The sequence below is a fragment of the Nuphar pumila genome, chromosome 12 (assembly GCF_984573655.1).
Source record: "Nuphar pumila chromosome 12, dmNupPumi1.hap1.1, whole genome shotgun sequence".
Lineage (NCBI taxonomy): Eukaryota > Viridiplantae > Streptophyta > Magnoliopsida > Nymphaeales > Nymphaeaceae > Nuphar > Nuphar pumila.
Window position 1 is genome coordinate 33,385,019 of NC_143260.1, and position 139,292 is coordinate 33,524,310.

General features: G+C 38.6%; 4 protein-coding genes and 1 pseudogene across 5 annotated transcripts; 2 read left to right on the forward strand and 3 right to left on the reverse strand.

Moving 5' to 3' along the window:
• The first annotated feature begins 21,568 nt into the window (after positions 1 to 21,568).
• Positions 21,569 to 59,982, forward strand: LOC149820611 (B3 domain-containing protein Os07g0679700-like). Its single transcript, XM_089983037.1, has 12 exons — positions 21,569 to 22,136; positions 24,162 to 24,243; positions 24,331 to 24,432; positions 26,745 to 27,493; positions 27,632 to 27,728; positions 29,498 to 29,672; positions 30,416 to 30,492; positions 30,712 to 31,137; positions 48,876 to 48,925; positions 49,730 to 49,843; positions 50,118 to 50,185; positions 58,815 to 59,982. The coding sequence occupies exons 1-12, from the start codon at positions 22,024 to 22,026 to the stop codon at positions 59,621 to 59,623; spliced, it is 2,862 nt and encodes a 953-aa protein (XP_089839163.1). The 5' UTR covers positions 21,569 to 22,023; the 3' UTR covers positions 59,624 to 59,982.
• Positions 59,983 to 60,987: 1,005 nt separating this feature from the next.
• Positions 60,988 to 65,082, reverse strand: LOC149820612 (putative serine/threonine-protein kinase PBL1). Its single transcript, XM_089983038.1, has 5 exons — positions 64,911 to 65,082; positions 63,620 to 64,251; positions 62,609 to 62,866; positions 62,156 to 62,272; positions 60,988 to 61,989 (listed from the first exon to the last, which is right to left on the reverse strand). The coding sequence occupies exons 2-5, from the start codon at positions 64,193 to 64,195 to the stop codon at positions 61,357 to 61,359; spliced, it is 1,584 nt and encodes a 527-aa protein (XP_089839164.1). The 5' UTR covers positions 64,196 to 64,251; positions 64,911 to 65,082; the 3' UTR covers positions 60,988 to 61,356.
• Positions 65,083 to 89,731: 24,649 nt separating this feature from the next.
• Positions 89,732 to 90,921, reverse strand: LOC149820613 (RING-H2 finger protein ATL74 pseudogene; annotated as a pseudogene). Its single transcript, XR_016426665.1, has one exon. The product of XR_016426665.1 is annotated as an RING-H2 finger protein ATL74 pseudogene (transcript).
• Positions 90,922 to 107,553: 16,632 nt separating this feature from the next.
• Positions 107,554 to 111,841, forward strand: LOC149820614 (transcription factor RF2b-like). Its single transcript, XM_089982887.1, has 4 exons — positions 107,554 to 108,144; positions 109,478 to 109,610; positions 110,040 to 110,124; positions 111,030 to 111,841. The coding sequence occupies exons 1-4, from the start codon at positions 107,618 to 107,620 to the stop codon at positions 111,374 to 111,376; spliced, it is 1,092 nt and encodes a 363-aa protein (XP_089839013.1). The 5' UTR covers positions 107,554 to 107,617; the 3' UTR covers positions 111,377 to 111,841.
• An 11,488-nt stretch (positions 111,842 to 123,329) lies between these two features.
• Positions 123,330 to 125,193, reverse strand: LOC149820615 (expansin-A4-like). Its single transcript, XM_089983069.1, has 3 exons — positions 124,989 to 125,193; positions 124,546 to 124,858; positions 123,330 to 123,964 (listed from the first exon to the last, which is right to left on the reverse strand). The coding sequence occupies exons 1-3, from the start codon at positions 125,140 to 125,142 to the stop codon at positions 123,661 to 123,663; spliced, it is 771 nt and encodes a 256-aa protein (XP_089839195.1). The 5' UTR covers positions 125,143 to 125,193; the 3' UTR covers positions 123,330 to 123,660.
• Between the last annotated feature and the right edge of the window lie 14,099 nt (positions 125,194 to 139,292).

The window sequence follows — 139,292 nt, forward strand, 5'->3', positions numbered from 1 at the left end:
ATTCAACTTGATGAGTTGTGGAGCCTGATTTAGAGTTTTTGCCCTTACAGAAGGGGGGTCCGGGGGCTCCCCCCCCCCCCGACGCGGATCCCGCTGCGCGGTCAGCGGGCGGGGGTCTAGGGGGGCCGCCCCTGGCGGGGGCTCGTGAGGCAGCGCCCTCTGAACCAAATTTTTTTGGGGCCTTCTAACAACGATTTGTAGTATTATCGGGCTTTCCTACAACGATTTGTAGTATTTTTGGGTCTCCAACGAGCTCCACAACAATTTATAGTGTTATCCGACATTTCAACAGCGATTTATAGTGTATTTCGCAAATCACTATAGCGATTTATAGTGTTTTTGGGTCTTCAACGAGCCCAACAGCGATTTATAGTGTTGTTGGATCTCACTATAAAGATTTGTAATGTTATTCAGTAAGCAAATCGCTATCCGAATTAGGACCAACTTGTCAGGGTCATATCTCCCTAATCGAAGATCATATTCCAAATCTGTAAAAAGTGGTGTCTTTGTTATTGAGTCTAGTTTATTCCTGTAAATTTTCAGTGATTTCTATTGTCATTTTATTCTCCATTTTAACTAAAAACCAAACCCCTATTATTCTGTGTTATTTGAATTGCACAACACCATTCTCGCTTGACATCTACATCTTGATTCTGTCATGCTCCTTGTTGGATTTTCCATTGATTTCTTTCAACCTTGCTTGGAACAAACATATGTCTTTCTCACCACGACACCCTGTGCATTTTTTGACCATGACACCCGGGACCCGTGCTGAGGGGGGGGGGAGCCCCCGAACCCCCTCCTATAAGGGCAAAAACTCTAAATCAGGTTCCACAATGAATCAAGTTGAACGATGCTACCCACGCTGGGAGGAGCCTCCAAACCCCTCTTCTGTAAGGGCAAAAACTCTCAATCAGGCTCCATAATGAATCAAGTTGAACGATGCTATCCATGCTGGGAGGAGCCCCCAAACCCCCCTCTTGTAAGGGCAAAAACTCTGAATCAGGCTCCACAACGAATCAAGTTGAACAATGTTATCCACGCTGAGAGGAGCCCCCAGACCCCTCTCCTGTAAGGGTAAAAACTCTGAATCAGGATCTACAACTCATTTAGTTGAATGATGCTACCCATGCTCGGAAGAGCCCCCAAACCCTCCTTCTGTAAGGGTAAAAACTCTGAATCAGGCTCAACAACAGTCAATGTGCAGGTCAGTCGGTGCTTGATGGAGCAATGTAGGATCTTCTGCTCGATGTGCACAGAAGTAGAAAGAGAAGGGAGAGAGAGAGAGTGAGAGGGTTGATGTTCATGGCCTCCTCCAGGAGAGTTTTCTTTCTCGGATAATCCTGCAGTGCAGAGACTGAGTCTTAAATAATCATCTTCGGGGCACTTAAGTCTTTACAACCACTCATTTTCTAGAATCATCATTTTTTTTTGGCACCAATGGAGGAGAGGGTACTTAAGTCTTTGCAATCGCATCAAACTCCAACGCTAATTAATGCTGACAAACATGGGGACACAAGACACACATGCTTACATACGTGGTGCTCTTTGGGACCCCCCGAACATGAGATGTAGCTAACTGCCTTGTTCAGGGGGGGGGGGACATATAACCTGCTTCGGGCCGCGCTAGCTCAGCCTGCCATACTAGGGTCTTTGTCGATACCGTCATAAAACTCTGAGGGCTTACTCCTCGTCCCCCGGGAGTCATCAAGGTTTGGCTTACCTAAAAGGGTGATACCCATGGGATTTGAACCTAAACTGCCCATCAAACTGTCTAGAATCCATCCCACTATGCCAAACCCCTTGGGTCTACAATGTGATGATATTTGCTATGATTAGTTTTGAACAACAGTTTCTTTTTCTGAAAGGCAAGCTGGGGTTAGGCCGACCCCTGCCAGTTATACAAGTATTTCATTGGGTTTTGAACCTCCAACGTCCCAAGACAAGGTGATGTGCAATAGCTGCTCCTACCAGACAAAGGAGAGCAGTTGGTAGTTTTGAATAACATTTTTCAAGTTGATTTATCACAAAAAGAGTTTCCAATCCTTAGGATGTGTTTGATGCTGAGATAAATTTCTCCATAAATTTCTCTCTGAGGAGAAATTATCTGAGACAAAAAGTTTCAAGGGTACCAACCTATATTTTATCTGCTATTTTTTTAGCATAAAAAAACCCCAAAACGGTGGAAAAAGTGGAAGAAGTTATCACACATTAAATGATGGTGAGTGGGGCCCACCAAAAACTGAAAGTTTTTCCTTGATGGAGTAATTTTGGGCAACATCAAACACGCCCTTATTCATATCTTGAGAGAGAAGATCCGGTGATATGTCCTATCTATATGAGTCTTCATCAATGTTCGTCACCATCATTTCCACCATCCATTATAACAATTAGTGTCTGATGACCCCATCGTCAAATCCCATGTTTGTTCATGATAGATGGTGGTGATGCCTTATCACCAATGTGCCATCGGCTTCATAATTGCTAAACAACCAAATATCACGGTCAGACAGTCTCGCATCCTCAACAACAAGCTCTTGGTCATTGTCCTCCCCATCTCCATACGGTCTCCACATAACCTGTACATTGGAGATTATGGTTTAGGTACAGACAATTATTCATGCTAATAAATGCTAAATATTAAATTTATTTATAATAACCAGTGTTAAATATATTACAACGACCGTTACTAAGAATGCAAACAATTACTATGATTTACAGTACTAAAAGATAAATGTTAAAATGATAACGATTTGTACTAACGAAGACAAAATCCTGCAACGATGATTACTTAAAAATGCTAAACATTTCAATGATTTATACTACTGAATAATAAATGTTGAACCGATTGTAAACAATTTTAAACCATTTACCTCATTTAGTTGTAGCCCATCTAAAATGAACTTAGCATTATCCTCCTTGACATTTATTCTAGCCTACCGACCAATCTTTGGAAAACCATAAATCGCAAGGCCACACTAAGGACGCAACGCGACAATATACTCTCACGCCCAGGCCTAAAAAAATAATATATTAGTAACACTACAACCTTCAACGAGCTTAGTCTACAAGTACTAAATATATAATAAACAAATACCTGAACAAATGGCCAAACCCCCCTAATGGTTTTTGTACCCTTACTCGCACGGTAAAGTTGAGTGTACAATTGTGCGAGCATAGCAGCACCCCATGCATAGTTATCGACTTCGTCTAAGTCTTCCAGGTACTGCAGCCACAAGTAACTTATTCTCGAACTAGAATAATCAGAAAATAAAGTAAGACCCAAAAAATAAAGAAGGAAGTCGTGCAAGGCTTGGTCAGCTCTTTCATATGCACATGTAGCGAACCGACATTCTCATTTATTACAGAAAGAAGAAACTTTCATCAATGTGGAATTGCTTCTACCAGAAATACATTGACTCCAGTCGTCCATCGACATTCCTATAAGGGTCGTGCACTTTTCTCTTGCGTTATAGTTTGAATCTCATAATAAAACAACATTGCCATGGTACTTAAGGCCAGTAATCTGTGTCACATTTTTTAGGGTCATGGTGATCTCAAAAGAATCAAATTAGAATGTGTTCCTCTAATGATTTCACTTATTTACTAGATGGGTCATGGTGTTATAGCACATTTCAAAATAATGTTGGTCCAGAAGGCCACCAAAATGCATATTTTGTAATCGATCCTTCTGATATGCACTCAGTTGACCATACCACGACAGAACTACAAGCCACTAACACCGCTCTCCGAGATTTTCACCTGGTGCTCTACTTCTCTTCTGACCTCCTTGTAACACAAAATAACATATTATTTGTATTAATTGTAAATTAGTCTCATTTGTACTTATACACTTAGCTATAAACAGTAATCACTATAAATAATAATCGTTGCACACGCACACTATCACAGTAATCGCTATACATAGTAATTGATATCACAGTAATCACTATCACAATAATCGCTATACATAGTAATCGCTATCGCAGTAATACCTATCACAGTAAATCATGACAGACAAGATCGATTTATGTACCTTGGTCATAATTTTTTTCTCTTCATCTCTTCCATCCATCCTCTGCCTTTTTTGTTGCTCCGCCACATCCCATTGCTTTTCTAGTTCTTCTGTCCTTTGCTCCATCGCCTCCCTTCTCTGCTTTTCAATTTCTTTCTTCCTTTCCCTTTCATTCTCTTCCTCCTCCTGTTTTTTCTTTTCCCTTACCTTCTTTTCCTCTTCCTGCTTCTTCCTTTCTCTTTCCTTATCTTCCTCGTCCTCCTTCTCCTTATTTTGCCTTTCCTTCTCTTCTTCATCCTCCTTCTCATTCGTTTGCTTTTTCTTCTCTTCTTCATCTTGATGCTTCTTTCTTTGCCTTTTATTTTCCATCTTCATTATTTGCCTTTCCTTCTTTTCTTTCTCTTTCTTCTTCAATTACCTTTCCCTCTCCTTCGCCTCCTTCTTCATTTGCCTTATCCTTCTTTGTTTTTCAAAATATTTCTGCTTCATCAGTTGCCTTTCTTTCTCTTCTTCCTCCTTCTTTTTCAATTGCCTTTTCCTCTCCTCCTCCCCATTCTTTTTTTTCCTTTTCGTCTCCTCCTCCTCCTCCTTATTCTTTTTTTGCCTTTCATTCTCCTCCTCCTTCTTCTTCCTTTGCCTTTCTCTCTCCTCTGCCTTCTTCCTTTGCCTTTGCTTTTCGTTCTCCTCCTCCTTATTCCTTTGATTTTTCTTCTCTTTGTCATCCTTCTTCTTCTTCATCTTTAGTTCTTTCTCATTCTTCCTTTGGTCTTCAACCTCAATATCTGATGGATAATCTTTCGCATAATATAATTCCAACGCTTTCTCCCTGTCTTTATCATTCTCAATCTTCATTATATTTTGGTACCTTTCATAATGCTCATATAGATAGAACTAGCGGATAACTTCTCTAATATTCATCCCATAGAACGAAGGGTTATTTCTTGTCTGACGAGCTGTAGACATTGCTAACCTACACAACACATAAATTTAACTGCATCATTATATGTTACAACCACCTCCCCAAGTATATAATAATATAAATTATCCCATTTGTTAAACAATCACCAATATTATAAATCGTCACAATATTTGGCTTCATAAGTAAACATCGTTGTAAGATTTAGCAAACTTAAGTACAAATCGAGGTAACTTCATAAATACACATCGCTAGCGCTTTAAATGTATAAATAGTTGTTGCTTCAAACTTACAAATTGTTGTATAAATTGCAACCTTCGTACATATCGTTGTAACATTTGGCTTTATACGTATACATTATTGTACGATTTATCAAAATTACGTACAAATTATGGTAGTTTTATTAAATCGTTACTGCTTCAAATGTATAAATTGTTCTTGCTTTAAACGTACAAATCATTGTAGAAAATTAGCCTTCATAAATATATATCGTTGAAATGCTTGGCCTTCATAAGAACAAATCATGCTAACTATTTTTCGATGCTCATAAGGTGGATAGATACAAATCAATTTGTTTCAGTATAAAAATACGTGTTATTTAGCATGAAGACGGCCACCCAGTTGTAAGATTTAGCATTCAGATTTACAAATTGATTTATTTGAATAACGAAACCTTACACGAAACTCACCAAAATGATAGAAGTTTTGGTAATCCGACAATGGAGGAGAAACACCCATAAGGGAGACACAGTCGATGGTGGCAACGATGCTGCCACTGCGCAGACAACGACAAAGGATTCTCTGGCGGCAACAAATGACGTCAAAGGGTGCTTCGGCGACAACAAACGAAGGCAAAGGTTGCTCTGACGGCAACAAACAACGACAAAAGGTGCTTTGATGGAAGCAGACGACGAAAAAGGGTGCTCCGATGAAAGCAGACGACGACAAAGGAGGGTCCGGTGGCAGCAGACGACGACAAATGATGCATCATCAAAGAGAGCTCTTGTTACAACAGAAGTTGCAAAAGTTTACTGTTTAGGGAAAAAATGGAACGTTTGGACTATTTTAAGAGTTAAGATCATCCTCCCTTTTCTGGATCAAGGACAATTTAATCCTTTTCTCGAACTGGAGTTTCACTTTTCTAGATGAAGGGCATTTTTGTTATTTTCTCAGACCAATGTTTCACTTTTCTAGATAGAGGGCATTTTTATCTTTTTCTCCAATAATCGTTTCATGACGAGAATGGCGATAAAGGGTACTTAAGTCTTTGCAACTCCGATGCTAGGTGATGCCGACACACACGAGGATACGATCCCCATGTGCTTATATATGTGACGCTCATTCGGACCCCCGAACACGAGATGTAGCTAACGACTGTCTTGGGGGGGGAGGGGGGACATATAACCTGCTTGGGCTTAAAACCCCTAATTTTTTAGATACTACGTATCATTTTCAAAGCTGAGATGAGCTCTAAACCATTGGTATCTTTGAATTTCATTTGTCAGATTATTTTTTACCACATTCATTGTGAATACTATGTTTCAACTTAATTTCAGCGAAAACATGCTTTAGATTTAGTTGGCCGGATCTCTTGCAACTTAGTTGGGGAATAAGCATTACCATGGTGCTGGCTGCCATGGTCTGATTTTTGGAAGTTTTTGCAGGAGGAATTGTTCAGCCTGCTTGAGCTTGGCTCTTTTTATTAAACAAGCAAGCTCAAGCGACGTTTTGGTGACCTGGGCCAAGCTTCTCACAAGATGCTCAGCTCATTGGCCACCCCTTTCAGTACACATGGGGAATTCAAACCAGAGGTCCTCTGGATATGAAAATGTGACTACCTATAAAAAAAACATATCTTATTCAACACACTTGTCAAGGTTTCTCATTCCCAGCAAACATATGTTGAAGCCTTGCAGGAAAATCGGGATGGATTAAATATTAAAATACATAAATAATAAATGAATTAACCGATAATCACAATGTTCAGGCCACGCACACCGAGCCTTTCCATAACACTCAGCATCTCTCAAAGGTCTACGTATGGCTGCCCATGTAAGATCAGCGTAATAAGCACTGAGAAAAGCAGCAGGAAAATAATAAACAGAAGGAAATAAAAAGTTACATTTGGTGACAAACTTTAATTTTGCATCTGGATGGATATATATCATGCCACATTTCCAGCCACAGTTCTCTCATTAAAACTAGCAGTCACATAATATTCCGGTGATTAACTGCAAAATAAAATTTTCAAGTAATCCCTAGAACCTAATTTCAAACCATTGAGCATAAATCTGAAAAGAAAAAAACCAAAAAATTCCCAACACAGATCATACAATTTGGACGCTCAAACTAGCACGTGCCTTGCATGATGTGATTCTAAGAATTGGCATGTAGCTGAGTACAAAATATCGCTGAGCCTACTATTTCCTAATTTCGTAATTAGATCCATATCCGAGCAAAAAACCATAATAAACTTCTTAATACTTGTAAAATGGTGGACGGATCGGGTCATACGATCCTAAATGAAATAATTTGACCCATTATCCATGACTGTCCAAGTTGTCCGCACATAGTCATCAAACAATGGACATTTGAAACATAGCATCTGAGTACCGCCCAAACAAACGTTGGATTTAGAACAGTTGTTAAGGGAACAAACAGAACTAATGTTCTTTTCCTTCTTTTTTTGTTCATTTCGTCCAACCCTAGACAAACCATCAAACATACCCTTAGGGTGTTATTTGACACCTTGGACTCTTCATTGCATCCAGGAGACACAAGTTCAACTTACATTCTACTTTGGCGGAGACGTTCATGTCCCATGTTTGATCTTGGACACAGAAGCCCATGACAGTAGGGACGAGTGTGTCCCACTTTTCAAACGCCACTTTGAGAATGTGAAACATTTGACATGGAAAAACAAATAGTGGACACTCATCGGTAAATGAAAAACCATACCATCTTGAATTGAAAAGGTCGTACGTTGTGGAAGTTTGACATTTTTGCTACCGTTACTCAGATCAAGGGTATGCTATTTCTCTGGCTCTAAGAAAAAAGTTGGCCATCCCCACCGACGTCCTTCCTTTTTTATTGTTTTGTAGATTAAAAAAAATGGAAGATAAGGCACTGTGTACCGTTTGTCTATCTCTAGCTCCAGCTTCTTTGAAAGCGACCATTATTCTATGAATTGAAAGTTGTTGGGAATAAATCCCCTCACTTGTCCCACGTCTAAAAAAAATGTTTCATAATTCCAAACACAGTCCATTTCTCTCTCTCTCTCTCTCTCTCTCTCTCTCTCTCTATATATATATATATATATATATATATATATAGCTGCATACCACTTCTTTAGCCTTTCACCATTCTACTTTGTTTTCAGGTTGTTTTTCGCAAATCTGACCCCTTGGATGTGTTAGTCATATTTGAGTTGCTAGGAAAAGACACTTGAATCATGTTTGTTTTTTAATAAAAATATATCTTTTAAGCCTTGAATATTATGTAAACTTAGTTCGTTGAGTTTTTAAACTTTATAAAAACATTCCAATGTATTGAAATCAGACGAAATTCTTATAAAATCAAGCATAGATTTAAGAGAAACTTGAAAAAAACAATTCAAAACTTTAACAGGCTAGCAGATGTAGGTTAGAAAAGTGGTCCTCCTGCTCTCTCTCTCTCTCTCTCTCTCTCTCTCTCTCTCTCTCTCTCTATATATATATATATATATATATATATATATATTGATGACTAGAAACTCTCACCTAAAACCTGATCACTTAAAGGAGCACATATTTAAGAGTAAGAAAATGAGTTTGAAATACCACAAAACTATTGCATGACTTGTCAATGCCGTTTTTTTTTTTTGGAATAGGCAACTTGTCAATGCCTTTGTTTCCACACAAAAATCATAAAAATTGTGCAACTCTTCATTACTACGTTAATGGGGGTGTTTGAATCTTTGTTGTTGCGAACACTTCTCCTTGTTGAACCATTATTAACCCTCGCCCAAGCGAGAAAAAACCGACCATGATGCCTTAAGTGACCCACCTCTGGAAGCTACGGACACACTTGTACGCCTGCGGAGTTTGATCCAGTGCCTTCATCTCAGCACCCTCACAACCACCCCGCTGGTTGACCCGTGGTGGTAACCTTGGTAGTATTGCTATCAAATTGCATTGTGTTCATCTTTAAACATGGCCTAAAACCATATTTTTGTTCTCTAAGCCAACCTAAGAACATGTCATTCTCAAGCATTTTCGATTACTTAACAATTAAAACTTCATCGCACACAAAGGTTCTGTACACTCACCAACAGGGGCTCCGCTTGGTTGGTAGAAGTTGTTAGTGCAGGTCACCATGTGTTGGGAAGTTGCAAGTTCAAAACCCAATGGTATGTTGTGTAACTGGTGGGGTCTCCCTAACCCAGCTTGCTTATAAAAAAACACTCAAGCTAGGTAGATTTGTTTTAGATTTTCTAATTGAAAGAATCGCAAGTTCGATACTCGAGGGCTTCAAGGCAGAAATGGGAGAGACTTTCTTGATATGTAGGAAATTAAAGGGCTCAGACAAAGAACTAGACCGTGGCACCTCTCTACTGTATCCAAGATGTCTAAACTCTTTTTTTAACGACGAAGAAAAACCCACATTTTTTTTCTTTTGGTTTTGGATAATCCAAGCTCTCCCCCCTCCCATTAAATTGACCGTACAATGGCTAGAGAATTTTTGTGAATATTTTAATATATTATTGAAAATTTTACCATTAAAAAATAATGTACACCGGTGAATTAGTGGTTTTGAATAAAAGTATATGGATCTGGATCTCAAAAAAGATCCAAATTGATCAATCCATGTGATCGAAAATGGGTCCTGTTGGTGGACCCAATCCAAAGTTGAACCATTGAGTTTGGACCTAAGAGAGAGAGAGTCTGAACTCAAATGAACCCGTATTAGTTTACGAGACTTCGATCAAAACCATTTGATCTTCGAATGAGTCAGGTCAACCCAAATGGGTTTGGGTAATGTTTAGATCCATATTAAAGTTTAAACCAAATATTGAAGATATTTGGATCTATTTGGAAATCCAAATGGATCTTACTAAGAGGAATTGGATTTTTAGATCCATTTGGACTAAAGAAAACAAGAGCATGAATCCATTTGAGTCCCAAACAGATCCCATTTAAAAAGAAGGATTTGGGTGCCTTTAAAACCCAAATAAATCTAATATGTATATATATATATATAAGAAATTGGGTTTAAATTTGATGAGACCCGAATAGGTCTCACCAAATCCAACTGAATGACCCAAAATACCTACCCACTTAAGTTGGGGTGGGATCCAATCGGACCCACACCCAACCCAAACCCCTCTTTTCATTTTATTTCCAACCATATGAAAAAGCCATTATCCCATGAGGTTTTATTTGTTTTTTTTTCTTCTTTTTCTCTTCTTTCATGAACCAGACCCATTGTCAACCTCTTTACCGGTGGCACCACTCCACCCGGGGCAATCCTTTCCACTCCCCTTTTTCCCCTTTCGGTGAGCACCACCACCCCACAGTACTTCCCTTGCCTCCTGCGTGAACTAGGTGGCCGGACGGCCACCCCACTACCACCATCATCACAACCACTTTGCCACTGCCAATGGTGGCCAGAACTCATTCTGCTACAAGCATCGGTGCCCCCCCCCTACGTCTCCATGGAACTGTTGAAAAGCTAGGGAAAGGCCAGCTCCTTATTTTTTTCCATTGAAACCTCCAAAAGATAGGGGCAGCGCTGCCCGGTCTCCCTCTCTTGTCTCCTCCCTGAGTTCCTGCATGGGGCTGGTTACATCTTCCCCCATCGCAAGTTACTCATGGGATGGCAGGGGCTCACCTCCCCTGCCACCCGCGGACCTCCCCTCTCCCTTATAAAAAGGGGTCTCTGTTGGATTAACCACCACAATTTACGTGGTGGTTATCCACAATGTGGATACATCCCCACTTCAGGGATGATCCATTCCAATAAACCAGCATAGCATAAGGGGGAACGGTTACGCAAATTGTTCCCACCCTATGCTCTATAAATAGAGGGTATCATGAGTGACCCTCATAAGGTGATAAGGTTGAAACAGAAGTGTAGTGAATGTGCATCCAGTAGGGAATAGGTCTACTCACCGGCTGCTTAAGGAAGCTTACGCTTGTGGTGGTTGTAGCCCGACTGAGCAGAGAACTCCCTTCGTCCTCAACTGCCATCACCTTCCTTTGCTCTAATCGACCTCCATCTCCGGTAACCACAACCCAGCAATAGCTCGATCAGGTATAAAATGTCCTCTATATTTTGTTCTGCTTAACACAGTGTGCTTTGTGTTTTTTCTTTGTCTCAGCGCAGACCATCGACATCAGGGGAGACGACGACTCCGGACGAACCCAACATTGGGTTATGGGCCCACACCCCGCATCCGTTGCACGGGGTGTGCTCTGGTCGTTCGACAATGCAGGTCGCCAGCACCGACGACTATCGTCGTTGGGCGACAGACAAACAAAAAAAGGAGGCTTACCTCAATTTTTTCTGGGTTTTCAATCGGACAGGGTGCGTTGACTGCCCGTGGCCTCCTTCTTCTCCATCTGGGTGTTGCAGAGCCGACTCCGCTTCCGTCGACGACTATCGAGTCGTCGGAGCTCGGCAGCCGGCATCACTGGTTGGTTTTTCCCCCATCGTCGAAAGAAAGTGATTGTCGGCTCACTGACGGTGGTGGAACTCTACCGGTTGCCTTACAGATCGTCGACAATCGTGGGATTACCAGACCGCCGGGGTCGACGATATCCATTCCCCTCTACGACTGGAGAAGAAAACGCAAATAGGGTTTGAAAAACCCTATTTCGCGTATAAGGCTTTTTTTAAACGTTTTGGATCGGGTTCAATTTCTGAACCAGACCCGCCCCACCCGAATCTGATCCATAAAATATATATGGATCAGATCTGGGATTCGGATGGGGGACCCGCTTTGTTTCAACCCATGATCTGCAACCCTTTGGATCCGGATCAGGTCAATATTATGACCTGATCCATTTTACCATATCTGATCCATAAAAGCTCCTTTGGATCAGATCTGGTTCTCGGGTAATAGATCTGAAGTTCATTTGACCTTGACCCAATATGATGATTGGATTTGGGTCGGGTCTAAGAGATCCATTTGGATCTCTTTGGAACCGCAACTGATCCGTTGAGTCCTTTTGGATCAGATTGCGGTTCAGACCCGTACCGACCCATAATATCGATTCGGTTCGGATCCGGAGTCAAATCTTCAGGTCTCAGATCCCGAATCCAAAAACATTCTCTGGATCGGATCCTGGTAAGCCGTACCCGGTTCTTTCAGTGACTGATCCAAAATCCGGTTAAAACTATATTATATGGTTCTAGAACTGTCAGTCTGACAGAACCGGATCCGAATAAACTGTAACAGGGTACGAACCGGTTCAACTGGTTTGACCTGTTTCTGAACCGATCCAGATCTCTCTAGAACCGGTTCTCAGACAATTGAGACCGGTTCAGAGTGTTACAGACCCGGTTCAGTGTATTCTGAACCGATTTAGAGCTTGATTTGACCGATTCATCTAGTTTTTAGGACTGATTTGGGGGTCATTTGACTGGTTCATCTAGTTTTTGGACCGGTTCATGGGCCATATGGCCGGTTTATCCAGTTTTTTGACCGTTTTGAAGGTTTTATAGTCAGTTCATAAGGATTGAGAACTGATTTAATAAATTGGTGACCGTTTAAAGGTATAATTTCATCGGTTTACCAATTTTTTGATATGGATATGGGCATAAGCATCAAGTTACAGCTTGTTCAACATATTATATTCAATATTGGCATTAAGGATAGTTAGATGATTTAGTGTATTCATGTCACCAAAGTGACTGAATACACGTATGTTGTCAAAAAGTGTTAATACTATCATACCATTTTTTTTAGCCAATATTAATGTTGTACTTAGATTCATGAAACGATAAATGACCTAAAGGTAGTTTTATCATGTTTGAAATTTAAGTAGGGTAAAATAAGGTAAATGTGTCGAGATACATAACACATGTGTATCCAAAGGTACCTTGTGCTGATGGTCTAACTTTACAAGAACCTTAGTTTTACCAAATATGGTCGGTAGGCAAAGTAGTTTTGTGTGTCGAAACTCTTACCAAAGTAGTACTCTGATGACCCCCTTCACTCGCCTAAAAATAAGTATATTAAGGACTTTTATTCTTTTGCTTTTTCTACTAAAGTTTTAGTCTCGTACAAATGTTTCCTGATACATGACTTTTGTCATGCAGTTTCTAGTCCTGTGATTTTAGATGACTCAAGTTATATACATTTTCTTGATGGATCTAACTTTAGTGATTGAAAAGAAACTGTTCTTTTTACATTAGAGTATATGGATTTAGATCTGGCCCTAAGGATAGATGAACTCGCTGTCCTCACTGATCAAAGCACTGCTGATCAAAAGATTGTTTTTGAGAAGTGGGAGCGCTCAAATAGGCTTAGCTTGTTGCTTTTATAATCTAAAGTGGCTAAGAATATTCGCAGTGCTATCCCACAATGCAGAACAATGAGAAAATTCTGGAATGTTATTGGGGCATAGTTTGTGAGTTCAAACAAGGCCAGAGCCAGTACCTTAATGTCAAAGCTTATAACTATGAAATATTCTAGAGAGGAAAATATTCGCCAGCACATTTTGGAAATAAGGAATATAGCATCTCAGCTGAATGACATGAAGATGAGCATTTCTGACTCTTTCTTAGTGCATTTGATTCTGGCATCCTTATCTTTGGAGTATGGACCTTTTAAAATCTCTTACAACACATAATGATGAATGGACATTCAATGAACTCATGTCCAAATGTGTTGAAGAAGAAGAGAGGTTGAAAGGAAAGAAGGTGCAAAGTGCACATATGGCTTCTCATGGCTCCAAGGTAGGACTAAAGAAGAATGCATTCAAGAGAAATACTAGGAAGAAGCCAACAGAGGATAAGACATCCCAAGGCAAGCAATCTGACTCTAATCCCATAAAGTGCTTCTTTTGTAAGAAGAATGGTCACAAGAAGACAAATTGCATAAAGTACAAGAAGTGGTTGGAAAAGAGAGGTAATTTGTCTTTTGTTTCTCGTGAATGTAATTTATTATAAATTCCTGAAAATAGCTGATGGATTGATTCTGGTGCTACTATTCATATTTTTAACTATCTACAGTTGTTCCTGAGCAGAAGGGAACCAACAATGCATGAGAAGAGCATCTATTCAGGAAACAAGATGCATTCACATGTGAAGGGTGTTGGAATGTGCGAGATTACTCTAGATATAGGTGTAGTTTTAGATCTTCATGATGTCTTTTATATTTCATCATATAGTAGAAACTTAATTTCAATTTCAAAATTGGATAAATTTGGATATTGTTTTAAGTTTGAAAATTCTAAATTGTTCATTTATAGAAATTCAATTGAAATTGGTTTTGTATCAGTTTATGATGGTTTGTATAGATTTAATATGAAGATCCAAACTCAAAAGTTCGTGACTTCTGAATACGCATTGGTTGGAAATAAACGTAGCTTGATAAATGATAAATCTTACATGCTTTGGCATTGAAGGTTGGGTCATATCTTTGAAAAGAGAATAAAAAGACTCGTAAATGAAGAGATCTTGAAATCTCTAGATTTTATCGATAATGACCCATGTGTTGATTGCATAAAGGCTAAGCATATAAACACATATAAAAAGGGTGTCAAACGTAGTAGTGAGATATTGAAGATGGTCTATACAAATGTATATGGACCGTTTACCCCCTGTTACACATGTGAGAAATATTTTGTCATATTTATTGATGACTATTCACGATATATGTATCTCTACTTGATTTTTGAAAAATCTGATGTTTTTCAGATGTTTAAAGAATTTAAGAAAGAAGCAGATAAACAAACCAATAAAGTTATTAAAATAGTCAGTTCTGATAGATGTGACGAGTATTATGGTAGGTTTACTGAGATGGGGCAAAGGGAAGGACCATTAACGTGATTTCTAAAAGAAGAAGGCATTGTGCCTCAATATACCATGCCTAGTAGTGCTTACTAGAATGGTGTAGCTGAAAAGAGAAATCAAATGCTTAAAGAAATGGTCAGAGCTATGTTGAATTATTCAACACTTCTTATTAAGTTGTGGGGTGAAGCCTTGAGGACAACTATGCATATTTTAAATAAGGTACCTACAAAATTTGTACCTAAAACTCCTTATGAGTTATGAACAGGTAGGAAACCATCTTTGTCTTATATACACATATGGGGATGTCCTGTAGAGGCTAAGTTGTATAACCCCTACATTAAAGCCTTTGATCTAAGAACAACCAGTGGATATTTCATTGGTTATCCAGAAAGATCAAAAGGGTGCAAGTTTTATTGTTCATCTTATTCACCATAAATTGTTGAAACAGATAAGGCAAAATTCCTTGAAGATGGTTCAGCAGGATTAAGTGTACTTCAAAGCCTTGGTTTTAAGAAAGTACATGATCCAGTTTCGTCACCTGTTAAGGAAAACACTAAAAGATACCTCATTATTATTCTTAATGATGATGTGGTTGATCATTCGGTTGTTGATGCACAAATTCAAAGTGAACCTATTCTGGACAATGCAGAAGAGCACGAACAAGATAATCAAGTTCAATCTGAACCTAAAGAACAACTGTTTGGAGATCCACAAGAATTAGGAGATCTGCCATACATCCTGATTATGTGGTGTAGCTTCAGGAGCCTGGTGATTTCATAGATATGGATGATGACCCATTGACTTTTATGAAAGCTGTAGAAAAAAACAATCTAAACACTAGATAGAAGCCATGAAAGAAGAGTTAAACTCTATGGCTAAAAATCAAGTGTGGGATATTGTCGAGTTACCTATGGGAGTAAAGCCCGTAGGATGTAAATGGGTCTTTAAGACCAAGAAGGACTCCAAAGGTAACATAGAAAAACATAAAGCAAGATTGGTTGCTAAAGGATTCACCCAGATGGAGGGCATTGACTATATTGAGACATTTTCTCCTGTCTTAACTAAGAAGTCAATGAGGATAATTTGGGCCCTCTTAGCTCATTATGACTTAGAGCTACACCATATGAATGTGAAAACAACATTTCTCAACGGGGATCTAAATGAAGAGGTATATATGGATCAACCTCTTGGTTTCTCTGAAAATGATCGTCTGGTTTGCAAGCTCAACACATCAATATGTGAACTTAAACAGGCCTCCCGACAGTGGTATATTAAAATTTTCCAAGTCATTGTGACTTTCGGGTTTAGAGAAAACATTATTGATCAATGAATATACCTTAAGGAAAGTGGGAGTAAGTTCATTATATTGATGTTGTATGTGGATGACATTTTACTTGCAACCAACGATATAAAGTTGTTGTAAGAGACAAAACAGTTTCTTGCATCACATTTTGATATGAAATATATGTGTGATGCTGCTTATGTTCTTGGCATTGAGATCCGTCGAGACAGAGCAAAATGTTTTCTAAACCTCTCCCAAAGATCCTATATAGATAAGATGTTAAAGTGATATGAGATGGAGAATTGTTCTCCTAGTTCAACACCCATATCAAAAGGTGACGAGCTGAGCTTAAGGGATTGTCCACAGGACGATATTGACAAAGCACATACGAGTGCTTATCTATATGCATCAGTTGTTGACAGCTTGCAGTACGCGCAAACATGTTCTAAACCACATATTTCTTTTGCAGTAGGGGTGCTTGGCAGATTTCAATCTAACCCAGGTATACCTCATTGGAAGGCTGCCAAGAAAGTCTTGCGGTACTTTCAAGGGACAAAAGACTATATGTTGATGTATCATAAAGTTGATCACCTCGAGGTCATTGGCTACTTAGATGCAGACTTAGGAGAATGCCTTGATAATAGAAAGTCTACTACTGGGTACATCTTCTTACTTGCTGGGGGCGCGATCTCTTGGAGGAGTGGGAAGCAGACGACCACTGCTGCTCACACAATAGAGACAGAATTCATAGCATTGTACGAGACTACCTCACATGCTATATGGTTAAAGAACTTCATATCACAGTTAAAGGTGGTCGATTCCATTGAGAAGCCACTGAAGGTCTACTGCGATAATGAAGTTGCAGTGTCTTTTTTGAACAACAACAAAAGTACTATGTCATGTAAGCATATGAAGTTGAAGCATTTTGTTGTTAAAGAAAGGACGGAGAATCATTTAGTGCATATTGTTAATATTGGTACAAAAGAGATGATCACTGATCCTCTTACTAAAGGGCTAGCACCAAGATTATATTCTGAACATGTAATGAGGATGTGATTGTTAAACTTTTTTTGACATATGCATATAAATAAAGTGATCACTTTCAATTTTTTATTCTCATTATGGTTGTTGTTAATCTCATAAGGATTAGAGATTTAACTAAGGACCTATAGAATAGAATAAAAAGGTCATTCTATTCATCAAGTTATTCCCATAAGGTTTTCTGGTTAAAAGGTTTATCGTCAGATAAGTTGGAAGAATGTTGGATTAACCACCATGATTTACGTGGTGGTTATCCACAATGTGGACACATCCCCACACCAGGGATGATCCATTCCAATAAACCAGCATAGGATAAAGGGGAATGGTTATGCAAACTGTTTCCACCCTATGCTCTATAAATAGAGGGTATCATGAGCGACCCTCATAAGGTGTTAAGGTGTGAAACAGAAGTATAGTGAATGCGCATCCAACAGGGAATAGGTCTACTCACCGGCTGCCTAAGGAAGCCTGCGCTTGTGGTGGCTGCAGCCCGACTGAGCAGAGAACTCCCTTCGTCTTCAACTACCATCACCTTCTTCTGCTCCAGCCGACCTCCATCTCCGGTAACCACAGCCCGACAATGGCCGGATCAGGTATAAAGCATCCCCTGTATTTTGTTCTGCTTAACACAGTGTGCTTTGTGTTTTTTCTTTGTCTCAGTGTAGGCCACCGGCATCAGGGGAGACGGTGATGCCGAACGAACCCAACAGTCTCCCCCCTCTCTGCTCTCACAACCTCTCCCTCTCTATGTTCACTTAGTTCTCTCGCTCTTTATCATTTCTCTCTTTTTGTCTGTTTTTCGATAGAGGAGCAACGGACTCGCCGCCCCCTCCTTTCTGTTTCTTCCAACTTAGCCGACAACCACCAAGGATCTTGTGGCCCTCACAACACTTCTTTTCGGTTTGAGCCGGCTCTGTCCAGCCGAACCGAGCCCAAACCCAAGTCGAGCAACACTTGACTCAACCAAGTTGCACCTGAATTCGCCACCTCCACTGTGGCTTTTCCCGCTCCACGGAGACCCACATGAACCACACGTTAAGGTTCTTACGTCGATTTTTGGACAATTATATAATATATATAAATATCCTCATTTTTATGTATATATATATATGTATATATATTTATGAGAATATATATTATGTGGAAAATACAAGGATAAATATTTATGAGCTTTTGAAATAACTATAAACTTTTGAAATAATTATGAACTTTTGAAATATTTATGAGCTTTTAAAATATTTACAAGTGTTTGAAATATTTGTGAGCATTTAAAATATTTATAAGTGTTTGAAATATTTGTGAGCTCTTGCGTAATTACGAGCTTTCACAAGTTTATGTTTTATAGGAGCGAGGCATCTCAATGGTCTTCAGTTACTCAGAGGTTAAGAGACCGGAGCTATCAATGTATACTAGATGATAGATTCTCAACTACTGCAGTTATTTCAAAATATATTCTATAGTAAATATTTACCATTACGAGAACTCTTCCTGGTCTCGGACCGCTCGCTTTGGACCTCAATCAATTAAGCCTTCAGAGAACTTAAAATACATAGTATAATGGATGCCCAAATTGTTCTTTTCTATTGCATCGTATGTCCCCGTGTACCTGAGGAGACTGTAATCAAGAGAAACAAAAACCTTCTTATTTATACAATCTTGAAATAAAAATATGTCATGATAATGCACAATTATATTTAGAACAAAGCTGCATATTACTTCACAGTCGTTAATTTTAAAACATGTCGTATTGTTTTATGTTAAACTGTATCATGTCTTGATGAACTGTAACATCTTATATCAAAATGTATTATGCCTTGATGAACCGTAACATCTTATATTGAATTGTACCGTGTTTTGATGAATTGTGACATCTTATATGAAAATGTATATTTTAACATTATATAATTACCTGAAATTAGTGTATATCGATCCGGTTTTCACGAGTCTGACCCTTTAAAGAGATTTTAGGTGACTAAAGTGCTGCAGAGTGGATGACAAGATGTAAGGGCAACGTCGAGAACCAGGACCTCTGAGGATCCAAGGCTAGACTTAGGACTTTGATTCACTTTGATCCTAAGTACTTGTTTAATTGCAACTCCATTATTTTTATCTATTTTGTTAATGACTACTTTTAAAAATATAAATTATTTTTGTTTTTCATATATGATTCATGAATGATTCTATAATTTTGTGTTGTTGATTCATAACTGTAACCCGTTCCAAAGTCTTTTAATCCTTGCATGAAAATATCGTTTTTCATTGTTTAAAGTAAAGAAAAAATCATTTTTTTCCTAAAAAATTGGGTTATGATTTTTGGGGCATTACACTTGAGCTCTTTGCTAGACTCAGCTTTGATCTTGCGGCAAGGGATGTCACTCATGAGTTTTTAACTTGTATCATCCTATCAACTTACTGACATTCACAAGTCTCTCAAACCCAATGAGTGAAGCCCTTGTGGGTAGGGCTATTACCAAGTCTGTTTGTATCGGATACCCAACCTGACCCAAACCCAAATTCTTGAGTATGGACATGAAAAATGCTAGTTTGAATTATATTTAGGTAATACGAGAAATACCTATGGGGGCTGACTTTGTGTCATGACTTTTGTTGGGTACTTGACTTGAGTATTTTATATGTATTTTTAATATTTTATTTGAAAATTGTGCAGATCTACCTTTAGAATTTCATTTTCATGAACTGACAAACTTGAACCTACAAATTTATTATTCAAAAAATGATCGTACTGTATGACAAAAATTATGTAATTTTCAAAATGTTCCACAAATTTTGAAATCCCCCATATCCAAATTCATAAATTTTTGGGTTTAAAAGGACCTTTTTACCTTTCATATAATCAAATTTCTTCAAATAAGCAAATTTCTTTCCAAATATGCGAATATGATAATTTTCTATCAATTATGAGAATTTCTTCTCAAATATGTGAACCTTCTCTCAATTCTACAAATTTTATCTTAAATATACAAATTTCCTCTCAAATACACAAATTTCTCATAAACATGTTATTTTTCTAAAAAATATGCGAATTTCATCTTAAATATACAACTTTCTTCCTAAACTTGTAAATTTCCTCTATTTCGGAGCGAGGTACAATATGTTAAGGAGAACAATTTTGCATGAGGGTTGAAAATCAGAAAAGATGCACACATTTGATATGTGAATATATTTTGTTGAAATGGAAATCACATATTTAAAAAAAAAATATATTTATGAAAAATATTTTATATTTATGATAAAATCTATATAATACATGTTTTTACTTATTATATATTTGATTGTGGTATATTTGTCTTGCTATACACGTAATACTTGAGCAGAAGAATTTAATTTCATGTAAGTACATATTTATATATCCTATTTTGTTATATTTTTAAGAGAAAATTTATATATTTGAGAAAAAAATCTGATATTTAAGAATAAATCTACATATATAAAAGAAATTTACATATTCACATATTTGAGAAAAAAATCATATATTTGTATATTTGAAAGAAAATTCACATATATGAAGTAAAATCACTTGTGTGAAAGGTAAAAAGATCTATTTAAAACAAAAAAATTATAAATTTGAACATAAAAAATTAAACCTTATAAAATATTTATAAAACATATCATTTTCATCATATTTTCCATTTATTATTTGGGCAGATTCAAATATACCCTAATAGATCGTGTACCCACTATGGACCACAAAAGTTTTACATAAGGCAAGCCTGCCAATCCATGACAAAGGTTTTTTCTAAACTTAGCCAACAAAAAGAAACATAATGGTAGGTTCATCATGCTATAATTTGGCAAAAATTAATAAATTTTTTATTATAATTTTATTAGAGAGAAAAGTGTCAATTCAAAATGAGGCAGTCCTTTCTTCAAATAGGAAAAAGGGGCAGCCTCAAAATTCCATGGTGTTTGATATTAAGAGTCAAAAAGGTCACTCCTATCCTCAAGGCTAAAATCCAAGAAGAGATTCTTTCCGAAATTTTGCCCTAAATTTGTAGGGGGTAAGAAGAGGTAACAACTATCATTGTAAGAAGCCGACCAAACCAAACTGTAAGAAAGTAGGTGGGAGAGGACAAAACTCGTGGCCGCAGTCTTAGAAAAAAAATCCTTAGAAATAAAAAAAGTTGTTAGGGTTTTGACCTTTATAAAAAGACAAAATTACTCTCATTTGTTGATCCATCACCGGATCAACAGAAGGCCATGTATAAGAGCATAATTGGCATTAAAAAGTCCAAGCTCATGAGCGTCTCTCTCTCCTACTGAAGATGAGTGATGTTTCCTTTGACTTGAAAAAATCAGGTTGGTAAATTTTCTCTTACAAAGAACAAAAAAAGAAAAAAAGAAAAAAGGACTCTCTCTATTGCTTCTCTTGTTGGGAGTTGATCGTGCGTGCATGCATGCACACGCCTCCTCGCCCTCCAGATCGTGAGTCGATTGGCGGCGGCGATTCCGACGACGCCTGGCCGGAAAATCTCCTCCTCTCCCGATCCGGGACGCTGGAGAAATCGCGGGGCTTCGTGGGCTCTTGGGCTCTAGGAGGGAGTCGACGAAAGATGGGATAAACGATGGCGGGATTGGGGAAGAGGGGAGATGGGTGCTTCTCCTTTCGACGTTTCTGCGTTTTTGAATGAGAATCTGAGTTGTGGGTATTGATGAAAATCCGATTTTCCGAGATATCTGGTCGTCTTCGAGTGAAAATGGCGCGTTTTCCCCAAAAAGTTTGATGCTTGCGGGGAAATAAGGTGGGTGGTCATGGATTCGAGGGTATGCGTGAATCCGTGTTGCGGGGCGACGTCGACGAGTCGGTGGAGAAATGGGTGGCCGCTCCGGGCAGGTGGTGTTGCCAATCTGTGTGATACTTGTGGGTATGTGATCTCTTTGTCTTAATCTTATGTTGGTTGATGATTTTCTTTTGTGGGGACCTGTTTATGATTTGTTGGTGTAGATACATGGTCTGGATTCGGTTCTCACATGCGTTTATTTGAGCTATGAGTCTTTGTTCAGGAAGATTTTGATGCGTGCTTTGGTTGAAAGGTTTGTTTTTTCCGAGAGATTATGGTATTCTTTTACTTCGTATCTGATTTGGGGAGGTATCTTAGCGATTCTCGTCGATGAATACGTGAGGTTTGCGTGGTTGTTTGTGTGTTTAACGCTTGGTGGTCTATTTTTTGAGGACAAAATTGTAAGTTTATAGCCACCATATTTGTACGTACCGGCACAGGGAGTGCTTGTAAGCTAGATCTTGTATTGATCCATATTCATTTTAAGGGGTAGATACGTGGAAAATCAAGTTGAGTACGGGGTCCCTTTTCTTTATTTCGTTGAGACCCCTCTGAACTGAGTTGCATGTTTCTTCCAGGCTTATCCTGTTTGTCCAATAGTTGTATCTGCCTATACAGATACGTTTTTTGGTTACATGCAAGACTAACTACTTAAGGATAGGAAACTAACTGGTTTTATTTAAAAACTTTGTTGGTTAATGTGGATGTGTTGCTTTCGTTGAGACCCCTCTGAACTGAGTTGCATGTTGCTTCCAGGCGTATCCTGTTTGTCCAACAATTGTATCTGCCTATACAGATACGTTTTTTGGTTACATGCAAGACTAACTACTTAAGGATAGGAAACTAACTGGTTTTATTTAAAAACTTTGTTGGTTAATGTGGATGTGTTGCTTGTTGGTTCTTCCATGCATGCAATACATTGAATAGCATAACTTTTTGATTTTATCTATGATTAGCAACAGTTGATGCATCTTCATATCTGGGTAGCACAGTCATCGGGGTTCCTGAGGAATCCTTGTATGTCAAAAAAGATATTTACATCTATAGGGATGTAATGCACAACCATCTAGGCAATTGTTTCTAGATGTTACTTAATGCACTGCTGTGTTGTAGAGCATTTTTGGATGCTTTTAGTTGCATTAATAGAAGGTTTCAGGAATGTTCAATAATCTCTTCTACTGTTTGAAATAGCAAGTCCCATTCTAGATGGATCCTTCATGTGGAGGCGAACTTTATATCTTTTAATGATCTAAAGTAGAAGGAACTTTTCTAACAAGCTGGCTCCGGCTTCACATAGAATACAAAGTTTCATAAGATAGGAAAAACGGGGCAAGCAGAGAGATCAACCATATATAGCCCCTGAGCTAGTCTGGAGAACTTCATCTTATAGAATTCTTTAGTTATGATCCACAATAGTTTAGCTAAGTTTAAAAGGGTTGTTAGGTGCAGGTCATCAATCCTAAAAACTTATTTAGATTCTAGAATGTTGAAGAACTGCCTCTGAGAGTGTTTGCCATGGGAAAGATGCTTGTGTTAGCAATCCTGATATATAGTCATAACATGAATCTGATGTTGATATAACTATAGAACTTCTAAGATTTTTGGATATAATAGTTCTGGAAGGGGTTGTACATTAGGTTAACAGTTTGCTCTTACATAATGGATTTTGTCTATGAATACTTGATTTTCAGAACATATGCTCTGGCTATGGTCTAATAGACGTTCTTATATTCTTCTGTGAGTATTACTTTGGTGTGTCTTGGATGTTGGCCGCGGTACTCTAGGAATAGGTCCTATCATTCTGAATTTATGATCCTTTTTCTTTGATGTTTCTGCATTATGTGATATAAGAACATGTAGTTTTTTTTAATGATTTTCTCATTGAACAGACACATGCAATGTTCTTAATTGTTTGTTTTCTCTTTTCATGCAAATTCAAGAATAATTTGTGCATGCTGACAACTCATTTGAATTAAATGCATAATTGAAGGTTAAAAAGACACATGATGAATAAAGTATCAGGCTCTTTTCCATTCTACTCTCTTATTCTTATGTTATTTAAAGGAGATGAGGACCACCCTTTTGATTTGTTAATGGAAATGGCTGCAGGCTTTCATACGAACAATCCGTTTTCTGTGACATGTTTCATGTAAATGAAACTGGATGGAGAGATTGCAACTCGTGTGGCAAGGCAAGCTACGCTATTGTGTGGATATCATTTGCTTTGGGTGCTAATCTTGTTTTTGAATAGTGAATTTGATGTCTGCATCTATTACAGCGGCTTCACTGTGGATGTATTGCATCAAAGTCCTTATTTGAGCTACTCGATGGAGGAGGAGTCAAATGCATTAAATGCGCAAAGAGTTCAAATCATTCTCCTGTAAGAATGTTGGAGAACTTAGTGATATCTTCCTGTTCAATCATTTTGGACATTGTTCATCATGAAATTTATTTATTATTTTATTTGTCTAAGAATTGTATTTGATACTCTCTCTCTCTCTCGATTTCTAACTAACCATCTGTTGGTATAAATAAAAACATATATATACGTATAAAACTATAAATATAAACATGAATGCAAGTATATATATATATATATATATATATATATAGAGAGAGAGAGAGAGAGAGAGAGAGAGAGAGAGAGAGAGAGAGAGAGAGAGAGAGAGAGAGAGAGAGAGATGAATGTATGTATATATGTATGCTTACATTTTCTTAATAGATCAATAAACATAGGACTATATTAGTCTGGCAATAGATATAAAGGAAATGGCTGATGTCCTCAAGGTTTTGTGGCCTGAACAACGAAAGAAATTGCATAAATGTGGTGAATTGGAGGCTCGGGGACTTTTGCTGATAGCTGAACAAGGTGCTATTTAAATTATTTCTTGGCCAAAGGATGGAGCTGTGATGTTGGATGCTTATATTGTGGGAATGTGCAACTTATACAAAGGCTTTCTTGAGGGATTTTGAAATATCAAGCCAATGTCTGCCTTGATTTCTACTATGTAGTCAAGGGCACTGGGCAGTGCATAGGCACCAGCCTCCCAGGTGCTTGGGTGGGGCCTATGCGATGCCTGGAAATTGAATGAAAGAACCAAGGTTTAAACACAAAACTAATTAAAAATATAATAGATTTTAATGAATTGTAATTTTTTTTAATACTGTGTGCAACACTTTTAGCATTATGAATTCCAAAACTATTGACAAACCATACATTCAACACTGATCTGGAAATCCATATGTTCAAAAATAAGTCTGCATGTAATGTTGATTGCTGAATAGAATCCAAAATTCCAATTATGAGGAAATGAAGGGTGAACAAACATAAGAGTTAAATATGTTCAGTACCATCATTATCACTTACAGTTATCCTTTACCTTATGCATTTATAACTAAACTGTCTTTTTAAAGTCAATGTACAAGAGTTAATCTTCTTAGTCTAGTTTCCCTAGGCCCTCTTAGGTGCTTACCTACTACCAACACTTGGGTAGCCTTCACCTAGGTGCCAGGCTATGCGTAACTCTTTGTGTTCTGGTGTGACTTTGACTACAAAGGACACATCTCTTTGAACCTGTTTTATGAATTGATGGTGTTAACAGGGGGTTTTCATGGGTTTGCAGCAATATGTTACAGCTGCATTAGAGAAGTAACCAGAAAGTTGTGCAATTTCAAAACATGTAGTGCCCCAGGTCTAAGACCTGCTGCATATTATATGCTTTATTTTAGACCTTCTTTCAGACACTTCTCTTGGTTGGAATTTAATGGTTTGATTTGTTTATTTTCTTTTTCTTATTGTTCCTTTATGAAGGTACACCCAACTAGTTCATATGAAATTTTCATTGTTGATATTGTGTTGCTTTATCTACATAAGTATTCATTATTTATAGTTGGCAATTCTAATTTGTTGACCTTTATAGGTCCTTGCTGCATTGGTCATTCTCTATAAGCTGAATCTGGAGTTCTGTTCAACTACCAAAATTTACTGTTTGGCGCATTGGACATACCCTTTTTGTTCCATATCTCAATTGTATTGGTGGATCTAGTGGATTTCAATGACATTCTTGTTCTTAGTCCAGGGTTAGCTATTTGTAGACGGTTTCTGGTAGTGTGGATAAGTATGAGCACGTTTTCACCGCGTGTCCATGTTAATTAGTTGGGAAAATTCCATTTAGGGGGCAACCTTTTGCCCCTATTTCCAAAAATTGGGCCTCACATTTCTGAAATTCCAGATATGGGCTACTGATTTCCTGGAAACTGGCAAATAAGATCCTGCATTTATTATTGTCCTTTAACTCAGTTTAAATAATGTCAAATTGCAATAATAACCTTTATCATTAAGACTTCAAATGGTTTACCTTCTGTTTTTTATGAGGATGAATGAGTATCTTTTAATTTTCAAAGGACAATACAGGAAGCAAAAAAGAAATCACATTTTTTAAGATGATAGATGTTGACCTGAGGTCCCTATACGACTGTTTTCAAAAGTGTGTCCATATCTGAAATTTCAGAAAAGTGAGGCCCATTTTTGGAATTAGAAGCAAAAGGCTGGCCGCTAAATGGAATTTTTGGTAATTAGTTTGATAAAATGATGGCTTTGGCTAAGTCTGGTTGTTTGATCATTGATTTTGAATTTAATTTTGCATTCCTCTTCTTATATCCATCTGTTTGTGAACCCTTTGAATGTGATAGGAGCAGGCCCATGGTGCAGGTCAACTTGTATCTTCACCACCTTCTCACACAGCACTGTATTTGCCTTCAAAATGTTCTAGTGATGAAAGGAAGAATGGTGTGAGTACCTCAAAACAGAGTGATGCTGGTGAACTCGTAACATCTCTGGATGCCAAAGTAGACAGTAATTCCATGAATAGAGGTGAGATTTGGCAATCAAGTAGAGACGTCCAAGGCAGTGTAAGAAATAGTAAGTTTGTAGAACAGAATGATAGCATGAGGATGTCTGTTGGGAAGATCAAGAAGGAGCAAGGTGCTCTTCCTGTTGCACAACCTGGAAGTACATGTCTTCCAACCATGTCCATTGAATCTTCTCAGTTAGTCAATCAAAATGCTCATAAAGATTCCATGGCAGACAGAGAGACCTACGAGTCATTGACTAATGGATACTTGAATATCAGCTTAGGAACTCCTAGTTCTGGCAATAGAGTAGAACAGGGCAATTTACTGGATAATGCAAAACTGGCTAGTTTTGCTGCAGAAATTAGAGAACAGAACAGAGCAACCCCTTCATTTCAAGGGCAAAGATCACGTCACCTTTTACTCAAAGCTGCTAGCACAAGCCCCAGTACAGGTTCTGAGTCATCAAAGGATGTACTTCCACAAATAAGGGTTGCACGGCCACCAGGTGAAGGAAGGGGAAGAAATCAGTTGCTACCCCGTTATTGGCCGAGGATTACAGACCAAGAGCTCCAGCAGATATCTGGAGAGTATCCTTTGTTATTGAATTCAATGCTTTTTATTGTCTATCTGTGAGTTTATTTATGATGAAAGGCACTTGGATTGGTATGTTCTAATTTCATTTGACTGTATCTGCCTATGGTTGTCACTTGACCTTGTACCTTAAGCTCAAAATCAAAATTTGTGCCCTTATTTGAGAAGGTTCTGAGTGCCAGTGATGCTGGCCGAATTGGTCGCTTGGTACTCCCAAAAGCATGTGCTGAAGTAAGTCTTCCTGTTTCTTTTATTTTCCCCCCTTCAGCAATTACTCTTCATAACTACTGTTAAATCAAGCACTTGATTCTTGTTCAACCAGTTCTGACAATTTTGGTTTGTTGTAGTCTTTGTTCAATAAAAATGTGAACTTTTTCATGGTACTGTGTATGCTTTGATTGCTCTCATTTGTGTAATTCTGTCAAAGGATGAAACTTATGAAATTGATGTACGAGCACAAGATCATCTAACAGGTTATCTTTTTTTGTTTGTGTAAGCTTGTTATACAGAGTTAACATTTCAGTTTGAATTTGTTCAAAATGGCAATTGGCAAGTGATACATGTGATGGTAAATATGGAAAAGCTAGACTTGCAGTTGGATCAGGCTGGTTCATGGTTGGCAATCTCAGAACTCAGTTTCGGATCGACCACATGCAACTCTGTGACTCATGCTAATAAAAATAAATAGCAAACATATAAATGATGTCATATTCTAAAAATTAAATAACCAAAATCAATAATAAAAATAAATGAGCACTTTTTTTTGCTAAATTTCATTCATGTTTAGTTAAAATCAACATTTAACATGAAAAATAAATGTATAAGCATATTTTCAGATGAACGTAAAAATTTCAACAGAAAAGAGGGAAATGAGTTACAGAACAAAATGTGAACTTGCAAAATCTGTTATCATGAAATGTTAATGACAAATTGACAACCAAAGATACATATATCTATACATTTATGATTTATGAAGAGAAGAGGGAAGACATAGTTTTATCTATATTTATCCTAAAAAACCAAGATACAAAAACTGAAACTCTCACCTTAATGCTCAAATGCCCTCATGCCCTCGTGCTCATGGCTTCACCTAAGCCAACCCTGAGCTCATGGCTTCACCTACAAAGCCGACCTTGAGCTCATGGCTTCACCTACAAAGCCAACCCTGTTGTGGGGGGTTAGTACAGCTCCTAGCTTGCTTTCCTCGTAGGAAAAGCTCACCAGTCATTCGATGGGCGGCGAGTAATAGTGAATGGCTGAGGGTGATAACTGAGAGGGCATAGGGATGGAAGAGGGGTAGGGTTTGAATGAAACCCTCCCCATTTTACCTTTTTTTTTTACATTTTTTTAAAATGTTTTAACCGTTAACTGATTCGGCCAAGTCATCTTAATTCGTGACGCGACCAAGTCATCCGAGTTAACCACCAAAAATTGGCTGGTTCTGGGTATTACTAAGTCACTCATTTCCTTGACTCGTTAGTAGGCCAATCCAAGTCAACTCGACCAAGTTGCGAGTTGACTCACCGAGTTTGCGAGCCATGGGCTAGTTATCCTGATAAGCCATCACAATTTCTAGTTCAGTTGGCTTTATGTTATTTTACTGAAGGAATTTGTTTTCCTTTTTGGGATTGGTTCTTATGTTGCTTCTGGCTTATTATTTAATCAATCATAATGAGATCTTATTAAATAAATATTTACTACTGGATAATAATTATGCAAAACAGACTTTCCAATTAGTGGATGAAAATAGGAGAATCTGTAATCCAGATCATTGCATTGACGTCATTTTACATCTATTCAATTCGAATTCATGTTTTCCCTTCATGATTCCACAACCACAATAATTTAGCCTTGGACAGTTTAGCATCATGAACAAGATGACATCATTTTTTTGATAATTTTATTTGTGTCCTTTTTTATGTTTAATTTTACGCTTGTATTTCCTTTATTTTCTTTCCAGAGCACTTTTAACCGTATATTCATTATGTTGTTGCATGCAGGCATACTTTCCTCCAATCTCACAACCAGAAGGCCTTCCACTTACAATTCAAGACTCCAAGGGTAAAGACTGGCTCTTTCAATTCAGATTTTGGCCTAATAACAACAGCAGAATGTATGTGTTAGAAGGTGTGACCCCTTGCATACAGTCTATGCAACTACAAGCTGGGGATACAGGTAACTTTTCTCAAATATTAATCCTACTGTTGTTTTTCCTTGATCTTTGATAGAGAATTGTACCTGTTCTTTTGGAGATTATAACCTTTATAGTGCACACACACAGTGTTCCAGAAAATGTGGAAAGGAGAACACCAAAACTTTGAGCACAAGTTCAGATTGAGGCAAAATTATCCCTTCTTGCAATGTTTGGAATGATGAAGTTTCCTATTATCAGATACTGTTCCAGGTCTAGTAATGTTTCAATGAGTGAGTAATTAAAATCCAGAAAGGCTGTGGCCTTGATGCTCTCTGAGGTTATCATCATCAGCCGACATTACTATGTCTTTTACTCTCTAATTTCCTTCTTATCAAGTCTTTTTGATTTAAAACATTTCTTTCAGTTCACTTTAAGCAAGCTGTATTTTTAAAGGATGCTTATTGTTTGACTGAAAGAAAAAGTGTGCCTCTTGGTTTGCTTTAATTCAATACTTTAAAGGCAAACTTGGTTTGTTTTTGTTTGCATATCTTGGGAAAAGGGCTTTGCAGGTGTGGACTGTTTTTTTGGATTTTCTCTGGCATATGCTTATGTTGTGTCAACGATTTTATGTGTTTTGCCTTGTTAGTGCATGTGGATTTGTGCTCTTGCTCCCAGTGGCAGTTTCTATTTGTAATTTGATAAAAATTTATGCATGTAGCTATATGACATTGAATTGCCTGTTGGATCCTGCTGACTTTTTGTGTTAAAAATATTTGTTTTCCAGTGACTTTTAGCAGGATAGATCCAGAAGGAAAGCTTGTTATGGGATTTCGAAAGGCAACAAATTCTGCATCTGTTCCTGTAAGGAAGCCAAGGCTTCATTAATTTTTAACCAATTTGATTTCCTTTTTTATAGTAGATATCATAGCCAGATTTTTCAGTAAAAAACATGTGCAAAAGATGATTAATTTAGTTCACCTTAGTATTTTGACCGGTGTTATTAAGGCACTTAATTCTGTATACTTAGCTCAGAAATGTTAAAGCCTGGTTTGATGTCCTTCGCACTCATGATTCAACCAGGAGTCTCAAATTGCTGCAATAGGGAATGGAGGAATTTCTAGTGATACGTATATTTCTGGTGTTATCGAGAGCCTTCCTTCCATAAGTGGCTACTCAGGTCTTTTTCATTCACTCAAAGGACATGCAGATGCACACTTCAGCAATCTGTCTGAACACCTGAATATGTCTGATGCTGATATTGGCTGGCATAAAGCTGAGAAACATGGAAGCAGATCAAAAGAAGAACTACAGATGCAATCCTTGCGAGTTCAAGAGAAGAAAAGAAGTCGTAATCTTAGTTCCAAAAGCAAGAGGTTGCACATTGACAGTGAAGATGCCATGAAGTTGAAAATTACATGGGAGGAGGCTCAGGATTTGCTTCGCCCTCCTCCAAGTATCAAACCAAGCATTGTCGTGATTGAGGACCATGAATTTGAAGAATATGAGGTATGTTCTATAGTTTATAGAAACATTGGGTGACCTTTCTATTGGTATTTAATGATGCAGTTATTATCATTGTTGTGGTTGTTTTTATTATGGTTACTTCTACTTTATTTTCTGGCCCATTTTCTTTTGTGACTATATCCATCTATTATAGCAAAGAGCATGCAGTTATCTCTGGGATGCATTGTTCACACCAAGGTTGTAAGTATAGTTTTGTTAGCCATATCGGTCGGGTCCAAAGTAACATCGTATCGTATCGTAAACTTTTAATAAAATTTTTCTAAAATTTTCAAAAATAAAAAAAATTAGCAAAAAATCTAAAAAAATCATATCACATAAAACAATGATGATTTGCAAATACGACCATCGCATATAAAGGAAACTGCATAATTTAAATTAATAACAAACCATGCATGTAAATAAAAGGCAACTACATAATTTAAATTTTAAATACAATTAAAGCCTTAACTAACAATATTAAATTCACATCCAAGTCATACTAATATGTCATAAGTCATAACTAAGCTACTAAGAGTTTATGATAACTAAAAACATTACATTTAACCAACGTCTTACATGCCAATCTTCATCTCTAAAGTTCTAAAAATTAAAGATCCTAAAACTAAACTATCTTCTGGAGCCTATTTGCCAAACATTAGGACATTATTTCCTAAGTGTTTATCTAACTGCCATGCGATGGTCTCTTTATCTTTGGCCATTTTTTTGGCAATTGGGTCATCATCATTATCTTTAGAATCTGGAACAGTGGTTGGAAGTCTTTATTTGCATTTTTGCAACCTTCTTCTTTCAATTGCTTCTAGTTCAACAATAACATCAACACAAAAAGTGGCAGGAATAGATGAAGAATCATATGATCACACTTTTTGACGAAGAACTGCAATATATTGCTTAAATCTATGCAGGTCACTTCTAATAATAGCACCGCAAAACAAACATCTCAAATTTAATGATGACCCTAGTCGTGGCACATCATTAATGCTTCTGTAGTATTGTCATGTAGAATCATCTCTATAACATGAATGTGAAGAAAATATTGAAGGATCTAAAATAAAACATAACCAATTAAAAAAATTTAATAAGAAGCAAAGAATAAGAAGCACTCGACACACCTTTTCCCAAAAACACTCAATAAAAAACAAAGAATAGTTGAAAAAAATAGTAGAAATGCACCGTTGATAAAATCGTAAAAGCCCTTTCCCTTCCCCCAAATCGGCCCTCAAATCGATCTCACATAACCTAGGATGCGTGGGTTCCCTTCTAACGAACTCTAGACATATGGAGAACTCAGTCCTCAAGAGGCCTTTTAAACCCAAAATGAAAAATACAACTTTCGGCCTTTTTTAAGTGTGTCGATACTATATCGTATGATACACGTATCATAATACAATACATGGGTATATCATACAATACACTCGATACAGATACGATACACACTCATATCATGATACGAGTATGTATTGTATTGCAAAACCCAAAAATAATGATACGTATCGTACAATATAGTACGTTCAACCATGGTTCACACCAGAGTTACCAGAAACACCTAGGTAACTGGGGAAGCACGCTTCCCCGAAGTGCGAAACATCGTGCTTCCAAAACGTGTTGGGAAGCACACTTTTTTTGGGGAAGCGCGCTTCCCCCATTTTTTTCATTTTTTTGTATTTTTATTTTTATTTTTGTTTTTTTCTCTTTTGTCGCTTCCCCCTCGCTTTCGAGACGCTTCCTGATTCGCTCCCAAGTCGTCCCACGCTTCCCACTTCCTAAAATTTTGAAAGTGCCTCGCTTCCCGCTTCCGCTTTCCGTATCGCTTCCCGCTTCCTCGACTAGCAACCATGGTTCATATTGATCAGTGTCTTGTCATGCAACAATACTTCATATTGTAATGTCTTCATGAGATAATATATGGTGTGGTTTCTTGATTGTGAAATAGGAATCATGAACATCAACAAATAACATGCCATGTTTTACAGGATACGATTGGATTAGAAGGAATAATTGTATGATTTTGGCCTTTAAAGAAATGGAAAGTAATGTAGAGAGAACATTAAAAGAAAATGGTTCTTTTGAGAGCAGATGATGTGGAATAAAATACAAGGGATGCTTGAAAGAGTGGGACAATGATTTTGAAACTTCAGATGAAAAAAGTGTTCCAACTTGCAAGAGTTTCTAATAGAAGGGTCTTACAACAACAACAACAACAACAACAACAACAACAACAACAACAACAACAACAACGCCTTCATCCCAAACAATTGGGGTCGGCGACATGAACCAAAAAGAAAATCATTTTGGGTCTTCCACATGAATCCTTCTCCTCCAATCATTTCTATCCAATGTCATGTCCTCGGTGATGTTCAAAGCATTCATATCCTTTCTTATCATCTCTATCCAAGTCTTCTTAGGCCTACCTCGACCTCTTTTAGCTAATAGATTTTCCCATTTCTCCATCCTTCTAACCGGAACATCATTAGGCCTTCGCCGAATATGCACAAACCATCGTAAACGATTCTCCCTCATCTTATTTTCAATGGATGCAACGCCTACCTTCTTACGTATTTCCTCGTTCCGAATCTTATCTTTTAGTGTATTTCCACACATCCATCGAAGCATACACATCTCAGTTACACTCATTTTTTGAAAATGATGTCTCTTGGCAGCCCAACATTCCGTACCATATAGTAAAGCGGTTCTAATTGTCGTCCTATAAAACTTCCCCTTCAACCGCAATGGCATTCTACGATCGCACAACACTCCAGATGCACTTTTTCATTTCATCCACCCAACCTTAATCCTATGATTTACATCTCCATCAATTTCTCCATTCTTTTGAATGATAGATCCCAAATATTTGAAACAGTCATCCACCGCTATTTGTTGCTCACCAAGCTTCACTAGACTCTCATCACTACTTCGTTGCTTACTAAACCGACATTCAATATATTTTGTCTTACTCTTACTCAATATAAAACCTCTCGCTTCCAAAGTTTGTCTCCATAATTCTAACTTAGCATTAACCCCAACTCTAGACTCATCAATCAAAACAATATCATCAACAAACAACATACACCACGACACATTTTCTTGAATTGATCTCGTAAGTTCATCTATCACTATAGCAAAAAAGAAAGGGCTTAATGCAGATCCTTGATGTAACCCAACCGTTATAGAAAAATTGTTTATCACCCCTCCACAAGTGCAGACATTAGTTACTACTCCTTCGTACATATCTTTAATTATACTAATGTACTTGAGAGAGATACCTTTCTTCATCATTGTCCACCAGAGAACATCCCTAGGTACTCTATCATATGCCTTCTCCAGATCAATAAAAACCATATGCAAATCTTTGTTCCCCTCTCTATATCTCTCAATAAGTTGTCTAAGAAGATGTATAGCTTCCATAGTTGATCTTCTAGGCATAAAACCAAATTGATTCTCCGATATCATGGCAACCTTACTCAACCTATACTCAATCACCCTCTCCCAAAGTTTCATAGTATGACTCATGAGTTTTATACTACGATAATGTTAAAATATAGTATGCGTATGGATTTGGATCCAGATCCATACGCACGTTAAATAGAACACGCAGAATGATGTTTCATTAATGGCAATATTGTAATATCATCCCATTGTATTCTTACTTATGTTTATATAAGAATTAGGGCTTGGAGGTCGTGCGTGTTCTGCCGCCCCAACTTTGTGCTTCTCTCTTTCTTTCTGTTTCCTGTGCAGGTGAGGCGTGAAGCAAACCTATCTCACTTGTTTTCTTATATGGTATCAGAGCAACGACTGTGGAACCCTACCAGCCACACATTCAACGAGATCTGAAACAGGCAGCCGTGAAGACTCCTTCAGTCGTGAAGAAGACTCCTTCATCCTGTTCTTCGGCTGCGTCTCTTCCTTCTTTCTTCAACATCGTCTGTAAAGACTTCTTCAACATCGTCATCTCTTCTTCTTCACCATCGTATGTTAACATCGTCTGTCAATATCTTCTTCAACATCAGCTGCATCTCCTTCTTCTTCTTCAACATCATCATCTGACTGTATCTCCTTCTTCGATATCACTTCTTTTATCCCCAACTGCACTTACTGTGTTCTATTTAACGTGCGTTAATATTTTCTAAAGTCTATGCTGGCATCGACTTCTTCTAAAATCTTCAACGTCATCATCTGACTGTATCTCCTTCTTCGATATCACTTCTTTTATCCCCAAGTGCACTTACTGTGTTCTATTTAACGTGCGTTAATATTTTCCTAAGTCTATGCTGTGAATACTCCTTGATTCATACTATTTTGTTTATTTCTCATTGCCATAGTTTAGCATCTATGTCACATGGGTGCGGGTGCGGCACTTCCAAAAAACCCGAGTGCAGGGGTGCGACAGGGGCAAAAATGTAAAAATATATATATACATATGTAATTTTGAAGTTTTAACAGTTTAACATTTAATAGTTAACATTGTCATAATATGATTCATCATGCATGCAGTATATCAACCTAAATATCAAATTATCAATCAAATAAGTAAAGCAATTACATAAATAGACCTAAATATCAATCAAATAAGTAAAGTATAAAAGAACTAAATTACATACCAAAGTATATCCTGATGAAGTAATGGATGTTAATAATTTTCTTCATCATCAAATGCATCATTAGAAGGAATACTGGGCTCAACTAAATCCATGTTTGTTATGTTGAAATCATGTTCTCCCTCGAGTCACACTTTTCTGGGTTTACATCCCAAAATTTGGATGTTTCTTGTCTGCATTACAAACCCAATTTGAAAATGCTAAATACAATACAAGTATATTTAAATGAAAATTAAGAAATAATCAAATAACTAAGAGAGCAAATTAGTACCTGTATTCATCATTGTTTCGCGAAAGTAATCGAAGATTTGAATGAACATATACTAAATCCTCTGCACGCTTGCTGGTGAGTTTGTTTCTCTTCATGTTGTGGATTTGAGAATATGTGCTCTAATTTCTTTCACAACAAGATGAACTAGCAGACTGCGATAACAATCTTAATGCAAGACGTTGGAGAAAAGTGTTTCTGATCCAAATGTTGACCACCATGTGATAGGATCTATATTATCTTCTTCTCTCGCGAATAATGCCGGTCCATATAATCTCGAAGATGAAAATTTTCCAAACTCTTGTGTGACTTGATGTAGAAGATATGCTTCTGGAAAAGTCTTGCATACACATATTTCTATGTCTTGATAGCTCTAGGTCTAAATTTGGAGGGACACGACCAATACCACCAGCCCACCACTTATTTGCATAATATTTTGGATTAAGAGAATGTGCCATGCAATGCAAAGAGGTGTTGCTCTTATCCCATCTTCTGACTAAAATTGAATGAATATGATTAAAAAAATCTGAATCATCTAATGCAGGATTTTTTTCTTCATGCTCGAAAACTATAGCTTGTATTTTTTCAATCATATTATCACACATTTCATAAACTCTGTGAAGCATGGGCTCATCCTTATCAACTTCTCTTAACATTTCCCAAATAGGTTGCGTAAATTAAAGGAAGTATACCACTCTGTCCCAAAACTTATCATCAAGAATGAATTTTTTAATTTCTTGAGCCTTGATATCATCATCAACACGATAGAATGTCCAATTTTCATCAGTCACCATATTAATCAAAGCATTCTTCACTCTTTTAATCCTCTTCATCATCACAATGATGGACGCAAAACGTGTTTCAGCGACCTTCAACAATTTCAAATAAGAATGCCTATTAAATATAACATTAGCACGATGGTGGTTAACAACAAAATTCCTAATGCTTTTGACATTTCTTTCTAAATCTTCAATCCATGAACATAAAACATATGCTGGTGAATTTTCTTTTTCTTTGGGGTTGCAGATGCTCTTTAGGGCTAGATTTAAGCTGTGTGCTATACAGGGAGTCCAAAAAATATGAGGGTACTCACTCTCCAAATTCAACGCTGCAATTTTACAAACTGGAGCATTGTCTGTAATGATTTGTACCACTTTCTGATCACCCACTTCTTTTATCACTTCTATAAACAATCCCTTCAAATACTCTGCATTTTTATATTCCCCAGATGCATCAACTGCTTTCAAGAATATTGGGCCACTAAGCGAACAAGCAATGAAATTGATTAATGGACGCCTTTGAATATCTGTCCATCCATCAGATACAATAGAAACTCCATTTTGCTCCCATGAATATTTTTTAATCTCTAGCAACCTCTCCACATTTGCCCTCTCTTCTGCAAGAAGTGTGGTTCGTATTTTTTCTGAACTTGGAGGCACATAACCACTCAAATTACAATTTGCCAAGGATGTTACTAAATCCTTCCAATAAGGATTTCTAGCTGCATTAAATGGGAGTGAACCAGAATGAAAATACCTCCCAACTTTTCTATCAAATTCTTCTCTTCCATATGTATTGAATGCTGCTTGTATCGTTCCTCTACTTCCTACATTGACTTTTTTTTTCCAGTATCTTCTTGGTGGCTTGCAAATGGCACACTGACTGCAGAAGAATTGGCCATTGCCTTTCTCTTCTCATATTCTTGTATTTTCTTGTATTGTCTTCGCATTGCCTCATCAACTTTTCTGCAAATTGAAATGCCATGTCCTGGTATCTTCAACAAATGAGCCTTCACTCTTGTGTAAGACCCAACAAAATCTCTTTCGCAGAGCTTGCATCGAAATCTCTTGTTTCCACCACCTCCTTTTCCAGTTTTTGCAAGTTTATCTACATGTACCCATAGTGGCCCCACATCATCAATCCCACTGCAACTATCAGCAAAACTAGCAGCAAAACTCACATGTTGGGATGAGGATGATGCAAGTCCTTTCCCTTTATCCGTCATTTTTATCCTGAAAAAAAAAATACATTAAAATTTTCAAATCAATTATACTCGACCCCCTCCCCCTGTCGAAAACACAGGGAGAAGGGGGGGGGGGGGGCTCAGCCCCTCCCCTGCCAACCCAACAAGAGAGCGAGAGCGAGAGCGAGGGGGGCTCGGCCCCTCCCCTGCTGAAAACAGAGGGAGCAGGGAGGGGGGGGGGGGCTTGGCCCCTTCCCTGTCGACCCAATAAGAGAGCGAGAAGGGAAGGGGGTGCTCGGCCCCTCTCCTGCCGACCCAAGAAGAGAGTGAGAGAGGGTACTTACCTGCGAAAGGAGAGGAGGAGCCTGGGAGGTGGAGCTGGGGCGTTGATAGGAGAGAGCTCGAGCTTAGGGGGAGAGGAGAGATTAGGGCAAAAAAATTTCTTTTTGCCCTAATCCTCCTTTTCATCGGGGATTTTTTTTAACGCCAAATCTGTGGACAAAAATGACCTTGGGTGCGTTGACCACACCCAGGGTCGTGTTGACCGCACCCGGTGCCGCACCCGCACCTGCATCGCGTCGCGTCGACGTGGGTGCGACACCTGTTTTGCCGAGTCCCTGTGACTTAGTTTAGCATTCACCATCGTATCAGATTTTCTCGAATTTGTTTTGATGTTTTCCATCCTTTTCAATCAGCAGTGAAATCAGAGTTTTCTGTGCAACGCCTATAGGCAGACTGTAACAGATTACATTCTCGTTCTAAAAAAAAAGAATTCCCTTTCAAGGTATTGGTTGCACAAGTACATATTCTTATTGCAGCCCTGCTGATTGATTAAGTGATCTCAACTCAGTTTGCTTTCTTCAATCTTTTTTGTTCGCCTATTCATTGTTGCCATTGATATGGATTCATACTCGTCATCATACTTCTGTTTATACGGAGTCAGGATCTCGATGAACATCTGGATGGTTCCATTCCTGTACCACCACGGCTTATTTTGCAGGAAACCAAGGATGAAAGGGGTGATGCATTTACCAAATCTATTAAGAATCCGGAGTATACCACTTGGAGAAAACGGGATCAATCTTTGGTTGCGTATATTACGTCAACACTCTCTCAAGAAGTGTTGGCTACTCTTTCAGATGATTGCACTGTGGCATATTTATGGAGTAAGCTCCTCTCAGACATACTCTCAGATATCAGAAGCCCGAGTTATGTATTTAAAGAATGAGTTTCAAAATTTAAAGAAAGGCTCCATGACAGTTATGGAATGCATAGGCCGCTTGAAGAGTATTACTGACCAATTGGCTGTTATTGGGAGTGCTATTTCAGATAAAGACAAAGTACAATAACTCCTTAATGGGTTGGGCTCTGATTTTGACATGTTTACCACAACTTTGACATGTCTTCTTCACTTGCCCAATTTTGACGATCTTCAAGTGAAACTTCTCCAGCATGAGATGATTATGAAACAAAGGGCAGAAGGAAATGAATCAGATCGTTCTCATTCAGTTTTGGCTATGGAGACTTCTGTAGGTTTTGGACGAGGGAATGCAGGGCATCAAGGGGGCAGAGGCCGAGGCCGCTTTGGACAGGGAGGACGTGGTATCTTACCTACACCTAATATTTCGGGTGTCTCTAATGCAGGGAATCATAGGAGAGTGCCCACTTGTTTCTTATGTAACAAAAGAGGACATGTGAAAGTTGATTGTTGGTTTAACCTGCAGAATAGAGGAAAAATAAACAAAATTGAAAATAAAACTTCTACTGTGGACATGAAAGCGCCATCTACAGATGTGCAACAACTTTTGTTATCAGCATTGTCACAGATGACGATCAAGCAAAATGAGCAAGGCGAGTGGTACATTGATTCTGGTGCTGCCACTCATGTCACGGGTAATGCAGGTAAGTTATCTCACTTATTGCCTTATTTTGAAAAAGGTAGTATAGTTACGGGAGATGAAACTTATCACTCCATTAGTCATACTGGCAGTGCACATATCTCATTTTCAAAGTCTTCACTTCATTTGTCTGATGTCCTCCTTACCCCTAATATTAAAAAGAACATTGTTTCTGTGGCTAAACTTGTTGATGATATGAATTCTTCCATCGAATTTACTCCCTCTTCTGTTTATGTTAAGGATCTACGAACGAAGGAGACGTTCGCTAAGGGGGAGCATCAAGGAAACATGTACGTTTTCAAGGAGATTCCCTCAGTGTCTTCGTCTTCAGTCCCAGTTCTCCAGTTGAAGTCGTCCAAGCATTCTTTAGTGTCTTCGCCTTCAGAGCCTTTGTTTTTCCCTTCATTGAAAGTTTTTAATTCATCATATCATTGTAATAAGCCAGACATTTGGCACAGTCGCTTGGGACATTGTAGTTGGGGCTTTTTTGAAAATCTTGTATCTGATGGTCTTCTTCCAGAGTCTAGTTTATGTTCATTTTTAGAAAGTAATAAATGTTCCTCATGTGAACTCTACAAAAGTCATGTTCTTCCGTTTCATATCAGAGCTTCAAGGCCATTTGAGATTATTTGTTCCGATGTTTGGGGACCTGCACCTATTCCTTCTCTTTCTGGCAGTCGTTACTATGTTATCTTTGTTGATTCTTATTCCCGTTATACTTGGATATATTTCTTGAAACATAAGCATGAAGTTTTCCAAATATTTTGGGAATTTCATTCGATGGTCAAAACCAAGTTTTCCTGTGATATTGTGTATTTACAATGTGATGGTGGAGGAGAATATTCATCGAACGAGTTTATTGCCTTTCTTCAGGATAAAAGGAATAAGTCGACAGGTTTCTTGCCCTCATACCCCTCAACAAAATGGGGTTGCGGAGATGAAACACATGCATATTGTCGAGAGTGCGATAAGCATGTTACATGATAGCAATGCGCCCGTTAGTCTCTGGACAGAAGTTTTTCACACATCTGTTCATGTCATAAATCGTCTTCCTATGGCACTTTTGGATCAGAAATCTCCCTATTATACTTTATTTGGGCAACATCTCTCTTATGATGAGCTGCCTGTTTTTGGTTGTGTATGTTACGTACATATTGATTCATCACTGTGAAATAAGTTTTAGGATAAAGCCGTTAAGTGCAGATTTGTTGGGTATGCGGATGAATACAAAGGCTATCGATGTTATGACCCTACTATAAAACGTATTAGGACCTCCAGGAATATTGTTTTTGATGAAAAAAAATTTCAGATCAATGACTCCGATGAGTTGCCATCTCGAGAATTAGAGGTATATGATCCGTGGATGAGCGCAGATCTTGTTGCTAATACAGGAGGAATCATGTCAGGCGAATTGTCCTTCCTTCGGCTTGAGTAGAGAGTTGGATGACTCGCAGATGCATGTTGAACCATCTCCAGTTAAGCCACCTCCAGTAGAATGCTTTTCTGGACAGATATACACCAGGAGGGACAAAAATACAGGGCCGAGGAATGTGGAAAGCATCGCCAATGATCCGGCTCAAAGGTTGTCACGCATTAGGCATCCTATTCAACGATGGGTGAGTTATGAGACCTTTTCCCTTGACTTCCAGTTGTTTATGTCTCAACTCACAAAATAGGAGGAACCCACTTGTTTTAATCAAGCCCTTCAATCTCGTCATTGGACTGAAGCTATGAATGAAGAAATGGAAGCACTTCATGAGTGCCAGACTTGGGAAATAGTACCTCGACCGGAAGGAAAGAATGTTGTTGGCTCAAAATGGGTTTATAAAACAAAGTATAAACCCGAAGGTAGTATTGACCGATATAAGGCGCAACTTGTTGCTCGAGGGTTCACACAACAATATGGTGAAGATTACGATGAGACCTTTAGTCCGGTAGTCAAAATGGGTACAATTCGTGTCATCATATCCCTAGCAGTCGATCGAGGATGGAGGCTTAGCCAGATGGATGTTCAAAATGCATTATTGCATGGAACTTTAAAGGAGGAAGTATATATGGAGCAACCACCTGGATATGCCGATATGGATCCTACTGCCTGGGTGTGCAAACTAAGGAAATCTTTGCATGGGTTGAAACATGCGTCTCGTTCTTGGTTTGAAAATCTCTCTATGTAAATCTAAGGCTATGGTTTTAGAAGATGCTCTTTGGATCACTCGCTCTTTATTTATCAAAAGACAGACATCGTTATACTTCTTCTTATATATGTTGATGACATTGTGATCACTGGGAGTTCAGATAACCATGTGCAAGATGTGAAGCGATTTTTAATGAAAACTTTCAAGATGAAAGATTTAGGGGAGTTGAGGTACTTCCTTGGTGTGGAAGTTGACAGACAACAGGACACATTGACACTCATGCAACAAAAATACACTCTTGATCTTCTGGAAAGAGCCGGGATGACGAATTGCAAACCAGTTAGCACTCTCAGTGTATTTACATCAAAGGCTGAGCTCTGAAAATGGCCATCTTTGTGTCAACCCTACAACGTATAGAAGCCTCGTGGGGATGCTGCAGTATTTGACCTTTACCAGACCTGATATAGTTTATGCTGTTAATCAGGTATCCTAGTTTATGCATGCTCCAACAGAAGGTCATATGGAAGCTGTGAAGCACATTCTACGCTATTTAAAAGGAACTATAGGAGATAGACTTGTTTATCGTAAGAACAATAACCTACATAAAGGGCATGAACTCATCACTTATACAGACGCAGATTGGGCAGGAGATCCAGATGAGAGACAGTCTGTCTTTGGATATTGTGTATATATTGAACATAATTTAGTGTCCTGGAGCAGGAGAAAACAAAAGACAATGGCACAATCAAGTACAGAGGCTGAATACAGGTCGATGGCTGCAGGCACGACAGAAGCTACATGGATTAGACACTTATTGAGTGACCTTGGGGAGACAATTATTCGATCATTTCTTCTATGTGATAATCAAAACGCAATAAACATTGCGTGTAATCCTGTTCAACATAGCAGAACGAAGCATATTGAGATTGATCAACATTTTATACTGCAGAAAGTCGAGATGAAGGAGATAGAACTACGTCATGTTCGAACAGAAGATCAAGTGGCATACTTGTTTACTAAAGGGTTAACAGGACGCCAATTTTGGCTATTGAAGAGCAAGTTGTACATGCTTCAAAACCACGTACAACTTGAGGGAGGGTGTTAAAATATAGTATGCGCATGGATCTGGATCCAGATCCATACACACGTTAAATAGAACACGCAGAATGATGTTTCATTAATGGCAATATTGTAATATCATCCCATTGTATTCTTACTTATATTTATATGAGAATTAGGGCTTGGAGGTCGTGCGTATTCTGCCGCCCCAGCTTTGTGCTTCTCTCTTTCTTTCTGTTTCCTGTGCAGGTGAGGCGTGAAGCAAACCTATCTCACTTGTTTTCTTATAGATAGTTTGTGCAATCTTGTATATCACCCTTATTCTTATAGAGAGGCACCAAAGTACTCTTCCTCCACTCATTAGGCATCTTATTTGTCCGCCAAATCTTGTTAAAAAGATTTGCCAACCATACTAAACCTTTCTCCCCCAAGCATTTTCAAGCCTCGATAGGTATACCATCCGGGCCAACTGCTTTTCTGGATTGCATTTTCTTCAAAGCCTCTGCAATTTCTTTCTTTTGAATCTTGCGCATAAAGTCACGATTCATCTCATGAAAAGGAATGGAGAAGTCTCCAAGATCCTGGGCATGCCTTCCATTAAATAGCTTATCAAAATAATCTTTCCATCTCTTCTTAATCTCCTTATCTTTAACTAAAACCCTTTGCGTTTCATCTTTGATACATCTAACCATACCCAGATCCCTCGATTTCATATCTCTCATCTTTGCAAGCCTATAAATATCCTTTTCGCCCTCCTTGGTATCCAACTTGTCATAGACCTCCTTATATACCTTATCCCTCGCGTTTTGAACTACTTTTTTAGCTTCCTTCTTTGCTACCATATACTTCTCCAAATTCTCATTATCATGACTCTTAGATTTCTATAACACTCTCTTTTAACCTTAATAGCTAATTTGACATCTTCGTTCCACCATGATGTATCCTTACCTAGCGGTGCACCGCCTTTAGACTCACTCAAAACCTCCTTCGCCACCTTTCGCATGCAATCCGCTATCTTATTCCACATTGATTCTGCATTCTCGAGACACCAATTAGCTTCCTTAGCTACCTGTTCTACAAACATTCCTTGTTTAGCTCCTTTCAGTGCCCACCACTTAATTCTAGGATCTATCCTATGTCTATCCCTTTTGTGGCATTTTCTAATTTTAAGATCTAAAATTAAGACTCTATGCTGTGTAGCTACAGTTTCTCCCTGTATAACCTTACAATCGATGCAACAACCCCTATCTCTCTTTTTGAGTAGGAAAAAATCTATCTGACTCTTATTAACCCCACTTTTAAATGTTACTAGGTGAGACTCCCTCTTCCTAAACCACGTGTTGGCTAAGATCAAATCATAGGACAAACCAAAATCTAAAATCCTTTCTCCACTTTCGTTTCTTTCTCCTACACCATAGCCTCCATGGATACTCTCAAATCCATCCCTACTAATGCCTACATGTCCATTAAGGTCTCTGCCGATGAAAATCTTTTCACCATGAGATATTCCTTGTACTACTCCATCTAAGTCTTCCCAAAATTGACGCTTAATGGAATCGTCTAAACCAACTTGAGGTGCATAAACATTAATAAAATTAATAATATTCGTACCTACTACTAATCTAATAAGTATAATCCTATCTCCCTTCCTACATACCTCAACTACATTATCTATAAACTCACGACTAATAACAATCCCAACTCCATTCCTATTCCTATGCATTCCTGTATACCAAATCTTATATCCCCAAGGTTGTATCCTATGTCACAGGGATTCGGCTAGCAGGGTGCCGCACCCGCGTCGACGCGACTCGACGCGGGTGCGGCATCGGGTTCGATAAACCCGATCCTGGGTGCATTGACCGCACCCAGGGTCATTTCGGTCCATTTTTGTTTGGATTTAAAAAAAAAAATTTGCCCTGCGAAATGGGATGCAAAATTTTAAAAAAAAAAAATTCTGGACAACTGCTTGCTGCTGCTGCTCTTGTTTTATAAAGGGGCACTTGTGTCCATAACATCTGACGAGCTTTGTTGGCATCCCATGCTATTCCTGCCTCCAAACAATTAATTCACAGCGTTGGAAAACATACTGTTAACTTGGAAATGATGATCCATCTTCCTAAAAAATTAAAACCAAAATTCAAGAGCCTTTTGAAGTCTTTATGCTTCAACCAACCAAATCCTTTTTCGTCAAGGATTTTCTCTCTCCATAATAAATGATAATGGTGGTGGTAGAGTAGACCCTTGGTGGCTATTAGTATTCACTTTTCTCCTGACGAGATGGGTGCTCTAGCCGTAGCCTTGTGTAGACCTCTCTTTTCCACGTGTCAAATCCAATAAATTTCTTTTAGCTGTCATCTGTGTGCAACTGTATATAAAATGAAATTTGAAGAACCCTAGGCAGTGGCGTGGCAGTGGCGCCGTAGGCCTCGTGAAGACTCTCTCTCCAACAAACCACGTCAAACCTTTCACTTATATTTTTTTTTCGTGAAGACCAGGGAGTTTCAGACATGATTGAATCATGACAGTCAGCAGAACGCAGCAGGCTGGATCGATCAGATTGCCAATCCTTTCGGTTCATCAATTTTGTCCTGTTGAGCTAAAGTACACAACAAGCAGAACGTGAGTAACAAGTCTTCAAACAAACACATCAGCAAAAAAAACTGAACCCCGACCCGCGTCGGGGGAACCCTCGACCCCCTTCTATATATATATTTTACATTTTTGCCCCTGCCGCACTCCCGCACCCGGGTTTTTTGGAAGTGCCGAATCCCCGCAACCGCACCCGCACCCATGTGACATAGGTTGTATCACTTTTGCTTTCTCACCTACCCATTTGGTCTCTTGTAAACATAAAATATCAATCTTTCTCCTATACATAACATCTATTAACTCTACCAACTTACTAGTTAAAGACCCTATGTTCCAAGTGGCTAACCTAATTGTATGGTCTTGAACTATCTTTTTTACGCTCACCCGTCCAACAAAGTGCGAGAACCCTTGTCTATTTGACCCCACCCCCGGGCGCCGGTTAGACGCATCGCTTCTGGGCAATGTCCTAGCTACCCTTGCCCACTTATCACTGCCTCCGGGCCTATAGAGTACATGGCATGTTATCTGTTGATGTTTCTAATAGAAGGGTCTTGGAAGACTGAATTATATATATATATATATATATATATATATATATATATATATATATATATATATATATATATATATATATATATATATATATATATATATATATGAACCTGAATATGGATCCAGTTGGATCCGATGTTGTCCAACCTTAATTTGATTGGTGCTAACTCATATGAACTTAGAAACAAGGCTGGTCGGCGATCAACCTTATTGGTTTACTCTATCCAGAGGAACTTTGGTAAGAGTTGTTTCTAGTAGAGTTGAGTGGGGTTGCAAGTTGAACTGCATGCATTGAAAACATGATTGGGAAAAAAAAACCTTTGTATAGACTTATAAGAGTAAATGAACTGCAGGTTGTTTAATGATAAAAGTGGATAGCTGCAGTATACTTTATATATTCACATACCCCCTAGAATTCATTAAGGAAACATATGGCAGCATGTCCTTATTCCAGGTTATGTCTTTATGTTTAGGAACAATAACAATGCTATAATGCACAACCAAGGTCTAAATGCTCCTCACTGTCCATTTAGCACCATGTGGTCATCTCGTGCAACTTGGACTCAATGGTGACTTGCAGCTATTGTTATCATAGCATGTGCATATATTTACGTAATTGATGATATTTTGTAATTAGTCAATAATTTGTATGTTGTCATATTTTGAGTATTTGGATCTAAATTGAATTGATATATCTATATGGATAATAGGATGGAAGGTGAAAAATCTAGCATTACAACCATATACGTTAAATGTTGGCAAGGTGCTTCAATTTCATGAGAAGGGGGATGGTCCCACCACTTTTTTCTTAGGTCCCATTAGGACCCTCTAAAAAGCATACTTCAAGTATTTTTCGCTTGATCTGAACCATTAGATGTGTTTATCATGACTTATTTACTAAGAAACAAGCTTTTTTCAAATTGATTTGATATTTTAGTATAATATCAACAAATGATTTTTTTACCTCTTTAAAATACACATCTGATCATAAAAAATCTCAACCAAATACATGCTCCATATTGAGTAAACAATGATAAGCACATCTAACGGTACAGATCAAGAAAAAAATACTTGAAAATACAATTTTCAGAAGGTCCTAATCGGACCTAATGAAAAAGGGGTAGGATCATCCCCCTTCTCCTATTTCATTATGTTAGAAATGAGAAAAAGTCACTGCCATGCCTATCCGAAAAAACAGAAAAAGAGTCACTGCCATCTTCTTTGGTAGGATCTGTTATGGCCTTCAAATGCAGTTCTGCTTCTTTCTAAACAGTGATCTGCTTGCTAAACAAGAATCTTTGCCATACTATCAATCATTTCATTAGAAAAGATCTTCCATAAGCATGGAATTACTTTCTATTCCACTAAACCTTTTCATTTAGATGGTTTTGTGAAAATATCTCAAAAGAGATAATGTGCATAGAAAGCACAACCACCACAAAGGGAAATGTGCACAAAGGCACAAGAACACTTAGAACAAGATGTACTCAAAGTACATAAAGAGAACACAAATGCAAAAATATAAAGAATTTTATTGAACAATGGAGAACAATGCTCCAAGCATTGAATGACATTTAAGAAGGGGGTTCACCCCTATTTATAAGAAGAGAGAACCTTGGCGGGGCTCCCACTAGACGTTGGAGCCCCTCCAATGGTTAGAAATCTAACCGTTGGAGGGGTCCAACGTCTAGTTTGGACCCCCTCCAAGTTGACTTAGTCAACAAAGAAAAGAAAGAAGAAAAAGAAAAAGGGAAAGGAAAAGAAAAAGAAAAAGAAAAAGAAAAGGAAAAGAAAGAAAAAAGGAAAAAGAAAAAAGAAAAAAGAAAGTTACAAACATATACACTAATGTGGATATGCATAAAAAGAGGAAAAGACAGAAATACCCCTAGGGGTTTACATGATGGAAAAATAGTATATATATATATATATAACGATAGATACATATACATATATGTATATGTATCTCTCTTTGTGTATATATATATATATATGTGTGTGTGTGTGTGTGTGTGTGTGTGTGTGTGTGTGTGTGTACAATAAAACGAGATACAATTTAACAGGTTTCACATCCGTAAGTGTCACTAAAAATATATATGTAGACAACAAAACATGCTACTAATATGCCTTCTAAGATTTAATGTTATGCCACAAAATGTGTTGTTTTGGGTTTAGTGCCTCTGTAAGAAAGCCTTATGTTGTAACTTGTGAATGGGAAAGAATACCTTTCCACCTTTCATCTATGAATTTGTTGTTTCTATATAGAAAGATAAATCGAGTATTACTGTATTTATTTCTTATTAGGAAACACTACTGGAGTGTAGAATAGAATTATAAGTGCACGTAAAGGACAATCCTTGAAGATGAGGTTTGTACCATGTTTCTCCTGTGCCACAATTTAAGCTGTATAGTAGAACAGTTCAGCAGCATGATTCAAAAAACAAGGACATCGAAATCCTTTGATGTTATTCTGCAGTGAATGCTTATAGGATCATATGATGAATCCTATTTTCTTGATCTGAATCTTTAAGTGAATCATAAATTCATAAATACATTTCTGTTGAATTGCCATTATATTTGTTTGATGGCATTGTGTGTTTTATGTTGTTGAATTGGGACATGGTACTCTTCTTACTATATTCTTCTATTAATGTCCCTCAGGAGCCACCAGTGTTTGGAAAGAGAACTATTTTCACTGTCAGGCCTTCGGGGTGAGTACATGGGTTTACATTTCTCCCTTCTGAATTCTTTGTTCTATTTAATGTATGACCTCCCTTTGCTAAATATCCTATTTGGACATGTGCAATGCTACCTTTTTGTGAATTTCTGGCCTTGGAAGCAATCAGAAACATGACTAATTGAATATGGTGAACCAAGACTTTGGTTTTCATGGGGAGCCACAAGGATAGATATGGCTAACAATGAACTTCATGAATGGCAACTGATCTATTGATTCCAAACAATAGTAATTATTGTGGAAGCAGGGCCAGTGGGTTGAGAATCGGGGTGGGGGGAAGGGGTTGGGGGCTGATGTTTGTGATGTGTGTTTGTGTATGTCATGTGGTCTTTCTTGTATCCTTCTTTATGTGTCATCATTGTTAGATTCATCATTCTCTTATTTTGTGCAAGTTTTATACAGTGTAGGTGATTTATTTTAATTCAGTTGTTAAATTTGGATCTCCTGGAAAACATTTGCCTAAAACAATGTGCCCAGTTCCTTTCAATACGATTTTGCTTTTGTGTGGCTAGTTTCTTTTACTCTGCTGGTTGTATTTAGTTTCAAGTTGGATATATGCAATTTGTGTTAGATTGTAAACCTTATAGTATAAGGATCCATTGGTGGAAATGAGATCATATCTTTTTTATAACCAAAATTAATTAATTATGCTTTCATATGCAATTTGTGTTAGATTGTAAATCTAATAGTATAAGGATCCATTGGTGGAAATGAGATCATATCTTTTTTTATAACCAAAATTAATTCTACCGTGGGACTTAATGTTCTAGTATTTCAGGGGACATGATCAATGGGCTCAATGTGATAATTGCTTAAAGTGGCGCAGATTGCCTATAGATGCTCTTCTTCCTCCTAGATGGACATGTGCAGAAAATTCATGGGATCCTAAAAGGTTAGTGCTCTAGCCATTTCATTGGCATGTTGCTTGTTGAATGTGCAGACTGCAGAACTGTGCGTGGTAAGAGGTCACCAAGGATGTACAAGAATGAGAAATAACATATCTTGTCAAGAAAATAACTGTAATTGAAGATATTGCTCGGAAAAGTAGTAATGGTCCATCTTAATGTAATTAATCTGCTCTAGAAGGTGCCACTGTGAGAGATAGAGATACTAACTTTGTTATCTTAATGATTTTAATATGTTTTTATGATATGATTGCTTTGCAGATGTTCATGTTCTGCACCTGATGAGACAAGCTCAAAAACACTTCAGGATCTGCTCAGATTGAATAGAGGTATTAATTGCTTTAGGACAGTTGCCTCCATTTTATTGAAAATCTTTGCTTCTTTGGCAGAGAAAGAATACCACTTTATGATGTGCAGCCATCTATTTGAAAATATGATTTTTACGTTTCTTATCACATGTTTAAATACTTCGAACAATTTATATAATCTAATTTAACCTTTTGAAACCACAAAAAATAAAAGAAAAAATAAAAAGACAGGAAATTGAATACATGCACTTTTGTGATTATTTTAGGACTGCTCTAAGCCAAAATTGTTTGGCTATATGAAATAGGCATGCATTGGTATGCTAGTCTTGAAAGCCTCATGTTTTTTTAGTGTGAAGTTTGCTCATTGTGATGGAAATGTCAATGTCCTTATAGGTCTTATGAGTTAAAGTGCCTAACAAGTGAAAACGTGGGAGCAATTAGTTTTCTGAACTGGAGCTTAAATTTTGAAGTACTATCACATTCCAAATAGTGGGAAACTTGAGAATATAGTATATGTTAGAGAAAATAATTAGAGTATCATGGAAAGACAACAAAGAAACATTTCATCTTTGATGAAGAAATCTGAATGGGATGCATGAGGCATTGAAACAAGGATTTAATTTCCCATAAATGGTGTGCTTGCAATAAAATATTAACGAGCATGGGCATGGAAGGTATGTGGTTGATCGAAAAGATACATAGTAACCATCCATTGTCCTTTTATAGACCGCAGAGGTATACAATGTGCATTAGCATCATTCTGGAGCCTTACTGCCGATCATACATGATCCTGGATGACCATGTCATGTCAGCATTTCAGGTGTTTATAGTGGCATGAGACAGTATATGCAACCTGATTCATGGGCTTTGTTTTGGTGAAGGGGTGAAAGCAAATTCAAGAATACCAAAACTAATTTCTGCTGTATAGTCTTACTAGACATGAATATTCAGCAATTCACACTTCATAGCTTGAATCAACCTGGCTGATATTGAAGCACAGGCAAGTTCTCTAAATGTTCTTTAGTTGGGAGACTGTGAATGTGCTTCATAGTTATCATTTGGTGGATGGGTGAGAGCAAAGACTGTATCACCAAAACTAATTTTTGCTGCATAATGTGGTAGATTTAGATCACGACTGTTGACTTGCTCCAGGTTCATGGATTTTATAGACCTGGGTGATAAGAAGCATAGGGGAAACAGTCTCACAGCATCCCCTGGCCTTCTGAGATGGTTCTTGTTGGACATAAATATGTTCAATTGATTTTTTGTTGCCCATCAAAGCCTGATGCAGTCTGATTCACCTTCCCAATTAAGCTACTGAAACTTATGGAGGTGGATTGCCAAGATACTTGCATCAGGAAAAATCAGTCTACTTGTCTGGCTTTTCTCATTTAAATTCAATGAAAAGAAAGTTTTGGCTCATTTAGCCCTTAACATTTCAATTAAACAAGGATATGCTATGATCATAGTCTCATATATCAGCGATATTTTCAAAATATCGAGATTGATATTATCGGTGTAAATTCAGCAAACAATAATATAGGTAAAATATCATGATATTTCAAAAATATCGCCAATTTGATAATATCGCGATATTATCACAAGAATATTGTGATATTCTCGTGATATTATCAATTAGTTTTACTGTTTTTTATTTATTTTTTACATTTTAAATATGTTTTTTTTCCTTTTATATTTTTTACTTATTCCTTTTATTATTTATGTATTTTTTGTCTAAACATGATATTTTCTTACTTATTTTTGTTATTTTTTAAGCCCCGAGTTTTTTCTCGAGATTTATTCTATAATATCACAAGAAATAGCCTCGCCGAGATATAGCCGATACCGATATATGTGACATACAAAATAGAAACCTATAGAAATAATAACTGACTAAGACTTTTTATGCTTTTTGGATTGTTATCGTATCTGGAAAGATAAACCTCCGTAATGGTTTCCAGATCTATATGAAATGTAATAGTTATCATGTATTCGGGTAAGGGTCTGCCTTGTTTTATATATATATATATATGTGTGTGTGTGTGTGTGTGTGTGTGTGTGTAGTAACTAAGTTAGAACTTAACTAGGTTAGCTTTTTTATTTTCTTTAGTTAGAAGTCAACTAGGTTGACTAAGTCATAGAGACGTTGGAGAAAGCCTAACGGCTCTATTCGGAGAAATTGGGATCTCTCCCAATGTCTCTTTTGGAGACTCACATTTGTATATAAATAGGGGTGAAACTCCCTCTTATTTATATGTCTTCTTGCATAGATTTGATCAATAAAACATTATTTTATTTCTTGTGCTTTGCCCCTTTAGTGGGTGCTATGTCACATGGGTACGGGTAGGGGTACGGGTATGGGTACGGAGCAATTTAAAAAAATTTGGACACGGGGACACAACTATATATATATATATATAACATTAATAAGATTGTAAATTTTAAAGCAAAAATAAAAAAGTAATTTTACTGAAGTAACAAGACAAACTTACCAAAATATAACACATAAAGAAGCTTGTGAGTGTGATACCGTCTTGCATCCGGGTCGGACCCGATTCGAGTCCAAATTAATTTTAATAAATGAACAAAAATAGACTCGGTCAAAGTTGACCAAGTCCAAAATGTGGATAGACTTGGTCCCGGTGCATTGACCGAGTTTGACACTTAGTTGACTGTGTTCGCCCCATGTCCGAAGCCGCACTCGTGTCCGCACCCGTGTCGGGGCGTGTCGACACAGGTGCGCCGACCTTTTAGCCGAGTCCGTGTGACTTAGAGTGGGTGTTTTGTGTGTGAGCCCATTTTGTGGCATATATATTCTTTCGGTGCTTTGGTGGAACTCTTTGAGTGTCCAGTTTTGTTGTTTAAGTGAATATATTTTGGAGGACCTTGTTTCTTTACATGGTATCAAAGCTTAGAGATCAAGCTGATTTTTTGGTGCATTGGGAAGTGCACCACTCAAGATTTTGACTAGATCAATTCTCTTTTGCAAAATTTATTCAAGTGCTTGTGAGATTGCTGTGCGTTCTTGGTGGTGGAGTGCTCGTGCGTTCGTGCTCTTCTTTGGAGGTGTTCTCTTGGTGGTGGAGTGCTCGTGTGTTCGTGTTCCTTATTGATGGTGTTCTCTTGGTGGTGGAGTGCTCGTGATACTTTTGATTATCTCCTCTCTTTTTTCCTCATCTTTATCTTCTATTCTTTCTCTTAGCTCTTGTAAACATGAATTATAATGATAATGTTACCCTACAACCCATCAAACTTAATGACACAAACTTTGTGACACAAACTTTGTGACATAAACTTCAATCTTGAAGCACTTCATATGGGGGAAAGGGTTGTGGGGATTAGTAGATGAGTCAGATTTTAAACCTAAACTAATCTTTACTAAGATAGAAGAAAAAAAAGAGGTACATCTTACAGAGGCGGAAAAGACCAAGGCTATTGCCACGTACGAGAAAAAATGAAAATAATAAAGAATGGGGCATGCCAAGATTATGTCTTAGCTCATTAATAGTATTGATATCAAGAAGTGCTCGAATCTAACTAAGTTTGAAGATACAAATAAAGCATGAGACTATCTTGAGATAATGTATTTTCTTAAAGATATTGCTTATATTTGCAACTTACAAGACAAAGTACACACTGACTCAAGGAGGAAAAAATATTAGAAAATACTTTAGTGAGTTGTCCGACCTTGGGAATGAGTTGGCTTTTCTTGAACCACAATGACATTGTTCTGAAGACATAGAACTCCGTAAAAAACAAATTGATGCAAAGCATTTCTATCAATTCATCAATGGTTTAAGACCGGAGTTTGAGTCTACCAAATTGGCTCTTCTTTATAGAGGAAAAGTTCTTCTATTGAAGATACTATTGAAGAGCTAAGTATGGAGGAAAATAGACTAAAAAGGAAGACATCTAAAGAAGATAATGATTCGGTACTAACCGTGTTTAGGTCAGTAAACCTTCTCCATGCTTACAAACCACCACATTATGGAAGACCAATCAATAATAACTATGAAAAACAGGTAGTGCGATTAATAAGAAAAAAAATATTTGTTATTATTGTTGTGAACTGGGACATGTCAAGACATATTGTCCTAAATTAAAGAGGCTCGATGAGAAGAAGGTATCATTAGTTGCACAAGAGTCAAGTGAGCTCAAAGCTACAGAAGAATCAAACATTGGGAGCATGTCTTTAACTCAACTTGTAGAAGCTATCAAACCTCTACTTAAAGGAACTTCATCAACCAGAGTCGTGGTATCTTCTGTTGACATCTTTGACCCCAATAACTCTTTGGCTTCTTAACTCAGACATTTCATTTCATATGATACTAAATGGTGATATCTTATCCGAATGTCGTAACTCAAGCGGGTCAAATGTTTTCATTGTTGATTGGACATCCCTTGAGATAAAGGGAATATGAAATTTCAAAAATATTTCAAAAAGTTTTTCTATTCCAAAAATTAGATATATTTTTAAGTTAAACCTAAATCTTTTGTCTGTCTCCTCTATTGGTTGTTGAGTGCATGATCGTTAATCAGGGAAGATGACTGAGAAAGGCCATAGAGAATGAGGTTTATACTACATCAATTTTTTTTAAAATACCCAAAAATACCTTTTATTATAATGTTCATAAACTGGATTTGGATTTGTGACATAAAAGACTTGACTATCCTAATGTATCCAAAATCTAGCACTTTCCAAATATAGAAAAATTTTGTAATTTTGAAAATTTTACATGCGAAGATTGTATTCTTGGCAAGATGAAAAGATTGTTATTCTAAGAAAATTTTTTTGTCTTTACACGGCTGCTTGAGTTAGTGCATTTGGATGTTTGGGGCCCAACACTTGTTGCTAGGATGTCGTAGTAGCCCTTGCCTCTGTGAACAAATGTCCTATATATCAAATGAATGTTAAGAATGCGTTTTTCAATGGTAAATTAGTTGAAGAAGTTTACATGAAGGCACCATCTGGTATAATTATTCCTAAAGAAAATGCTCTTCGTTTAGATAAGGCTCCGTATGACCTTAAATAATCTCCAAAGGCTTGATATGACAGGTTTAGTCAAGTTATACTTAATGCTCGATTTCAATCTTGTTTAACTGACACAATCTTGTCTGTTAAGATTAAAGAAGTATGAATTCTTGTTCTTCTTCTTCTTTATGTGGATGATATGATCATCATAGGAGGTGACAAACGGGGAGTTAAAAACATTAAACTACTTCTCAAAACATATTTTGAAATAACTAATTTGGGGTTTTAAAAGTATTTTATTGGTATTGAACTTGCTTGTTCTTCTAAAAGTTATTTATTGACTCAATTTAAATTTGCTTTAGATATTGTTGCTAGGTCATGTATTTCAGATGATAAGAAGGTTGACACTCTTGATGTTGTCAATGTCAAAATGAAGATTGATGATGTGGAACTACTTAAAAATCCAACACTATACAAACAACTTGTTTGGGCTCTGTCATATCTCTCAATTACAAGACCTGACATTGCACATGTAGTTCACACAACAAGTCAGTTTCAACATCCTCCTACCACTGTTCATATAGGAGCATTTTTGCGCATTATTAGATATATCAAAACTTCAATTTTTTGAGGACTTTTTTTTATCTACTTCTTCCTCAGATTTAATTGCTTATATTGATGCTGACTTGAGAGGTAAAAAACCGACACTCAACCACTGATTTTTGTGTGTTTTTAAGTGACTCGTTGCTTTCATAAAAGTGTAAGAAGCAACAAAAAGTTTCTCTATTTTCAACTAAAGCAGAATACTGAGCCATGGTTATAACCAATATGAAAGTGGTGTGGCTAAGGAGATTGCTAGTTGACATTGACATTCAGAGTAAAGGAGCATCACAACTATGCTATGACAACAAAAGTTTTATCTACATTGCCAGCAACTGAACCTTCCACGAATGAACCAAACATATTGAGATGGATTGCCACTGTGTACGAGAGAAATACCTACATGACACTATCGATCTTCCTTATATTACTTAAGAAAATCAATTGGTAGACTTTTTCACCAAACCTCTCACTGCTCCTAGATTTCACTTTCTCTTAAACAAATTTTCGGTTATCTAACCGTAAGTTTGAAGGAGAGTGTTAAAAATATTTAATATATATATACGTATTTGTATATATACATATATATATATATATATATATGGAAATAGTAACTAAGTTGGCTTTTTTATTTTCTTTTTAGTTAGAAGTCAACTAGGTTGATTAAGTCAAAGAGACATTGAAGGGAGCCCAACGACTCTATTTGGACCGTTGGGATCTCTCTCAACGTCTCTTTTGGAGACTCACATTTTTATATAAATAGGGGTCTCTTATTTGTATGTCTTCCGGCATAGATTTGATAAAATATTATTTTATTCCTTGTGCTTTGTCCCTTTAGTGGGTGTTTTGTGTGTGAGCCTATTTTTGTGTCTTGTTTATTCTTTTGGTGCTTTGGTGGAACTCTTTGAGAGTCGACTCTTGTTGTTTTGGTGAATATATTTTGGAGGACTTTGTTTCCTTACATGCCTAACCCCATCTTGCCAATAAAAAAAGAGTAAGACTTCATTTAATTTTCCATATTTTCCCTTTTTAAATTCCATAGACTTGTTTGTCCTCTGCCCCAGTCTTTTCCTCTTCAAAGCAGATCCATTCTGTCATCCATATTTCTGTTTTCAATTTAAATGAACCCCAATTTTTTTAATTAATCAATTTATTTTCAGGAGAGAAATCAGAAACCATTTCATCAATGAGAAATGGGTGTTGACAATATGTGAGTTGGTCAGCCACTTGAAATGGTTAACCAAAAGCAGTTGGTTAAATATACTGTGACTCTACCAGTCAATCATTGAATCCCAATTTCAAGATTTAAGTTAAAGCTATTTGTTTATGCGAGAGAGAAGAAAGCATTTGATTTACAGTTGATACTTGTTTTAGGAGGCACATTCCATTGAAAAAACGGGCCATTTGATTGGTATATTGCTATAATATCTTTTAGATAAGTGAAGTTGCTTTGCTTTTCTTCCCCACCCTCATCTGCATTTCTTGGTGTTCTAATATGCTTTTATTTTTGTACCAATTTTTCCAGTCAAATCCATTTCAAGAATTGTTTTTTTATTCCAAATGCTATTTAAGATTCATGGTACTGTAGATTCTTAAATAATGGTGCTGGTTATGCATCATATAGAAAAATCCTGGGGTAAATTATTTATTATGGAATGGAGATGCTTAATGTGGTTGGGAAGTTCCCTGCTTTTTTTCTTTCATCCTTTGGATCTATTTATAGTCTTGTCTACTTCTTTCATCAGCATGTCTGTTTGCTTTTCGGTATGCATGTTACTAGGTGGTATTATTGCTGTCATTTATCTTGCTGTTTATTTATTAATGAAGTGACTTCTGCTTGGGGGGGAAAAGATGCTAATACACATTAACCCATATTGATATGGGAACTGTTTGTCATGTGATTGCAAAACAGTAGATGAACAAAAAAGTTGCTTTCTCTGAACAGAATGTTGTAGATAATACAGTAGTTGCAACTTGTAACCATAATAGTATATGACATATCCTTAAGCCATTTTAGCCACAGTTTGGGGGAACTGTAAGTGGTTGCTTGTTAATCTGCATGGATATTTTCTAAAGTTTGTGCGAAAGGACAGGCTATTTGAGGACTATTTATGGATTATTTCATCTTGGGATGGTTGCAGCTTGGCCTTCATGCAGCAGTGAGAATTTGCCACAGAAATATCTGCTAGATGCCATGCATAATCTTTCCAACTTTAAGATGCACCTCTCAAATGCAACAAATTTGCAATACTAGTGTTGAGTGTTGAGAAGCAGTCACCGTACATATGCATATGGGTAGTTTGGTAACTACTTAAGAGGTCAGGGGCATTATTGTAATCAATGTTTTAGTCTAATCTCTCTATTTAAGTGAGATTAGACCTAATGAGAATTAACGATTCTTCCTCCCTCTCTCTCTCTCTCTTCTCTCTCTCTCTCTCTCCCTCTTTCTTTTTCCTGATTTGCTAGAAACCCTAGCCGGCTTCAACTAGAATTCCTGAATTCCGGGCATTATTGTAAACAATGTTTTAGTCTAATCTTTCTATTTAAGTGAGATTAGACCTAATGAGAATTAACGATTCTTCCTCCCTCTCTCTCTCTCTTCTCTCTCTCTCTCTCCCTCTTTCTTTTTCCTGATTTGCTAGAAACCCTAGCTGGCTTCAACTAGAATTCCTGAATTCACCTGAACCAGTAGTATTAGAAAACTAATAGTGGTTGCAGTTGTGCTCGTCGAAGAAATTATGGATTTGCTGCTTTGTTTCTGAAGCCTCTAAGGTTTATTTCTCAGAACCATGGTTTGTCTAATAGACACTTAGAAATCCTTTTTTCTGTTTTTCAAATAATTTTATGACTTTGATTTGGTTTCGTGCAAATCTCGATCATTTTTCCAGTATTTTCACCCTTTTGCTCCCTGGATTTGTGATCAAGTCTCTTGGGTTTAGGCTTTTTCCTTTTTCTTTTTGGGTACAAATGTTCCAATACTTCATACAATTTGTTCTATGTAAACTGTAAACCAACTTTCTTCACTAACGGGTACAGAAAAAGGAGTTGAACATCTTCTTGTGTTCTTTGACTATGCAGACCTTAAAAAGCGTAAGGCTATTGATAGTCCAAAGCCCATTCCAAGGGACATGTCTGCCCTTGATGCACTGGCCACCGTTGCTGTTCTTGGTGAGGGTGGTGATACAGCACCATCAACAGCCACGACGACCAAACATCCACGCCACCGCCCTGGTTGCTCATGCATTGTGTGCATCCAGCCACCCAGCGGCAAGGGCCCAAAGCACAAACCCACATGCACCTGCAATGTGTGCATGACTGTCAGGCGCCGGTTCAAGACCCTCATGATGCGCAGGAAGAAGCGCCAATCAGAACAGGAAGCTGAGACAGCTAGAAAGAAAAATGCCTGGACGAAGGAGGAAGGAGATGTTGATAGTGCATCAAAATGCTCAATGCAACTTGATACAATCGAGAATGAAACAAGGCAAGCAAGCACACCAGAATCCAGCAGCCACAGGATTGTAACTGAGAAGGAAGAGAGAGGCAACAATTTGAAGGTCTCTAGCAAAGAGGAGATCAAGGGGCAAATAGATTTAAATTGTGATCCAGATCGAGAGGATGATTCCTTAATAGGATCGAGCGCATCACGAGTTAGCATGATGACTCTTCTTCAGGTTGCGAGTTTGCCACTGGAGACTTATTTGAAGCAGCATGGGCTCACTAGCTTGGTTAGTGATCAGCAAATAAACTCAGGTGCGTGTATGTTGCCAGGTAGAGAAAGTGAGAGTAAACCAGATGAAAGTCATTTTGCTCCTTCAGTGCAAGAACAGCAGACAGCTGCTGAAGATGCATATCTTCCTGTGGATCAAATGAAAAATGGTGCTACCTGAAGTCATATGGAGTTATGTTTGTATCACTATCCTTTTCTTTTTTCCCTTTGTAATAGTGTTTGTCAAATCTTTATATACAAGTTTTTTTTTTTGCTTTTTAAATCTGATCTTATTTTAATTATTTGATTTTTTCTTTTTTTGGTGTCCTGGGTGATTGCCTAGCTGAAAGCAGAGTCAGTGTTTTAGTTGTTTGTACAAGTGAGAATATTAAAGTTAATTTCATTTTGATGGGGAGGTGCTCATTTTCAAAGACATTAAAGTTTGAACATGTTGATGTTCAGACTAATGCATCAGCTAGTGTAATCTAGTCAACAGGAACTCTAAACTAAGTTAACAATTTGAGGAACCAGATCATAAACAATGGCTGTTATCAAATGCTGAAAGCTGATGATTGCCCACAGGATATATGGTAAGGTATCATCAACAGAAGCTATATAAGCATGTTTTGACTATAGCTTAAATATAATTTGAGGAATCAGATCATGAACAATGGTTGCTTGAGACTGTCAAATTCCATGAAGGATTAGATCGGATATCATGGGGAATTGGACTTGAACACATCAGCTCTCAGACCAGGTCCCAGATTTAGGACAAGATAGGCACAAAATTTGGCTCCAATTTGGCTCTGATTTGGTCCTTTACTCATTGGGCCAACCTTGGACCTGAAACTCGAACTAAATATGTCATCTAAATCAAATATTGATCTTGACTGGAAATCAAACCTATGAACAATATGAACCTTCTCATGGATCTAAACTTGAGGACAGAGTTGAAGCCACTCTCTTGGGGCTTACCATTATAGAGCAGGCCAATTAGGGTCCGATCCTGGTGGTTTCTTTCAAAAAGAAGAAAAAAAATGCTTGGTGCAATGACAAAGTGCTTGGGCTGTCGAACAAGTAACACAAGTTCAACTCTTGAAGAGAAGCCGTTTCTTGCAGGAAAATAGAAGGTTAGACTGATTCCAGTCTGCTCAGCACATTGAATGCAAGACCACACTGGGTACGGCCTCTTTATTTTGGTGATAATAGATTTTGTTCGGCGTAAGCCACACCAATTTTCTCGTGACAAAATTGAATGGAAGGGAAAGGGGTGTTTGTTTCGTGCCCTTTCCTATGAAAGAAACCCTCTTTCATGGGAAACAAAGCCTCTTTGCGGTGAGACCCACAAAATAAGCACAAAAAAACAGCTTTCTTGTCAAACTGGGTAACAAACACCTGAACAAGTACCGAATACTTCTGGTTTCCTGCAATTTTCAGCATTCACAAGACTATGCGACTTGATGATCGAGCTCCTAGAAAAATGGACATCTAATGCGAAAACAACTGATTCATGGAAATCATGCCATTGAGCATTCAGTGCCCATGTTTTGGAAACATTTGTATAACTGCCTTGGCAATGATTCCTTGTACAAATGATTTTACAATCAACACCCATATTAGGGATGCGCATTCTTTATACATGGAAGCAGTAGCAGCAGCAGTACAAAAGGAAAAAACGAAAGTCTCTTTCAATTTAGAGGTTGAACAAGCTCACATCAACCTGCAACAAACCCTCCCCTTGTATGTACACGGAGAAACAACACTAAAACCAGATGAATCCATCACTTTACCACATTCTTCTATCTACACCTCTCCACCCATATCTTCTCATCTCGTTCTCATAAATACAAAAATAAAAAAAATATTATTTTACCAATTACCGTATATCAAGCAATAAAACTAAAAGCCAGCACTTCACATTGCCGGGGGTATCGACTTGCAAGCATCATGAATCGAGCCCTCTAAAGACACCGCAAAGGAGCAAGTTTGAGGTGGAAGAGAAAGTGGTCTTGGTGGAGAAACCAGCGGCCTCACTCGACAAGGCAGTGATGGTGATGATCTGGAACCACCAGCTGGCAAAGGAATGCCATTGAGGCTGGGGGACCTTGTCATCAGATTCACCGGATGGTGGTTGAGTCCAGTACCAACATTCAATGGTTGAGAGGCTGAGATTGGCTCTTGCAACGGGAATCGACAAGCATATTTTATGTCTTGTACATATGTGAGTGACTCCACGACTGCTCGCATGGTGGGTCGGTCTGAAGGGTCTCTTTCCAGGCATTTTCCGGCAGTTTCGATGACAATCCTTGCAGCTTTAGCTGGATAACGTCCTTTTAATTTTGGGTCGATGATCAGAGACAATCGACAGTCATCAGAGAGGAAAGCCTTTGCCCACTTTGCAAGATTGGGCTCTTCTTTTGGATAATGAGTATCTAGATTTTGCCGACCTGTAAGCAATTCAAGAAGCAGGATTCCAAAGCTCCAAACATTACTCTTTGGGGTCACCAATCGTCGTTCAACAGTCTCAGGAGAAAGGTTTGCTAATGCCTGAAGAATGCAAATGACAATGCCTCAGTCATTGAAGAAACACAGATCATCTAATAACTGGTCAAAATGTTTTCAGAAAAAACATATCATGGACATCATTCCGATGCATCTTAGTGTGCACAATAGCAATTGAAGACTGGAAAAAAAAGAAACAAAAGGTGCTTACTGTTGAACAAGAAAAATCAGATTCTGCATCACAAATGCCAGCACCATAACCAGAGAGCTTTGCACTAAAATCTTTATCAATCTGTATATGAGTAGATCTGAACTCATTGTACATCGCCTGTGAAATATAAATCGATTCAGCAAAGAGGAAGCTGGCAAATTTCATTGCATACATTCAGAAAAAGATGTTCATTTCTTGAAAACTAAAAAATGCTCGACAATGATTGTCTTTAATGATGCCACATATGCAAGCAACATCTCAAAATATTAAATGAAAAAATAAATCCTAAAAGGATAGTCCAAAGTTCCTTCCATCTAGGTATTCGAACAGCTTCTGATGATGAAAATTCAGCCAAGTTAATCTACAACCAAGCAGCACATCTTTCCTATCATGTACAGAATCTAAACAGGGAGAAAAAAGGGCAAGAAAACAGTAATGAACATCATGAAATACCTGAAAAGGTCCTTCCTCGTGCAAAAATGCAAGCCCTTGAGCAGCAGAAAGGGCAACCTTTATTCTTGTACTCCAATCAATTGGAGGCCCATCAGATCTGCCATACAGCAACTGATCCAAGCTTCCATGGAAAAGCCTCTCAAAAACCAGCATCCCCTGATCAGAGCCCTCCCGTGCATGAATTCCGATCAGTTTACATAGCTGAGGATGTTTCAAAGATGCAATCTTGTTAATCTCGCTCATAAATTCCTTATACCCCTGTTGACACATGAACATAAGAGATGTGAACAATCGGAAAAGAAATTATCGAAAATAAAAAACAAGAAACTGCAAAGAAAAGGAATAATGGTTTTAAGGAAAAAATGAAAACAGTAATTCCACTGTACTGTTACAAGCATAGTAATCTCAGAAGGAATTTTCAACTACATCCACTATGCTTTTAGCCTTTCGTTGCTCTGAAGAAAGATGCTGGTGCCCAGATTCCTGATGAGTATATTCATGATAGGATGAAACCCCATTTCTAGTCCCTCAGAATGCAGTTGTTGAATAAAAAAGGAATGAACATGTTTCTAATAAATGACTCTCTTCAGCAATGTTTAGACCATGAATCCCACAGTGAACAATTTCGAAACACATCATTGCAGCATTATTGTCACAATTTTGCAAAAAAAGAAAAGATTTAAAAAATAATATTATTGTCACAGTTTCATCAGCCAGTCTTCATGACAATTTGACAATAATTCAGTGCAAATCAGGATCTTTTTATCAGATCATATGTATCATGGCACCAATCGATTCAATCTACTAATCAAAATGTAGAGCCCTAGAGAAATGGTGCTTCCAGATTGCCCAAGTGGCAGACCCATATTACTTGCACATATATCTACATCAAGAATCCATTGAAATATCCGTATTGATCGGAAAATATAAATCATGCAGTTGCACAATTCAGATGCATAAGCAAATGGTGAATGCACAGAAATCCGAATAAGCACACCAATGAAGATGTACCTGCTTGGAAAGGTGAAGGGGGACAACAGTTGCTCCAGAAGTCTTTGAACCACAGGATTCAGCACCAAATGAAGCTCTATAGGTAGTTGTATACAGTCCTTCCCCAAGGCACCTATCCGGTGAGAAATTGTTGCAGGCAGCTGCTATTTCATCGTATGAGAAGCATCGAAGCCCGCCCAGAGGCGGCAATGGGAGCGGCCCAGATACATCGATCGGGCCGCTGTTGCAGTTTGAATTGAAGCTGGCCATTTGCTTCAGCACAGAACCACCCTGCGGCGAAGGGAGAGGAAGTGGGTGCGTCGTAAGAGCCGCATGCTTTTTGCCCACTGCCCTCTTCTGAACCATACTGTCTTCCTTCTCGTAGATGATCAAACTCGAAGGAGCGGACAGAACCCGTATCCTTTCATTGTGCGGATTCTCAAGCGCCTCAAACTTGGTTCTATTTCGAAAGCTTGGCGGCGCCGATTGGAGAGACCGTACGCTAGACTGTGGATTTGTGATGAGGTCGCCGGGATTCGCATGGGCAGACCGATCGTATTTCTTTCTTCGGTTCTTCAATACCGTGAAGCAACCCATTCTTTCTAATTTATATACAAGGGCTCAGACCAAATCAACAGCTCCCCTCAATAATCCTAAGCATATTATGAACAGAAAGAAAACCGATAATTCTCAGCTTGTTGCAAAAATTGAAGGGTTGCAAAAAGATTCAAATGAAACACATACAAATCATGTAGTATTTTACTGTATCAGACACTAAATCATTTAAATTTCAGATGCCCACACAACAAAAAAAGACCAAAACGAATCGTTTCAACACCAATAGAAAACAAAAGGAGCTCCTCCATCATTCACGACGATTCCAAACCAGAGTTGAATCAAGAACCACAACACAAACACCGCATACAAACAAAAACCTTAATCAAATTCCTTCAATTTCAAGAAAATCCGATCGAATTTCAGCAAATTCCGAACCAAAATACACCAAAAACGAGAACTACCCAAATGCCACGGACCCTCAGAGAACCACCAGAGAATCTCAAAATGGTTTCTTTCTTTCAAAAACCACGATTTCAATCCACAAAACCCTATCCCTAAAATCACCCACGAAAAAGGAAAACAGCAAACACCCCTAAAACTCAACAATCCAACCACACAAACTCAAAATGCAAAAAAAAAACAAAAGAATCGACAACTACCCAACATCTCCAAAATCACAAAAACCAAAAACAAATCAAAATTGCCCCAAAAGAAATATTCAAACAAGGCAAAAAAATCAAAAAAAAAATCCCACCTTGTGGAAGCGATGGATCGAAGAAAACCACAACTCACAAACGAGATCTCTACTATTCTGAAGCATCAAAGAGTCAAAAGAAATTTAGAAGAAGAATTTACTTATAGAAACAAGAATCCCCAACAAGGGAAGTAAAAGAAAAAAGGAGAGAAAAGAATAAAGAAAAATAAGGTAGACGGATGACTCGGGACACATAGTCAAAGGCTAAAAACTCAAAAGAAAGAGAGACTTTTTCCAATTTGAGAAATCTTCAGCGTTTTTCACTACCCCACAGTTGATACCCCTTATGTTTTGCATAATTTACTTTGATGCCATTAGATGGTTTGCATCCGGATTGGATATATCTGACTGATTCTGAAACCGTTTAGTCAGGTTTGGACAGTTCGATTAGGAATGCAATTGGGTTCCGATCTAAGCATTATAAAGTCAGATTTAATCGCATCTAGCACAATCAAATCAATTTTGGATTCAGAATTTCGATGGGGATCAACTAAAATCAAATCTAGATCTGACTTATATTCCTACGTACTCTATTAGCTAACACCATAACTCTATCGTGAGTCATCATGTTATCGCCGGCTGATAACAAACTCTTTATTGGATAACCCATACCGAGTTACCATCTATCTCTAACTCTTAACCATCAGCATACATTTGGAACTCTGTAGAATATGTACTGTTAACGCATATCCTCTATCATAGCTAGAAGCTATATATACACACCCCATGAAGAAACTTTATGTACTCATATTCAGAGAAATAAATATTATTATTTTTCTTATCTCTATTTTATCATGGTATCGAAGCAGAGACATTGATTTTGCGCCTTTCATCACACCCGACTCGTTCATTTGGCCATCGTGCATCTCCTCTTCTCTTTTGTGTGCTGTCTTTTATGGCGTCAAATAACATAAACAACATGATTGCTTCATCCAAGAATACCCAAGAGTCGATGCTCAATTTATTCTTCCTTCATCATTCGGATGATTCAGGGACATCCTTAGTATCACAACAACTTGTTGGAGACAACTACTTGATGTGGAGTAGGGTTATAGTTGTGGCACTAAGTGCCAAAAATAAATTAGGTTTCATTGACAGATTCATCACGAAACCCAAATCTTTGTCACCAAATGTTGCCATGTGAAAGCGATCTAACAATATGGTGCTATCCTGGTTGCTTAATCAAATGCTCTCAGGATATACTAAATCCAACAGGAGATAATCAATCTCAAGCAAGATCAATCTCCCGTAACTGTGTATTTCACTAAGCTAAAAGGTTTATAAGACGAAATGTCAACTTACATCAAGATTCCATCGTGTTTGTGTGACGCTATGCAGGTTATTCAAGATCTCCAACAACGTGAACGGCTCATCCAATTTTTGATGGGCCTTAATGATAGTTTCAATGCCATCTATAATCAATTACTCCTCATGACATCCTTACCGAGTATATCCAAGGCATACTCGTTGACCATCCAAGAGGAGCAACAACGTAACCTTTGTCTTATGCCATCACATGAGTCAGCTGCTGCAGCAGTTGATCGAAGCAATATCCCTGTCAAAGTCGATGCACCAAGGACAAGACAAACACATCCACGACCAAAATACGATCATTGCGGCCATCTTGAATATATCAAGCAAAAGTGTTATTATCTTCATGGTTTCCCTAACCGACCAAGGGGTCCTCCTAATGCTTGATTCCCTAGACAGGCTAATGCTTGTGTTCCCACTACTGAACCCGCAAAACCAGTTTCAAGTTCTCCTCTTTCTAAACTTACTCAAGAACAATATGATAAAATTATGGCCATTGTCAATCTAGGTATCCAACCCAATCCATCCATGGCCAACCTTACAGGTAACATAACCACATCTTTCATTTGTCTATTTGTATCTTAGAGTTGGATCATAGATTTCAGGGCTATAGACCATATCACCAACTCCATATCTACCCTTTCTTCTCTTGAACCAATTTTCTTTCCACCCATCGGTCTTTCTGATGGGACATCCACCCATGCCACTCATACTTGTAGCGTTTCATTAACCCCCACTATCACTTTATATAATGTGCTTTATGTTTCTCATTTCAATTTTAATCTTATTTCTATTAGTAAATTAATTTATGATTTGAAATGTACCATTATATTTGATACTGATCGCTGTGTTTTTCAGGACCCGCACTCGAAGACAACGATTGGAATGAGTAGGCTGCAAATAAATCTTTATATCCTTGAGGGTGGTAGTAACCATGTCATGAATACTTCAACTCCTTCTCTTTGGCATCTTCGTCTTTGACATTTATCAAATTCTCGTCTTCAAGTTCTTATCAATTCTAATAAAGTTAATGATAAAAATTCTCATGACCCTTGTTGCGTTTGTCATAAAGCCAAACAAACCATGTTACCCTTCTCTTATGGGACTATATCCTAGTCCAAACCTTTTGAGTTAATTCATTGCGACATATGGAGTGCATATTCAACTCCCTTTATGTTCGGGGCCCATTTTTCTTGACCATCGTCGATGACTATAGCATATGCACATGGGTGTATCTCATGAGGTATAAGTCTGAGACATTCAATATTATCAAAAGTTTCCTTAAGTTAATTCACAACCAGTTTCAAACCAATCTTTTACGCATTCGATCTGATAATGGAACTGATTTTTTTTCTAAAGATCTTCAGACTTTTCTTAAAGACAATAGTATCCATCATCAGCACAACTGTGTTGCAACACCACAAAAAAATGGTATTGTTGAACGCAAGCATCGTGACTTGTTGAATGTCGCTCTGGCTCTCCATTTTCAATCCAATTTACCACTCTAGTTTTGGAGAAAATGTGTTCTTATTGCCACATACTTCATTAATCACCTTCCTTCCAAACCATTGATGGGTAAATTTTTTTATGAGGTATTATACAACAAATCGCCTAATTATGCCCATCTCTGTATATTCTATTGTTTATGTTATGCCTTCAACATCCACCACAACCACAAATTTGACACACGGGCCAAACCATGTATCTTTGTTGAATACTCATACGGTCAAGTTGGTTATAAAGCATATGACATCGAATCTCAAAAGATTTTCGTGAGCAGAGATGTAAAATTTTATGAAACCGTTTTCCCCTTCCACAATCATTCGACTCCGCCCTTTGATGTTACCAATGTCATACCCATACCCATTTTCGAATTCCAAGAATCTGATCCGCAACCTCCTGTCGTTGAGTCTCCCCCCCTAAGTCCTCTCATATCGTCGTCCAACTCACCTCTTCTACCCATCACCCATACCCTTCCTTCTCGCCGCTCTGATCACCCTCGTCAACCATCTTCTTACCTCAAGGATTATAAGTGTTACTTTGCAACCCCCATGCTCCTGTTAGAAGCTTCAAGTGACATAGCTTCCAACACTCATCATTCTCTACACCATCACCTTACCTATCACCACTTCTCTCCTTCCCACCACACCTTCTTAGCCGGCATCACTGCAGCCTTCGAACCCATGACCTTCTCTCAAGCCATGAAACATCAACATTGGCGTGGCGCCATGTCTGTTGAAATCTGAACACTTGAGGAGAACTACACCTGAACAGTGACAACTCTACCTAAAGGTAAGCATCCCATTGATTGCAAGTGAGTCTATAAAATTAAATTTCGGTCTGATGGATCCATTGAACGATATAAAGCCCGCCTGGTTGCCAAAGGGTACACTCAAATAAAAGGCCTCAATTATCATGAGACTTTTGCCCTTGTTGCCAAGATGGTCATTGTTCGCTGCCTTCTTGCCATTGCCTCTATTCGTCGTTGGCACCTCTTTCAAGTCGATGCCAACAATGCCTTTCTCCATGGCGATCTTGATGAGGAAGTTTACATGTGGCATATTCCTAGATTTTCTCGTTAGGGGGCACCTTCAGTTTGCTGACTACACAAGTCTCTTTATGGTCTCAAACATTACTCGTGAAACTGTTTGCCAAGCTCTCCTCCTATTTACAAGGAATTAGTTTCATTCAGTCTAAGGCTGACTATTCTTTATTTTTTAAAATCGAGGCTAGTTCTCACTTATTCCTCTTGATCTATGTCGATGATATCATTATTGCAGGTAACACTCTCGATCACATTTGTGCCCTCAAAGAGAATATCCATAGAGATTTTTGCTTTAAAGATCTTGACATTCTCAAATATTTCTTAGGCATTGAAGTAGCTCGCTCCAAATAAAAAAATTTTCTTTCTCAACGCAAGTATGCTTTAGATATCCTGGACGACATGGGATACAATGGTTCTAAGCCATGCTCCTTTCCCATGGAGCAAAATTCAAAGTTCAATAGTATTGATGGTTCGATCCTGGAAGATCCAAATATGTTTCACCGAGTTATTGGTAGCTAGATTAATCTATCTCACTATTACTCATCTTGACATCATTTATGCCGTGCATCTCTTAATTCATTTGTCCAGTCAATCACACACTTCTCAAAGGCACTCTCGGTCATGACATCCTAATGAATACATCCGGCCCAATGATTGTTCTTGGATATTCTGACTCAGATTGGGCCTCCTGCCTCATCACTCGTCTCGTCGGTCTACCTCTGGATATTGCATCATGCTCGGCTTGAGTCCAATTTTCTGAAAGTCTAAGAAATAGTCAACCCTCTCTCACTCTTCTGCAGAGGCCGAATAGCATTCCATGGCCCTTACCACGTGTGAGCTTATTTGGATCAAATCATTAATCCATGATTTCAGCATCCCTCATCCTCAACCCATGATATTTTTTGCGATAATCAAGCCGATTTGCATATTGCATCCAATCTTATCTATCATGAAGACACCAATCACATTGAAGTTGTCTGTCACCTTATTTGGGAGAAAATCCAAAGCGGGCTCATTAATACTCAGTTCGTTCTGTCCCACTCCCAGTGTGCTGATATTTTCACCAAAGCCTTGGGTAGTGCACACCTATCACTTTTGAAGACCAAGTTGGGCATGCTCGATCTATATTCTCCAACCTGAGGAGGCGTATTAGCTAACACGATAACTCTATCGTGAGTCATCATGTTATCTCCTAGTGGTAACAAACTCTTTATCGGATAACCGATACCGAGTTACCATTTACCTCTAACTCTTAACCAACAACATACATTTGGAACTCTGTAGAATATCGACCCATTATGTACTCCTGATAACACATATCCTATACCATAGCCAGAAGTTATATATACACACCGCATGAAGAAGCTTTATGTACTCATATTCAAAGAAATAAGCATTATTGTTTTTCCCATCTCTATTTTATCATACTCATTGTTATGTAAACCACAAGAAAAAATGAAGCAAACCACAATTTAGAAAGAAACAAAACGATAGAGGACATGAGATTGGTATGGTTAGGCACTCGAGACTACGTGAAAAGAACAACAAAAATTCACTAGAAGGATGCTAGAAAATATAGAAATGAGATAAAAAGCTTTCAAAACCCTAATCCCTAATACACTCGAAACTCATGCCTAACTCTGGATACGACTCTCTCTCTCTCTCTCTCTCTCTCTCTATCTATATATATATATATATATATATATATATATATATATATATATATATATATATATATATATATATATATGAAAAGCATAAAACTCTAACTGACACAAAAGAAAAAATTACAAAACTAAATAGATTGATACTTTAGTGTAGGAGCTTCACCCCCACACACCTGTGGAGGTTTATACTGGAATTCCAGTTTTGGGCCTAATGACTCGATCTTTTCACTACCACTACATGTTAAAAATTCTCATCATATGATCACCAAAATATTATTGGATTGGCTCATGGATAAGAATAAGTCTAGAATACAAGAGATTCAAGCTTCAATTCGAATGTAAAATTCGATACCAGGTTCAGATCTGGTTATTAAGGGCTTGTTTGATGGCTTATCCAAGATTTGACAGAACGAAAGAACAAAACAAACAGAACACATGTCTGTTCTATACAACATTTGGTGGCTTGTTCACAGAAGTTGTGTTCCTTATGTCTAATGTTTGTTAGATCCGTTGTGCGACCAACATGGACAATGGGTCAAATATCTTTGTTTTGGATTGTACTACTCAATCCGTGCAACCATACGAGTGTTTGAACATGTTTATTATGGATTTTAGCCCCGTATATAGATTTCAGATTGGATCTAAAAACTAAAAAATATTTGAAACATGAGTAATTTGAGAAAAATATGAATTGATATTTTTGGTTGTATAAATGCTTTAATCAATATCATATTACATTTAATTATGAAAGTTTACCACAAAAATATCAAATTCTAAAATCAAATTAATTATAAAAATCAAATTATCAATCTCTATTAAATCATAAAACCTTAAAATACAAGAAAATAAATCACAAATAAACCAAAAAACCTTAAACAATAAAAAAATAAACCATAAAATTAAATAACAAATCCTAATTCAAAACCTAATCAAAGAAAAAAAACCCTAATTAAATACAAGAAAAGCTCTAATCAAATTAACTACAAAAAGCTTTAATTTAAAAAAATTGATTCAAAGCCCTAATACAAGAAAAAAAAACTACAATCAAATTAACTATAAAAACCTTAATTTAAAAAATTTGATCCAAAGCCGTAATCAAAGAAATTCAAATAAAAAACCTATAAAATTAACTACAAAATGCCTTAATTTAAGAAATTTGATTCAAAACCCTAATCAAATAAAAATCAAAGAAAAAAAACTAACGAAATCAAAGAAGAGCCCTAATCAAATTAACTAGAAAATAAAAAAAAACTTTAATCAAATAAAAAAACCCAAATCAAAGCTCTATGAAAGAACAAAGCTTTAATCAAAACTCTAAAACCCTAATCAAAGCCTTAATCAAAGAGAAGAATAAGGAGAGAGAAACTAGAGTGTCGTCGTCGGTGGGGAGGCCACCGGCACTGGGACGACACCCTTGTCTTGTCACCCAACCGTTACACGAGAGAGAGAGAGAGAGAGAGAGAGAGAGAGAGAGAGAGAGAGAGAGAGAGAGAGAGAGACCAGGGTGCCTTGCTAGTGGCCTCATCACTCGGCTGCAAGAGAGAGGACCCCCATCTTCCTCGATTTTTTTCTTTTAACGAGCGTTTTTTTTATATCTTTTTTTTTTTTCATAACAGGGGTGGAACGGTGATTTACCATTCTTGAGATGTTGAGCGCGTTCTCCGTGTCCTTTGTTTGATGGCAAGGGCCTCCCGCGCGATGAGGAGGACGCACCGTCAAACAAGCCCTAATGGATCTGATTTAGGTTACAATGAGTGAGTTCTTGTAAGGTTGGGGGGCATTTTCGTCAGTATGGCTAGGATGCCGTCACAGGCTGGAACCAGATTATTTAGTAAAAATGTCCACACACGAAATAAATGTTTTAGTTCCATTCAAAGAAAGGAGCTGATGGGGGTTTTGACCAGATACTCAGCCGTACGTTAGCCAGGGGCCCACCGAAATCAACGGATACCATCGCTCGTCAAAGTTATGTGGGTCCCACTGTAACAGCACTTCCTGTTTGTTATTAATGGGATTCTTCGGCTGACGAAGAACAAAAAAAAAAAAAAATTCTGGCTTCTCGAAAATTGCCGAATATTAACTTTTGGTCAAAGACGGGATTGGACCTTATTTTATTTAAAGGACGATAATGCCCACGAATCTGTAAGAAATTCAACGAATTTTTTGCTCTAAATGGTTGTGATGTTTCAGTAAATTCAAAGGCTAAAGTTGGTCATTTTTGGAATTGCGTATCATTTTAGTCCTTGAATTCGCGAAGTCTTTTAAACCTTTTTTTTTTTCAGGCAAATTGAGGGTCAAAGATTGAAGGAAAAAGAAAAATTGAAAAGGCAGATTAAGTTAAGGTTGGACTGCCAAAGACTTGGACCTAGGACCCGGCTAGGTTGAAAAGTGAACGGGTCGGATTCGGTTTGGATCTAAGCATTATTATTTGATGTTACTTAATTGGATTTGGAGTTGGATTTAGAAATTGAAAAACCTGATCGCTTAATGGGCCACTGTCCTACAAGATAAACCCTGGGTGAGGTCAACCTGCACCTAAACCCTTATGAAGCCCACAATTTAAAGGCACCCCCAAGATCAGTTTGTTTAACACGCCCAGAATGATCTGACTCTGGTATTATATAGTTCGTCTGAATCTGAACCCAAATCCAAATCTGATTAAGCTAGACCAAGTCTAATTCAGCAATGCCTATATTCAAAGTGAGTCTGACCCATTTACATCCATCACTTGGAAATTTCAGCTTTGACCAAGAAGTCAAAGGCTGTTGTAACATGGGTGATGTCACCACATATATGAGATTTTGATGAGGAAAGGAAAACCATTTTTTTATTTATATAAAACATGCTTTTTATGGATGGACTAACTTATACATAAAAAATGAGATAAAGCTGAGATCATGAGTTAGAATCTTAGACATCTTATCCTGGTTTATCTCATTTTTTTTTATAGATATGTTGACCCTAAACCTTCTTTATGCAACTGTATTAACTAGCAGACCCAAGGGGTTCCGCGTAGTGGGATGGGGCCTAGACCATTTGATGGGTAGTCTAGGTTCGAATCCTATGAGTGTCACCCCAGTGTAAGTCAAGTTTTATGCTGACATGGACAGTGACCATAAGTATGGCTGGCTGAGCCAGTGCGGCTAGGTATCTGAGCCTGTGTGGCTGTTTCTCCAAGTAAAAAAAAAAGTTTGTATTAAATAGGCGCCTGCTTTTTTAGACCAAGAATATACTGATTCTTTGGTCACAAACATCTCCAACAGCAAGAAAAATACAGTTATACTTTGACCAAGATTTTGCAAAACAGAATATTACAAAATTATCTTTGATATTTTCAAAATATTGACAGTTTTTTATTTGTGCTGTTAACATGAATTATTGGAGTTATTTTCAGTTTCTTGGTTTTTGTGGGTCTTTTTTAAAAATGCTTTTGAGAGAAGAAAACTTTTTGGAGACTCCCAATATGGATTTCAGGTCTGAACTTGCCAGATCCAAATCCGAATCTGAAATGTAAAGTCTGAATTCGGATCCGGATTTGAATCAGATCCGAGTAGGAAAAGTTGAATCCAAATCCAAAATACTGGATTTGAAAAAAAAAAAAAGAACAAAAACATGTAACAAAAATGCAATCAGGTCAGATTTTGATTTGGATCAACTCTAGATCTGACTTGAAAAGCTGATCCGAATCTGAAAGTAATCCAATTTAAGATATGGAATGTGTGATCGTTGATTGGGGGTAGAGGGTTCCCAATCTTTACCATTGAAACAATATTAATCAATCAATTTTGTGATTGTTGGAGCTCAATAAAATGCCTCCTCTTTATAAAATAAAAATAAATTTCAAAGAGATATAGTCACTATTACGGTAAAATAGGTCCGGGACGGGCTCGGTATGGACCCATCCACCATCCATACCCTTTGGAAAATTGCCAAAGCCTAGGTCCAAGTCTGGCTGCGAGACAATGCTCAAATTCTAGTCCTTGACTTGACCTAGTAAGGTGGTGTTTGGATGCAACCACTTATCTAGATGAATGGGAAAAGGTAAGATCTTCTATTATAGATGACAATGCTATTTCCCAGATTATCCCATTTATCTGGGTAAGTGGGTGCACCCAAACACCCCCTAAGAGAAGAGGGAAAAAGCCTCAATTGGTAGAGGTCAAGTATGTGTTGTCTGGTTCATTTTCATAGCTTTTGTCGTAAGCAAGGAGTTGAGAAATTTAAAAGAACTGAAATTTATCTTTTATCAACTTTGATGAATCCTAAACTTTCATCTTTTTATAGATGAGTTCATAATCATAATCAAAATAAACTACCTAACTGTAATTAGGATAAGTTTATATCTTGATGAACTTCTTAATTAGATGTAGGGATGGCAGTGGACCGGGGTAGGGGTGGGGGACAAGGTCTCCACCCCCGCCCCATCTCAAAATCCTGCCCTCTGTCCCCGCCTCCATCCCTGCATGGGTTTTGATTTTAATCTGCAGCCCTGCCTCCATCCCCTGTCCAAATGGGGCAAGACGAGGCAGGTCCCGTTTTTTCTCGGTCCATTGCCATCTTTAAAGAAGGATGAGGATGGGGCGGGGCGAGACAGGACGGGGATCGGGACCGGGACAGGGTGGGGTGGGGGAAAGCATAAGTTCATCCCCGCCTCCATCCCTATACGGGTTTTGATTTTAACCCCCATCTCCATTTCATGTCCTCCATCCCCGGTCCAAACGGGGCTAGGCGGGGCAGGGCCCCGTTTCCTCCCGGTCCACTTCCATCCCTAATTAGATGACCCAATATTCAAATACAAACTAAATAAAATCTTAAATATAAAAATGAATCTAAATGGACTTGGTTCTTCTACTCCGCTCCTACATCAACAGCACATTGTATTTGTGCAATGAGATTGCACTTGATCCCAATTCCACAATGTTGTTCCAATAAAAGTACTTGCTAAACTGAATGGTGGGTTGGGTTTGGGTTCTCGTTTTCGCAACCCGAACCTGACTATTGGTGTTCAGGTCCATTCAAATGGGTCAGATGTATCCAACCCATTGACAGCCCTAAATTCGTGCTACACCCTATTCGAGATTCAAATCATCCAAGAATTCCAACAGTCAACGGTCACACTGAGAATCACGCTTTGGTAGGGATGTCAGTGGGTCAGATGTAACCCGATATCCGACCCATAATCTGAATCCAATTAGTTGGATTCAGTAGCCAAATGCAAATCCAATTAAAATTCTGAATCAGATTTGGTTTTAATTTTTATTGAAATCTGAATCCGAATCTGATTAAAACCCGAATTTCAACTAGTTGAATCAGGATTCGGTTCTATGCTTTTCGATACAACTCCAAATCTGATTAGGTTAAATCCGATCAAGTTGGATTTCATAATGCCTAGATCCTCCATAAGTGACCCACCTTTGAAAGCTACGGACACACCCGTGTGCCAGTGAGGTTTGATCCGATGCCTTCATCTCAGAACCCTTACAAATCACTCCGCTGGCCATGCGACCGACACCCACGGTGGTTGGAGGTCCCACGTCGATCAAAGAAGAGAAGTAAACCCTCTCCACAAACTATAAATAGGGAGAATATCTTTCACTATTCAAGTGAGTTGGAGCTGTTTCTTTCGGGTTCGACCCAATCTGATCCAGCAATTTCGGCAGGTAATGGGCAGACTCCACAAACCTGAGCCAGAATAATGTCGGGTCTAGCCCGACCTGATAGTAACCGGGTCAGGATTTTGGAGGCCCTAACCATTATCTGGCTTCTCGAGCTCTTGCAGGTCACAGATCGGGTTCGGGCCAGCCCCTAACTATGCCTAGTATCATACACGTATCATAGGAGCAATTCTAACTCTTAGACCCACAATTTAGATTCAAATAACTATAAAATAAACTTCCTACTTCGCCCAGAAACTAACTATTAGTGTGAATCTCAAAAATCTTATTTTCAACATCAAAATTATGGAATAATTGTCACTATTACTGTATCTAACAGAAAAACTGTCACTACAGATGAGACTCCAAATGTCCTTGACACCATCTAAGTTGAGTAAATAATCAACATTGCAGGAGCAGTTAGTGCACATCTGCAAGTTCGAATCCCAATGGTATATGGTTGTATAACTGGTAGGGTCAGCCTAACTCCGGCTTCTTCTATAAAAAATAAAATAATCAACATTATTCTAACCATAATTAGGGGTGGGCAACCGGCCGGGCAGCCCGATGAGCCAAGTCATGGGCCGGGTTTGATCCATGATTTTAGGCCAGGGCCCGTTAGGTACCAGGCCGAAACCCGGCCTGTTATATACGTGGGCCGGGCTCAAGCCGGCCTGACGTGAGTTATTTATTAGTTTTTTTAATAATATTAAAGTTTTAAAACTTAACTATTACTTAGATAACTATTATTATTTAACTAATTAGTTGCATGAGAACTTGCAATTTGTTAATTATTACTATTTACTTAATTAGTTGCATGAAAATTTACTATTTTTCATTAACCCATAATTTCAGTCAAGAATTTAAGAATTTTAAGATTGGGTGAGGCCGGGCCCGAGCAGACCCAGCCCGCTTCGCATTGGCCCGTTGGGCCAATGAGCCATGCCATGGGCTTCTCTTCAAACCCAAGCCCATTAAGAACCGGGCCAAAAGCTGGCCCATTAGTAAATATCAAATTCAAGGCAATAAAAAGCAGCCTAACATTGTTATTACATGCAGGAAAGTATTGGTTACCCTTGTGGGAAAGGAATCCCTTATTTGGAACTCAAAGTTGTTTTGACCAAATCAAATCCCATAGATGTGTTCAAGATGATCAAAATAGGACTCGATCCTTAAATTATATTTAATATTTTGAGTTTTCAACCTCTAGAAAAATTAAAACATGGTCCAAGGGCCAGTTTCTACTAAACCAAATATGTTGATCACATACGAGAGATCCAATGTGCAAAAAGGGAAAAAAATAAAAAATTTACAATCTCTAGCTAAGAGGTTCCTTAGGGAGAGGGTAGCAAGCATTACCCCCAATTATACACTAGGGCATGTTTAATAATGTTAAATCAAATTTGAACTTTCAATGCAAATGGAAGAATGAATCTCATTGACATTGGCTAAGCAAGCATACACAATGAAAGACTTTGCAAATGAGTGTCATTTTCTCATTTACCAATCGGAACCACAAGGAGCCTCTTGTGATTCTATTCCTATCACCCTAAATCAAATTCACATGTGCCTTAACAAACTAAACTTTTTCATGATGGATGGGGATGCCACTCTCGGGATCAGAAACCTAGTCGCACTGGCTTCTAACAAACCAAACTTAGGGCATGTTTGGAAGAGAGAAAAACTCTCATAGGAAAAGAAAGTTTTGCCTATGAGAGTTTTTGATACGAGAAATTCTCCAAAAGAAAGTTTTTCACTTGTTTATGTAGAACGAGAAAAGCATAGTGATAAAATGTGAAAAAATGAGAAAGAGAAGAGAAAGATGGTGGTGGTGGGTGGTGGTGAGATGGATGATGGTGGTGAGATGGTGGGTGGTGGTGAGATGAATGATGGTGGTGAGATGAGTGGTGGGGAGTGTAAAAATACATTTTGTTTTGGTACAAAACAATCCTCCACCACCCCCATGGAGGAATGTTTCCTATCAGAAAATATACTTTTTAGAAAAACTGTCACGGCAAAAAAAGTTTCTCTGGTTTGGAAGGGTTGAAAAATCTGTATAAATTTTTTTATTTTGCATCACTTTTCCTACATTTTTCTCTCTTCCAAACCCGCCCTTAAAGTTGATCCTCTAAGCTACTTCAGTTCAACATTTTAAAGTTGAATTAAGGGAAACAGTTGGTCATTATAGAAAACAAAAAAGAGGTTACGCCACAATGAGTCGATGTTTACATTCATGAGAATGTGATAGTCGATGATGATGATGATTGCCACAATGAAAGAAGAAACTAAATAATATATAGGCAACAGTAATTGGTAATGACGCTAATGATACAGTGGACATGAAGGTAGGTAAGTGCACAATTAGTGAAAAAAAGCCCAACTGTCGATTATGATATTTGGATAGTTTCTAATAATAATTAAAAGTCAAGGACGTACAATTTACTAAAATTTTACCATAGGAAAAATGGGATTTCTATGTTGAAGCAACTTGATCTAGCGGGTTTCCTAGGATTCATGATTAAAACCTGTGGGTAAGAGGGCAACACAGACACACACACACACACACACACATATATATATATATATATATATATATATATATATATATATATATATATATATATATATATATATATATATATATATATATATATATATATAGAGAGAGAGAGAGAGAGAGAGAGAGAGAGAGAGAGAGAGAGAAGGTTGATCCTACCCCTTTTTTTTATAAGGTTCTATTTTTTTATTAGGTTCCATTAGAACCTTATAAAAGTCATACTTTTAAGTAATTTCTGTTTGATCTGAACAGTTAGATCTGTTTATCATTGCTTATTTACTAAAAAACAAGATTTTTTTAAAATTGATTTGATATAAAATGTAAATTGTTTTATCATATTTTAGTACAATATCAACCATTGGTTTATTTAATTATCTCTTTAAAATACACATATGAGTATAAAAAATCTTAATCAAATACATATTCTCCATTAAGTAAACAATGATAAACACACCTAATTAATAGTTCAAATCAAACAAAAAAAAACTTGAAAGTACTATTTTTATAAGGTCCTAACGGGACCTAATGAAAAAAGACTACGTCCATCCCCATAATAATAATAATAATAATAATAATAATAATAATAATAATAATAATAAAATGAGTAGGTGCAAAATTGATAGGTGCTAAATGCTATGTGCTAAAATGGGTTTTTGTTGCCCTTTAATTTTTTTTCGCAGTTCTGACCCATGTGTTAGGCATGGTCGATTTATGAGGAATCCACACCTGGGTTATGTGTTTTTGATGAAAAAAATGATATTTGGAGCCTAAAAAATTTTACAAAGATTTTTTACCGTTGATTTTTTCAAACTTTATAAAAACTCTTCCATGTGTCAGAATCGAATACTTCTGATCCCTATCAAATCAATCTGTAAGGTCAGAATTTAAAAATAAAATAAAAAAACTCTGAAAAACTCATTTAGTACATCATTTTGCACTTACCCATTAATCTCTCTCTCTCAATATATATATATATATATATATATATATATATATATATATATATATATATATATATATATATATATATATATGGGTGTGTGTGCAAGGACTAGCATGTGTAGCTAAATAATTTTATGTAATCTTTTTACAAAAGTCAATTACTTCTTGAAGTATGATGTCTATGCATAAGGTAGCTAACCCCCTTGTGTGACTAAATGTTGCTGACGAAGATAATTTTTTTTCTTTTTATTTTTGGAGAGTAGACGTTGATGATGTTAACCATTATGAGATTACGGTGTGTGATGATGTCGGAAACGTGCTTCTCCAACTTCTCAGATATAAAATGTTTTCATGGTTTCGAGCTCTCAACAATTACCAAGGTAAAGGGGAAGGTGGGTTAGGTTATTTTTTCCTTGAGAGAGAGGTTAGTTTCTGAATTTCCTGGTACAGCCATTTTTTCTTTTTTGAAATTCGAGGATTTCTCTTGGATTTGAGATCCAAGGGACTCAAACTCATCCAGAGAGAGAGAGAGGTTAGTTTCTGAATTTCTTGATACAGCCTTTTTTCTTTTTTGAAATTCGAAGATTTCTCCTGGATTTTAGATCCAAGGGCTCAAACTCATATATATATATATATATATATATATATATATATATATATATATATATATATATAGAGAGAGAGAGAGAGAGAGAGAGAGAGAGAGAGTAGTTTCTGAATTTCCTAATACAACCTTTTTTTCTTTTTTGAAATTCGAGGATTTCTCTTGGATTTGAGTTCTAAGGGACTCAAACTCATATATATATATATATATATATATATATATATATATATATATAGAGAGAGAGAGAGAGAGAGAGAGAGAGAGAGAGAGATTCAACATTATCACTCACGAAGATCAACAAAATGTTGAACCCATGAACTGAACAAGAGCAAAGTCAAAACAAATAAAGAAAGCAGAAGAGAAAAAAACATCAAACAGATAAAACAGGCTCACGTCGGAACTGCTTGCCCAGATTGCGGCAAAAGAGAGGTAGCGTAAGCAGGAGGGAGCGGAAGATCACTAAAATGCATACGCAAGATTGCATAAACATCTACCAAGATTTTATGCACCAGGTTTTGAATGTTAACTGGAATTTGACGAAAATGAGCATCGTTTCGTGCCATCCAAACAAACCACCAAGAAGTAAGCAACCACGTTCGCCAGATGAACCTCCACCTCATGCTGCGCCTAATACAAACTGGGCCCAAGATCAGATATAGCGCAAAAGACTCCTCCTTAACAAATACTTTTGGATGCCTCTAGGTCCTGCTAAAGAGTTCTACAAATATTGGGCAAGACCAGAACAAGTGAAACGCAAATTCTTCTGCAGCTTGACAAAGCACACACCAACTCGAGAGCTGAATGCCCCACTTCTTTAAATTATTGTGGGTCTGGATCCTATCGTGCAAAATTAACCAAGCCAGGACTCGAGAATGAGAAGAAGGACCCTTGGCCCAAAGCACATCCTCGGGCAACCAATCAGCCCCTGGGGGGAGCAACGATCTATAGACTTTTTTGGTGAGAAACTCTCCGCTTTGGCGCCAGCGCCCACTGCAATCACTGACCAAAATTTTCGGAGTCCTCAAAATGGTCTCTAAAGTCGGCTAAAGCTCTCAACTACAATTTACGCAAGTGCGAGAGCGTCAAACCCCGGGTTCCCAGACGAACCAGGATAAGAGCAGGAACCCCATAATTAGCAAGAAGCAAACGAGCACAAGGGTTATCCGGTTGGTGGGCCAACCAACATTGCTTGGCGACAAGAACAATGCTCCGCAAATGTCACCTTGTGTTGGGATGTTGCAAGTTCGAATCCCAATGCTATATTTGTATAACTGGTAGGGGCGGACTAAACCCATCTTTCTCTGTCGAAAAAAACATAAGAAACTAAATATGATGGAAAAAAATCTAGTTAGCTGTCAAACTTTTGCTTATAATTCCAAAAATTTGCCTCAGCTTTTGGAAATTCTTAACATATGCTGCAGGTTTCTGCCGGCTGTCAAATAAGAGCCTCAAATTAACATCCATCATTGTAAGAGGTGTTAATTTTTTCATGTTTTCATCCTCATAAAAGAAAATAGTTATATTGTGAAGGTTATTATTGTAATTTAACTTGAGATTTAACATGAGAAAATAGATAATAATAAAGGTAAGCCTTTGTTTGGCAGTTTCCAGGAAAGCAACGGCTCACATCAGGAAATTCAGGCTCATTTTTGAAACTGACAAGACATAAAATGACACTTTTTTTAGACGTGTTTTGGTTGAAAAAAAAAATGACAAAACATGGCCAAACGACCCAAAATATGACAAATCTAGCCAATTGATTTCTTCTTCATGATTTTACCTTTTGGCTTCTGAAAAAAATGGGCACCTTGATCAAACCACTTGTGTAAGTTGTCTCGTGGTAATAAAAATTAGGTACCATGATTTCGTTCAAACAAAAGTGCAAGACTGTCAAGAAAACAGTAAATTGGTCATGTTTGTTATATTTTTTAGTTTGCCATATGATATTGTACTAAAAATTAGTGCCATTTACATCATCATCTGTTCTTGATAAAAATTGGTTATACCATGACTTGGACCAAACAAAAGAGCAAGATTGTCAAGGAAACAGTAAATTGGTCATGTTTGTTATATTTTTAGTTTGCCAGCATTTATGATATTGTACTAAAAATTAGTGCCATTTACATCATCATCTGTTCTTCAACTTTTTTTTTTGTCAAAAAAAAAATGGAAATTTTCCAAATAATAAAAGGCAGGCACAGACTTGTCATGATTTGTAGTGTTTAATTTTAATTGGCAAAGGACTTGAGGTCAAGAAGCATGATGAAAACCCTCTTGGTGGTAGCAGTTGTTAGTCACCCAACCCTAGTGTGATGTAGAAGCTCCAACTTTTTGAAACAACTTTTATGAGCATCTTTACATGTTCTAGAATCTAAAAAAGTTCAAGTTTACCTGTCCTTATAAGCGTAGGCTGCCTCACATAAAGAACAAGTTGTGTCATACAACTCAAAAATGAATCTATAGGTTGTGACCCACAAGTGGGTTCTATACACTAGGCACACAAAAAACTTTTCAAGTATTAGTGGATGGAGATCCAACCAGCTTAGGGCATGTAAAAATTTGCTTGAGATACATGGGCATGCTTCTAAACACCTAAGGTTCATTGATGTACCACAAGATATATCCATACCCGAAAGCCGCCCCCCCCCCACAAGTTTGATTTTCCCTAAGATCAAACCTATGACAAACATGAATCATACTGGTTTGTGTCACTCGGGTGGTAGCAGGTCTGGGAAGAAGGTGCTGACCCCTCTATTCTAGGTTTAACTCCCACTGGGTGTTCAGGTGCCTTTAACTGGTGGGCTATGTAAGGGTTTGGTTTCAGTGATCTCACCTAGGGCTTACTTTGTAGGGGATGGACTCACTAAGTGACTCGGTTCTCGTCAAAGGTTCAAAGGATATAAAATATGAATCAGTATTGTGGGGCAGGTCCACTATAGGATGGAACCGATTAGGGTTTGGCCCTGGTGGGTAGGGATGCAAACTGGTCAAGTTTTGGATCCTAAAATACACTGGGGAATTGGAACGGTTCGGGTTCGAAACAGCCAAAATTTGCAAGTGTCCCTTCCCAAACCCGACCGTTTGCATCCCTATGGTGGGTTCTTCACCTTTTATAAAAAAAAAAACCAAGAAAAAATGTCAACCAAAACTGGGTAAGTCTAGGCTTTCTTTGAGACATGACCAAGTTTATGGCCTCCAAAGTAGATTCATTGAATCAATAGAGTTCATGAACTTTGTTATGTTCAAAATCAGTAGAAGTAATATGGTTCATGAACTTTGCCACCATTCATGTGATGCCCAAACATGCCCTGAAGATATGCAGATGCCAAAGGAGTTTTGGGCCTATGGATAATAATGATCTAGTTTTGTTTTTTTGCTAAACTAAATAAAAAGTCTCCTATCACCGACCATGCATCGTAGGCCTATGGTTAGTAAAACCCTTGAGGTCCCCCTCTCCCCTCTCACACCCAACTTCGACCTTGTAGCAGGGATGTCCCCCTAAGTTTCGAACCATGGTCATTCTATGTATGATCACCCCTATATAGATAACGATTAGGGGCCGGCAACGGGATGGCTCAGCCTGTTAATGACCGGCTGGGCCAAAAGCCCGGTTCAGGCCAGCCTGTTGAGAAAACCCTGGCTCATGGCCCGTCCATTAGGCTCGTGGGCCTAATCAGGATGGATCGGGTTGGGCCGAGCCTAAATGTACAGGGCATATATATATATGTGTGTGTGTGTGTGCCCACCCTAATTTGGATTTTTGGCTGGACATGATAAAACAACTAACGAGTTGGTGGCCAAAAGGAACATGCATCTTACTTTATCAATTCTTGAATATATCTTGCTTGTAAGCTCTTCGTGGTCGAATGAGATAGCTTAATGGTTGGATCACACTATCATAACTGAGAAGTCTTGGGTTCAAATCCCATAGGGTCCATCACCCAGCTTGCCTATCAAAAAAGAAGAAAAAAATTGTTGAGTATAATTTACAAAAAAGTTGCATCACATTTGCGTCATTGCATTTAATCATCTAGCATAATTGAATGCATTTCAAAAAACTATAACAAATGGCATTTTTGCCTTTTTATTTAACATCATTTTATGCCATCTTATTGTTTTTATTAAACAAAACAAATCAATAATGAGGACATGTTAGTCACTATCTTTTTTTTTTTTTTAAAGACAAGCTGGGGTTAGGCAGACCCCTACCAGATATCTCTTAAGCCCCATATGGCCCAGGATTCGAACCTGGGCCTTCAGCTTGGCACAAGGCTCTGCTTACCACATGGGATACCACTTCGTTGGTTGTTCGTCACTATCTTTACTAAACAAAGGTCAGCTGACTGATTTTAGGATTAAGCAGGTCTTTGAAACATAGCTTACAAAAGTAGGTAGTTAGATGTGATAACTGAAACATCCGGCAACTTTTTGTCAATAGATGACAAGTTGGCGGATTTTTGTAGGTTACTCATAGGGCTGGTAAATTAGCCGAGCATAATCGGGCTCGGCTCTTTTACCGGTCGATTGAGCTCGTGGCTCGGCTCTTTTACCGGTCGATTGAGCTCGTGGCTCGGCTCATGTTCGTGTTTAGCCGAGCTCAGCTTGTCCCTGAATGAAACGAGCCGAACAGAAGCTGGATCATGTAAAAACATTCCATGTTATTTATACATGAAATATATATTTTTATATATTACACTTAAAATATATATTTTTTATATATTACATTTAATAGTTCATATTTTGTATGTATATTTTTCATTCATCCTTCACTTTTTGCATATATTTTATGCATTATTATTTTTATATATTACACTATATATATATATAAACTATAGCTCATAAGATTAGATTATGTGGCTAAACGACCATGGTGTTAAAAGATCCACTCTCTTCGCCTACTCAGAGGGAAAAGACCCTTTCCTTTCTTTTATTACTTATGGGGTAAGAAAATCATAATGAAATAACAAAAACAATGCTATAAAAATTCAAGCTTTTTTTTGAAATCAAATACATTTACTTTCTATTGATAATAATTACACAAACACTCGGTTCTAATCACCGTAATTGTGTTTTACTTCTCAAAACTTTTCCTTACTTTCAAACTTAAGTTTCCTTTGACTGGCAGTCTAGGTTCAAATCCCATGGGTGTCACCCCCCTACGTAAGTCGAAGCTTGGCGACTTCCTGGGGTCGAGAGGTAAGCCCTCAAAATTTTATGTCAACATAGACAAAAACCGTAAGTATGGCAGGCTGAGCCAGTGTGGCTAGGTCTCTGTGCCTGAGCCGGTTTATCTTAGTTAAAAAAACACTGAAGTTTCTTGTGCCTGCCTGCAATGTTATTGTTTGAGAGCACTTGATGACATTACAATTAGGGGTGGCAATTTCTGACACGACCCGCCAACCCGACCTGCCAACCCGCCTCTTAGGCGGGTTCGGGTTGGGCTTAACCCAACCCGTTTAATAAACGGGTCAACCCGCGTAACCCGTTTATTAAACAGGTCGGGTTCGGGTTGGGGGTATGCCAACCCGCCAACCCGGCTGACCCATTTAATAAACGGGTTAGGCGGGTGGGTCAACCCGCCAACCCGATCCGTCAACCCGCCAACCTGACCCGCGAACCTGAAAACCCGTTTACCCGACCCAACCCATTTATTAAATGGGTTGGCGGGTCGTGTTGGGTTACCCGTTTATTAAACGGGTCGGGTTCATGTTTGCCACAGCCGACCCGTTTAATAAACAGGTCGGGTTCGGGTTGAGGTATGCTGACACGCCAACCCGCCAACCCGACCCGCCAACCCGACCCGATTGCCACCCCTAATTACAATTAGGGGCCATCAGGCCAAATGCCCGGCTGGCTGTTGGGTACCCGGCCTGTAATGGACCGGGATCAGTTCAATTAGATAATCGGACTCAAATTAGGCCAAGCCCTTGTGTAATTTACACAGGGTCCGACAGGCCCAACCCATTAACTAGGCCGGACATAACAGCCCGAGCCCGAGTATAACTGAGTTGGGCTTGTAGAGCCCTAATCGGATTGGGCTGATGGCCACCCCTAATCATAGTGACAAACAATTTTTTCGGTAAAATCTCATTTTTCAAAAACTTGTGAGAAAATGATTTTTTTTCATAAATCTTGCATTTTGAACAGAATCTCGACAATAAAAAAATAAATTTAAAATATAAAAAATATTTTTATAAGAAAATATTAACAAAAATTATATAAAAATAAAAATAAAAATAAAAATGCATGGTTTTTTCACGATAAATAACCGTTTAAAAAATAAATATCATGTTTAAATCGTGGTATTTATGTTTTTTTATAAATCTTGCAACTAGGCAATTTCTCGCAATATTATCACTAGATTTTCATTAATCTCGATCGTGATATTTGTCACTATGCCCCTAATTACAAGTGGGAATTCCCAATTACCCCCCTTGATGTGGGAATCTATCAGGCTGCTCAAACCAAGGGGTATCTAGGGAAATGACAACATCTTTATTTCTCTAAACTCCAACATCCATTATTAGAAACAAATAGAATAAAGAAAGGGACTACAAGGGGTCCACACACTATACACTCTACTTGGAAGTTGGAGTTCTCTCCGACACCTACTACCAAATTCAACCTAAAATGATTGTATGATTACAAAAAATATTCTTAGTGCTCGATCTAAGAAAAATTAATATATAAGTTATGTCAACACCAGTGTATCAACCTCTTTGTCATTTTGGTATCAATGACGAAATTAGGGTTTCCTAAGTCTAATCTGCAAGCAGCAAGTTAACTTGATTCAATATAAAACAAGACAAGATGCAAATATATTTATGCATACAATATATGCCCATAGCTGCAACTTTTCAACTAACCACTGTATCCCAATAGGTTGATGTGTCATGGTTGAATTTTGAAGTCATGCCATCTTGGCCAAGATAATCGATTTTTTTTACTCGGAGAAACCGCCTCAGGCGCAGAGACCTAGCTGTGTTGGCTCAGCGTGTCATACTTACGGTCTATGTCCATGTCGGCGTAAAACTCCGATGGCTTATCCCTCGACCCCATGGAGTCGCCAAGCTTTGACTTACACAGGGAGTGACGCCCATGGGATTTGAGCCTACACTGCCCGTCAAACGGTCTAGGCCCCATCCCACATTCCCAAACCCCTTGTGTCTCAAGATAATCGATTTGGTAGGGGTTACTTGTAAACATTCCTAGATTGATGGGACATCACGAGTTCGAAGCTCACAGGGGTCGTCCTTTGCCGCAAGGTCAAAGCTGTGTGTAGTCCCTGATAGGCAAGGTCTAGGGTTGAATACAAAAAGTTTTTGATATTTCAGACATGACATGACTGGGAAACAAAATGAGCTGCTCATGGTTGATTAGCAAGCGCTTGGCTTATACAAAGCTCGTTTGAACTAGTAAAATAGGCTTGGCAAGCCAAACATGAACAAGTATCCGGTTTAGCTTGACTCATACAGGCTTTGAAGCAGTAATGAATATAGTTTAGAGATATTTATATCAAATAGCATAATGTAGAATAAATAGTTAAAGCGTTTTGGCTTGCAAGCAATAGGTTTAAAGTTAAAATCTTATTGCCTCCTGGTCTGAAACAATGCATTTTCTTTGTAAAGAAGCCAGCTTGACCTCTGCTCAATAGATCTACAGTTCGAATTCTATTACTTTCACCTTTGAAACAATGTAATTTGTTTCATGGGCTCCAGTTTAGCTAGACTTGCCACAAAAAGGAACCAAGCTTGAACACCTCATGTTTGGTTTGTTCAGCTTATTTACCAGCCCTAACTAATAGCAGGGTTGCTAGAGAATCCCAGGGAAACACGGCCCACATTTTTTTTTGAAAGGCAAGCTGGGGTTAAGCAGACTCCTACCAGTTATACAACTGTACCATTGGGTTTTGAATCAGTGACATGCACTAGCTGCTCCTACCAGAGAAGCCGAGCCCCTTTTGGTTGCAGCCCACATTTCATGCAGAGACAAATCTAGCGAAAAGGTGATAAATCAAGACCATTAGCTTTTCATGATCCAAATTTCCACATCACGTGCACATGCAGGAAGTAAAAGAGAAACTGTGCACGGTGCACTTGTGATAGCAGAGTCCCAAATGCAAACTTTCGAATGCAACATCAACCATTCACGAGGTGTGCATGATACGAAACTGCCCAAAAGAAAAGAAGGCAGCAGCAACTACAGAAATTGTAAAACAGAAGAGTAGACAGGAGATGCAATACATGGATGACTCTCTCTCTCTCTCTCTCTCTCTCTCTCTCTCTATATATATATATATATATATATATATATATATATATATATATATATATATATAAAGAAAGAGAGAAATCAACATTACCAAAAAAGGTCAACAAACATTGAACCGGACGGCAACGCAAAACAGGGCTTCTGACAGGCCAAGAGCACAGAAACAAAAACTAAAAACAAAAGAAACAAAAACCAAGCTAGATCTGTTTCAGGTCAACAGAAAGCGCTGAAGATCGGGGATGGTAATGCGCAAAATGACGTACACATCCACCAATATATATATATATATATAGAGAGAGAGAGTAAACCGTTTATGTCCTAGAACACTTCTAAAAAACATATAGTTGCGTGCATTTTTTGCTTACTTAATGCAGATGCATTCATCATTGTGAGGTAGTTGTGAGGGTGCTGAGGATGAAGGCTTCGGATCAAGCTCCAATGGGGCATGGGTGTGTCCCCACCACCAACACCACACACACACTAATATATATATATATATATATATATATATATATATATATATATATATCCTCTTTGAAAAATGATTTTGTATTTATAAAATATATGTTTATCATTTGTTTTTAATAAATTAAATAAAAAACTGTGACTTGCCGAGTCATTGAGTCAAGCACGGCCTTTGAAAATATCACTCTACACTGTCCCGTCTGTTGGTGCATAAATTCAAAATTTCCCTTTTTTTTTGTTTTGTGCACCAAAAGAGCCGTTGGTGTCATCACTAAATCACCAATGAAGCATACCCTGGTTCACACTCTATGCTTACGCCAAAGAGTAATGCTAAACAAGTTTGCATACACATCAAACTCTCCCTTTGGTTCAAAACCTAATATTGCTGGTTTTCCAAACACATTTCTGTACCTGTTCAACGTTCTATTTTCATGGTATCAAGCAAAGATGAAAAGTTGGTACCAATGCGGGGAAGAAAGATAAACATAAAAACAATATAATTTCATTTCCTGAAAATCTAAAAACAGAAAAGCATATAAAAAGGAAAAAGGTTTAATTTGGTTAGTAGAAAGCAGGACAGATGACCCTCTATGTTCATTTATTAGACCACCAATCATCAATGCAACAACTCTCTGTAAGCCTCTACCCCAGTGTAGCACAAAAATCAAAGAAAAAAATAGAAAATGAAAAAAAAAGGACAACCAAGATATTTCTTCCCTTCTTCACTTTTACCAATATATATATATATATATATATATATATAGAGAGAGAGAGAGAGAGAGAGAGAGAGAGAGAGAGAGAGAGAGAGAGCAACAACAGATTAAACCAAACAGAAGGAACAAAATGAGCATTGGCCTGCTTCACATACGCCCATCTGTACGATACCCGTATATTTATACACCTCAAATACCACAAAGATTTTTAATTAAAAACATATTAGAAAAAAGAGAGAGCCCACCAGAACTTGGTGCAAACAGGGGAAGCTCCAGCCGAGTTGTTACAGAGCCGGCGGCGCAACGACGATGGCGATCACCTGCTCCGTCCGGTCTGCGGCAGGTCTACCGCCGGCGGCGGTGGGAGAGAGGAGGGAGTTCCGGCAGGTGGGGCAGGAGGAGTGGGACCCGAGCCACGTGTCGATGCAGCGGACATGGAAGCCGTGGTTGCACTTGGGGAGGACTCGGACCTTCTCCCCTTCAGCGAACTCCCCCAGGCAGATGGGGCAGTCCGTCGCCGGAATGTTCGCCCTGGAGTATTCTGTCACCGGAATCGCCCGGAGGGCCCTCTTCTTCAGCCCTGTCGCCGGGTTCCCACCGCCAACGGAGTCCGGCGCCGCCCGCCGGGCGCACCGGACGATGGAGTTGAGGCCGAGGGCGAAGACGAGCGCGCAGAGGAGCGCCGCCAGGATGATCACCATGTTGGTGTCGAAGCTCGCCTCGCTGGCGTAAGGCCCGCGCGGCTGCTGCTGCTGCTGACTGCTCCCGTCCGTCGGATGACCCGGCTCGAGCAACACCCGCCGTCCGATCCCCATCGCTCATCAATCGGCGAGGCTCGCTAGGGTTTCGGGGGATTACGAGATGTGGGTTTTGCGAGTTGTGAAACGGGTAGCGATCGGATTGGAGAGAGAGGCCGAAAATCAATGGTTTTTTTCTTCTGCTGCTATCTTCTTTCGGCTTCCTCTGGAGTGTGTATTCTAGCCGGAGCTGCTACAGAGATTCGTGGCAGATTGGGACGTCGCATGGGCATCTCTTTTGCGTCATTCGATCGGGATAGGGAGGCTGATCGAATTCTTATGCTAGCAAGTCGCCGGAATTCTTGTGGGGAACAAGGATTCCGGTGGCCGCAGAACTTCTTCCATGCCTCTTTTCTGATAAGGGGGAAGGCTATTTTTGGGGTTACGTGATGATGATCAAGAGGGAGACCAAGGGATAAGAAATTTGGGTTCGTATTATTTCTTTTTTTTTTCTAATTTGGGAAGTGATGTTGAGATTTTGATGCAAAAATTGCGTTTGTCCTCGGTGAGAGGGAACGTTAGATCCCACCTAATCATGATAAAGAGATTGAAATTTCTCGATCAACTCCCTTTTCCATATTTACACTTTATTTGGAGGGGGTGTCAACGGGTCGGGTTTGACCCGGACCCGACCCGTACCGAACCCTATACGGATTAGAATCCGGGTCAATCCGAAGGGTCTGATTAATACATGGGGCCTGGTATGGTTTGTGAAATTTTATACCAGACCCGAGTCCAACCTGAGTTCCTATTAAGATTCACAAATTTTCAATGTAAAAATGATAAAAAATATTATTTTACTGGGTATGGTCCGGGGTTTGGTTCATGTAGTCCATATAAGATCCGGGTATGGTTTCTCTTATGGTGGGTCCGATTAAACCCGAGTCCAGGTCATTTCAAATCTACTTTGAGTCTCGCTCCACCTGGGTTGAATCAAACCCGACCCATTGACACCTATTTAGTTATGTTGTGTTGGAGCTCAGGGCTGGTAAATAAACCAAAACAGCTTCTGACTTGTTTTATAACCGGTGATCCGAGCCACAAGCAGCTTGTTTAGCTTAAATATGTAAATAAAAATATCAGTATTTTAAGTGTAATATATGTTACGTAAGTCAGTACAACAACGTGACTTAGATGTTTAGGGTTTAAAACTCACGTTTCGCCCTCCTTAAATATATAGATTTTTTTTCATGATCTAGCTCATGTTGGGCTAATCTTGCTCAAGGACAAGCTAGGGATGGCAGTGGATCAGAGAAAAGAAGCCCGGCCCCGCCCCGCCTCGTTTGGATGGTAGATGGAGGCGGGGATGAAGGTTAAAATCAAAACCCGTGTGGGGATGGACTTACGCTTTTTTCCGCCCGCCCCGTCCTCGTCTCCAATCCCCGCCTTGCCTCGCCCCGCCCCATCCCCAATCCTTCTTTAGGGAAGACAGTAGACTGAGGGAAAACGGCACCCCACCCTGCCTCGCCCCGTTTGGACTGGGGATGGAGGACATGAAACAGAGATGGAGGTTAAAATCAAGACCCGTGCGAAGATGAAGGGTAGGATTTTGAGACGGGGCATCTCCCACCCTGCCCCCCGGTCCACTGCCATCCCTAGTTCGAGCTGAGCCCGGCCAGATATCAAGTTTAGTTTGCTTCATTGGTAAATGACCGGAGCCCAAACACTATGACTTTGAAATTTACCAACTCTAGTTGTATGGTTGCATTTGGAAGTGAGAAAAAATGTCGTATAAAAAAGAATTTTACATAGGTAAAGTTTCACATATAAATTTTACAAGTGACTTTTTTCTGGTGTATGTAAAAGTTGAACTGTGAGAGAGATTTCAGATGAAAATTTCTAAAATTATTTTTTTTTCTCTCGTTTGAAAATAATTAAAAAAACTGTACCTTTTTTCTTCACTCATCTTCCTTTGTTTTTCACTCCCCAAAGTGCAAATTGATTGAATGGGTGATGAAAGATCCAAGTATGAACGTGTAGGACCACTCAATGTTGTCAGTATCGGAATCGAACCTGTATCATTTGGCCAAACGAAATTCAGGTGTATCGGGGGGGGGGCCGATACCGATACTCAAGTGTATCGTTTCTGAATCTGACAAAAAATAATTACAAAATATTATGTGTCAATCAGAACGTGACACATGTTAAAACCATTAACCTTGGGACCACTTGTTGCCCATCAGTGTGGGTCCCATCCTTTAATTTTCATGTGAAGAGGCCAACCGAGACAGAGGAGTATGTGGTCCGGTTGTTTGGTCTGTGAACCCTTAATGAAGGGTACTTGGGGAACAATACAAGCTGGTCCTGTCCAATGTGTCTTTTGTAGAATGACGAGCTGGACCAGCTGCATACGTGCCTGCATTGACCGTCACTTATGACTTAACTTAGGCTAACTGAACTAGACCTTTGAAATGTATGTCCACATCCAAGTCGGCATCATCAGTTTAAATGCTTCTTATCCGCTTCTTGATCACTTGATCTTGTGACCCGGACACTTTAAAGTTTAAACAGATAGGATGAGAAGGCACTGGAGAAACATCAGGTGCAATGTGATTGTACACTTTAAGCATGCAGCTGCACCTGATCACATTGGACCCAAAAATGGCAAAATCTCATCTGGCAAAAAACTTGGGAGATTTTGAAAATTTTCATAAATCTCACATTTTTTCAACAAAATCTTAAAAAGTAAAAAATATATTTTATCAGAAAATATAAATAAAACACATTTAAAAAAAATCTAAAAAATTTTCACTATAAATATTTTTAAAAAATATAAATATCACAATATTTGTCACCGTTTGAAAATCTCACAATAAATTTCCATTTTAAACTTTCAAGCAATTTCTCAGCATATATGGGTGGGTGATATTTTTATAAATATCACGATATTTATCATGGAGGTTGGACCCCACAGCCAGAGGCGGAGCTGGGGGGGGGGGGGGGGCGGCGGGCTGGGTTGTACCCCAGTTCTGCCTCCCGAAACAGTTAATTTTTTTTTTAAAAAGCCCAGTCCTAGCCCAGCCCTGATTCCATATGAAATAGATTTTTATCCATTTTTTTAGCCCAGCCCTGACTGCAGCAAATAGTTTGATTTGTTCATATGAAATAGATTTTTATTAATAATTGTAGTCATTTTTTATTTTATCTCAATTTTTTTTTTCGGGGTCGCTGCCCCCGAACCCCCAGCTATCACACCAATTTTTTTTTTTTGCTACACCCTTGTTTGCACCCCCCTCACATGAATCCTAGCTACGCCACTGCCCACAGCTGAAAGGTTGTATCTCAGAGATGGTGGGTGGCCAAGTACATTAGCATACTAAAAGTGTGTAATCACATTGCACCTGATCCTCCCTCATATTCGCATCCAATACTTTGAGTACTTAACAAGGAACTTCAGCCCTAAAAAATACACGACCTGTCCTCCACGCCACTCCTTCCATTGCTCGTGTGTCCTAGATGTCATTAACGACATTTTAACAAGTCATTGGACATATATATATATATATATATATATATATATATATATATATATATATATATATATATATATATATATATATATATATATATATATATATATATATATATATATATATACCAGCGATTTTCATTATTATGTTCAAAGATTTTTTTGAGTTGAATCATTGGTATGTTTAGCGATGATGGTGATTTTTCAAAATGGTTTTTCTATTTATGGCATGTTTGGTAACATCTTGAGAGATTGGGAATCATGCAAATGAGAGAATGAATCTCATCTGACGATCCAAACATCAGAAAATGAGTGGCGAGAAACCAACTCTCACCTGCAAAAGCAAATGAGAATTGTTTTCTCCATTTACATGAGAATCAAAATCACAAGGGTCCTCTCAAAATACTGTTTCATATGAGCCCCAACCTCTTGGCTTATCAACCAAAAGGTTAGGTATTGTTCCGTTCTATATTGAGTTATGTTTTGCTACTCATACAAATGTCATGGCGTGCCGTGCAGGAGTGAAAAGATCAGGTGCAATATGATTGCTCATATATTTGTAAGTTAAATACCTGATCACCCTTTGGGGACAAAGCCTGTCAGTTGTGGGGCCCAAGGGTGCTTAATGCACAAATTTTGTATCATGTCATTGCACCTCATCCGGTATTGTGTTTTCCAAGCTGGAGTACCTTGCTATGAGAGGGTGTTGTGTGTTCTCCCACGAACACACACTGTGTACAACAGTGTATGGGCCCCTGTACACCCGACTGAGCGCCACACGGTGATCTAGTCAGAGCGGAGGTCACTCCGATGTCATTCATCCATGTGATGAGCGATATCTAAAACACCATGATTGGACTCTGCATCTCTTAGATGGGTCCCATGTTTTCTTCAGAGTCATGCTTTAGATGAACCGACATCTAGAATTTGCAAAATGAACAGCTGAAGAAATAGAGTTCAACCATTGTGTTTTGGGATGCCGTTCTTATGCATAAGTGGCATCATGGTATATCTAGTTTGCAGTCCAATGGGGGCTCTGCTTGTCTGGTAGGGGCAGCTAGTGCACGTCATCTGAACCCTGACTCTATAGGTTGGAGTGTCAATGGGTTGGGTTTACCTGAACCCGACCCGGACCGAACACTATAGGGTCCTGGTATGGTGACAAATAAGAAGAACTGATTAAGACCCAGGTCCGATTAATAATGAACCTGGGTATAGTTTTTGAAATTTTATACCAGACCTGGACCTGACACGAGTTTCGATTAATACCCACGATTTTTCAATATAAAAATGATAACAAATATTATTTTAACGGATCGGGGTTCATGTAGTTATTATCGGGTCTAGGTATGATTTTTCTTATAGTAGACCCGATTAGACCCAGGTTCGAACCCGATACCATAACCAAAAATCAGGTCCAGGTCTGGTTTCACCTAGGTCCGAGCCCAACCCAACCCACTGATACCCAACCTATAGGGTTTTACAGGCCGGGTCCGGGTCAAACCCGACCCATTGACACCCCTATGTATATATATGATGTCCCTAGAAACATTTTGAGAATGGAATTATTTTCCTAACAAATAAAAGTCCAATCACACTAATTGCATTTAGATGATGTTGATTGTGCTAAAGGGAAGAGGGATCAGCAGATAAGAAGAAAAAAAAAGGTTGCAAAAAGGAAAGATCCATAATTGGCAACAAGTTCACCCTCAATAACAAAAGGGACAATTTTCAAAAACACACCTAAATTTTGAGCAATATCGCACCTAAGTTTTTAGTACTGTTAAAAGCACACCTAAAATTTGTTATAGTTAATTAAAAAACCCAGGATTTACTTCCATGAAAGTTGTCATTAAATGTAAGTTGAAATTACCAAAACTTAGGTATGTTTTTAGTATCACTAAAGCTTTACTAGTGTTTATAAAAAAATTTAAATAGAAAATATTGCTTTGAGGAAAATTAGTAACTTTATCCTATTAACTCAACTTGAGTTATTGGTAACCCAAGTTGAATTGATGAAAGTGTGTTTCTGTTGTGTATGTTTTTAACAATATCAAAATCTTGGGTGTGTTTTTTATTATCATTAAAACATTATCTTAGAAAATTTCTTGATAAAGTGCGACACATAAAAAGTTAGTGTAATAACATGGTTGTTTTCTTTTTCTTTTCTTTTTTTCACTTTTTCTTTTTTTTTGGGTAAGCTAGGAGGCAATACCTTCCTTTTATGTTTCCTTTTGGAAAGCTATGAAAAACTCAAAGAATAAAAAGAGAAAAAGATGTGTTGCTTAGTCCAGGGGCCTAAGATAAGATGCCTATCTCTCTCTCTCTTCCACATGTGACAAAAAATAAAAGAACATGCTTATGCGTCTCTCTCTCTCTCTCTCCATGTGAAAAAATAAAAGAGCATGCTTGCAATTACTGCACATGCTCTTGCTTCAATCTACTGATTCCAAGTTGAAACTGAAGTGAAGTCTATTGATTTCATTCCTAGATAAAAAAAGTGTGACATGCATTGGTAAAGATCTTTTATTTGAGGCAAAGAGGAGCTGATCTGTTGTACAACTAATCAATTTTCACAGACTTCTTAAAAAAAAAAAACTATTCATTTTCATAGATAATTAAACCATATATTGAATGAAAACGTTGAGTTTGAATAATGGGGTTTATTAGAAAAAGACTTCACATTGGTTTGGTCATAAAAGAAATTGATTGCCTCAAATGAAAAATCAGTACTTGATATTTCCAACTTGGGAAAAAATTGCCTATTTTGAAAATATTATTCTTGTGTCTTGATATTAACACGATAGAAACAGTTTTTGCTGTCATTTTTATATTATTTATATTTTTATTCAAAAGCATTTGTATACCTTTCATTTGTTTTTATATTTTTATAGATGTCATTTTTTCCTGAGATTCTTTCAAGAAAATCTAGAATTTTCAAATTATCGCAAGGCACAACCTTGTCCAGATCTTCTCAAGAAAGAAAATTGTGACATTGGTTGAGATGAAAATCAGGACCGATTGCCTGTTGCAAGATGGAGGGTAGAACATGAGTGACATCTATACTCAATATAATTTTCAATAGGGTACATAACTGAGAATGTAACATAATCATTTAAATGAGCATGAGTTCTGGATTGACGCTCTGACCTTCTTAGCAAAAGTTGATTTTCTGTTTCAGAGTTTGCCTCTTGCGATAAGTCCAAAGTTCTTCCTGTGTTGGTTGCAATTTCTTTATATGAGTCGGTCGTAGGCAGAACTACTTCTTCCTGAGAATAGTTTTTTTCAAATATGTCTCTAGATGTTGTCTCTCCCTGGCATTGATTTTGCTGAAAGTATGAAACATTTTCGTTAAATTCGACATCCCTGGTGATAAAAAGACGTTGCTCTTCTACATTATAGCATTTATATCCATTTTGAGATGCATAATACCCCAAAAAGATACATTTGGAAGCACAACTACTAAATTTATCCGATCCTTGTTTGGCTATGAATACAACACATCCAAATGTTCTCATGTGATTTAAATTGAGTTTTTGTTCCTTTAGAATCTCAAGAGGAGAGTGTTTTTCTAAAATTCGGCTAGGCAAACGATTTATAATATAGCAAGCAGTCAGAACAACATCACTTCAAAATATTTTTGGAACATTCATTTGCAATAACAGGGCTCTGGTAACTTCAAGCAAATAATGATTTTTCCTTTCGGCTACTCCATTTTGTTGAGGAGTACCTACGTAGGTAAATTGATGGTTTACACCTTTTGTTTTTCAAATTCGTCAAATTGAGTATTCTTATATTTAGTGCCGTTGTCAGATCTTAGGATCTTGATTTTTGTATCATATTGATTTTCTACCATAGAAAAAAACTCTTTAAATTTACCAAGGACTTCATTCTTGGTCTTAAGTAAATAAATCCATGTAGCCTTTGAAAAATCGTCAATGAATGTTAGATAATATCTATAACCAGAGTAGGACGTCACAGAAAAAGGTCCCCATACATCGGTATGAATTAGATCAAATGTTTTTTCAACAATATTATCTACAAACATCACACGAATGATAATCAAATTGAAAATTATGAAACAAAATGTTCAATGACAGGCTTGATGGATGTCCTAGGCATTTATGCCACAAACATTCTTCATATTTTTCAGCAAGCATGTCCCTTTCGTGTCTTCCAAGCACATAAAGACCGTCTAAAATTTTCCTTCACCAATCACTTTCTTCGTCGCCCTGTCTTGAAATATCACATTATATGGTGAGAAAGTGATATTGCAATTAAGCTCATTTGTAATTTTTGACACAGATAATAAGTTGGCCGATAGGCTTGGGACTATCATAACATCCAGTTCTTTTGCACGATCAAACAGCTGGAATCTACTAATACTTGTTACCTCAACTTTCGTTTCATCCGCAATGACAACATTCTTGCAACCACAAATTGGTTTTAGCCTGGATTTATCAGTTATGGTTGAACACATATTGTCACTTGCTCCCGAATCAATGATCCAATTTTTATCATTGTGATGAGCAGAAATATTACCTGAATTTGAAGGAGAGGATGTGGAGGCCGTCATAGCTACTTGATCATTTTTCTGACAAACGATTTTAAGCAGCACGATAATATTTTTCAATTGAGTAGACAAATCTTCTGAGCTAACTTTATCATTCGGGTTTGAAGTGGTAGCCACATGACTAGATGGTGCGACTTCATGGGGACGTCGAACTGAAGCAGTTCCTAGTTTACCATGAAGGTTCCAACATCTATCTCGAGTATGTCTAGTTTTTTTATAAAAGGTACAAGAAATCTTGTTTCTTGTTTTGAGGCCTGATGACTCATAGTTTTTTGCTGCACAAGCTACATCATCAGAAAAAAGATCTCTATCGGATGCTTCAGGGAGAGACTTCTCTACATTCATTACTCAACAGTGAGTTTTCTCTTTCATTATGATAGAGCATATATTGTTAACCGATGGTAATTCAGTTGATAACAAGATCTGGCTTCGAACTTGATCAAATTCATTCCCAAGCTCAACGAGCAATTGGAATGCTTTTTCTTTTTACGAAGCTTTTTAAAGGAAATCATATCCATGCATGTGGATGTATATGACTCATATTCATCCCATAGATGCTTCATTTTTCCAAAAAAGTCAGAGAAACCTTGAGTATCCTTTTTGAGGTTATGAATCTCGCAGGACAATTGATACATACGAGCTATATTGTTTTGCTCGCTATACATTTCTTCAGCAGTGGTCCATATTTCTTGAGTGGTATTTAAAAATAAGAAACCCTCAACAATTCGATTTTCCATTGAGTTAAGAAGCCAAGACATAACAAGGCCATTGACAGATCTCTAATCACGATATTTGGGGTCATTTATGCTTGGCCTAGTTATTTCTTCATTAATATATTTGAGTTTAGATCTACCGCTTAAGTATAGGGAAATCGATTTGGATCACGAAAGATAATTTGTACCATTCAATAATATCGATGTAATTTTTGTATTAGGTACATGATCCTGAATGAGAATTCACTCTGTTGATGATGGAGATTGAGGTTGTCTTGACGAGCTGTTTGCCATAAAGAGGAATCACACACAGTTGCCAGAAAGACTTGATAAGAATGAGAGGAAGACGCAACAGCCAAAGATCAACTAGGCTTTGATACCATGTAGCAATTTACGAGATATCGCCATGTAGCGATTTATGAGAGATCGCCATGTAGCGATTTATGAGAAATCGCCATGTAGCGATTTATGAGAGATTGTCATATAGCGATTTATTGAGATGACTCACACACCATGTAGCGATATGTAGACAGGAAGCGATTTGCAGGTATCATTGTGTAACGATTTACACAGTGTACCAGATGGATCACAAACACGATTTGCCACAAAAAGGAATTAACGTGGTTCGGTCATATTAGACCTACATCCACGGCAAACACTCTCGCTCTCTTTTTTTCTCTTATTATTTGAATCATCAAGGACACAATATTTATAATACACATCATATAACTAACTTGGAAACAATCATAGCGGTGCGATATACAGTTTCCATAACCAACTTGATACGTGAGATATTTTCTGTAACCGTCGAGATCAGATCTCGTAAATCAAGGAGAGAGAGGTGAGAAGGGTTATCGTCAACAATCTAGTTGCAACCTTCAACATCGATGGAGCTCTCACACGGAGGGGAAGACATGAGGGAAGAGGACGATCCAAAGAAAAGAGGGAGAGGGAGAGGTCGGCTAGGTTGGGAGGAGAGAGAGAAGCTATGAGAGGGGTTTTAATAGCCTTCCTCTTCCTAAAGGGGGGGCGTCCCTTGCCATAAGGTCAGCTAGGTATACTCCCTTGTACATATGGGGGAGCTGATGCAACGAGTTTTGCTGCTTTGATTTGTGTGTCAAAGTTCAGACTTTTGAAGATATTGTAAAATTTTAATTTTTAATTTTTAAGTTTTTTTTATCCAGGGTTAGGTAATTTAGCCCTTAAGCAGGTTTGAACCTAGCTAGGTCTGATTTGGATCCAATTAAGCCTTTAAGCCTAAGGACCCTCCAATGGGGTGGTGGCATTTAGAACCCAAAATAGAAAGACATTGGGACTTCTCTCTAATGTCTTTCCATTCCATAGAATAGGTTAGTTTTAATGTTTTAGTTGGGTTAGGTAAGATGTTTTAATAAATATGTAGTTGTTTTAATATTGTTAATTAAAGTCAAAGTAGATATTTAAATTGCATATGGGTAGACGTTGGGATTTTCTCTGTCTTTTCTCATTTTTTATTTAACCATGTAAAACTTATGGAATGACATAAGTGTTTTGAATGAAAAACCAGATTTTTTGGGAACATCTTGTACGTGTTTTCTTTGTGAAAATGCTAATAGTGTTCTCTTAAAATCGTGATTGAACGCAGGCCAGTTTTACCAACACCACCAAATGCTATTGTGTTCACTTCTTGCCCAGCCTATGCTATAGAGCTAAGGCCGCTAGTCTCCTAGCGGGTTACTCTCTCATTCATCTGCGGGCTAGACATTTAAGCCTTTCATATTTTTTAGAGAAAGCCTTTTTCCAAATTAGATCGAATTTCATATAAAAATAAGTTAGATTTATTATTATTTGTTTAGTTAAAGATAAAATCCTTTTTTTAGGAAGAAGAATTTTTTTATTAAGAGCACATGAAGCATACAAATGAGGATAATGTCGTAGAGAGATCGATGGGGAAAATTAATTAAATCCAATTGAATAAGTATTTGATTCAATATCAAATCCAAATCATGGCTCTATTTAACAAGACATTAATTTTTATAGCCAACCCATGTACAATTTGAGAGAGAGAGAGAAAGAGAGGGAACATTGCACGAATTAGGGGAAAGAAAAGCTTTCCTAAGAATTAGTCACAAGGGGCGAGGTGTGACTTGAAATTCCATAAAAGTCTCGTCAGCGAAAATCCAATTTCCCATTGATTTGGGGTAATAGGTTCATATCTGATTTCAACTTATTATTGTAAAAGCAAATATTAATTTCCATATGAAAGTGAATTATTTTCCACCTTCCAAAAGTGAGATTAATTTATTTATTTAAACAAAATGCAGCACAATAAAGTATTTTGTCTCAATGCTATATGTTATATGTGACATAAGAACGCGTCATATAAAATAATTGGTCCCTCCTAATCAGTTTTAGCTTTCAATTTCATTCTATGTGTATAAATCAGACCCTACAAATAAGCTTTATAGTTTAATTTAGTAGAACACATGCATTACATGAGAGAATTTTTGTATTTACAGATATTCTTAAAAGAATAAAGATATCAATGGCTCATATTGCATGTAATTTTTTACAATAAAATATTTAAACTTTTTCATTGAAAAAATAGTTCGCTCAAGTGCATGTTATATAATAATGAAGCAACGCAAAACACATTTAAAATTTCTAATAAATCAGAATTCAGAAATTAACCACTTACAACATTGGCAACTATGTAGTCCATTCACCCACTTACAACATTGGTAAGCTGACCCAGCCCACCATAGGTGAGTTTGAGTCAAGGTTTTAGGTCATGACCCATTAGTTACTGGGCCAAAATCCGGCTCATTATATACATAAGACAGGCTTGGGAAGGCTCACGGACTACCAGGCCAACCAGATGGGCCTAAGCTACCACTTAAATTTTTAGTAGTTGGTTGCATAGTAACTGGGTAACTATTACTATTTAGCTAATTAGTTGCATTGAATATAAAAAATAAAATGTTAATTAGTTGAGTGCATTAATTCTTTATTTAATTCATTATTTTTTGTATTAGAAGAATTAATTTATGAACTTCATTCCAAAATAACCTACAAATGGGTTTGGGTCAGGCTGGACCAACCCGTTAAATATTGGCCTATTGGGTTAATGGGCTAGGTCATGAGCTGCTCTTTAAACCCATGCCCATTAAGAAACAGGCCAAAACCTGACCCATTAATAAAAGGGCCGGGCTGCACTTAAAGCCCAATGGGCCGAGCTCTAAACAGACCGGGTCGACCTGATGCGCCCCACCCCTAATACCTAGGTGGGAGGGTCAAATCTTTCTCTCTCTTTCTTTGACCCCCAAATCGACCTTTAGGTTGGTGCCATATCCTCTTGCGGACAAGGATCTCAGTGAAGGGAAGAATGAAGAAGAAGAGGTTGGAGAAGAAGATGGGAACGAAGGAAGACGGAGGTTAGGGTGAGAGAGAACCCTTTTTGCATTAATCGTTCTCAATGTCTCTACAAGCCTTCATCATCTTTATTAATTCTACCCTAATTGGAGGACCAAAATGGGTTGGGTCCAAGTCTAACTCATTCCCTCTCCATATCCTACTTTGAAATATTTACAAGGTTGCCCTCACCCATTGGGTCCACTTCTGGACTTTCACTGCTAGGTCCCTTGAGTAGTTACCCAGTTCCATGACGCTCCTTTAACCGGACCTCTCTCTCTCTCTCTCTCTCTCTCTCTCTCTCTCTCTCTCTCTCTCTACAACAACAACTACGCCTTCATCCCAAAACAATTGGGGTCGGCGATATGAACCAACAAAGAAAATCATTATGGGTCTTCCACATGAATCCTTCTCCTCCATTCATTTCTATCCAATGCCATGTCCTCGGTGAGGTTCAAAGCATTCATATCCTTTCTTATCACCTCCATCCATGTCTTCCTAGGCCTACTTTGACCTCTTTTAACTAATATATTTTTTCATTTCTCCATCCTTCTAACTGGAGCATCATTAGGCCTTCGTCGAATATGTCCAAACCACCGTAAACGATTCTCTCTCATCTTATTTTCAATGGGTGCAACGCCTACCTTCTTACGTATGTCCTCATTCTGAATCTTATCTTTTATTGTATTTCCACACATCCATCTCAGCATACGCATCTCAGCTACACTCATTTTTTGAATATGATGTCTCTTGGCAGCCCAACATTCCGTACTATATAGTAAAGCGGGCCTAATAGTCGTCCTATAAAACTTTCCCTTCAACCGCAATGACATTCTACGATCGCACAACACTCCAGTTGCACTCTTCATCCTTCTAACAGTTGATCTCTCTCTCTCTCTCTCTCTCTATATATATATATATATATATATATATATATATATAGTGAAGCGAGAAAAATTGGTAGGTGCTCAATCCACACTCAATCGAGCTGACCATCCATTGCGACGGTCACCACATAAAAATGAGCAAAAAAACACATGTTTTTTGTGTGTGTTTTCACCTTTTAGCGTCACTTTGAAACGGCGCTAAAAGCTGAACCGGACCCATGCAGCATTTTGTGCATTTAGCAGCGCTGCTAAAGGAATCTTTTTGCATTTTTTGCACGATGGTTTTTTATTTTCGTGCATTGAAGGTTCCTCACGCGCGATCGACAGTAAATGCACTTCACCTTGGGTTGAACACATATGGATTGAGCAGCTATACAGAACACTCTACATAAATAAATAATGAGGGTAGGTGCTAATCGTCTGTTGATCACACCGTCAGCAGTTGCAGTCAGCTCAACTTTTTTCACTAAGGCCGCTGCTAAATGTCATTTTTGCAGCTTTTGGGCACGCGACCATCAAATCATTCCGCTTTCACTCTTTATATAATATCGGTGTTAAAATATGAGACTATGCTAAATGAATCGTTTGTTTGGATTTTTGAAGTTTTTTCAAAATTTTAACCATTAAGCATGATTGATTTATTAGAAATGGACACTTAGATCATGCATTGTGGATGAAAATTCGGTATTTAGATCCTTAGAAGTTTATAAAGTTTGCACACCATTAATTTTTTAAACCTTATAAACACCCATCCAAGCATGGAATTAAACGCTCCAAGAATTGATTCCAATCCAATAGCATGTTTAGCACTGGGCCCATTTAGCACGGATTTATTACCAATAGCATGTTTCATGTGTCAATGGCTCGGGTTTGTTTTGGACCCAGGTGGAACAAGACTTTGACCAGATTTTCAGATATGGTATCGAGTCTAAACCGGGTTCTAATTGGGTATACTATATGAAAAACCATACCCGGACCCAATAAGAACTACATGAACCAGACCCAAACCATACCCGATAAAATAACGTTTTTTATCATTTTACATTGAAAAATTACGGGTCTTAATCGAAACTCGGTTCTTTTTCGGGTCTGGTATAAAATTTCACAAATTATACTCAGGTCTATGTATTAATCAAACCTTCGAGTTCGGACCCAGGTCTTAATCGTGTCTTGTTATTTGTCACCAGATCCTATAGGGTTTGGTCTAGGTCGGTTCCGGGTTAAATCGCCCATTGACAGCCCTAATATATATATATATATATATATATATATATATATATATATATATATATATATATATATATGTGTGTGTGTGTGTGTGTGTGTACGTGCTAAATGGTTTTGTTCTTTTAGTGTGTTTTTTTGTAGTTCCGACCCCATAAATGTGTTGGGCATGGTCGATTTACGAGGAATCCAAGCACGACATATGTGTTTTTGATGAAAAAATGATATCTAGAGCCTTAAAAATTTATAAAGATTTTGGATCATTGATTTTTTGAATGTTATAAAAACTCACTCATGTGTCGGAATCGAACACTTCAAGAGCTGATCCCTATAAAATCAAGAAAATAGATCAAATCTGTATGGTTAAAGTTAAAAAAATAAATAGAAAAAAACCTGAAAAACTCATTTGGTATATATATATATATAGTAATGGGTCGGTGCTAAACAAATTTGGTGCTAAACCCCATGCTAAATAAGTTTTTCAGGCTTATTTTATTTTTTAAATTCTAATTGTATAGATGTGATCTATATACTTGATTTTACCGGATCAGCTCTTGAAACGTTTGATTCCAACACATGGATATGTTTTTTTTTTTTAATTCAAAAAATCAACAGTCTAAACTCTTGGTAAATTTTGGAGGCCCCAAACACCATTTCTTTTCATCGAAAACACATGATCCAGGTGTAGATTCTTAGTAAATTGACCATGACACATTTATGCGACCGAAACTGCATAAAAAGCACCAAAGAAGCCCCAAAAGCCCATTTAACATGTTGTTTAGCACCGTCATGGTTTAGCACGGACCCATTTTCCTATATATATATATATATATATATATATATATATACATACTAATCTAGTTATAAACAATTATATGATAATGATACCATATGATTGTACATACCCTTGTTGGCATAGATCCATGGATCAGTCTACAAATGTGTTTAACGCGGTTTAATTATTACATCAGGTGGATTAATTTGTCTCCTAACATGTTATAAAATTTGATTTTCAATATTGTAAAAAAGCAGCAACCCATAATTCATGCACACACCCACTCAGGTCGTCTGACCTAAGGAAAAGGTGTTTGACTCTTTTGTTCTAGGTTCGACTTTCACTGGGTGTGCAGATGCCTTTAACTTGTGGACTCTACAAGGACTTAGGTGTCAATGATCTCACATGGGGTTTACCCTGCAAGGATGTCCATTAATGGGTTGTTTGCTTGTCACGAAAAACTCCGCTTTTCCGCAGAAACACATTGATGGGCATCCGTTTCTGTGGGGCCAAAATGCCGAAACAAACATGAGATGGTGGATTTGCATCGATGAGCATGCCAAAATGCATGCTGGACCCCCCTTTTTCAAGGAAAGCATTCCCGTGGGAGATCCGATTCTGTTTCTGCATAAGAGGAAACCGTGAAAGAGGTGCCGTGGCTTCCTCTTTCGTGCCATGCAAACACGCCCCAAGTAACCAGAGGTGTTCCTTATCATAAAGAAAAACTCATAGTTGATGCAGATGATGACTGATTTAAAAATATCCCAAAACATCAAATTGAAATCAATTTAATGCATGAAAATAGTGAGTAGAACATGCCAAACATTACCAAGTGGTTCCGCTTGTCTGACAGGAGCAGTTGGTGCACGTCACCTTGCGTTGGGACGTTGCAAGTTCGAATCCCAAATGGTACGGTTGTATTACTGGTAAGGGGTCTGCCTAACCCCAGCTTTCTCTGTTGAAAAAAACACATGTTAAAACAGTTTTTTTCCTTCTCAACAGTCAAGTAAGATGATAACCCGCAGATTTCGAACACTAGGTCCCTTGCTTATTATGATAATGTGACCTAACCATCCACCTTTTTAATTTGGCACATTTAGCTTTGGGAGATTAGAACTATCTAATATTGGCAAGGTACTGCCAGCATGAGATTCGATCCCGAGACCTCTTGCTCAAAATAATTTGACCTAAGCATCCAGCTATCCAATTTGCCCTATTTTGTATTTGGAGATTGGGTGTATGTAAAATTATTAGTGTACCATATTATGTTATGAAATACAGTCAACATGTGTTGGTATTGGCATTATATATATATATATATATATATATATATATATATATATATATATATAAGGATTTATATTTGCAATAATTAATTGTACTCAGCATGTTCGATTTAGTAGGAAACAACTCTTAATCATGTTTTTTTAATGAAAAAAACAAGTTTTTATGAGTAAAAAAAAATGATTTATGATTTCTGGATTGCAAACAAAACCCATATACATGCAAAATTTCAGTGATCCAAAAACTGGTTACTAATAAATAAAACATGTAGATCACATGTATAGTGTTAGATGTGAGAAAAAAAAAGGCTTTTGCCAATTTTGCTAAGTCGATTGTATTTACAGTAGACTATTGCAAATATATGTGTAGAGAGAGGAAACATGCATGAGATGAGATGCCCTCCACGTTTAGATGCATTGTGAGATCCATAAAACGTCAAGGGCTCATACTACCGCCTTCAAACTTGATGATAAAAAAATCATAATTTTAGTTAAATTAAATTGATTTAAACTATATTGTAATAAGCAATGATAAATGCTTAAAAATTTAAACTAAAGCTAAAAAAAACTGCAACCATCTTTTTTTTTTCTAGTGTTTAGGACATAAAAGGGTTTAGGACCTCTCTCTCTCTCTCTCTTAAATCATAACATCTTTAGCATGGCCATGTAGGGTTAGTTAAACAGATAAAAGGGTGCAGAAATGTAGGGGTGTGTATAACCGTAACAACTAAAATAGAAAAGTGTGATCTCCCCATTCATCTCATTCTACAAAATCCTGCGGCCTCGCCTGTCCCTGCGTCTCCACCCCCTCCGACTAAATTAAATGTGCGGTCGCCCCTCACCCTTCTCCCCCCAAGCAATGCGCACATGATGATGCACCGGAGATCCCAATCAGAGGCCTCTCTGCGCCTCTTTCCGGGCGAAATCGCCGGATTCGAGCCGGAGACGGCCTTCTCCGCCGTGCCCTCCGATGCCAACGTTATCAGGATGGCCGGTAGTGGCGGTGGTTGTGGTGGTGGTGGTGGGGAGAGAGAGGAGGAGGAGGAAGAGGAGGGGGAGGACCTCTTCTGCACCTTCATGGACATAGAGAAGCTCGGATCGTCCACCACGAGCAACGATTCGAGGTCGGTGGATGGGAGGAAGGGGGGAGAGATCTCGTCCAACGATTGTAGGAATGTGGGTGATGGCGGGGATGGTGGTGGTGGCGGCGCGTCAGCGTCGGCGCCGATGCCGGGGCCGGAGAGGAATCTGCGGCACCGGCATAGCAATTCGGTCGATGGGTCGTCGTGCCTGAGAGGGGAAGGGTTGTTTGGGGACACGGCGGAGGTGAAGAAGGCCATGTCCGCCGATAAGCTCGCCGAGCTCGCTGCGATCGATCCCAAGCGAGCCAAGCGGTACGATTTCTGGTTCTTTCTTTGCTTGTGTTTTTTTTTTGGGTTTGATGGATCGAATTGAGTGGTTGGTAAAAGTGGGTATTTGATTCTTTTGTTCGCTTGGCGATTTCATTGAGTGGTTCTTTTGCGGACCTGCGATTCATGTATGGGTCGATGTTATTTTCCTTTTCTTTCTTCTTTTGGTTTTTGGGCTTTTGGGTAATATATGGGATGATCTTGGTTTTTGCTTAGTAATTTGTTAAAGTTTGGTGACATTGGAGAGAAGAAAATGAACATGTCCATTGATGGGGATTTCCTTGAGGTATCTTTTGATGTAGATCGAGTTTTTGGATTTTGTTGTTTATTGTTGTTGTTGTTGTTGTTGTTGTTGGTGGTGGTGGTGGTGGCGTTACTAATCAAAACGAGATTTGTTTGATATGATTATGATGATGACGTAGTTCTATTAGTAATAGTGGCGTTGTTGTTGCTGTCCTAATGCCTGATCCTGCTTATGGTATTTCTTGTGCTGCTACAAGATTATCTGCTTATCTCCGAACTACTTAGGTTTTGTGATCTCTGATGACTAGTTCTGAACAGTTAGTGGTTGAGCTAAAATAAAGTGGTGCTACAGCAAAAGTTGAGGTTGATCTTATTGTGGAAATCTCAGATTAGGAAAATAATGAAATCGTAGAAAAGGGGGAGGGGTACTGTTCTAGAGAGATTGAGAGGTTACAACACTGGGAATAGATATAATGGGGTAATCGAAAGCGGGTGATGGTAAGGGAACTTTAGGGGAAGACTTATGGAAAATGACTGGATATGTGTAGTTAAGAGAAATGAAAAGGAGAAAAAGGAAGTGAATGCTTGTGGAGCATGAAGAATGCATCACAATGTGGTTCTTGATGACATGGCCATTCCAGTTTTTCCTCGGAGCTCTGTGACAAATCGAAGGGAGGTACGTGGCTAGAATAAAGGAGAGGATCACATCGTGGAGATGTCGGGCATTTAGAGCGGGTATCCTGATTTTTATTTTCTTTATTTTTTGTCCAAATTATCTTTGTTTGGTTTTAATTTTTTCACATGAAAGAATTATTCTCATTTTTACTTAAAAATATTCTATGCAAAAACTTGTGTCTGTCTCTGCAAGTTGCCTCTTTAGGAGGTAACTAGATGCACCTGTGTATCTGAAAAAGCGAGAGGGATTGGGATTGCATTGTGATCCATGACACGACATTAGCCGATCCTGTTTATGCCCTTGCAACACATTATTGTTCAAATTTCTAAAAGTTTGAGAAATAAAGACTAAAATTTATTATGGAAATTTAGTTCTCGATTTCCTTCTGGATGTTTTCAGGATTATGGCTAATCGTCAATCTGCTGCTCGCTCAAAAGAAAGAAAGGCTCGATACATATTGGAACTTGAGCGCAGGGTGCAAACCCTTCAAACTGAAGCCACTACTCTTTCGGCACAGCTCACCTTATTCCAGGTAGCTACAACTTATTGTCAGTTTTCAAATATAATTCAAATTTGCTTTCTACTTGCATCATGGATTAGTTTACATTTGAATCCTTCCAAGATGAAATTTTAATTATTGCTGGTAGAAAAAAATTTGTTTTGGAAGGATTTTTTTTATATAAGCCTTTATGGACTTTAATTCAAATGAACACATTGCACTTTATAACTTGCTTCACTTCAATTTTGAAGCACATGAAGCCTAGATTGCATTTATGAGTTAGTGTTTCTGCATGAATCCAATGATATAATGCACCAAAACTGATCGTCTTTTGGATCAAAATATTGAATTCAACATATGTGGAACTTTTGTAACATATCAGGTGTCAAAGTATGTATTCATCTTAGAACATATTGAAGATTCAATAGCCTTACATATTATTGGTTGGATATTGATGCACAGCGAGATACAACAGGGTTGACAACTGAGAATGCAGAACTTAAGCTTCGGTTGCAGGCAATGGAACAACAAGCTCAGTTACGTGATGGTATGTCTGATTTCACATTTTGATGTTTTTCACAGTAGGTTCATATTTCTGGTTTTATATTCTTGTTCCAAGAAATATCCATATTATTTTAGTGCATTGGCTAAGTTGTTTCTGTTTCTTTCTGTATCAATTTTCAACTCCATCTTTTTTCTTCTTCTTATTGCTTAATCAAGCAGAAAAACTACATTCTCTGTCATGTACTTCTATGAAGGTGTTTGAGTTCCAACTTCTATAGGGTGAGCAATTAGGAAAATTTGCAAGGGAAATTGCTGTTTAAGGTTGGGTTTATTGGCTTATTTGCTTACACCTAAGATAGAAGAAAGGGCTGTTGGGGGTGGGGGTGTTAACCATTAAATCAAATTATGTGCTAGTTTCTTTGAATTTAAAACAATTGATCAGCCTTAATTAGCCTACTCAGTGAATAAGAACAATTGAAGGCTGCACTTCTGTTGGTTTGGTGTATCAATTTATTGACAATAAGAAACTAGATATAAATATGAATCCACCTGGTTTATGTTAGAAATGGATGAAATTGGAAAATAGGTTTGGTATGAAGACTTTTAGGCTTCATTAACCTGGAGAGATTCACAAAGCCAATCTATTTAGAGGGAACAATTCTTGATCTGTTGTTGTTGATGTTGATTTATAATTTCGCTAAGTATGCATTTCTTCAAAAAGAAAATTACCAAGTATTCAAAATATATGTCTAAATCAGGAAGCAGAAAGCATGCCATATTTAGGCATCTGTATCAGGTTTATTCATATTCTGGTATTCAACTGAATTATGAATTTATGATGAAGTTTCTGAAGATCATACATCTTTGCTTTGGATTTCTGTTCTTTGGAAATATTCTTTTGGCATCTTCGAAGCATTGAGCTTATTAAGGCACCGTCTACACTTGCAGCTCTCAATGAGGCCCTTAGAGAGGAAGTCCAAAGGCTTAAGATTGCCACAGGTGAAATATTACCAAATTCTGCTGAAGCATTCAACATGGGGGGACAGCATATACCAATGAATCCAACATTCTTTCCAGGTGGACATCAAGCCACTCACCATAACATACTTCCACCGCAGTTTCATCCATCTCAGTTTGCCGTGAACAACCAAATGTTTGCGCACTCTCTTGCGCTCTCTGAAAACACGCAGCAAGAATCCCTTGGCCGCATGCAGGGTCTTGATATTAGTCGAGGTGGACATGTTAAGTCAGAAGGATCATCAATATCGGCTAGCGAAAGCAGTACTACCTTCTGATGCGGTTCCTCAAAATCTGCTGCGAAATTGTTGTTTTGTGCATAATTGCATGCCCATCATCTTTTTGCCTCATGATCTTAGTTATTTGTTTCATTCATCATTCATTCCCATATACTGCCGCTATTTCTTATACCATTCTCATTGGTTAGTGGCCTATAGCTAGCCTAGGCCATGTGCTAACTTTTTGTTTTGAGCTCTTTTATCTGTTTATTGTTTTCATTCATCTGACTGATAACTAGAACGATGGGAACCACCTTCTTATGCTGTATGACTATTTATAGGAGGATTGGGCAATTTGCTGGCATTAACTGAGGAGTTTCATCTATGGACAAAGTTCAGCAAACTCAAGCTTTGGGGTGTGAAAATAGAAGTTGCTGTTGTCAGGATTTTTTTTTGGAGTCATTGGTTTTGGATACCTAACGCATGTATTTGGATTTTGTGTGAATAGGAAGTTCAGAATTACGATCGAGTATTCCTTGTTTATGGTTATCTGTTTGCATGTACAAATTTCAGGTGTTATGTGCTAGATATTCTGCTCAGCCTGCTTGTATTATAGCCAGAAGTCTTGCTGAAATATGGAGCATTTTTTTTTCTTAAGGTTTTGTAACAGCATCTGGTTAATAAAAATAATAAAAAAAGAAATCACCCAACTGTTGTCACTAGAAGCAATGAATCTGCTGAGTAAATCACCAACTGTTGTCATTAGAAGCACTGAACCTACTGAGTAAATCACCTAACAGTTATCTCTAGAAGCACTGACCTGCTGGGTTCTCTCTCTCTCTCTCTCTCTCTCTCTCTCTCTCTCTCTCTCTCTCTCTCTCTCTCTCTCTCTGTGCATTCACATGCGCTTGTGCACTCATGGGTGTAAAGTATAAAGTGTAATCACATGCATTCGCATACTTTGGGAAATATTATTTTCTGAGGAATACATGGCTCACAGTTGTGGTGCTTCCCCTGCAAACAAATCAATTTCCTCAGAGTCCCCAAAGCCAAAAGTCTGGCAACTCGTTTGCATAAAAAAAGATTTTCTGCTTTATAAAAGTTTTTAACCTAGTCATCTCTCTTACCCTCCTTGTTTTTACATCTAGCTGTCTAGGGTTTAATCTTTAGGGCACCCATTCACCCTCAGCATGTGGGGTCAAGAGACAACCGTTTTAGTTTTAGTACAAGTAGAAGCATAGGCACTAGAAGAGGCCATTTCAGATACTTCAGAGGAATTTTGATACAAATGGCATAATTTTGAACATGGCATTTTGGAGCATAATACTATCATGTATAACATTTGGTAATGACGCCACAAATGCCTCTGGATCTTCACTCTCAAGTTGTTTGATCTAATCTGACCTCATGGATAGATGAAACATGTTCAAATTAGTGGGAACGGCTTTTTGGATCATGTTTTTCAATGAAATGACACTATTTTATGATCCACGAAAGTATCAAACATTGTAGGCTATCTCATTTTTAGGCCTTATAAAAAACTGCCTATCTAATCAGACCATTCAAGACGCGATTCCCACTAAGTGAAACATGTAAATCACATTTGTAAAGTTAGCTTCATGAAAAACAACTAAACAATAAAAAAAACGGTGTTTGCACCTCATCTCACCATTACCCAATGTTACCTCATATATATATATATATATGTATATATATATATATATAGAGAGAGAGAGAGAGCCGCACAATAACTAGGAGCACAATGCTAGCGGGATGGATGCTCAACATCAATTTTTGCAAAAATACTTTTACTGGTGCACTTTTAGTGCGCCGTTAAAGGTTCCAAACCTTTATTGGCTCACACTTTAGTGCGCAAGTAAAGGTCTTTTGTGAAAATTGACGCTGAGCGTCCATCTGCCACTTTTTTTTTATATATAAGGAAACTAGAATATGTTTACCAACCAAATATGTTTGTTGGTATGAATCCAAATTTTCATAGCTTTTTTTTATAAATGTAACCGAGCAGATGCATTCTGTGTGGTTCATTTGCTAGAAATCAACTCTAACAATTGTTAGATCATTATAATCGGATCATGAAATATAATTTTTTATGCTTGAATATTTATAAAAATTCTAAGTCATTGATTTTTAACCCTTAAAAGATCTTTTTTATACATCATAATTGGATGATCCAAGAATCTACTTCTATAAAACCAAGTGTCTAAATCACATCCGTACTGTGAAAATTTTAAAAAAAAGTAATAAAACTCAAAGTTTGTGAAATTTTTATTGACTTGGCTATATATAGTCACTAGAATATATTTACTGGAGATTTTTGTGGTTTTTTTCTTAAATCTCACCATACGGATGTGATGTACATGCTCGGTTTGATAGGGACTGACTCTCGAATTAGCCGATTACGATGCATAAGGAACATCTTTTAAGGCTTGAAAATCGATGGTTCAAAATTCTTGTAAATATTCGAGCATCCAAAAATCATATTTTTCATCAAAAATTCATGATCCGACAATTAATTTTTTGCAAATGGACCATGTTGAACATATTTGCAAGGTCAAATTCACGAAAAAATGGAAAGTACCTAGTAAACACTCCCGCAAACATATTTTCAATCAACATATTCTAATGATTATATATATATAAGGGTAAATATTGGCTATTAATGAAAATACAAAACTAATGAGCTAAAAATCATTGTATCTACTCAATCTAACCACATAGATGTGTTCAACATGGTCAGTTTGCAAAGGATAAGCCTTAGATAGTTTTTTTTAATGTAAAAATGTGATCTTTTGAGTTATAAAATTTTGGCACATTGTAGGCCATTGAATTTTGGACTCCTTTAAAAACCTAATTACTTGTCACAATCACATGATTCAAAACAAGTTTCCTAGTAACCATGTAGATCACAGCTGTAATGTTTGATCTACAAAAATTGAAAATTAAAAAAAAAAGTAATTTTTACTCGTTAGTTTCTTACCTTCATTAATAACCAATATTAACCCTATATATAGGAATGAGAAACATCAAATCAAAGGAAGGTCTAAAGTCAACAACCAATGATAATGGATTGCTTTCCTTCTCCAATGAGTCTTTCATCAATAGGACCTTATATATTTGTTTTTTATGATCTATTTAGTAAGAAATATATTTTACACAAATATTTTACTACATCTAGATAAGTTTTTCAAAATGAAAAAAAAATTGAAGGCTCATAATGCACTTAATAATTTACATTGATTTTTAATGCTTTTAAAAACCCATTTAAATATCAAAAACACATCATTTAAAACATGTCACTAAATGAATGATAAAAGTTCAATAAGTAAGTCTGATTGATGAAAAACTTGATCGTTAGAGAAGGAACACCGTCGATCAGTTAGATTTTGGACCTTCCTTTGGTTGGATGGTCCTCTCTCTCTCTCTCTCTCTCTATATATATATATATATATATATATATATATATATATATATGACTAATGCGCTTCTTCTGCCCACCTTCTTGTTCTGCCCCATCAAAAAATGTCATTATTGGGATTTTTTTCACATCTAACACCATAGATGTGATCTATAGGTTTTGTTTAATGGGAAGCGACTTTTGGATCACCAAAATCTGACCTGTATCTAGGTTTTTTTGGTAATCTAAAATCAATGGCTATGAAGGTACCCATTTTTTCTGACTCATAAAATTATGTTTTTTCATCCAAAAAACAAGATACAAGAGCCAATTCCCACTAATTTGAGCATGCTAAACACATCTAATTGTTCAAATCTATCATAAAACACTTAAAAATATATAGCAGAATGAAAAATGGGGCCTAATATATTAGGTGCTCTTTTTGGTGGCAGCTCCCGCTTGCCCGGTGGTCTCCTCGGTTCCTGCTCCTCTCAACCACCATCTCTATCTCGGAGTAATGTGCCCAAGTGCATTAGAATTTCTCCCGTCGATGATTGCTTTTCTGGGAAGTCATCCTCTCTCCTTTCGTCTCCCAATGCTCATGGTTTGCAAGGGATCTCTTGGCATCCTCAATCCTTTTCACATTTATCTCATGCCTCCCCTTCTCAAGGTGCTTTGGCGACTCATGGTGTGGTTGGTGGTATTCTCAGTTTCCATTTGCTTTGGTATCCGCCCTCACTCCTTTTCCCGCTCTGGAGGTTTCTTGGTTATCGCTCCTCTCAGCCACCAAGATCCTCCGCGACTGGCGTTCTCGAGGCTTCTGAGTTGCCGCCCTTTGATGATGGCTCTCCTGCTCAGCAGTGTGCCACCTATGCTCTCCCTCAGGCTCAAGTCTCATTATTCCCCCCTCTCAAAGCCGTAGGGCCATCATTAGCCCGTGCTCTCTCCCTGGGCACCATTTTGCAAGGCTTTTCGGTTGCTTCTGAAGTCGTGTGCAGCCTTCGTAAGTCTCAGTGTAGGAATTTGCTCTTGATCTTTTCCTCATGCAGGCGTTTTGATGGCCCTTGGGTTCATGTGATGATTTTCAATACCATTTCCTGTCACGCCTCTATTAGCATGGTTATCCTCATGATGGTTCTTCTCCGCCCCCTTGCGGTTTCCATTTTTCGTTGCCCTTCTTCGTTTATCTCGGTCGACCAAGGTTCACCTTGCGAGCCCGACATCGCTTCCTCTAGCGTTTCTTCTCCTGCGGGTGCTCACCCACCTGTAGGGCTCAGTCATCCCTCCTCTCCTCTGGGCATTGACGTGGATGACGCTGCTCGGCTGCTCAAAGTCTCTCTTTCCCATTTGCAACTCATTCATATTTCTGACGCCATGCTAGCTTTTGTTGCTGCGATCTCTGACCTTTTGCCTTCCTATGTGGCTCTCCAAGCGGAGACCGTTCTTGGTCGCCCGACTGCCTCCTCCTCCCCTTCACCAGGTACTGGAGCTATTTTCTTCCCGAGGTGATACTGTTCTGCCCATCGTGGGCACTATCGCTTCCCGCAATGCTCTGCCTCTCTTGTTGATTTTTTGCCTAGGTGTTCTGCGAGAGCTCGCACCCCTCAAAGTTTTGCTAGCTTCCAACTATGAAGGTGTTGTGCTGAAATATCAAGGTACTGAACTATCCCGAAAAGTGTATGTTCTTGGCAAACTGGATTCGCCAAGAAAAATCAGATCTCATTGCCCTATGCGAAACCAAAATGGTTGTGGTTTCTCGCTCTGTTGTTTTCAAAATTTAAAGAGGGATCGATTTCTTTTTTAAGTCTGCAGTTCACTACGTTGGTGGTCTTCTTATCATCGGTAAGCCTTCTCTGGGTATCTCCCAAGTTGACGAAAGTTTGTTCTCCCTATCATTTGCTCTTCCCTTGAAAGCGGGGGTCTCCCATGCTGTGGTTACTTTTGTCTACGGTCCCAACCGTCCCCACCTTCACTCTGCTTTTTTGGACTGATTTGAGTATGGTTTTTTGTTCTTTTAGGGAGCTGCACCTTCTTATGGGAAACTTTAATTGCTTGTTGTCCATTCATGATTCCAACCTTTCTGTTTCTTCATCGACATCTATGTGGGGTTTTCAGGATTTTGTCCAACTGCACCAACTCTACCTTGTTCCTCCCGCCGGTGAGTTTTTCTTGTGGTCTAATAGACGATCTTGTCTGTGTTTCAGACTGCTAGACCGTGTGCTCGTCTCCCCAGATCTTTTGGTGATCCTTCCCGACATCACCTGCTTTCTTCTTCCTCCTTCTGTCTCTGACCATAATCAGGTCATTACTCGTTAGGGGGAAGGGTTTTCCTCTACTAGGTCTTTCATCTTTGAACAATGGTGGCTGAATGAGCCAGATTTCAAATATGTGGTCTTCCGTTCGTAGAACAACCCTTCCAATGCGGTTAGAGCTACCGTCTGTTGCCTTGTGAAGCTCTTCCGCCTATCCCGCGACATAAAAGCTTGGCTTCAGTCTAATAACATCAGCAAATTCCAGCACCTGGACGCCTGGGAACAAGAGATGTCTGTCGTTCATCACTCTTTGTCATTCCCGAACTCCCTTTCTGATTCATCTATTCAAAGCTTAAAAGCCAGATCAGATGAGCTTCCTCTGCTTTTGCAATCCTGGCGGATCAAAGATGAAATTCGATGGAAGCAGTGGCCGAGAGTGCATTGGCTTGCCGCTGGTGATGGCAACACCAGATTTTTTTACTCCTTCGCTTCACACTGGCATAGGAGGCACGTTATCCCTTCTATCTCCATTAAAGGAGTAACCTATTCTGCCGACAACGGCATCCCCGCGGTTTCTCTCTACTTCAAGGTCCTTTATGCTGCCCAGCCCTCCATCGGTGGCTCTATTGGTCCTCTCCTCATTCAGACTATTGACCTAGCTTAATCTAGATCCATGCAATCTCTGTTCGCTAATGATGAGATCTTTTCAGCTATTAAGGACCTGTCAGGTTGGAAAGCTCCTAGCTTCAACGGCTTTTTTGTGAACTTCTTCTATATTTTTTGGTCCTGCACTAAGAATGACGTTATCAAAGTCTTCATGGAGTTCCATCGCAATTGTCGGTTGTCGGTCCATATGCACTTAGCCATTGTCTCTCTCATCCCTAAGGACGTGACATCCTCTTATATCTCGAGATTTTGTCCTATTTCAGTTTTGAGGGGGCTCTACCGCATTATTGCTAAGGTTTTGGCTAACAGGCTCAGAGACGTCGCTTCTCAGATTCTCAATTCACTTTTATCCCCCTTAGGCAGATTCATCACTCCTTCATCCTGGCCTCGAAAGTCTTGTACTCTTTGAATATAGCGGCCAATCTTTTTTCTCTCTCAAGCTCGACTTCCATAAAGCCTTTAACTCGGTTCATTGGCCTTTCTTATTTCATATGCTTGACAACTTTGGTATTGGTCATCGTTTCTCTCGATGGGTGCACAAACTTGTTTCAAATGATCATTCTATGATTAAGATCAACGGAGTTAGAGGCTCACAGTTCAAGCTTGGGTGCAGTATTCATCAAGGCTGCCTTCTTTCCCCTTTGTTATTTAACGTCGTTGCTGAGAGCTTCGTGGTTTTGTTCAAGAGGGATGCAGATTCTGGCTTTATTGATCCCCTCGTCATTCAGAAATTCTCCCATCATATTCTCACCTACGTTGATGATATGATCCTCTTCCGTCGCGCCTCCGTGTAGCAAATGTTGAGATTCAAGCTCATCCTTCAGTTTTTCTTCTCTCTGTCAGGTTTATCTCTGAACGATAGTAAATGCTGCATGTCCATGTTTAATGCCCCCCCTTCCTTGCTAGCCATTGAGCAACAAATTTTTTGCTACGCTACTTCGGATCCTTCAATTTCCTATCTGGGTCTCCCTTTGCAACTAACGCGCATCCTCTCAGTCGCTTGGAATGCCACTCTTCAAAAAGTTCAGACCAATTTTTTTTCCTGGAAGGCTTCTTACCTTTCCATCGTAGGTAGGCTTACCCTCATCAAGCACGTCTTATCCTCTATTCCGGTATTCCTTATGTCTATGTTCTTGATGCCCTCGGGCGTGGAGAAGAAATTCTCCCATTTGATGGCGGATTTTCTCTGATATGGCTAAGCGCCCATCTGGTGGGTTGGAATTCTTTGTTGCTCCCTAGGTGTATGGCGAGTCTAGGGATTCTTCCTCCGAGACTTAGAAGTATTGCTCTTATCGTGAAGCAATGCTGGATGGCGCACCGTCCTGGCAATCTCTGTGCTCCCTTACTGCATGCTAAATATGGCTCTCTTGAGTCATTCTTTTTTTTATCGCCGTCATCACAAGCTTTCTGCTTCGCACCTGTGTCACATGTGGCTTAAAGCTATGTCTTTCATCCTCATGAATGAGGGTGATCCTGACCCTGTCGCCCAGTTTTTGCATCGGGCAATTACACCTAGCGACGCTTTCTACACCAAATCTCTTTATCAGTCTCTTCTTCCTCCTGGAGCTGACTGGCTACCTGAGCATTTGTTATGGGCTAAAGGCCTAACTCTGCGTTCTCGGTTCTTATCTTGGTTGATTCTGCATGATCGGGTACAAACAGACAACTTCCTCAAAAGAGTGGGTTTTCAACTTTCGAGTTGGTGCGTCTTGTGCAATGTGGCGGAAGAATCCACCTATCATATGTTTTCGACCTGCCCCATCTTTGTGGATCTCTTCAAGAGTACGTGGAACAAACTTGATGTCAATGTGCGACAGGACTCATTCGCGCATGATCTTCTGTGGGGCCCGCCGCAGGTGCGCAGTTGCAAGAGATGGCTACTGATCTGGAGAACTTGACTCCTCACTACCTGGTGGGCTGTTTGGATGACCTGCAACAATGCGGTATTCTGTCAAACATCGGTTGTTTTCAATAAGCTCGGGCATTGCATCTTGGTTGATGTGTACGCAAATTTGTGCCTCTGCTGCCCTGGTCTCCACCACCTTCAGCCGCCCGCCCTCTCTTCCTCTTAACCCTGGCCGAATTTGTCGGATTTTCGTTCTTTTATGGACTTCTGTCCTTATGTTTTTCTGTTTGCTTTCGTGTTTTCGACCCTTGGTTTGGGTTTGTTTGTTTGTTCGTGGGCTCAACGTTTGTTGACCCTTTGTCCTAGTAATATTGATGTTTCGTCTCTCTCTCTCTCTCTCTCTCTCTCTCTCTCTCTCTCTCTATATATATATATATATATATATATATATATATATATATATATATATATATAAAACCACTTTTAGCCTGTTCACACAAACATAAGGTTCAGCAGTAATCGGTAAATGCATCCTCACTGATCTGTTTCAAATAGCACCATCTCGGTGGGTCACTTTCACAGATGCGCTGGATTTGTCCTGTTTTCAGGTGCTACCCTTCTATGTTTAAATCACTTTTGGTTGATCTCTCGTCAACTTCACCTGTAATTTCAGTTTAATTTGAAGGAGTCAGAGCTGTCTTGGATGTCGTTCATCTTAAAAATGAACGACATTCATCAAAACAGTGATCAAGCTCATTGTGAGCCGTTCATTTTAAACCATTCCGATGCTGTTCAACCGAAACACGAACTTGGATGGGGATCTCATTCGTACAGGTTTTGGATGCCGTTCATCTTGAGATCAATGGCATTGAGCAGTGCTCTGACGGAATACCATCCCGTCTAGTTTAATTATCCTTAAAAAAATGGTATTTATGGAATTGTTGATATACATTTACTTGCCGAATGAAATGCCATATTGGTGTCTTGTATTTTTAAGCATCCCTAAGCAATGAGAGAAGATTAGGTCAGGGGTACCCTTACGGGGGATGCAAATGGGTCGGAACTGAAACAGCTAAATACATTACGGGTTGGATCCAGAACCGCCAAAAATTGCAAAACCTCCATCTTGGATCCGACCCAGTTGCATGCCGAGGTCAAACACCTTTGTTTTCGGCTTTGTTTTGAGTCATTCATTTAGAGCATGAAACATTTTGGAAAAAATTGTGGGGCCTATCTATAAGGTAAGTTATATATGGGATCATTGACCAACCGCATGCAAGTATGGGTGTCAATAGGTTGGGTTTGATTCTTACCAAACCCTAGGGTCGGTGATAAACAAGGAGGTCCGATTAGAATCCAGGTCAAACTCAAAGGGTCCAATTAATATATGGACCCAGGTATGGTTTGTAAAATTTCATACCAGGCCCAGGCCTGACCCCAGTTCCAACTAAGATCCACAATTTTTCAATGTAAAAGACACAGAAAATATATTATTTATCAGGTATAGTCTGGGTCTGGTTCATGTAATCCTTATAGGATCTGGATATAGTTTCTCTTTTAGTCGGCTTGATCGGACCCAGATCCGGACCTGGTACCAGCATCTCAAATAAGATCTGGGTTTGGTCTCATCTGGGTCCGGACCAAACCGGACCCGTTGACACCCCTACATGTAAAGAACCTCTCGTTCATGGATTACTAATAGGGTTGCTTCTGACCTCCTCAGTGCTCATAAATAAGGTTTCCAATAAGTTTTGTGAGAATACAAATCAACTTTTACCTATACTTTTTAGATCTAAGGAATCTCTTAGAATTTGGATGTACTTTTGCATCACCAGTATAATGCAACACCTAGTGGGATAGTGCTTACAATAATTGTAAGGGTGATTGGGAAACTTGGTTAATTTGTGAAGGCAAATTGGAAAACAGTTGCATCAGGAATCATTTTGTAAAAAAATCCCCAGGATTTTCTGGCACATAATGTGGGCTTTTGAGGAATGATTGCACGTTATTTTTTTTTTGTTTTTCTTGGACTTTTATCGCAAAAAAGCATATATGTAAAAAAGAACAAAACCAAATTACATAAAAGTAAAACATACTTTTTTTTTAGAGAAAGAGCCAATATAAACATGAATATTTTTGGCATTTTAAAATAGAACTAAAATATTGTGCTTCTCACTATATTTTCAAAAAAAAAAGTGCTGATATTTGTCATTGTGGTCAAGGTACACAGAAATCATTGATTGGCTATGATCCATGGTTGGTAACTTCGCAATCTAGGCTCTGTTAGATAAAGGACTTAAGTTGGTCTTCTTCATTAAGGTCAGCAGCAGTTGGATGACATGCAAATTTAAGGCATTTAGACCAAGGACTCAAGTTGGTCTTATTCCATGTGGTCCGTGTTGCATCCCAGCAAAGCACATTGCGTGCCTGCTCCATCTGTTTGAAACCTGCCAATGGCAAGAGCCACAACCAGATGGCCTGAGAAAGAGAGACGTGCAGAACTTCTCTCCTGGCACATTTTAACATGTCATAACATGGGGCAGTAAATAGATTGCTTCCATTAGTATGCTTCACGCTTTAACCAAGCAATGAATTATTTAAAAGGTTCTGCTAGTCTATAGGAAGAACAAAGAGAAGGAAAGAAGCCTTTTTTTGAGACTAAGCAGAAGCACAAATAAGTGATCAATTGGAATTGTGACATCAAATCATGTTTGTGGTAGCTACAATTCCATAAACCAATATATATATATATGAGTCACTAGAATAAGAGAACTACCGTGTGAACTGAGCATTTCCAATACCTTTTTTTTTTGCAAATCTGACAATGTAGATGTGCTCAGCATGGTGAATTTGCTAGGAATTAACTGTTGGATAGTGTATTTTGATTAAAAAAATATATTTTTTGGATGCTTCAATATTTATGAAGATTTTGACCTGTTGATTTTAAATCCTTAAAAATATCTTGTTTATACATCATAATTGGATGATTCAAGGCGTGACCCTTATAAAACCAAGCATGTAAATCACATCAGTATAGTTAGATTTAAGGGAAAAAAACAGAAAGTTCATAAAAATCGTAGTCCACACAGTAGTACTCGTATTCTAGTGAATATATATATATATATATATATATATATATATATATATATATATATATATATATATATATATATATATATATATATATATATATCACACAAAAGTTATAAAGTATCTCATGCAATGATGACATCGAGGCAAAATGACAGTAGTAGAATGAAATCTCGGTTTTCTTCAAGGTTCGGCGGTTACACGACAAAGAAAATGTAGAAGATATGGAGAACAGGAAAAAGCAAAGGAAAAAGGTGCCCAGTTGAATACATTGAACTTTAATGCATTTCTAATGCATCTGCTTTAAGGAAATCACTCTCAACAGTTAATTTTGTCTAGAACAGTAAATAGCAAATCAATAGCCTAATTGGCAAGCATATTTGAGAATCAACATTTATTAACTCGTTATTTCCAGACTACAGAGTAACTATGCCTGCCTCTTACTGATAATGACTCTTCTGTATCACTGGGAATGGCCAAGCACATTCTATTGTGGATATGAAGTCCCACCCAATCACATCTTATCTCATTTCCTTTTTTCCAGTTATGGACTATATGGTGAATTCCTTAGCCTTCTTATCTTAAGGTAAAACTTCATTTCGTTCTTGTTTATCTGTGTCCTTTTCTTTGTTCTGCTAAATGTTGTCAGAATCAAATTTACAGTGGGTACCAGTAAACAAAGCAACATTATAGGCTAGGATGGTTAGACCTACTCTAAGGAAATGCCAAAAGAGAATAGCTCTTCATAATAGCATCTTTCACATTACATGAAATCAAGTACATGTATATAGCATAGGTGCCTTACATAAAGAAGGGACCAATTAACTTCACTATTCATACAAACCTCCAATACTTCTCTGCCTCTTGTTACTTCAAAGGGCAGTCAATGCTACAACAACAACAATAACAACAAAAATCATATGCATATATGTATACTGTATAACATAATAAGGCCAAGCGGGTGTTTGGAAAAGCACCTCTGCTTTCATGGCCCTTAATCCTACAACTCCTACCCCACCCATTGTAGATCTACCAAATAAAAGAGAAAATTTATGTGGGTCTAGGCCATCCTTGTCTAGAATTGCCCCCCCTCAAAGGTCTGCCCAAATTGCCAGTTGGCTGGCACCACATTATAGCTGGTGACTGTCCTGCCATCACTGGTGGTGACTTGGAAGGAGAGAGATTGGCCATTTAGGTATCCATTGCTCTGCCAGTTCTGACCCCAGTTCCTTGACATGGGCTGCCAGCCTGTTCTGGACCCTTTGATGGACACTGCATGGACATCCCCTGCACCCCCAACATTGGTGATGAGGACCAAGTTGAAGTAGGAGTGGCCATTGATTGTGAACCTTATTCCACCTTTCTTCACACAAGGGACCCTGTGAATGGCCAACAATGAAAAGCACATGTTAATCCACTTGTTTCCCTTCAATCAAATAAGCATGGTTCTTAACACAAATGCTAATTAAGGATTATGCATAAAAAAATGTCATTTGAGATGGTTTGAAGATGTTGTATGGGGATCTATCAGAGAATTAATAAGAAAGGTTGACATGATCCAAATGGAAGGAATTAAGTAAAAGAGAAAAATAATATATGGGGCGTTTGTTTCAGCTTCTTTCCTGTGAAAGTGGCCATCTTTCATAAGAAAGAGCACCTCTTTGTCACAAATGGAGAAAAAAAAAAACCCTTGTGGGGCCCATTCATTAAATGCAAAATCTTTGTTCTTATGAAAACAGGGTCAAAGTTTCTCCAATGGTGAAGCACTTTCTCCTGTGGGTATCCGGTATCCCTTTAAAAGGGAGGCAGTGAAAAGTGATGTGAAGGATTGTAAGGTGACCAAAGTTGTAGCTCTTAGCAAGAATAGAAAAAGAAGACTCATAAAGCCGAGTTCATGTAGTTGGGATAAGACTTGATGATGAGGTACGTGCCACCGAGGATTTTAAAAAAAAAATCTTACCTTCTAAATGCCACTGGGACAATCCCGGCCCTGTACTGGGCAATTTGCAGGAAAGCAGGCTCGGCCAAGTCAAAGTGCTGCAATGGAGGGTTGCACCACCCACCGTTGTCATTAGACAAGGCAAAGTTGGGCGGGCAGAAGTTGGTCGCCGTCACCATGATCGAACCCGGGAGGCACCACTTGGGGTCGTCATTGCACCTCATCTCATAACAAGACCCGCAGCTCAATCCATCATTGAACAGAGCAGTGCTAAGTGCAGCAGTGAGTGTGCCGTAACCCTGGCTGTATAAGTTGCCGTAACCACAAGCTCCTCCTGCACCAAACATGAAATATTGCACATTAAAAACCAAAGCAATCGCACAACTCATCAACAATTCAATCTTCAAGTTACTAAGGGCTCGACGCCGACGCCTATCGACGACCAACATTCATCTTAAACTTACCCATAGTCCCTGATGCATCACCACCACCATAGAAAGTGGCATGGCCACCCTGCCATCCATAGTCACCGTAAGATCCACTAAGACAAAAGGAAAGCAAGCTCAAGCCAAACAAGAGTAAGAAGGAGGTTGGAGTAGGGGAGCCAAGAGAAGCCATTGTGGGGATTACAGAGAAAGAACTTAAGTTTAGAGATAAGAGAAGTTGAATGAGCTTGGTTGTGCTAAGGGGAAGGAGGGGTCTATTTATATGTAAAAAAGGGAGGTAGTTGAAGGAAAGATGACTTGGATTTTGGATATAAAGGGACACGCAAGGGGCACTCAAATTTTTGCAGGCCAAGTCTTTAGAGACGTATTATAGTTAATATACAAATGAAGTGCACATGCAGATGTTCGGTACAGGCCACCAACAGATAACCATGTGGGGCCTACTGCACATGCATTCTTTTTCAGCTACAAAGTACAGACTCTTGAAACCACAATGGCCCCCATTGCCCACATGAAAATCTTTACAAACGTCACCAAAAGATACTCCAAAGGGACCATCTAGCAAGATGCAACTGTGGTGTCTGAATCACACAAAATGGTCATCCTTCATGGATTTTCATTTCTTGTTTGAGCCACCACATGACTTGTTTTTTTAGTACAAAACAACCCCCCCCCCCCCCCCCCCCAAATACAGCAGTATTTAGGCCTTAATCCAATCCACGAATGACTCTTAAATTGCTTTGTTTAGAGTATAAGGGACCACAAATTGGCAAGACCTAATTAATACTAATGATTAGGGATGGGAAATGAGACCAGCCGCTCGCAGCTCGTCCTGTGTTCGACCCGTGAAGAGCTCATTCAAACTCGTAAAATAGGCTTGGCAAGCCACATAAGAACAATGGGTGTTCAGCTGAGTTCTTGTAAGCTCTTAACTAGTAATAAGTAAATCATTTATATATTTTATATCATAGTATAAATGGTTGAAGTGTTTGGATTGCAAGCACAAGTTTAGAGTTCAAATGCTATATTGCTTATAGCTTTGAAACAGTTTATTTATTTTGCAAACGAGCTAGCTTGAGCCTGCCTAAGTAGATTTAGATTCCAAATTTTGTTATTTTTAATTTTGAAAAATGTATTTTTTAATGAGCCAGCTCAAACTGGGCTCTTTTAAATCAGGCCTGCCCTGAACTTGGGCTCACTCAGCTCGCCACGAGAACAAGCTGATCTTGAACACCCTCAGTTAGTCTGGCTTATTTACTAGCCCTGCTAAAGATCACCTTGTTCTTCTGATCCATATGAAAAATGAAACACTCTACTCGGTAATGTTTTTGGTCAATATGAAAATGAAACCACAATCACCATATAGTCAAAATCTGGAAATAGGCACATGGTAATCTTTTTTTTTTTTTTTGGATAATCCAAGGAATAAAAAACCATCACCAACCGCACCTTGGCTGGCCTCGATCCGTTGGTAAAAAACTTAAGGTCTCCCCTGCCCACCCGTGGGTTTCGAACTTGTGATGTCCTGTCAAATTGGTGACATTCACAAGTCGCCCCTACCAGACGGCGGTTCATGGTAATCTTTGAAAAGCAAAGATTGTTGACTAATATTATTGACCACCTTTTTAATGACCAAACATACATGCCCCATAAATGATGCCCCTGATTAAGGTTCACATGTGGTAGAGCTTTTTTTAGAGGCTGATGATGCATCTTCTGGTCATTTGGGACATGGAAGGATATCTGAACAAGTGATCTGCCAAATCACTTTTGTAAAAGTGATTTGACATCGTCACCGTCCACAATGTACACAAGGACCATGAGGTCGTCTTTGTGGGATGAAGCAATGGATGGTGAAGATGTCAATTCACTTTATTAAACTGATCTGCTCTCGTTTAGCTTGCAAAATGTAAGTTGCTGTTTCCTTCTTGTTACTTGTTAGATAATACATATTTCTTAACTGCATCATTCCAACAACGAAAACAAACAAGAAAATGGCATCCTTAAGGGAGTGTTTGGACACACCCACTTATCCAGATATCCGGGATAAATTGGGATATTGTATCGAGCATCAAAGAGCAATCTTCTTTCCTGTCCTAGTTTTTGGAGGTTGAGGGGGGGTGCATCCAAACACTCTTCAAGGGTAAGTGGGCAATCGTGATTTGTCACCTAACATGAAACAATCACGGTTCGAAACCCACGGGAGTCGTTCCCTTTCAAAAGGTCAAAGCTGGGTGTACTTTTCAGTAGCAGCACCTAAACCAAACCTCAACGGATTTTTACCAACCAGAAGCCTACCAATGTATGCTAAGAGAGAGAGAGAGAGAGAGGTTGGTGTAGGTTGGGAAGGCAGGCACGCCATTAAGTCACATGACACTTGCTGACGTGGATGGAACGTGGTGACGTGTCGGAAAGTGGGTGGCTATTTGGGGGCACACGCAGTGGTTCACATGAAAGGGTGCACCAATTAGTTAGCCGCCTGCTGACGTGGAATGTTACCTTAGTAAACGATGGGTCGATCCTACGTGGCAAGCTGACTGGAGGGGCGATCATGCTTTCCTTGGTCTTCCTCTGATGTCATCAACTGCCGAACCCCATAGGAGAATACCTCTGTTCCATGGATTGACGAAAATGTCCATTTGTTTGGCAAAATTTACGATAAGACCTTCGAACCCACTTGGCCTGGTGGCCCGAAAAAAATAGTTCAGTGCAAGTTTGGAGTATGGTTGGTCCATGTCGTTGGTAGTAATTTGGTCATGTTCGCAAGTCATGGTCGTATGTCAAACTTGACTTGAGCTGGCTCTAGGTCTGAGCTTTGATTTTGATGACCATTATGGGTTTGTAACAAGTTAGGGTTCGAGTCCTCATCCAAAGCCTCAACTTAGCTAGGTCATTGTGTGCTTCATTCAAGCCTAGTCTTATCTTGTCACGAGTTTATGAGCCACATTGTCATATTGTGAAAAGGTAAGGCTAGTGTTGCCAATTTATGAAACAAAGGAGCTTTAATTTAGAAGATCTTGGTTTTTGGTATTATTGGATAGAGCACCACACAAAACAGAGGGAAAAAAAGTGAAAAATGAACTTGTTGGCACACGATACAAAGTAGCAAAGATTGATAACTAGATATCAGCCCCAAAGGGGTTTGGCTTAGTGGGATGGGGGCCTACACCGCAGTGGGTCTAGGTTCAAATCTCATGAGTGTCACCTCATGCATAGGCGTAACGATTTTCTAAGAACAAGGTGCCCACGAAGTTTTATGCTGCTAGGACAGTGACCGTAAGTACAGCAATTAGAGTCAGTGCCTCTAGGTCTCTGTTCTTGAGGGCAGTTTCTCCGTGTAAATATAAAAAAAAAAAAAAACTAGATACGAATGCCCACACGCTTGATTATTAATAGTAAGATGAAGTACCACCCCTGAGAGAGAATACACAATAATATTTTCTTGATTATAATTTCCTAAAGTTGTAGTCTTGTGATTTGTCCCTTTATTTTTACCTACTGTGGATCTTTTTCTAACCAAACAAACGGTCGGGGAAGTAGAAATCTATTTATTTAATTTATTATCTATGGTTGGTGAATACCAACTTTAATAAATATGGTAATATGCCCTACCATGTGCATCATTGTGAATGCACATGGTTCCCCATGTTTTGCGGTCCTTAAATCATGCAATGCCTCTGCATCAATTTTTGGATGTTTATGCTCTCATCCATCAATCACACATGGAGGTGCTAGGATAAGCACCATGCCTGTCTCAAGATGACTCCCCAAGAAATGTAGCATGACTCTGACACCAGTGGATGACATGACATGATGCTAACATCTTATCACCAACCAACTTTGTAATTTGTATCACCAAGTTGGGATTTGAAAGATTTGTGTTTGATTTTACCCCAAGAGATAAATCTTAACTTTCTAAAGTTAGGTTTCTAAGGCTCAAATATTTAAAGTTTTTTTTTTCAGAGTTCATTAAATTGTAAGAATTACATTGTATGAGTATTGTCGAATCAGGGGATGATCTTTCCATGATTTGCATAGTCCCCCTTTTTTCTTTTACTCCAAATTTTGTGTTTTTTTCTCATTACTATTTCTCTGCTTCTTTTTCTTCAAATATTGAGGGTCTAAAGAGATGCTCTTTTTTATTTTTTTTATTCATTTGTGAGTGTTTTGCTCTTGTAGAAGTTAACCAAGCTCTGTTTCTCTTATTCAAAACTTTGCTTCTTCTTTTTTCCTTTTCTTCATGTGACGGTTTTCTTTTACAGTATCTGACATGTAAAGCTGTGTGCAGACATTTTGGTGCTTATGTTCTGTCTCTTAGATTTCGTGATGGCAGCAGCAAGTTGAGTGAGTCTTTTCGAAGTCTCTTTCTTATGGCGTCATAGCTGCCTAGGATCAGTCCTTCAATGGCCAGAAGGCTTTCACATTCCAAAGTTTATCTGAAATCCCTATTGCACATGGACAATGCTTTTACACTCACAATCAAGCTTCCGACCACCACTAGCATTATTCCAAAAAGCTTAGCCATCTTCTTTTTTTGCCCTTATGTTTCTTTCTATGTAAATCTAAATTTATAGATACATTAGAATCATCTTATTTAAATTTGATATTATAATCATATACCTATGTAAATTTATATATATATATATATATATGTGTGTGTGTGTGTGTGTTGTGTTTGAGGTTTTTCTCAAATCTAAAATCTATATACACTATTGATGTATCTTACGTTAGAATCATCTTATGTGTATTGATGTTTCATACAAATTAAAAATTATAATTACGTTAGAATGATGTTCAATGCAATTTTGAATTTATAAAATTGTTAGATTTGAGTTTTTTCTCAAATCTGAAATGCACTCTTTTGTGTTGTATTTTTGTTAGTGTTTTCCGACAATTCTCACAATTAGTAATTTATTTAATTCAAGCTCATATTTCAATGTGCTTTTAGGCTATGTTCAACATGAGTTGATGCAATTGGTAAAAACCTGGTCAACCTACCTTGCATTTGGGATGGAAAATGAGGTCCTCTCTTCCTTGTAGAATGGAATTGATAGCTAGCTTGCCAATTTTTTCAAATGGGTAATCCTCATCTGACTACCAGTTTCTAAACATAGCCTTATATCACAAGACACTATAATAGCAATCCAACCCTTTGTGTTAGGGATGACAGTGGACTGGGAGGAAACGAGGCCCCGCCCCGTCTTGCCCGGTTTGAACAGGGGATGGAGGACATGAAACGGGGATGGAGGCTGGGATGAAGGTTAAAATCAAAAACCATGAGGAGAATGAGGCGGGGATGGACTTACGCTTTTCCTTAGCCCATCCCTATCCTCGATCCCCGCCTTGTCTTGCCCCGCCCTATCCCATTTGGACTGGGGATGAAGGACATGAAACAGAAGATGGAGGTTAAAATCAAAACCCATGCAGGGATGGAGGCGAGGATAGAGGGTAGGACTTTGAGACGGGGCAGAGGTGGAGACCTTGTCCCCTCCGTTTTACTGCCATTTGACTCCTTAATGTGAGAAACAAGGACAAATTTTCATTACTTACCCTAGGAGTTTCTTTTATCACATCATTTAGCTGAAAATAATACATATTCAGAGAAAAAGAGAAATTGCTATAATAATATCAACAACAAAAACAAGAAAAAGAATAAAAAATAGCGAAAAACCTTAACCAAATCATGAATCTTGTTCACAATTTCAATAATTTTTTCACCCTTAGGGATGGATTTAGTGATAATCTAGAATTCTTTGGACAGAGATGTTTTTAAAAATCAAAGAAAAATAGATCTATAAGCTACCAATATATGGGCACTTTTGCATTATTGCATTAGATCTAATGGCTTATTATACTGAACTTTTACATACAAAAAAAGCAACATGTAAATTATTTGACTTATTTTTTTATGATGATAAATTATTTGCCTTATTCAGGTAGGGGTGGCACTTCCATATCAAGGACATTTGGAAAATCAAACTAATACTCATAAAGGTTGGGTCGACGCCCTCTTCCCCCCAAACTTACTTGCAAGTTTCCCCTCAAAAAGCTCTTCACGCTATGGTATCACTTTGAGTCTCTACATCGTTAAGTAATAAGAAGTCGTCTGGGCGTAGCTAGATAAGAAGGTAGGTTCGATTTGATATTCTAACAACTGGAAAGAGATGAAAAAGACTGAAAATCCTTTGAAAAGTAAGCTTTTTTACTCTGAGATCTCACTCCAGGAGAATAGCAAAGGGATATCCACGATGTGGCGAACAATGAGCCCGGATCATACTATGAGAATTGATCGTACCCGGAGTTGGTGCTAGATGTCAATAACCTCTAGAAAACTATGAACTTTCTTGTTTTCTTTGTCCTCAAGAATTTTAAGCACATTCTATCGATGTTATCACTTACAAGAATCAGTTCGGGAAGGAATAAAAAGCCAAAATATAAAGATCAACATTTGCCCAAAAAATCATATACTTTAAGTAGAATTTTATCCACAATTAAACTAGTCAAGATCACCCATATTGCCTTAGGTGTAGCAAAATTATAAATAGCAAGAGTAAGAGTTATTTTTTAATTTTTTTAATATGTAAGCTGGAGTTAGATAGCCTCCTAGAAATTAAATGAAAAACTACAATTGAAACAAAAAAAGAAAAAGATTCAGCAAATCTAGAAAAAGTAATCTTATCTAAGGCTGTTGTTTTAACCAAACAACGTGATGTTTTGAAAACATCTACTATTTTGATAATATTGGGATTCTTTTTATATATTATTTATTTTTGTATAGTTTGATCTACTATATATATATATATATATATATATATATATGTGTGTGTGTGTGTGTGTGTGTGTGTGTGTGTGTGTGTGTGTGTGTTTAATTACCATAGTGACAAACATTAAAAATGGCAAAATCTTGTTTTTCAAGAACTTGTGAGAATTTGAATTTTTTTCATAAATCTCCTATTCTTTGGCAAAATATCAGCAATAAAAAATTTAATTAAAAAATATTTTTATCAGAAATTATTAATAAAAAATATTTAAAAATAAAAATACATGGATTTTTCATGATAAATAGCCGTTTAAATCATGGTATTTATGTTTTTTATAAATCTCACGATATTTTGAAATTCTCACAAGAAATTGCCGTTTTAAACTTTTTGGCAATTTCTCATGATATTATCGCAAGATTTTCATAAATCAGTGATATTTGTTACTATGCTATATACCTGGAGGTCGGTCTATTTCACACCAGCAGTAATCAAGAATAGGAGTTTTCTCTTGATTTGATGATTTAGGTTCGCCCCAAACTTTAAACCATTAAAAAAAGACATAACTATTGGTCTTACTTTCAAACCCCAATTATGTTATAAACAAAAGAATAAATTACATCCAAAAGCATAGAAATATGCATGTGTTGGAACCCAATAACTGAAGTAGTAAAAAAAAAGAAATAAATTTTGAATAGCACAAATAGAGTTTTTTAACTTCCGCAAAAGCATAAAACACAAAAAATGCAACAACAAAAAAAAATCCCAGCTTTGTTTGTCTCTTTTGCTGTAACTACACTGGTGGATATTTAAGTTGATGACAAATATACCGGCCGATATCTGTGCAAGAAAATCAGCCACGATCGTAGGTTATGATTAGAGAGGGAAAACAAAAAAAGGATAACGGTAGATCTCGGGGTCTGATAACCAGAATATCGGATAAAAATGTGTTGTAGAGAAATGGATGTGAGAAGAAAGTAGAAGAGAGAGAGAGGGGGGGGTTGCTGAATTTGCTCAGTGCACCTGGGTCACCATCCGTTTTCACCAAGATTATCAAAAGTACCATAGCATATGGGGGAAGTGCGCTTCTCTGAAGCACAAAACATGGTGCTTTCGAAATGTGCAGAGAAGCGCCAAAAAAAATTGAGAAGCACGCTTTCTATTTATGGTAAGCTCGCTTCCCTTCGCTGCCTAGGTCAATTTCTGGTTCACTTGTAAGTCGTCTTGTGCTATCTACTTCTTAAAAATTTAAAAGTATCGCACTTTCCGCTTTCGCTTTCCTCTCTCTCTCTCTCTCTCTCTCTCTCTCTCTCTCTCTCTCTCTCTCTCTCTCTCTTCGCGAGTGGCTCGCCTGCCATCTTGGGTCGGGACAGTTTCTGCTCTGTTGTGTCGGGCCTGCCTGTCCTTGGTGCTGCCTCTGTCTCTGCGGGTTCCGCGTCCGGTGACTTATGCTGCCAGGGAGTGCTTGCGACATGCTCGGGGGTGCAGGCGGCTTGCTCGGGGATGCCTGCGATCTATCCGTCCTTTTCTCCTCGACGTAGATCGGGGATGCAGGTCGCGTGCTCTGGGGTGCCTTCGATTTATTCTCCTTTTTCGGTTCGACGCAGGTACTTTTTCTCTTCTTTCGCACTTTTTGATGTGCGAGGAGTTGTTATGGCCAGAAGTGAGGCAATCAGGCTCTCCCCGATTCAATTATCGAGATCTCGCCTCTCCTTGTCTTGGTGGTCGTGCTGGCCACTCGGTTTTCAAGCCGTACAGAGATCGGTGGATAGCGTGGGTCCCTTTAGCGACGTGGCGAGGTCGTCTGGGGTGAGCAGAGATTCTCTTTGTCCGCTGTCGGCATCTTGCTATCCTTCGGGGGCGTTGGGGTTCGGGCTACCGCGGCTACCTGGCAGTGTTTGTGTCTCTGTGTCGGCAGGGGGCGTTTTGCAGTCTCGGGGTGCGAATCTGCTAGCACCTTCATCATCATCATCTGTAGTATCTTCCTTTCTGGGCTCGCTGTTCGAAGTGGGGCGGGTTTTCAGGTGGAATGGCGGGTGTGACGAGGCATCTTGGCCTCGGTCAGGAAGATGTTGGCTGTCGTGGCTTCCCGGGTGGTCTGAGTCTTGGGCTATGTTGTTGCGGAACCTTTTGGTGGATCCTTTCTTCGAGCTTGATGGGGATTGGGGACCGTCAGGTGTCGCCTTGGCGTCTAAGGATTCTCTCTGCCTCTCGGCAGCTGCAACATCCTCTATTTCGTTTGCTTCGACCTATGGGGCATCTGAGTTTGGGCCTTTCTCGCGTAAGAGGTCTCATCTCTCGGAGGACTCTCTCCTTGCTCGGGCCCACAGGTCGACTATTATCGGAGTCCCGATCCGACAGTGTTTTTTCTTCAAGTTGGTTGATGGCCTTTCAGTCTTGGTTTCGTCTTTCTCAACAAAGTGCATCGTCTGCCTGATTCGCCTGGTCTCTATCAGTTTGGTAAGTGCCCCTCTGTTAGCCGTGTTTTGCAGGGCTCCGTTGGCATTGAACTCCTCCTCTTTCATCCGGGAGGGCGACTTCACAGGCCTGGAGGGCTCCCCAAACGTGGTCTTTCCGTCAATTGCGGGTTCGTCATCTATGAGTGGTCAACTCTCATCCTTTTTGGGTCTGTCTGTGGACGATGCAGCTCGGCGGCTCAAGCTTGCGCTTTCCCAAGCCCAGCTCCTCAACGTCGATTTTGTTATGTGTGAGTCCTTAGCCGCGATCGCAGATCGTTTACCGACCTTGGTCGCGGATGCTGGGCGTATCTCGTTCATCAACACCCCATCTCCTTCGCTCGAGGGGTTATCTCCTCCTGGGTGGGGCGGTCTCCCTATTAGGAGACGTCGTCGACCTTCGCTATCTCCATCCGGCGAGTCTGGGGTCTCTCCTAGGCGGTCTGTGAGGATCCGCACTCCTCGGGTATTTTCAGACTTTCAGTTATGAAGATCTTGTGTTGGAATATTCGGGGACTGAATTGCCCCACCAAACGTCTTTTCCTGGCGAGTTGGATCCGTCAAGAAAAGCCCGATCTTATTGCTCTTTGTGAAACGAAGATGGTAGATATCTCGAGCTCTGTCGTCTCCGAAATCTGGCGTGGTACAGATTCCTTCTTTAAGCCTGCGACTCAATATGCGGGAGGCATCCTCATCCTCGGGAAGCATTCTCTAGCCTTACAACAGGTGGACGAAGGTACGTTTTCCATATCCATCACTCTTCCCTTACCTACTCAGACTATTCCAGTTGTGGTCACTATGGTGTATGGTCCCCACCGTCAAAGCCGTCGGGAGGAGTTTTGGTTTGACTTAAATAGGGTAATTGCTTCATTCAGGGACCAACATATTATCATGAGAGATTTCAACTGCCTTATGTCTCCTATCGATTCTAGCTTTCCGGTTAATTTCTCGGCTTCAATGAGGGGCTTCCAAAACTTTATTCAGATGAACCGGTTGTACCACGTTCCCCATGTTGGTGAAGCTTTCTCGTGGTCCAATCGACGATCTACATCGTGCTTTCGTCTGCTAGACAGGGTGCTCATTTCGTCAGAGCTGCTGAGTTCTATTAATGACATCTCTCGTTGTCTTCTGCCACCATCTGTCTCAGACCATAGTCAGATTGTTATCCGATGGGGTCAAGGCTTCACCGGCGATAGATCCTTTAGATTTGAGCAATGGTGGTTTAAGGGGGCGGGCTTCGAGTCGTTAGTCCATCAATCTTGGAGTAGACCTTGCTTTGCAGTCCGGGCGGCTACAAGATGCATGGTTAAGCTTTTTCGTCTATCCCGCGATATCAAATCTTGGCTTATCTCCAATAGAATAAGTAAATTCTAAAATCTGGGGGATTGGGAGCGAGAGCTGGCTTCTATCAATCAGTCTCTCTTGGATACGTCCTATATGAATGCATCAGATATTGAATGTCTCAATGCTAGATCGGCCGAGCTGACTCTTCTAGTGCAATTGTGACGTCTAAAGGATGAAATTCGTTGGAAGCAGCGGTCAAGGGTGAATTGGCTTAAAGCGGGTGACGAGAATACAAGGTTCTTTCATTTTTTAGCATCTCACAGGCATCGAAGACATGCGATTCACACTCTGTATATCAATGGTGTCTCCATTTCAGGCGATCAGGTAATCAATGTTGTCTCCAACTATTTTTCTAACCTGTATTCTTGCAACCAAGCTGTAGGTGGCAATATGGGTTCAACTTTATTTTTGTCCATGGATCGAGCGCTAGCCAACTCGATTCAGGGGTTGTTCACCGAAGAAGAAATAGTCTCGGCGGTGCGGGAGTCGTCTGAGTGGAAAGCTCCAGGATTTGATGGGTATCCTGTGGATTTCTTTCACATATTCTGGCAATGCGTTAAGAGTGACATTCTTAGTGTCTTCGCCGAGTTTCATCGAAATGGCCGACTGCCGGTTCATTCTCACCTAGCAATTGTGTCGCTTATTTCTAAGGAGGAAGCCGCATCGGATATCTCGCGGTTTAGACATATATCAGTGTTAGGGAGTTTATATCGCATTATCGCAAAGGTCTTAGCTAACAGGATGCGGTCAATTGCTCCTAGGATTTTCTCAGAGGCTCAGTTCGCCTTCATTCCTAACAGAAGACTTCAACATTCCTTCATTTTGGCCACAAAAGTGTTGCACTCTCTCAAGATCAGCGGGGGGGCCTTTTTCACTCTGAAGCTTGACTTTCATAAAGCCTACGACTCGGTTCATTGGTCGTTCCTCTTCAACATGTTGGAAAACTTGGGCTTCGGTAGGCGTTTCTCTAGCTGGGTGCATGAGCTGGTAACCAATGCCCAATCACAGTTTCAGATCAATGGGGTCAAGGGAAAACAGTTCAAACTTAGTCGTGGTCTTCGACAAGGATGTCATCTGTCTTCGTTACTCTTTAACGTCGTTTCTGAAGGCCTGGTGGTCTTGGTTAAGAGGCCAGTGGAGGGTGATCTAATTGAATCTCTCGGTATTCAAGAGTGTCGTAGTCAGATCCTGACATACGCTGATGACATAATTATCTTCGGAAGGGCCTCCATCCAACAAATGTTAAGATTCAAGCTTGTCCTTCTTTTTTTCCAATCGATGTCAGGTCTATCCTTGAACTACTAGAAGTGTTGTCTTTCCATGGTCAACACCCTTGCTTCAATGTTGGACTTGGGCCAGCGGATATTCGGATGCTCGGTTTCGGATAACTCTTTCTCTTATCTGGGTCTGCCGCTTCAAATCAGTCGGGTATCAATGGCAGCCTGGAGCACCACTATCCAAAGGGTTCAGAAAAAAAATTTGGGCTGGCAAGCGTCCTACCTTTCTATCGTGGGTAGACTAACTCTTATCAAGCACATTCTTTCTGCTATGCCAGAATTTTTTATGTCTATGTTCCTGATGCCCATGGGGGTTAGTAAGAAGATAGCTCAGGTAGTGACGCACTCCTGTGGTCTGGGCGTGGTCCCCAAAACAAGCGCCACCTAATAGGGTGGGACACTCTTCGTCTACCCCAAAATAGGGGGGGGGGTTGGGAATCAAGGACCCCTGGCTGAGGAGTATGATTCTTGTCGTGAAGCAGAGCTGGCTTGCACACCAACCTGGGTCTCCGTGTGCAAGCGTGCTTCTTGCTAAATACGGTGGTGTGGAATCATTGGTGGGGGCCACAAGCGTGCGTCAGCGATCTATGTCAAAGCTTCGACGATCATGGATCCAAGCATGGTCTGCAGTCCTGTCTCATAATGGCAATGTTGAATCGCGGTCTAAGTTCTTTGGTCGTAACCTTGCTCCGAACGGATCTTTCCGCTCTAAAGAAGGCTACCTCGCTCTCCTTCCGTCGGGGGTGGACCGGTTTCCGACGAACCTGATCTGGGGCAAGGGTCTCACTCCGAGATCATGTTTCCTGGCTTGGCTAATCTTACACAATCGGGTGCAAACTGACAACTTCCTCAAATCCATCGGATTTCATCTGCCGAGTAAATGTGTGTTGTGTGAGGCGGCTGAAGAATCTGCCTTTCACCTTTTTTGGGAGTGCTCTGTTTTTCAAAACATCTTTAAGGTGACTTGGAAGAAGCCGGGGGTCAGCGTGCGTCAGGAATCGTTCGCCAATGATTTGTTGTGGGGTCCTCAACCAGTTCGTCATTGCAACAAATGGCGTATTATTTGGCGAACTTGGCTTCTCTCGTCATGGTGGGTCGTATGGATGACTCACAACAATGCTATTTTTCGGCATATTCCGGCAGTGTTCAACAAAATGGTGAACCTTATTTTGGCGGACGTATACGCCATTCTCCGCATCAACATCCCTGATCTGCAACATCATCTGCCTCCAGGGACCATTCATGATCCTGGGTGATGCTCGTCGCCTAACTGTTTTTGCTTCTTGTTTCTTTCTTCCTTTTCTCCTTGCATCTCTTCTTTTCTTTTCTTTTTCCTTTTTTGGGGCTCCTTGGCATGTCTTGGGCCCGTGTTTGGTTTCCCGATAGGTTCAATGTTGGTTGAACCTATTTTCGTTTCGTAATGTTGATGATTATAGTTCGGCTCTCTCTCTCTCTCTCATGGAGGAGTCTATAGAGAAGTTTCTTTTGTGTATTGTACAAGAGCTCAAACTTTTAGCTTTCAAGCCTTAGCTTTCTTAAGTTGGATTTGAGGCTCACATGGAGTCAATATATTGGTTCATGGTAGTATAAGATATAAGTGTTAAATCTTTTACTTCTTTCACTTGGATTTTGGGCTCATATAAAGACTGGAGAGGATCCAAGAATGAAACCAAGTATCTTCCTAGCGTATTCAGCCAATCAAAACACAACACGTGTCTGTGTGTCTGCCTGCGCCTTGTGTTTTCGGTAATAGAATCTTTTACAAAATGGCTAAAACATACCAGTAATTTTTTAAGCTAAATACAAAAGTGGTTTCTTAAAGTGATAAATATAATAGTTGTTTCCAATTCACTTGAAAGAACACTAAATCAAAGAACAAATTTTTTTTAAAAATGTTTGTATGTTCAACATTTTTTTGTAAAGGAGGCCCATTAATGCAAAATGTGCAGGGTGAGTCTGGGCATGTGACCAACGGGGGCTCCACTAGTCTTATAGGAGCAGCTAGTGGACGTCACCTTGTGTTGGGAGGTTGCAGGTTCAAAACTCAAGGGTATAGTTGTATAACTGGTAGCCAGCTTGCCTTTCCAAAAAAAAGGGTTTTGGCATGTGACTCAGCTAAGAGAAAAGAACAGAGTAAGGAAAACAAATATACATGGTTCGGTTGAATAGCCCACATCCACGGGAAGGAGCTCAGGTTTTTTCTATATTTCAGCCTTCACGGTATTACAATATATAGAGCCCACTATTTGGCTCTATCTTTTGGAAATGTAGATTTACAAAGTGGAGGTTTGTTACACACGATATACTTGCTTTCTTTAGCATGGATATGCATATCTTGCATATCCATGATATGCATATCAGGTAACACCTGATTCTTAGGAGAAGATCAACTTTCCTTACTTTCAGGAGGAGATTGGAGGCCTTCTCTATTGATATAAATATGCAAGATCTCAAAAAATGAAGTTGATCCAAGTAAGTTATGCAACA

What these genes read in the sequence shown, in the direction of transcription:
- LOC149820611 (XM_089983037.1), top strand. Translation starts at nt 22,024, where the DNA reads ATGGATTCGAGGGTATGCGTGAATCCGTGTTGCGGGGCGACGTCGACG. An exon ending in CAAATTCTGCATCTGTTCCT is followed by an intron (nt 30,493 to 30,711) that starts GTAAGGAAGCCA and finishes TGATTCAACCAG; the next exon opens with GAGTCTCAAATTGCTGCAAT. An exon ending in TTCACTGTCAGGCCTTCGGG is followed by an intron (nt 48,926 to 49,729) that starts GTGAGTACATGG and finishes CTAGTATTTCAG; the next exon opens with GGGACATGATCAATGGGCTC.
- LOC149820612 (XM_089983038.1), bottom strand. Translation starts at nt 64,195, where the DNA reads ATGGGTTGCTTCACGGTATTGAAGAACCGAAGAAAGAAATACGATCGG. An exon ending in CCCTTCACCTTTCCAAGCAG is followed by an intron (nt 62,867 to 63,619) that starts GTACATCTTCAT and finishes ATGTGTCAACAG; the next exon opens with GGGTATAAGGAATTTATGAG. An exon ending in CTGATTTTTCTTGTTCAACA is followed by an intron (nt 61,990 to 62,155) that starts GTAAGCACCTTT and finishes TGCATTCTTCAG; the next exon opens with GCATTAGCAAACCTTTCTCC.
- LOC149820614 (XM_089982887.1), top strand. Translation starts at nt 107,618, where the DNA reads ATGATGATGCACCGGAGATCCCAATCAGAGGCCTCTCTGCGCCTCTTT. An exon ending in GATCCCAAGCGAGCCAAGCG is followed by an intron (nt 108,145 to 109,477) that starts GTACGATTTCTG and finishes GGATGTTTTCAG; the next exon opens with GATTATGGCTAATCGTCAAT. An exon ending in ACAAGCTCAGTTACGTGATG is followed by an intron (nt 110,125 to 111,029) that starts GTATGTCTGATT and finishes CTACACTTGCAG; the next exon opens with CTCTCAATGAGGCCCTTAGA.
- LOC149820615 (XM_089983069.1), bottom strand. Translation starts at nt 125,142, where the DNA reads ATGGCTTCTCTTGGCTCCCCTACTCCAACCTCCTTCTTACTCTTGTTT. An exon ending in TGATGCATCAGGGACTATGG is followed by an intron (nt 124,859 to 124,988) that starts GTAAGTTTAAGA and finishes TGTTTGGTGCAG; the next exon opens with GAGGAGCTTGTGGTTACGGC. An exon ending in GTCCCAGTGGCATTTAGAAG is followed by an intron (nt 123,965 to 124,545) that starts GTAAGATTTTTT and finishes GGCCATTCACAG; the next exon opens with GGTCCCTTGTGTGAAGAAAG.